Source organism: Vidua chalybeata, chromosome 8 (assembly GCF_026979565.1).
Source record: "Vidua chalybeata isolate OUT-0048 chromosome 8, bVidCha1 merged haplotype, whole genome shotgun sequence".
NCBI lineage: Eukaryota > Metazoa > Chordata > Aves > Passeriformes > Viduidae > Vidua > Vidua chalybeata.
Window position 1 is genome coordinate 16512741 of NC_071537.1, and position 110089 is coordinate 16622829.

The 110089-nt window shown below is 40.3% G+C and overlaps 3 protein-coding genes and 1 long non-coding RNA gene across 4 annotated transcripts; 2 read left to right on the forward strand and 2 right to left on the reverse strand.

Annotated features, from left to right (window-relative positions):
* Positions 1–7143: 7143 nt before the first annotated feature.
* On the forward strand, positions 7144–8238 carry FGFBP3 (fibroblast growth factor binding protein 3). Its single transcript, XM_053949432.1, has 2 exons — positions 7144–7241; positions 7542–8238. The coding sequence occupies exon 2, from the start codon at positions 7609–7611 to the stop codon at positions 8092–8094; it is 486 nt and encodes a 161-aa protein (XP_053805407.1). The 5' UTR covers positions 7144–7241; positions 7542–7608; the 3' UTR covers positions 8095–8238.
* A 13356-nt stretch (positions 8239–21594) lies between these two features.
* Positions 21595–51032, reverse strand: TNKS2 (tankyrase 2). The gene is made up of 27 exons (XM_053949040.1): positions 50825–51032; positions 45472–45696; positions 44410–44505; positions 43727–43763; positions 43347–43422; positions 42004–42098; positions 41397–41463; positions 39539–39725; positions 38505–38626; positions 37906–37997; positions 37740–37818; positions 36621–36792; positions 35875–35954; positions 34774–34919; positions 34185–34350; positions 33679–33898; positions 33175–33284; positions 32304–32492; positions 31287–31539; positions 30589–30671; positions 30052–30172; positions 28023–28120; positions 27272–27346; positions 26162–26267; positions 25344–25530; positions 24197–24353; positions 21595–23910 (listed from the first exon to the last, which is right to left on the reverse strand). Exons 1-27 carry the CDS (start codon positions 51030–51032, stop codon positions 23848–23850), a joined length of 3510 nt encoding a protein of 1169 aa, XP_053805015.1. The 3' UTR covers positions 21595–23847.
* Positions 51033–58160: 7128 nt separating this feature from the next.
* On the reverse strand, positions 58161–72534 carry LOC128791593 (uncharacterized). The gene is made up of 3 exons (XR_008432083.1): positions 72283–72534; positions 67293–67339; positions 58161–58346 (listed from the first exon to the last, which is right to left on the reverse strand). It is a non-coding gene; the product is annotated as an uncharacterized LOC128791593 (long non-coding RNA).
* Positions 72535–72696: 162 nt separating this feature from the next.
* On the forward strand, positions 72697–76808 carry PPP1R3C (protein phosphatase 1 regulatory subunit 3C). The gene is made up of 2 exons (XM_053949054.1): positions 72697–72755; positions 74282–76808. The coding sequence occupies exon 2, from the start codon at positions 74283–74285 to the stop codon at positions 75225–75227; it is 945 nt and encodes a 314-aa protein (XP_053805029.1). The 5' UTR covers positions 72697–72755; position 74282; the 3' UTR covers positions 75228–76808.
* The last annotated feature ends 33281 nt before the right edge of the window (positions 76809–110089 follow it).

Consider the following 110089-nt stretch of genomic DNA (forward strand, 5'->3'; position numbering starts at 1 on the left):
TGTGCTAAGAAAGGAGAGAAGCCCTGCATGGCATATTGCTCCAGGAACAAAGGCTCTATAACATCATTCTAGTGATACAGGTTACCATGGAAAATACAGGAACTTCAGCACCCCCAAGGGGTTAACTGGGGAGAACTGAATGTGCTGGGCAGAAGGAGTCATTGTGATTTTGGCAGCCCTTAGGCTGAGCATCTAACATCATGCATGCAATTTTGTACCACAAAATGGATTTTCCCTAAATTTCAGTCTGCAATCCCACTGCTCTATTGTGCCTGCTACCTCCATCTTCCAAGCACTACAAGCAGCTCCTTCCCTGCAGGACACTGTGGTATTTGCTATGATTCTGTTACTGCCTGATGTAATTCTAAAGGTCTCATCATTATGCTCTTTTATTCAGTCAAGGTATAGAAAATTATTTTCCATTTCTAATTGAGCCTTTTAGGCCCAGAGAGATCAGGATGCAGAAATGAGAAAGCAACTTTAACTGCCTGACAGGAGAAAAGACACAAACCTGACCATGTTGGATGTGGAAACTCAGCAGGCTGTGTAGGGACAAGGCAAATGCAAAGGAGCAGGAATATGATAGCCAACTGCCCTAAGTAATTTTTACTTTCTTACATTCTTAGTTCTTCTTTTTTTGGGTTTTTTTGGGTTTTTTTCTTTGATGTTTCTTTGTTATTGTGTATGGTTTCTTTATTTATTTGGTATTTATGCAGAGTATAGTTGTACTTAAGAAACACAATATCAAACTCACTTGAATTTTGTAATACAAGAGCCACCAATCGTATGCTGGCAGAGTATATAAAGGCTTGCATAACCTGTGTATTTCTGCCCCATAAAAATCACAATAATTTGTAGGACAGGGCCAACTTCGTTATTTGCTTGTATCTAATACACCAGCATTCTCCCCACTATTTTGGAATTGCAGATAAAACCACAATGTAAAAATAAACATAATCCATAAAAAATGGGGTTCTCGTAGGAAAAATATCCACCTTTTAGGTACATGATATCTTTCACAATTATCTCTTTTGACATTTACTTTTTGCTGTAATAGTCTACATATTACACCTCACACCATGGAAAAACCAATCTCCAACCTTCAGCAGCTGGCAAAAGATTATTAAGTGCAAATAATCTGACTTTCTGGGCAAGTTAAATGTCTGAACTCCTCCAGTTTCAGAAGAGGTATTTTACCATGGAGATACACAGAAAGCACTATGCATGTTGCATTTCTATCAATTACAAAAAAGTGACTATTTCTATTATCTTTTACAAAATTAAATTAAACATACCACGATGGTTTATTGTTATAAGTTTAATAAATTTGCCATTTAGTTTTTCTGGACTTTTAACTGGAATCTGGTAGTTCAGACCTTTTCTTTTAGAAGCTTTTTTAAAACTTGTGTCCCAACATACAGTCTTTTTACTCAATTCATAAGACATTTAAAAGAACTCAATCTTCTGTTTACAGAAGATTGTCAAAAATTATGATCTGTTTCCTCATTAAAAAGCTCTACAATTACATTTTCTTAATGACACCCTCACAATTTACATTTTCAGAATGTGAAGTTTCCTTGCATTTCATGAAAAGAAGACAAGAAAGAAGCAATCCCAGCCCTGTGAGTTATCTCGGTGGTCTGTACAACATTTCCTGCCCTATGTGGTGGATGGGGGGCTCAGCTCATGCCTAGTCCAGGTTTTCCATCCCCAGCCGTCTGCTCTCCTTGTGCTGTGCCTGCTGCTGCTGCAATAACAACATGCTCTCACACCATCTGATACAAGTGTTCCCTGGTAACATTTTAATAGATAATCTGCATCACTTTAGCTCCCCACACCCTCCTGCTCTTTAGCTACTCTTAACACTTAAATTATTAAATAAGCCTTTCCCGGCATGTTGGTCACCTCCACCACACTGCAGCCAAGAAATCATGTCAAGATGCATTTGTTGAGCTAATTTTAACACTACATTTCTAGAAATGTTCAGATTAAATGGGTTCCTCCAGTCCTTCTGTCTGTGCCTAAAATAAGGGGACAAGGGCAATTCAAAAGGGAGCTCATTTTCCTTCTGCAATACTTGCATGGGTTTTCAATTAAATGTAGGTCTGTATGCATGTTGCTACAACAAAGAGTAATGTATCTCCCACTTCTTCAACCTCACCATAGGATGACCAGTCATAAGTTCTATGAAAGGAAATTATCTTTTTGATATTCTAATGGAGTCCTCTGTGTAGTACTAGCTGAAATAAATTCCTTCTGTGATTTTCTTCACTGTTATTTTGAACGAGCTTAAAGAATGGAAAAGGCAAAGCTCAAGTTCAGCCTTTCACAAGACTTGGAGTTTTGATCAGCTGATAGAAAAGCCTGGAGTTGTAGGGGTGCTCTTGCAGCTCCCATACCCAGCTCAACAAGGGGCATTGTCAACACTGAGGTCAGTCCATTCATTGCACAGTGAAGAATGAAGGTAGGAAATAGTGGTCATGTGGGTTCTCTGCTAATGGACACAACAATGGCTCTTTGATGAACATCTGAGAATCAGAAATGGAAAAGCTTTCCAAGTTTGTTTATGAAGGTGAAGAATAAGCATGGCAACCTTTATATGGCTGATAAAGAAGCATCCTCACAGTGGAAAGCAGATTACAGAAGAGAACACTTAAGAGGTGGCCTCTTAAATATAGAAAATAACATACTTAAAAAAAAAATAACATGTAGTTATGCATCTCTAATCAGAAACACAACAGTCTGAGTTGAGAATATACAAGTCAGCTAAAGAAAGGAATATATACATGGTGCAAGGAACATAGCAGCTCCTGTGGAGCAAAGGAACCACTACCAAAAACTCAGTTCTCTAAGATTTCCTGACCTGGGTGCAAAACAAGGCAATGACTCAGACAAGCTCATGGAAAAGCCTGCAGGGAATGCAAGATGAAAAAGATGGTGGAAATATATGTGGAACATTTTCTGTTAAAGCAGATGAATTGAGAAGAAAATGTATTCTGGGATGATTCTGAAGAAGTGTAATGTCCTTGCTTTCAAAAGAACAACCAGCAGCAGCATGATCTGTTGACTGAAGGATGGGCATAGGGATAATTTCAAACCAATTCTGCATCATTAGAAATTTATTTATAAATCTCATGATCAATACTATGCAGTTCCTTTAACTTTTCTATCATTTTGCAAAAAACTACCTCTTGAATGAAAGGTTGGGGTACTTGATTGTCAAGGAATGAAAGAAGCAACACACAAACATGTCAAAAACCTGGACAAAGGCATCAGTCTGACTGTAGAGATGTGCTTAAATAGGATCTAAAGGTAATTGAGAAGGTCAGTCTATCTCCCGGTAGTCACATTAAAAATTATATTCTCTTGAGCCAGTACCAAGAAATTGGAAGATTGATAACTCAAACAAGAAGGTTAAACACAGCTATGGTCTTGTGTATTTAAAACATTTCAGTTTATGAATCATAAACATTGTTTACACTACCCACTCCTCTGAAAAGGAATTTATAATGGCAAGGCTGGAAACTGTGACTTCATTCCACTCATAAAAGAAAACTATTTTGCAATCATTTGCAGTTCTTGCTGCAATCCTAGAGGCTAGAATAAGAGAGATGGATATTATTCTTCATAGTGACTAGTGTTTTTATAAAATACAAATGATTAATTCAACTGAATTTTTAAAGATCAAAACCCTGAAGTCAAAGCCCTAACAGTTTCCTGTGCATTGTCTTCAAAGTCTGCAAAGTGGCCTCTAAACAGAATATAGGATCTTCAGTTCAGAGTTAAAACCTAACACGATAATTTATTCATTCACCAATGAAAAGTGTGATTAAGGCTATGATCTGAACTTCTGAAAGAAAAAGGTGCCTAAGGAGATAGCTTTAATCAGTGATTCAATTTTTACCATTTGCCTTCTCAGTTCCTTTCTTTGTTATGTTAACAAGCCCCTTGTTTAAATCACCTCATCATAAATCAAGTTTTCTAGGTCTGTGATACTCTCATCACTCTTTTACAGACTCAGTTCAGTTGATCTTTATCTTTTTTTGAAGAGTTATGGTTAAATTGGATACAATGCCCCATTCAAAGCCTGGCTTTAGCCCATGTCTTACTTCCTGTGTCATATGGCTGATATCTTTATATGTTTGCCTTTTTTGCTATTGTATGACACTGTTGTCTCACATTCACCTTGTGGTTCCTGTAGCCTTTCATGCTTTCCTGCAGACACTACTCCATCAGCATCCATCATCTTGGCTTTGTGCAGGTGTTTCAGACCAGTATCTTGCACTGTCTCCACTGAACTGAGTCTCATGCTTAAGGCTGGTCCTGTGAGTGTTCACATTGGCTTTGAATTTGGTTTAGAATCTGGACTGAAGTCCAGGTTACATCCAACATGGTACATCTGCAAGTCCTCATTGTAGAACTCACATGGTAAAGCACACTCTTTATTTCATTTGTTCAGATGGACAGACCCATTAACTCCCCAGGGATTTGTTTCAGGCTCTCTGCAGAGGCAAGGAAAGTATCTCTGCCACAGTGCACGCTAATCAGGTTTTCAAAGATAACTCCATAACCAGCTACTTCTAGGGCTATAAAGGTTATTCTAACATAGGGGGACAGTAGGGAAAGTGTGGTCAAAACCCAGCTACAACAGTAACACAGACTACCTAGATTTAAACTGAGAACAAAAGGATACAGTGATCTTAGTAATGTAAGAAAGATCTTCCCCCCACTGTATCCCCATCAAATCCAAGAGAGAAAATTGCAGCTTGTGCAGGAAAATTCATATAAAAGCAATGAGCATCAAAGACTAACAACTGCTTTACTGCAAAAGAGAAGTCACAACCATGGAGGGAAATGTGTGTGTAAATATAGGAGCAGGAGAACATGACAAAGAATATTAAGGAAGATTAGTTATTGTGTGAGTAGGCTAGAGAAATCTCATTCTGGTTTATTTTCTTTCCTTAGCTCCTGAAGTTTAATGACTTGTATGAGGCATAAAGTAAATTGTCCCAAAAATATAACAGCAATGTGCTCATTAAAACACACAGTAATATTTTCCTTCAGAGCTGATACACTTAGAACAATCTACTATAAAAATTATATCAAACATATTAGACAACTCCATTTCACACTGCATGGAAATGGACAGAGATCTTAGTGTAATAATATATAACCATTACATGACCATAACAATAATACATAACCATTACAGGTGGTCAGAACTTAATTTGAAAGCAACTCCAACGTTTGGTGAACTAATAAGCCAAGGCACGTGATGTGCCTTGTACTCAGTGGAGCCATAGAAGATTTTAAAAGTCACAATGAAGTCCTTTATGATCTCTCATGGTACCCACAGCCCACAGTCAGAGGCCAAGATTCCTCCTACAGACAATGGAGAGTCCTCAGCACCCATGAAAGTGAAATACACAATGTTTTCACATTGCTGGAAAAGGAGCCACACAGCTAACAGTCAGATCAGCCTTGTCCTTCAAGGGCATGTATGTAACTCCAGGCAGCTTCCTCTTGAGATTCTTGGTTGTAAACCCTCTCCTATGGTTTGTTGCCCAAGATAGTTTATTTTCTTCTCATGGTCCTCTCTCCTCTGCTGTTTCTCTCCCACTCCAAACAACAAACCAGGGAGAGCTCTAACTATGCAAGGCAGTTAGGAAGTGGGAGAGCTACCTAAAAATGCTCCCCCACCCCTGAATTAGAGAATCCCACCTCTTCTCCAGCAGTCATTCTCTCAGTCTCTCAGACTCTGCAGAAGTCTTTCATTTTTAGGACTTATAGCACAGAAAGATCAGTGAGTCAATATCAACTGCTCTTTTTATAACATAGTATGAGACATATCATATAATGGTTTGGGTTGTGAGGGAATTTTCAAGGTCTCCTAGTTCAGCACCTTCAACAAGCTGGGACATCTTCAACCAGATCAGATTGCTCAGAGCCCTGTCCAGCTTGGCCTCAAATCTTTCCAGGGATGGGGCATCCACAGCCTCCCAGGGAAACCTGTTCCAGTGTCTCACTACACTCATTGTAAAAAATTGCTTCTTTATATCTATCTAAATCTGCTCTCTTTTAGTTTAAACTAATTATCCCTTGTCCTATCACAACAGGCCCTGCTAAAAGTTTTTCCCCATCTTTCTCCTTTTTGTGACAGGAGAAGTCTTCCAGCCCTCTGACTATTTTAATGGCCCTCCTCTAGACCCACTCCAACAGGTGCATTCCTGTCCTGTGCTGGGACCCCAGAGCTGGATGCAATGTTCCAGCTGGGGTCTCACAGAGCAGAGGGGCAGAATCCCCTCCCTCACCTTGCTGGCCACACTGCTTTGGATGCAGCCCAGGACACATTTGGCTTTCTGGGCTGTCAGTGCACATTGCTGGGTCATATCCAGCCCCTCATCCATCAGCACTCCCAAGTCCTTCTGGGCAGGGCTGTTCTTGATCTGTTCATCCAATACTGCAAGGGTAGCAGGGAGCTGCTGGTAACTTGAGGGCCTGTCATCATTGATAGACAGGGTCAGAACAATAAGGAGTTTGGAACAGATGTGCAAAGTACATCAACACCCATGAAACAGAAGTATATGTGGGTTTTGAGATCCTAATTCTGAATGAAATTTCTGAAACTGATGTCTGATATCCCATCCCCAAACGTGCAGTAACGTAAAGGTTATGTCTACACTCTCTTGAAACTTCTGGCATTTTTAAACACACCCTATGGAGAAGACTCTTACCACATTTAAAAAAAAAAATCATCCTCAATAATCCACACTGATATTCTACTTCCGAAACGAGAATCCCTTTTAACTCCATCAATTGCAAAGGAAAATAAATAAATTGACTCCCATGCACCAGGCGCACGCCCATTGTCCCCACGCCCCCGGAGGATGCCCGCACAGGCGAGCTGCCGCAGCCCAGCTCGGCTCCCAGACTCCCTCGCCACCTCGGAAGGGGACCGCGGTTGCGGGCTGGCTTTGTGGTACCGGCGTGCGGCTTCCTCGAACAAAGCGCGAGTGTGTCCGGCGATTTCCTGCCAGCCGGTGCCGTCGAGGCACAGCGGTCCCGGCGTGTCCCCGCGCTGTCCCCCCGCGGGCGGCGGCCGGGGAGGGGCGTCGGCGGGGGCAGTCCCCGAGCACTGATAACCCCCGTGCCGGGCCCGCCGCGGGCAGCCGGGGAGCGCGGAGCGCCACGCACCGCACAGCGCATCGTGAGTGCCTCGGGACAGGGCGGAAAACACCGAGGTGAGTGGGGAAAACCGGGTGCGGGGGAAAGGACGGGGTTGCCCCTAGCCGGGTCTGATGCCCTTGGCAGCTGTGATGCCGCAGCCGGCGAGTGCGGGCTCAGGCTGATGCTGTTCAGTTACGGCTTCCCGGCCGGGGTGGTCCCGGGACGGAGCTGAAGGATGGACGGACACGAACTAGAAGCCCCGGGGGTTACAAGTCTGGAGGGATAAGCCCGCTCCACGCCCGGCTCGGTCTGGCGCGACCCCGGGGGCTGCGCTCCCGCCGGGACACCGCCAGCCACGGTCCGTGTGTCCGCAGGGCGCGGGAGATGCGGCGGGAAGGCGGGCCCCGCGCCGGGACGCCCCGTCGCTGAGGCACGCCGAGGATGAGGCTGCCCCTGGCGCTGCTGCTCCTCGCCGCCCTGGGGGCGGCCGCCGGCGGCGCGGACCGGGAGGCGGCGGAGGAGGCGCGGGCGGGGCGGTTCTCCACGCCGGAGCAGCACCGGTGCCGCTGGGAGCTGCGCTCGGCGGCGGGGGCCAGCGAGCTGCGGCTGAGCTGCCGGGCGGCGGGCGGCGGGGCGGCGCAGAGCTGCGCCTACCGCGGGGAGCCGCGGCGCTGCCCGGCCTTCGGCGCCCGCAGCCGCCAGTACTGGCGGCAGATCCTGTCCCGGCTGCGGCGGCGGCAGCACCCCTGCGCCCCGGGAGCGCCGCTCAGCGCCCGCCTCTGCGGCCCGGGCCATGCGCCGCCCGAGGCGCAGCTGCGCCTGCTGCCCGAGCCCGGCCCGGAGCCCACCGAGGACCCCGCGCAGACCTACTGCGCCGAGCGGTGGCACTCGCTGTGCAGCTTCTTCGTCGGCTTCTGGGAGGGCTGAGCCGCTCCGGCCAGCGGGAGGGAGCGCGGCCGCCCGGGCTCCGCACCCGAACACTCGCGGCCTCGCCTCCCCTCAGCCACCGCCGCCAATGCCCCCTGACTTTGTCCACTCTCCTTTTACTCCCCAATAAAACGGTATCTATTTTGTGACAAGAACTTCGTGTAATTCTTTGTCTCGTCAAAGCCCTTTAACATCTGCAGCGCTGTTACAGTGTGTAACTGACCCGGGTGAGTTGAAGTTACACTTGGAATCACCCAAGTAGAAAACCAAACATTTATACCAGAACAAGAAGTGACTGAGACCTTACTAAACAGTAAGTCCTAGAAAAACCTTTCTTGCTGACAGAGATTTCACAAGCGACATGAACCAGTCCTGTCCTGTTTCCCACAGAACAGTTGAGCAACTATCTCTAAAGAAGAACTTGAACAGGGCTGGGTGAGAAACCAGCTGGGAAAAGTTGAGAAACTCAGAAGCAGCTAGGTACAGGAACTGGATTTAGGAGATGAATGATATTTCACCCAGCTAATGGCATAGTGTTTAAATAGGCAAGTTGTTTTACCTGGGGAAAGAGGAGTTTGAGAGATACTTTAGCCACAAAAATAGGGTACATTTTGGTAAGAAAAGCTAGTTTCCCTCAGCTGTCTGGGGTCCTACACAACCCTAGACATCTGCCTATGACCGGGAACAGTTGTAGACTCCTTTTGTACGGTTTTAAGGATGGCTCTGAGAAGGCCACTAAGAAGTAATCAGGATCTTCCCAGTGGCTCTCACGAGGATCTGGACTGTTGCATGCAACTCTTAGTGCCAAGACAATTTCCTTTACAGCAAATAATGCTGGATAATGCTCTATTCAAGCACTGTGCAAAAGCTTCATCATCACTGAATGTGATCTGGATGACTATTTTTCTTAATGACTGCTCACTTTTCCTTTATGTGCCTGTCACCCAAGCAGCCACAGAGTGGGCTGCTGGCCAGAGCATTGCACAGTACCTTGTGATAATGCTCAGCTTTGTTTTACTTCCATGGTCCAGGCACAGCAGCTTTGTGCAGTGCTGCTAGAGCTTGTATTTCTCACCATCAGATGCAAAGGTGGAGCACCATGGCAACCAAGCTGATTACCCACATCACTCTGCATTTGAAAACCCAACTAGGAACTCTGAACAAATTCATTGTTTACCCATGAGGGAGAAGAAAGGAGAGGATCCCTTTCTCTATGTTTAACCACAATATTTCCCCGAGTTTCCAAAATAGCTCAAAGGCTTCCTTTTAGCACCACTAACTAATAAAATACAACAACCCACGAGACTGTATTAATTGCATTTACTGTGGTTAATAACACCAAAGCTTAGTGCTGAATAACAAACAAATACTCAGTTTTTCTGCTGACAAACTTATCTGCAGATCCTCAAGGCTGGGAAACTATAGTGAAATCCTCAGATTTGTTTTTAAGGGGGTGCCTTTTTGCTTCCTATCTCAACATTTTCATCCTCTCCCATGATTGGATAACAGCTAGCGCCGCCAGCTAAGGTAACCAAACCAGAAACACTTTGTAGCCAAGATCTTCACTTCCAACAGAAAGGATTCCTTTTAGTCCTGCGGCAGCTCCACAAGATGTACTCATTACACTTCCCACCCCTGGATTTAGTTCAGCTCCCCAGATCTGTCCATGCACCCACTGTGCAGCCACCCTTTACCTCTGCTCACCCATTGCAGCTGTGGCAGTCCTTCACCGCTGCTCTAGGTCCTGGCTTGGCTGGCTCCTGTCATCAAGTGAAGATTTTGGCTGGCTCCTTCTTCAGCACCTCCTGACTGTCCTCAGCAAGAAGAGCCTGCATGGCCGACCTGGCAGGCTCAAACCCTGACTGTTAATCCCGTTGGCCTGATAAACTCTTCCCTCCCAGAGGAAGGTGGTGCTGGGAACAATTAACTTCCCATGTGCAGCTGCTGCTTGGTCTGTCATGACAAGGGTGCTGCCAGCTGACGTATCTGGACATTAGGTGTCTTTTTCAAGGAAAAGCATAAGTTACCTTAAAAAAAAAACCCCAAATGATTGACATTTTAGCTTCTGGAAATTAATTCTGGGAGCTCTAACTCAGGAAGTTTTCAGAGGAAAAAAAAAAAAAAAACCCAAACAAACAAAAAACCACATCTTTGTGCCATATTGCACACAGCATTATTTTCTTTCCTCTGGCTGCTGAGCTCATCTCTATATCTGGAGGTTCCAACAGAACCTCAAAAGCTGGCAATACCATTTCCTGATTTTCCTTTGGAGAAAAATCAGTGATGCTGATTCTGGGTATACAATTAGTGCGTCTGGCTTTAATCGCTCTCTTTATATGTAGAAAGCCCTTGATCCTATTAAATAGCACTAATCTCCCTTTCACCACCTTCTGATTTTGAAGGAACAATTAGAAGATGTTACTGTAATTTGCAAGGTTAAAGAAGGCAGTAAGCCGTCTTGCTGTGTTTAGCAATTCTTTCCTGTAAAGTGACATCAAAAATTAATAAATGGAATGGAATTACTCTTTCATCACTGCCTGAGCAGTGTTTGTCTCACAATAGATCTGGAGTTGCAGACCCCAGACTTTGAGCAGTTCAGTCCTTTGTCCCAGTCCACAACAGGAATTACTCTTTCCTGGGTTCTGCACTAGGCACTTCCTTCTGGAAGATGCTGGTTTTCCCTCTCAGTCTTTATTCTCATTCCTCTGAATTCAGAGGTTCAACAAGTGAAATCTGCTCAGGCAGTCTTAGCTCAACCTTCAGCTCTACCAGCTGTACTTGCCTGTATTTGCATATTAATGTTTCCACATGTAATTTTGACACTGATGTTTCCTACTTGAGTTTATGACCAGCCTGTGCTACTGGAGTCTGCGAAGGGATGCAATGTTTTTGGAGGTTTGTGGTGCAATTTAAAAGTCATCAGACTATTAGCAAATAAGAATAAGGTGGAGACACAGAAAGAATAAAAAGAAATGAAAAAATAAAAAAGCAACTATTTAAGCTGGAGCTCATTGGATAATGGAACCTGAAATCTTTGGGAATCTCTCTTTAATTGTCCCTGACATATTTCAGGCCTCCCTAGTGCTGTGAACCCTATCTAAGATGTACTGTAAAGTCAAGCAGCAAACGAGGTGAGTGAATGGCAGGCTTTGTCAATTTGCCAAACAACAAATCCCCTCCTCTGTAATAATCTGGATTTTTTAAGAATTCCAAGCTCAGTTCATGAACACAGCTACATGAAAGAGGCTTTTAACCATACAGTATTACAGAGTTTCGATTAATTCTATCAGCCCTCACACTCCTTCCTTATGTGGAAGGAATCTGTTAAGTATGAGTAAAATATCTACAGCTTTAAAAGAAATACTTTTAGGGCTTAGCCTCATCCGGTCTGTTCTGTTCCCAGTGAAGTGTGGACAGGCTGCACTGCCTCTCAGATACTTTTCTCAATTTATTTCAAGCCCTCAGCAGGTAAATGATGCACATTTCTTGGAGGCGCAGGCCGCGCTGAGCCCGCAGTGCCGATGGCCGAGAGCGGCACGGCCCGGGCAGCGGCTCTGACGGACTCCGCCGCAGCCTCCGCACGGCACAGAGCCCTGGGCAGCTCCCGCACGGCACAGAGCCCTGGGCAGCACCCCTATGGCACAGAGCCCTGGGCAGCACCCCTATGGCACAGAGCTCTGGGCAGCCCCGCACGGCACAGAGCCCTGGGCAGCACCCCTATGGCACAGAGCCCTGGGCAGCCCCGCACGGCACAGAGCTCTGGGCAGCATCCCTATGGCACAGAGCCCTGGGCAGCACCCGCACGGCACAGAGCTCTGGGCAGCATCCCTATGGCACAGAGCCCTGGGCAGCACCCCTATGGCACAGAGCTCTGGGCAGCATCCCTATGGCACAGAGCCCTGGGCAGCTCCCGCACGGCACAGAGCTCTGGGCAGCACCTGCACGGCACAGAGCTCTGGGCAGCATCCCTATGGCACAGAGCCCTGGGCAGCTCCCGCACGGCACAGAGCCCTGGGCAGCATCCCTATGGCACAGAGCTCTGGGCAGCATCCCTATGGCACAGAGCCCTGGGCAGCACCCCTATGGCACACAGCCCTGGGCAGCCCCGCACGGCACAGAGCCCTGGGCAGCACCCGCACGGCACAGAGCCCTGGGCAGCCCCGCACGGCACAGAGCCCTGGGCAGCCCCGCACGGCACAGAGCCCTGGGCAGCACCCGCACGGCACAGAGCCCTGGGCAGCACCCGCACGGCACAGAGCCCTGGGCAGCTCCCGCACGGCACACAGCCCTGAACAGCCCCCCGGCTCTCACAGCCCTGGGCAGCCCCCGGCTCTCACAGCCCCGGCCAGCAGGGACAAACAAGGAGCCTTGGCCCCCGGGGTCTCAGCACCCCAGGTAAACACGCAGCCAGAGCTCTGTCCTCGCTGCCGGCCCTTGCAGCCTGGACAGGCACAGGCACTCCTTTAACAAGGGCTCTGCTGCCTGCTGGGGCACGCACTGCACTGTCCCACCCCAGCACCTCGGCAGCTCACTCACCCATTTTACACCCACACCAGAGCTGTTGGACCAGCTGGAGAAGCTTTCGTGTTCATCTGTTAGAGGAAACCTAGGAATACTTGCTCCATGTAAAATAAGACTTCTTAGGACTTAGTTGTAGTTAATTTTAGGCTCTAACATGACATTATTTTCTGGCATAAAATGACAAAATGTTTGATGGAAGCATCATGGTAAAACACAGAATTTCTTATTACACATTCAGAAAGTACTAAAATATCTATTTAACAAAGGAAATCCAAAGGACAAGATATGGTTCAATTATAGATATCCAAATCCTAAAATACAAAATTGTATGCAATATCTACTTAAGCAAACATTCTTAAGTAATAAAAAATGTCTTAAAGCATTTCATTCTCCAGATTATTTACAGAGCCTGTATTTAATCTGACTACTGGACCCAGCAGATATTCTCTCATGAGTAAATTAAAGTCTTAGGTCTCAAAATGTCTATAGAGCTTGAATTTTTGGTTGAAAAGGAACAGAAAACCCCCAATTAATTTCTTTTTTTCACACTGCAGTTGTAACTAGCAAATACGTTCAATGTATCATCCTCAACGTTAGTTTAGTGAAATGCAGGAGAAGAAAGTGTAATGGCTAACCTTTTAAAGCTGTGTTTCTTTTCAATTTAAAAATGTACTGTGCACTTCCCAAAGTCACGATCCTTAGCAGCAGCATGATTTGCACTAACAGGAGTAAATATAGCCTCAATTCCATGTGTTTGCTGCTTTTTTTTTTTAAATTTTAAGAGCAAAACCTTCCAAAATTATGAATAAATTTATCACCGGTATTCTTTTGATGGGAAAAGAGTAACAAGACAGCCACACAAGACAGTATTATTTCATGTTTAGTCGAGACAAGATGCTGAGGATTTCGAGCTGATCTTTTGTTTCTGCCCAAAGACAAACGGTATAAAATTTATATGCATGCTTCTGTCCTGACAGCAAAGGGCTTCAGCACGACTCTCGCTGAGAGCTAATGGCTCTTGGGGATGCTGTTCTCTGAAGTCCCTGGGCATGAAATGGTCTCTTGCAATTCATCTCCCGTTAATAGCAGCTCCAAGACTACAGTCTCCTTTTTTAAAGTTCTTTTATCCCCGGCTGAAGCTGCCTGTGCTCTCATTGGAGCCGAGAGGGTGTAGTGTGATGGTTTTCTCCCCTCAGCTCTATTCTCTCGCAGCCCTCAGCAGACGTCGGGGCAAGCTGGAGGCCCTATGGAAAGCGGGGCCTGATGTCATCCCACCCAGCACGGGGCCAATGAACGCCTGCAGCCCCCGCCCCGCCACACACGGACACACGGACAGCATCTCAATGGCCTCGGGGGCTCTGTAGAGCTTTGTCGGGCCACGGCAAATGGCAGCGGGAACGGGACGGCTTCTTTCAGTGGGCATCTCTGAGCCGGAACATTGTGGGGCCGTGGCCATGTAGGAAAACAGCAGCAGAAAACAAAAAGTAGTTTGGTTTAAGAAAGAAGTTATTATAGACCCAAGGGAGACAAGACTTCTGTTTTAGTTTCTGGGAGATGAGGTAGCCCTGGGGTGGGGGCCAGCCATGTGCAGGGGACACCTATGAGGAAAACACAGGACTAGGACACCAAGAGAAGCCATCTGGCCCTTTCTGCCAGCACCAGGCTGGTGGGGAGAGCCCAAATCTCCTGGCATTGGTTCTTTCTTCCTTTTAATGTGCCAACGTGGTAAACATGGCTTAGTAATGAAATAACATCATAAAATGACATGTGTATGCCTAATGCTACCACAATATAATCAGCCACAGCTTGGTCTGCCTTTTACATAGGTCCTCCTCACCTGCAGTGATTGTGCAGATGTTTCATTGTCTTCTTCATGCTCTCTGCTGCCTCAGGAGATCAGACTCTGATACTCATGTACATTTCCACCTCTGTAGTTCCTCTGCCCAAAACCTGATGGAGTGGTGGGACTCTCAACAGTGCTAGTTCCTTTCAAATTATTCAAACTAAGGTGCCAGTGTGGAGTAGACTTCTTGCAGGAATTTTGGAGCTAACCCCTGAATAAGGTTAATGAAAATATTTCCATCACACATCAGTTGCAGTAGAAGTCACTCGCACTTGAAGTACCAGCTAATTTTAAATCAGTGAAAGTGAGAGTAAAAAACTGGCATAGACAACTCAGAAGATAAGGCTGGAAAAGCCGTAATTTCCTGAAAAATGATAGCTCATTTATTTTTTTATTATTACAGTCTAGGTAAGGAGTAAGTACATGTAAATATTCTTTTGAGATTTAAAACAGTGTTTTGCTGGATACCGTCTCTTTTCTAGGCACCTTAGGTATTCCTGTTCATCACAGGCTTCTGCTGTTAACCCAGTTATCCCACATGGGCACCCCAAGGCCGGGGAATATTGTGAGGAGTGTGTGCCATAGTCACTCAACACACAGAGCAAACTGAAGCCATCTCTTGTCTAGCGACAAACACTAACTGTATTTTACCAACACTGGATGACCACCATTTATAAATAAATATAAAATAAAAGAAAAAGAGAAAAAAAAAAGTGGTCTAAGTCTTGTGTGGGAGGGGTGAAGGGACAGAGATTTAAGGCTAACAGTTTTCAGCTACGTTTCTATTGGTAAACTAACCTTTCCAAGACCTTCAATAATTGTTTGAGGCTGTAGAAAGGTAGCTCCTGTCAGATCTTCTCTCTTTAACTTCTAGGGACAACTTTTGTGGACTCTCATAGAAATGCATTATCACTCAACTTCATGTGTGCCTGCGTGAGCTCACCCCAGTGAAAAGCATCCTTCCCTGAGCAAAATGGCTTTTACAGCTGCTGCTGCTCTTGAGTTGCATTAAGGTTGTAGCTGGAAGAAGTCAGATCAAGAAGTGTGATTTCTGTTAGGTCTGTTAAACCAACACAGCCATGCCACTGCCAAGACTGACTGGAAAAGCAGTAGGATGTGAAGGGAGAAAGCTCCCACTGCCTCCCAGTCTATTAAAATGAGCCACAAACACAATACTGATGTGGTAAGTCAGGGCAATATGCAAATGGCTGCATGTCCCAGAAACCCTAATCCTATCAAGAATGCAGAAGATGTTAATTTGACCATCTTTCACAGCTCATAAATCTATCTGTAGCAAAGCCAGGCTGGCAGATGTCATCCACTAGCACTTCTTTGAGGCTGGCAGTCTCTGCATAGATGCCTGATCATGCCTCAGTAAAGACCAATAAAGAACATTGTTTGTGTGGCCCGAGGGCAGCTTCTCACATTTTGCCACAATAGAGGAAAACAGTGGGAAATGTGAATGACTGATTGGCAGAACTGGTGGTCTTGGTTGTCCTGCTTTCCACATGCATTTTTCATCAGCAGCAAGCAGATTAGTCTATCTTGCTCTCAACAGTTAGTGGTGTGTTTTCCAAATTAAGTTTTTTAATCCTAAATTATAAATACAAGCTGGACATAGGTCCTTTTCTCTTAGGCAGTACTTACTTACTTCAAACTACTTAAAAGAGCAAACACCTTTATTATGATGTGATCTTACTCCTAAGATTTAACATCTAGAATAGAAATATTCTCTTTCAAAGCAAGCAAAGGTCTGTAAATAAAGTATCTCTAGAATATACTCATTTTATCCTTCTCAAATACAAGCTTTAAAATTACCAGTTGCAATACAGCTTCTTTAATACCAGCCCGAATTAATCTAATTTTTACAATGATGGTGGTAAAATGGTAACAGAGGTTGCTCAGAGGGGTGGTAGATCATCCATCCCTGAAAACATTCAAGTTGGACAGAGCTCTGAGCATAGTTGAAGATGTCCCTGCTCATGGCAAGGGTTTGGACTAGATGAGCTTTAAAGGTCCCCTCCTACCTAAACCATTCCAGGACTTTGTAATAATTTGCTTTTAAAAGGTGTATATTGAAAGCACCACAGCAGATATTTTTGTGTGAAGTTACCTGGGAGCAAGGTGGATGAACCTGAAATGAACTGAATGTCTTTATGAACTGAAATGTCTTTCAGCTTCTCAATGGATATTGTGACTATTACAGAACTCCATGTCAAATTGCTTTATTACGGTGTTGGGCTGAAAAAGGAAATGAGACAAAATTATAAAGAAAACTGTAGAGAAACAGGAATTTCCAGCAATAAAAATGACATGTGACTGTCTGCTATTACAGGTACAGACATCCCCGTGGAAACTGCTGTTCATTTAGGATGTGTGCATTCCTGTCACAAGCCACCCACATCACTTCATTTTAGATCATGAAGCTGCAGTCCCACAGAACAGATTTCTCATGCTTGTTCAGAGGGTCTAGAGAGGGGCAGGCTCTGAACAGAGAAGCTGAGGTGCTTAATACTGGCAAATCCCTGCTGTCTGCAACAAAGGAGAAGGTGCAAAAGGCAGCCACAGCTAAATAATTCTGATGGGTCTAAAGAGACAAGGCTGTAAAAAAGAAGTAAACCTGAATAAAGTCAGTTTTAAAACGTAAGGACATAATGAATTTTCTTGGGAAATCCCGGTTGCATTTTACCATTAGAATTAGATATGACAGGGGAGAATGCATTGCGTCTGATGAGAACTATTCCAACTCAATAACCTTAAATCGCTATTGCTAAATTATGGTATAAATATAGTTCTGATTAATTTTTTGAAGACTAACAGAATTAAGAGGCAAATGTATGTTTACAGATATGAAATAATTCATTATGCTAAAACTAGTAGGTCAGTGAGTCCAAACCCACTATTTTAAGTAGGTTAAAAATGCTGAACCACAAACTTCACAAAATAAGTACTATAAATTCCATCCAGTGGAGGAGACATATTAAACACTATTTTGTAGTTTGTTTGTTTCTTTTTTTAAAGGAAAACATGTTATTTTATTGATATTGCAGTAAAACATCTGAAATACATAACAATGCACCCTATCACACAATAATATCTAAGCTATTAATTGTACAAGTCACACCATTATTCTTTCTTCTTTACAAAAAACTAAACACAACTGAAACTTGATATATGAAATATTTAACTCATACATTTTGCTCAACTGCTTTACTGAACAGCTAGTATTTCTGAGAAAGTGGAGGGAAGTCTCAGAAGACATAGAGGAGGCATACCTAAACCCAAGAGTTTATGGACTATTTTATATGAGTCCTTGGCTTTTAAAATTTGCCACAAAGTTCTCGTATCTCTTGCAAAATATTGTCATGATTTCAGTATTTCTGCTGGACTATATCCATACAGCTGACACATGGTACTCACATGAATAAAACTATCCAAAACTTTAAAGCACATCCCGGAATAAATATATTTACACTAGGTGTGAAATTTTCCTTTTAACTGAAATATTCCACTTAACTGCTCCAGGTCTGAAATTACTATTATTTCTTTCTGCATTTTATAATTATCTGTTCATTAGTGTTTCCAAATTTGTAATTGACTAAAAACACTTTTAATAGCAAGTGGTATTTCAGAAGTGCTTTGGAATATGGTTTAATATACAATTACATAAAAAAGCAGGTTTCCACATTTGTTCAGTCCTATCCAAAATGGGGTATTCCCATTAGAATTCCCCCCAGGACTTATCTGTTCTGTGTTACTATTGAGAATTGCTTGAAATGAGATAGCTCGATATTCTGTCTCTCCACCTCACTTTGAGTCTGATTATACAAATGCCAAGAGGCTTTTAAAGCTGCTCAAAATGCTTACAAGACATATATATGTAGGATGTTGGATAGAAGGCTCCTTGTAAGTTTTTTATTTCAGAAATTCAGCAATCTGACACGCTCAAGAGCGGCATGTTTCTCTAATTTTTCCTCCTTATCAAGACACTTGGTGCCTTTCACTCTAATTTAGTGTGGACTATTTCCTTGACCTTGTGGTGCACCACTGACCTGATTTTCTCTGCTAATGCAGTTGCCACCACTCTGAGATGCTCAGTCAATTACACACACACACCTCTGCTCCCTTCCTTTTTTTTAAACCTAATTTTTTTTCTCAAGGTCTGTTCTGCACCTTCAGAAATCCATCTCTCTAGTAATGTGCTAAATGGTTCTCCATTCAAAGACTTACTCCCAATAGGAGAATGTTTTCTTAAAACCTATCATTTTGCAGTTTCTAGTGCATTTTCACATTCCTAATATTTTGAAATAAGCTTTAACATTAGCCCATTTAGTTTGAAGTCAGATTTATTTCACTATCTGATTACTTGGTTTAGAATCTTTGCATTCAATAACACCTTTGCCAAAATGTGCTTCAGGGACCTCATGTTATTACTGGAACTATGCTGCTGTCTGTACAAATTGCACTTATTTATGTATTTTGTGATTATTTATAAATCTTGAAGTTTTAGTACCCAACTGCTAAGTAGGTTTTTTCCTTAAATACTGAATTAGACTTTGTTTGATGAAAACAAATGCTCTAGTGAATAATTATTATTCAAAGTAAACCTCTCTAATTTCAAATCTAATTAGTTAATTTCATGTTTGCAATGCTTCAGTAAAATACTTTCAAATAGGGAACCACGATCAAACATTGGTCATCATGTACAGGTTTATTTATTAAAGATGACTCTTCTGGACTGCTTAGCAGCTCACTCTATCATTAATTAAAACAGTACTTAATGTAACTGCTGTCAGCTTCTACTTTGACTAAAAAGCTATTAGATAAAATATCCCCCTCAGTTGGGTCATAAATATTATATAGACAAATTGATTTACTGTTATTCATTTTTGCAACAAAATTTGTTTTTTCCTTTCACAGAATCACAGAACTAGTACGATTGGAAAAGTCCTCAAAGATTGAGTCCAACCTATTTGGTTAATTTATTTACCTGCTTAATTTACTTACCAGCTTCTTTATCAGTCTAGCAAGAAATTCTATTTCTGTACACATATATTTATTGATCTATGATGCCCACAGCCCCACAAAATTGAATAAATTTCTTGTGAAATAAGCTTCCAAATGCATTGCTGGCAAAAGTTACCTTTCTGAAGAGCAGCTGGACAACATAAAGCCAGACACCTCTGGCCCTGAAAAAGACAACTAGTTCCTAGTCCATTTCTCAGGCTACTTCTATCAGCCACACTATTCAATATGAATCCTTCACCACATGTACCATTCCAGATCTGTACACAGTATTAGCAGGTGACATGAAGCTGCTTTTCCAACTATAAAAGGCCTCAATTCACACGATTTTAGGCACTGGTGCATCTTCTTTTACTCCTTAAACAATTCACATTTGTTTTACACCTTAACATGTGCAAATACTTCTGCTGTGGTCTTTTGAGAACTGCTAATGGTCCTAGCTTAAAAACTCTGCAAGGAAATGTTCCCCTGGCTCTACCACTGCACATGTCACGAGCCACTCCAATCACCTTTGGTGTCACCCAGGAAGACCCCAGCTGAAACACACTCATAAATGAACCAGTTTTATCAAGATTGCAGATGGAGAGAGGGATCTCACCTCCACTTCCTTCGAATTTCCTAGCTGTATTAAAATCCCCACCTTCCCATATACATCCTACCACTATACAGAATCCAGGTGGATAATTTAATGCGACATACTTTGCTCTTATGCTGTCTACAGGGGGTTTTCAGCTTGTCTCTGCTAAATCAATGCTTCAAAACCAAAGTTTTGAAGATCTGTTGTGCAGGGCATTTGCCTTTGGTATTTAAACCCTATTTCTTTTCTTGCACACACTTTTCCCCAGGTCTAACATTAATGTTTTGAATTGGCTGCAACTTTCCCCTTTTAAAACATGTGTGTTCTTCTCAAAGAGAGCCCCATAATGTCCACACATCAATGGTTGTTTGCTTTTTTATGTCAAATGTAAATTGGGAAGCTGAGGTACCATGATTACTTTGGCCATTCCTAACAATTACATTTGCTATTCCTAACATGCCTTTTCAGTGTGTGTAGAATTTGCCTTTCTTTTTTTGCAGGTTATTATTTTGTCTATTCTCTCCCTCCTGTCTTCTCTCAGTTGCCAACCTTGCCCATTTTAGGGCAGAACTTGTGATCCTCAAACCAGTCACCTACATGCTTTTTCTTCTGTGTTCTGCTGTGGCTGCCTGTAGCTTTTTCTGACCTAGTGAGCCACAGGGAGAGGGAAGAAACCCCTTGATACTCTCAGAAGCACCACTGCTTATGCTTGCTGCACAGGGACAAGAAGAGGGACACACCTCCCCTTATGCCCTCCACTGTAGCACTTCCCTTGCTGGCACCACCTCCACCTCCTACTGCAACTTAAGCACAGCTCCAAGAACCACAGAGGGGCAGGCCTCAGTCAGTCTCATTGCCAGGTCACTGAAGGCAAGAAAGCAGCCTTCAGCTCAATACCAATCAAGTCTCTACACTACTTTTTTAAACTGGAAGGCAGAAGGAAAGCCACCCACGGGGCTGTTTCCAGTGAAAATCCATTTTATAAGTTCAGGAGATTGGCTGAAGAAAGGGACATGGCTCCTAGGCTGCAGCACTCTCAGAAGCACTTATCAGAAGTTATGTTTCCAAAACCCTTTAAAGATTTTCATTACCATTGATCTTAGAAAACATTTGCTTTTCTGCCCTCTAGTGCTCATGTCTATTTAAGTCTTCTATACAAACCTGGTTTTGGAAACCTACCACCATATAAATGGTCCTACTGAAATAAAATTACTTACTTATTGCAATACTACCAGTGATCTAAACAGTTCCTTCTGCTGTTGCTCAGGTATGTATCACACCCATGCAGTTATCTGAAAGGTAAGACTCTTCAGGTTACTTTTCATTTTACCAAACCAATGTAAGCAAGTTTTCTTTCTCAGTTCTGGACTATATAATGGAGTTTGAAGTGCACAAATTGCAGCTGACTTCTGGGTTTATTACTAAGACATTTTCACTGCTAGCTAAAGCTGTTAGTTAGCCACATATCAAACTACAACTTTTCACAGTATTTACAGGTTTTTATCCACATTAAAAGCTCTTCTATTTAATGTAATTAATTTTGCCTCCAGTGATGCAGTTTATTACAGCATTGTGCAAGCTCACATTTAAAACAATGGGTTAACATACTACATCTGTAATTACTCCCAAGCTACCAGAAAACCAGTGAATGAAATTTATTTAGTGTTAAATGGATATGGAATGTCATACAATACATGTAAAGACACTTCAAGATGAGTAAAGCAGAACTAATTGCACAAGGGATTAAAGGTTCACCTCAACAGTCAGTATTATCAAATCATTACAGCTTCCATCTTCAGAGTGCAAGGTATGTCATGCAAAAAAACAGCTCAAAAAATCCCCAAACAGACAAAACCAACATTGTGGTACCACTTAAAATGCTATCATACCACAATATTTTACAAGACATTAGGTGATCATTCATATAGAATGAAGCATTTTACCAATAACAAAAAAATTTTAAACATAATTAACAGATTTTGCATGAACACAAATTCCAGCATTACTATACCTAAGGAACAGGCAACATGCTGGGAGAAAGTACCTAAAAATCAAAGCCTTTTTTATCCATAGCCAATATTACTTTCTGCAAGAATTCGGCAATCTTATTCAGTTTCCTCACATAACTGGGTAAGTACATTTTTACATAGAGCATAATCACATAACCACCACATCAGCAAGAGGATTTCATTATCTTGATCAGTTACTACATTTAAAATCATGGTAAGATAACATGCCCTGCAAACAAATTGTCTTCTGGGACAGTGTTCTGTATGTAGAAATATTAAACAACTAAAATATACTCCTACCCACTTTAACCCCAAGTAACTTATAATTTGTATTTACATATTTTTGAAATATGTAGATAAAAACTGCAGATGGCAGAAAAGCAGAATACACACAAGAGCTATGAGAGCGCTGACTGAGCGGGGGGGTGCAGCCAGGAACCCCGAATGACACCTGGGCAGGGGCTGTACCTTTTGCACTCTTCCTCTGTCCAAGGGACCTCACCAGGGCTACCAAAGGCAGCTGCTGCTGTGGCAGAGCTGCTCTTCCTCTCCCAGCTGGCTGAGCTGGGAGCAGAAGGTGTGGCCCAGCAGTTCCACTCAGCTGAAAAGAGACAAACACACTCCTACACACCTGCTTCAACCACAGCTTGAATGTTAACATGGACGAGACACAGGAGATGAGAGGATGGCTTTTAACATTTCCACCTTGCAATGCTCATATTCTGAGGGCACCAACAGGTAGATTAATCTACCAAAAAAAGCATACAAAAAAGGCCAAGTTGCTTGCCCTCATATTAGGAATAAACTATTTAACTTCCTGGCTTAAATGTAAGCAAGAGAAACTCAAGAAAGAACTTCTTGAGGTTAATTTTCCATCTACATTCAAAGAAAATAATTTACTAAAACTGTAACTTGCAAGGTCTACTAGCCTTGAAGTGAGGATACAGATTAACTATACCTATAGTTAAATAAAAAACTTCAAAAGGCATTTTACAGAAATAAAATATGCAACTCTAGGAACTAGGTGGAAAACCACTTTAGTATTTGTCTGGAACATTCTATTTTCATAGCCCATCATTCTCAGGAATGTATATTTCATAAATAAAAATAGAGAACAAAAATTTGTGTATTCAATCTAAAGTTGGATATTTCTAAACCTCTTCAGATAAAATTTGCTTTCTCCCTCAACAATTAAGTGATAAAACCTGAAAAAAATTGACTTTTCAAATCTATCTTGCATGAGGAAACACAGATGAACAAACCAACATCTGGAAAGAACATTTTGTACAAGATTGCAGTTCTAAAACACTTATATTACAAAGCAATGTAAATAAATACCAGGCTAGTACAAAAGCTCTTATTTACAGTTTTACAAATGAAAACGTTTTCAGTGTAAATGCAGTGTTTTAAAGAACACAATATTAGTAAAATGAGTTCCTGTATAGACCATTACAATTTCTGCTAGGTTTGAATGCAGTATTGTATAAAACCATTGTTTCAAGTTAATTTTTGTTTATAATTTAGTACAGCCAAACCCCAGTTTATGCCTGGAATGGTATCTGTTAAAGTGCTGAAAAAGAGGACATTTTTGAAATTTTAGAAAAACATACTGTACATTATTAAAGCTTTATCAAGTCAAAACTGGTATATTTTGTTCACATTTGCTACCACACCACCTGGGATTTGGAAGTTTTTCAACAAAAACTTGTAATTATTGGGATGGCAGCCATCGATATCTTCGCATCCAAAGTCTGATGGTTTCCCACAAGTAACTTGTCTTAAGCTTCAGTGGTGGCTTCAGGTTTCATAATCTGGTAAGTAATCAAGTATTCTGGATAAGCCTGGAAGAGTGACACACACATTGTTTATTATTATTTCATTCTCTGGATAAATTCATAATGTTTGTTAGGAAGGAGAAAAAATTAGTGCCAAAGGAAAAAGGGGCAAAACATCAAAGGTAAAAATCCCTGGATCATTCAGGAAACATGCATTCTTTCAACTGCAACTGCAGCTGGAGCTTGTTCTGAGACAAAAGCACCACAAACCTAGGGGAAAAACCCCCAAAGCATTACATGCCTTTGATAAAGACAAAAAAGTGTCTGTAAAACCAACCAAAAAGCTATTTACCTGCTCTCCTCTGTAAATGACATATTCTGCCAATGCCAATCCATTTACACTGGGGCGCCCAGTCACTGAGTGATGTCCTGGGGGAGAATGAGCCATTTTCATGGCACTGAACTGCAGGAAGGACTTGCCCAATGTTACACGACAGAAGAGCAACTGCCTGTGTTGAAAGGGAAAAAGGACCACGAATACACAATGCTTATGACTTTGAACCTTGAAGCCACTTTAGTCAGCTTTCATAGTTCATAAATTTCGCGGGTTCTGTTTTGCTGAACAAAAGTTGCACTCACTTTGGAAAGATCTAGCCCAAGGAAGGGGTTGGTAGTAATATGGAAAAATGTTTACCTTAGTTACTGGAAACAGCGTGCTTAACCATGTACTCAGAGATCGCCACCACCTTTTCTTTGTCTGTTACTTATTTATTTTAATTTTTTGGGTTTTTTTACGAAAAAGTTTTTTATCCCTTCCCCCCATTACTCATCCTGACAACATAATTCACAAGTGTTCTAATGCTAGATTTGTATCCAACAGCCAGGTCAATATCAAGGCCAAGTGCAAACTCTAGGTCAATGCAAAATACCTCAGACTAGCATTTGTCAGTTTGTTATGCTGTTTTCACTATTAAAAGACTCAACAAGGGCTCTTATTTCTGTATACATGTACCTACTACAATGACAGTGAAAAGTGGATTCAAGAACTCAGTGCAGAATTCACAAATCCACACCTCTATTTCAGTGTGTGAAAAACCAGTGATGTGAGGGCTGACTGTTATAAAGTACATCCTCCTCAAAGAAATACTGCATCTGAGTATCTCTGAATTTCTCCTTTCTCTGTAACAGCCAATGAACTAAACTCTCATATTGCTGCATCTTTCACATTACCATCTAGCAGATCCTCTTCACTCTCGGGCTCCCTAAGTCAGATTTTTATATTAAGGGCAAAGATATAGTTAAATACACTGAAGATGGTCAAGGATTCTTTAGGACTTTGAAATGTCAAAGTTTTCTCAAAGTTTCTATTAGGCCCAGCACACAGAGAGTACTGAGAAGGTCTGGTTACCAAGTAAACCCTTCTTCAGAGAGAGACTACTGCATTGATAGTCTACGACACAATATACAAAAGCAAAATCAGATTCTTTCAAGGGACTTACCTGTGGCAAACATAGCAAGATCTATCTTTGTGAATTGGACATCCAGTGCCACCTCCAATTCCATACACATATTGATTGCTCTTGGAAGAATTTTCAGCAAAATAAATCCCAGCTCCAAACATGCCACCTATATAGGCATGTCTCTCATCAAAACCTTTGTGAATGATTGCATTCACAAATGGGGAGCCTAAGAGAAAGGAAGCAAAATACTGAAAATACAGTACACAGATTTTTGTATGTGTCACAATTCAATCACTTGTTCCCATTGTGTTGGGAACTATGTAGCCTTCCTTATGAACATGCACTGTGAACTTTGCTCACCAGGATAAACTCTGTATTTGTGTACAGGAAAGACTTCAATTGGCTTTACCTTGCTAATGATAAGCTATCTTTTCTGGAATGCTTAACAAAACTAACTTGTCAACTTATAAAACCAAGAAAACCAACAAAAAAATCCCACCCCAAAACAATCCTTAACAGAATAAAGTTTGACCTTTTATCATTTTGGTCATACAGCTGATAAAACAGACTTGAGGAGGCACACTACTTAATCTTCATTCATAACTGCTGAAATGTTTTCACTTAGATGTTTGAGGTCTCCTTCGGGGAGAGACAAGGAGATGCAAGTTTCAGAAGAACAATACAGTATATTTTATCATCCCTTTTGAAATACACGAACACTTGCTCATAAAAAAAATCATGTAAAATCTAGATCCTACTTCCACTGAGGAAATTTACTTTGTTTGAGACACTAGAAACCCTCCAATGAAGAGTGGTGCTGATGAAATAAGTTCATAAAGTGCATTTCAAATTCTCACCATGAAACAGCATCCTTTCATTGGCATGGTTATGATTCTCTTCAGAGACCTCTTTCCTTCTGTGAGTGTATCTTTCCCATAGTTTTTTGTTGCACACTTTCTGAATCTGAAAAAGTCAAAATTACCAAAAAACTCATTTCACTTTACTGGACAGATGTATATCCTATAGCTACTATACTACAGTACAGTTACACTGCCACTGGAATGATAATACTTTCCTTGGGATTCAGTGAAACACAAAGTGACTTACCCTGCACAAACTGATTGTCATTTTATGACAAGTAAGTAATAACTATATACTTAAGAATCAACTCATCTTATAGAGTTCCTTGTTAATTTTGTGGTTAAATTAAATTAATTAAATACGCTTTAATTTAAATTTAGCAGGCTCAGTCACAATTTTTCTTGATGCCGAATCACTAGTAAAAAGTTCAATCAGTAAACTAAGAAATGCCTTCCATGAAGATTTGTGAAACACTTTCAAAAGAAAATAAATTACATACTCCCTGCAGAGGTATGCTGGGCATTGCAAAGCATCGTGTGTGTAGATATAGCATAGTAATTCCACTGTAACTTCAGAATAAAACCTAGTAGTACTTACTTGCAAATCAAAATATTTATACTATTAATGAAAATTACCAATACTTCAGAGGGAAAACCACATAAATACAAAGCAAAATTCCATTAGATTATTTAAACTCATCTACCGCCTATTTTTTGACACTTGTTTGATGTTAAATCAAGCCAAAATAAGAGTTCAAAAGTTTTGTTTTTCCTTCTTTTGTTTTTTTTCCTGCCATTCTCCCTCAAAAGACACCCTCTTCTGTTTCCTATGAAACCTCCTGCCTTTTTCTTCAAATATTCTCCAGTTTTGAGCGACATTCTTCTACATCAATTTCTTCCTGACTATTAACCCATAAATAGCTTTTCCATATAAACTTAAGTCTTTGAATTTCCCTGGAAAGTGATCTTTATCCTGTGCCTGTCTCAGAATGACAAATCTTGTCACCATATGGAACTCAAACAAGTGTAGAACATTTTACAGATATGTTATTTTTAGACAAAACTCTAAAGGTGTAAAACCACTGGGGATGAAAAACCAACAGGCACCTTTAAGATGTTGTATCTATTGAAGACTCCACCAGCATGTCCTCCATCTCTGTGCTCTCGGACAGTACTCTGCATCTGAACATTGAGAATTTAAAGAGGATGACATTCCTTCAGAAGACATTCAACACACGTTTCTTTACACAAGTCAAGTAACAAAAAGAATTAATTACGTATTAACACAAAAATCATACGAGAAATTTTTAGGTGACCGGTTGTTAAGTAATGCCAAATTTTGTGAATGCACATTAATAGGTTTAATGATTTAAAAAAAAACCAATGTATTTTGACTGCTCCATGGTCTAGTCTTCAAACTGGAGAAGATTGTCACTAATCTGTTTAAAATTGTGTTTGTTCAGAATTTTGCCTTGTGTGATTACTTTGAAATGGAAGCGATGTAAAACTATCTAAAACAAACAGGTAGCCAAATTCTGTGCCACTGGTAGCACAGAATTTATGTTATATTGAAGAGATTTTATATGTAGCAGACGTTTTAAAAATACTACAAGCAATAATAATGTAAGAAAGAAAAAAGTTACAGACATCATGACCACAGATTTGGTGCATGACCACCAGATTTGGTGCACCACAGAAGTGGTGCAGTCAAAGCTGGGAATCTAAAATATCCTTACGCAAGTTTAAGTAAAACTTAGTGATGTTTACTTCACTGTTAAACTGTCTAGCAATACTTCTTTATCTGCATCTTTAGCAGCAATAGCAAAAATACTGAGAGACTACAAAGAATGGCATTTACCTCTTCTTCTACTGACTGAAATTCCTTGTCTTCGGTGGAAAGATCTATGAGAATAGTTCCACTAGCAGAAGTATTTAGAGTCAGGTATGGGTTAAGTCCTGTGAATGTAATAAAACACAGCAAAATATATGTGTATGTAATAAAACACAGTCTCAGAAACCACAATTGCTTTCTCTGATCTGTGGACACTGACTGATCCTTCTCTCAGCAAGAATCATCATTTCAGACACACTAACCCATTTATCCATGCTTAGCTCAGTATACTAATACACACAACAGGGGAAATAACTTGTAAACACGTGCTTACTTCAGAGCTCATTTCAACTCTAGGCAGTGACAGAGCAAGCAACCAGTCCTTGTACAGAGTCCATAACTACTGGTGGCAAAGGCATCATGAATGGGAAGAGCAACTTGAAACACTAATTTAGTAGGAGTATTTTTCCCATGGTCATGCAGAAAGAACTGACAAAGAACTAAGTCTGTCAATCCAACATACTTGAGCCTGGTATTGAAAGCTTAAAAGACATTGAATGTTTAAAGGAAACTTCTCTATCTTTCTAAATATGCAAAAACTTTGGAATTTTACACAGAATACAATGTCAGTTTGCATTGGACAGACTACAATCACAACTTGCAAGTAATGGGAGCCTAATAACTGGACATAAGAATATGAAGACAGTGTGTATCAAGGGTCTTTTCTGGCCACGGCCTTTCCAGACAACTAACAGGTGACCAGAATTAAACACTGGGTCTGCCATGAGCTCTTTAAAAGGAATAATCTGGGAAAAGTGGAAATTACAGATTCATGCAGTCTGGAACCTCATGTTAGCAGTGTGCAACTGGAATAGTGCTCAGGAGAAACAAAGTGGAAAGAACCAAAATAAAGCTCATCCACTACTAACCTCAAAACAATGGTTATACTTCAGGAAGAGATGCCATATGTACAAATATACATATGTTCAAAAATACATCAGGCCTACTTAAAAGGCAAAGTATACAGTTAGTGGCTATGTAAACTTCTAACTCAAACAAGGCACGAGGCTGAAATCACATCTTAACACTAACTTTTATCCAAATTACTCAATGAGTCTGTCCAGAAATACCTGACAATTACAAGAAAATTATGCAGATTCACTTAAATCCTTCATTATCATGAAAGGAATTATTTATCTTAGGGGTGGTTCACACTGTTTTAAGGAGCAAAAAGTAATTTAGAGCTTGAGATAGTGACTCATGACTATGGAGTGAAAATTTTAGAATGAGATTTCACAAATAGTGAATCAGGAAGGGAGAAAATCCTACCAATTCCAATTTATTTCATTTCTATGAAACACAGCAAAACAACAATAAGTGATATTTCAATAAGTCAAAGAAGAAAAAAAAAGATTTTGAGGGTTTTATTTGCCTTCTCCGCAGCCATAGTTAAATGAAGCACACTGAATGATGATGAATTCACAACTGCTGGTATCAACAGTCCTGCACAACTAAAGAGACTTTAGCAGTAATTTCAACATCAGCTAAAGCTGTTGAAAAAAGCAATTAGGTTAATTTTGGTTCACTGAAAGCACACCAACTCTATTTTTAAAGAAAAGTGTAAGTAAGAATTTCAGCTGGCTTTCTGAGTGAGCAGACAGCATTCTATGGCAGGACCCAACAGGCCTGAACTCATCAACAGAATGTGCTCTGCTCTTCAGAGTGCTTTGATGAAGATAAATAACCCCAACCTCAAGGAGCTTATGAGCATTTTGCACTAAGTCAACACTTTACCTATGTAAACAAAAAAGAGTGACCACAGAGAAAAAATATAAATCAGATACCTGAAAGGTAAGATTCACAGTAATTCACAGCATGAATAAAAGTGCCCAAGTTTCAAGTCAGCAGACATTCTTACCATTTGAAGTGCCATTTTCTAGGTCAGGTTATATTACCAAATCTTTTTAATGAGATACAATTTGGAATAACATAAGTAATTAATAAAAATTGATTATGTAAAGGCAGTATTATGTGATAATTTAAAATAAGCATATACCTTGCTGTCCAGAAATAAGTCTTTCAACTCCTTTGATGATTTTATGCCTATGGCCATAAGCATTAATGCCAATTTCCTTCAATTCTTTGTGTCCCATTTCAACCAATACATCCAATGTTATCTATAATGAAAGCAAGACCATGTTTTTTGTACTAGAACAAATGCCAATGACAGTGAAAATATACCTCACAATAGCTGTGAGAAAAAGCAAGTGTGAAAAGAACAGAAATATTAGAGCCTTCAGTGTATTATTTTCATATTTTACTTTTACTCAACTGCTTTCTTCTAATTTTTTGTCTTAAGTAAACATGCTACAAACTACAAATTGTAACTTGCATTGTTTGCAAGTGTTATGTATATGTTAATATATACACATATATTTTAAGACACATTTAATATATCAATTAGAAATTCAGTTACAGTCCTTTCCTTCATCCCACTAAGTGAAAATCTGTCTTATTACATTATACTAACCAGTCGCTATTTATTTTATTGCTTTCTAGCACAGACTACCTGAAAATAAATATAACCACTTACCTGCTCTCTCTCAAATATGTCAATTAGATGTTCAAGGCCAAGGTTCCGCACAAACTGATTAATGCTAAAATCTACACCTGAAACTGGGTAAGAAGAAAAACACAATGTACATTCATACCTGTATTGTAAAATAAGGCATACACATTTCCTCCTGTCTGTGGCAATAATGAGAGAGGCAGAAATTCCTGGTCTTTTGCAGACATAGATTAAATATTAAATATCACTAACCAGTAGCAACTAATTTGCTCTTCTACCTCCCAAAGAGCAGTCTTTGCCACAGAAAAAGGCAACCAGCTACCAGAAATGCACACTACTACAGGAAATATATTGACAAGTAAAATGTCATAGAAGTAACCTTTTTAAGATACCTGATCTAAGAACAGCCTCCTAAAAACTAGATAAAGTTTGTAGTAAAATACTGCTTGGTATGCAGCCAAATTTCATTTGACTTCTCTTTTAAAACACAATTCACCATATTGGTTCTGTTCAGAAAAAAAAATGTAAAGGCTCTTTAAGGGGAAAACAGTAAAATCTTATACTGCAAGACTTTCAGACTTCTGTTCCTCATTAATGACATCATAAGGAATCTAAATATTGCGTGTGCTATCATACCTCTATGAATGTATGGGAAACTTCACACCTTTGTGTTCTTTTCACCATTTGTTAAGAAATGTTATTCACTCCTGAGAAAGCCTCACCTTCTTTTTTCTCCAGAACAGTAGCTCCCTCTGCACAGTTTGTACCAACAACAGAGGGAAGTTCAGAAAAACTACCAGACAAGTTGTCAAGACTACTTGCAGCAGACAGACTGGATGGACTGGATGGAACAGAAGAGAGGGAATCAGCTGCAGAACCTGTAGTCTGAGACACACTTATAACCTGAGGTTTGTAGCAAGTTGGTAAGGCAGAAGGAGGCATTGCTGCAGTCAGTAATGCACTGACATCGTCTGCCTAAAGAGCAGAAAACAACTCATTAAAACAGAGGAACACTTTTGCACAATGTTTTTTCCTAGAATGCATTATCATTATATCAGATTTCTTAAGTACACTGCAAAATAATATTGGGAAAACAGGCATTTTGCAGTGCAGCTTACAAATGGCCTTTTCTGCAAGAGCATACATGAAACCCAAAAATGTCTATACGTAAAAGCTGTAAAAAGGTAAAAAGTAAAAGACTCCAGTATTTCTAAAAAAAATTAGGGGCAGTCAAATAGAATTAATTTGCTACAAAACTGAACAGAAGCTTCTACTGGCAACTAGAATTTATGAAACAAAACAGTTACTCTGACTGTAGTTTTGGATTACATTATAATAAAGAAAGAACACCCTTAAGAACTTAAAGGGACAGATAGCTTCTTACATTTATGCTGCTACAAGGTTTGCTTATATTTTACTATCACAATTTTTGTATTAGTCAAACTATAAGCACTGAATTCAAAGCATCAAATGACAACCATTAATTAATTTTGTTAGCATTTTGAGGTTCCCCCCCCACCACTCCATACTGAAATAAGATGCCTACAGCACAAAATTATTTAAAGACGGTTTATAAAGCTCTATTGACTTCCCTTGCCAGGCACATACAAACCCCACAGAAACCACAGTATTTTTAATTTTGCAGAAGTGGTTGCATTACTGGATTTTTTAAGGATAGTTTTAAATGAGGTGTCACACATAGGTAAGTATGGGTTTCCCAAGAAGAGCCCGTCACTTACAGTGACCAGGTCCAATGGTGTTTGTCCTTCTTGGTTTTTCAGAGTAGGATCAGCCCCATGTGCCAGTAACAAGGCACAAAGCTGAGTCCTTCCTTTCTGGGCTGCTTCATGAAGCGGTGTGAAAGCCCATTTGTCCGTAGCATTCACACATGCATTATACTTTATAAGTAAAGCTGCTACATCAACATGCTGGAAAAGTAAAAAAACACCTGTTAAATTCCAAGTGTACTAAAATAATTCAGAACTATTACTGCTATTTCTCTGTAATCAGAGTAATTCTGAATTTTCTTAGAATGCATTTAGTTATGATTTTCAAAGTATTAAAGCAAGGTGTTTTCTTCTTCACCTATGACATACCAGCAGAGAGTTAAGTAAGATTTGCTCTCTTGTGAAAAAAGGACAGAGTAAAACAAAATTCCAAATCCAGAGGAACATGAAGGAAAAAAAGCCTGATACTGAACTTCTAGTTTGGAAAGTTCTCCAACTGTTTTGGTCAAAGACTTGATTCAAGACAAAGATTCAGGAAGTTCACAAAAACAATTGCTGTCTCAACAGCAGTCATATAAGTGAAGGTGAGATCATCCTAATAAAATTTGACTGGCACAGGTAAGGAAAGGCATTTTACAGAACACCTTTCAGCCTGCTGGCTTTTTAGGCATTCATGGTCAGAAAACTCCGTTTGTGACTTTACAAATTCATAAGAGTCTTTACCTACAACATAAGCTGTGATCTAATTATTCATTCAGTGTCTTACAAATAAGATTACACTATAACTCAATACCAAAAGCATTCTACAGAGGCTCAAAGTGCTGTCAATGAAATGTACCATTTTTTATAAATAAATAAAGTCTTGGAAATTTGAGATATTTACCCCATAAGATGCTGCATTATGCAGAGGAATCAAGCCTCCTTTATCCTGTGCATTCACATCTGCTCCATGTTGCAACAGGTATTCTGCAACCTCCAAATTATTGTAACCAGCTGGAATTGCAGGACAGAATGAACAGAATTAAAACACCACCCCAAAAAGGCTGTGGAGAAGTTAATTATTAACTTAAATTACTTGAAAGTAAGTTAAATTGTCAGTCCCAGTGAAGGCAGTGCAATACCTATTATGAAAGACAGCATTACCTTAAGAGCATTTGGTTTTAAAACCTGTCAATAAACAATAAAAGATCCTCTCTATCTAGACAGAACAGGAAAATAATTAAACAGTTTGAAAAGCAACCTAACATTAATATGCTTAAGAATCTAATTTTTTAAAGAAAAGGTACTGAATCCTCCAGCTTGAGGCTAAACAATAAAGTTGTGTAGACATAGAAAGTTCAGCCACAGTAATTAGTAACCAATCAATCTGGTTAATTAGAACACTGACCTGCTAAATGTAGTGGTGTTGAATGCCGTCCTTGTGTGTCCCGGCAGTTGACATTGTCAGGTGAACAGAGCTTTTTTACTCGGGCCAAACAACCTTTCTTTGCAGCATCTAGGAGAGCTGCATCTCCTCTAAGTAGGTCTTGAATATCAGTATCACCATCTTTAACAAGGTCTAGAGGAGTATTTCCGTCCCTGTTTTTCTTTGTAGGGTCAGCTCCATGCTGTGCACACCAAAAACAAGTGGTAAGTATGTCAGTAGAATAAACATGCTGCATCTTAGGCATCTAATGCCTTGTTGAGCAAATATTCTGACATATACTGGAATCCTGCAAAGAGCCTTTCATTTACTGTGTGAAAAAAGACAACACAGGTACTACCAGTATCCCTTTTAATGAAAACATTTAACTACAATAATTTAGAAAGCACAAATCAATTTCTGAAATGTAAATGGACTTCGAAAGTGAACAAGAAAGAAAGAAATTTACTTCCCTCCAGCATATGTAATACCTGTAATAGGAGTTTGCAAATCTCATATTTTCCTTTTGCTGCGGCTTCATGCAAGGGAGTGAATTTCCACAAATCAGCTACATTGACAACAGCACCATGTTTAACCAACAGTTCTGCAACTTCATAGTGACCGTAGGAGCAGGCATTATGTAAAGGGACAAGTCCTCTAGAAACAATTAAAAGAAGAGAAAAATTCTCTTTAAAAACAGGGTATTTTTTCAGCAATGATATAAACTTAAAACACAATGCATCTTTGACCATATCAAACCACAACAAAATATTTCCCTACCCCCTCAATAGTCTAATATAGTAGGAATACTTATTGCAGTAAAAACTTAATCAGTGGGGCACTAAAGAGAACTAAAAGCACAGGGCCAGAGAAATTCTTGATGCTCTAATCTTAAGTACTGCAAAATGCTTTTGGATATTCTTAACATCTTTATTCTTAACATCTTCATTCTAACAGAAGTTCCCATGAAAATAAAAAAAAGTCTTGAGAAAAATGGGATGCTTATCAGCTAGCAATATTCAAAAGCTGATAGATATGACCAATTACAATTGCCAAGAAAACATATATTCAAGCATTTACCCCTTATCTTTTGCATGTACATCAGCTCCATGCTGAAGAAGATACTCCACAACGGATACTCTGTTGTATCCAGCTGCAAAATGAAGTGGTGTAGACTGACGTCCTTCAATATCTCTGCAGTTCACACTCTGGACTGTACACAGCTTCTGTGAATTTCCCCAAACAAAACATATGTCATTATATATAGTGTTGACACCTCTAATTTAGTAATAGAATATTGTTATATGCATCTAATTTTAGATGTTTTCAACTGTTTTCAATTAAAAAAATATTTTTACAGTCTTTACTTTTTACAGATTGTGTACTGAGGAAAAAAAATCCACCTGCTCCCAAATCCACATGATTTATTAATGCTTTTTATATAAGGCAAACATCTGAAGGTGATGAATATTGTCCTCTGCAATCTGTAATAACTGTGCAATACAAAGGTTTCGTATTTCTAAAGCAGTCAGTAGATGATTGTTTGATTGCTTACTTCAAGAAATTATACACTGACATATAATTCTGTGCTGCTTTGGCTGGGGTGGAGTTAATTTTCTTCACATGGCTGGTATGGGGCTGTTTTGGATTTGTGCTGCACACAGGGCTGATAATAGAGATGTTGTCATTGCTGAGCAGGGCTCACACAGAGCCAAGGCCTTTTCGTGCTGCCACGCTGGCCAGGAGGCTGGGGAGAGACACAGCCAAGGTGACCCCAGCTGACCAAAGGGCTATTCCAGAACAGATGGCATCATGCTCAGTACATAAAGTGGGGGAACGAGGAGGAGAGAAGTGGGGGACGTTTGTAGTGATGGAGTTTGACTTCCCAAGTCACTGTTATCCGAGATGGGGCCCTGCTCTCCTGGGGATGGCTGAACACCTGCCTGCCCATGGGAAGCAGTGAAATAGCTCCTTGTTCTACTTTGCCTGTGTGTAGGGCTTTTGCTTTCTCTATTAAGCTGCCTTTATCTCAGCCCACGAGTTTTCCAGCTTTTACCCTTCTGATTCTCTCCTGGTCCTGCTGGGGGGAAATTGACCAAGCATCTGTGTGGGGCTTGGTTGCTGGCTGAGGTTAAACCATGACAAATTCCCTCTTATTTTTAAGGAGAGGTTTAAGCTTACTTTTACAGTATCCACATCTCCAGCCTTTGCAGCCTCCAGCAACTGCCGATCTGCATCAGAATTACCTAATGGGATACCTTCTGCAAAATAAATGAGATTGCATGACAGGTAAGAGTAGGCAGTTGAAGAAATTTGTTAAGACAGGAAGTAACTTGAGTTTTTTTAAAGGGAAATCCTTGAAATAAAGTTAACCAAAGGGAAATCCTTGAAATAAAGTTAACCAATAACAGACAAGTTTCATCTCTGTTCACTATGTACAACTACAGCTGCTAGAGCTAATAGTGTTTGGGAAGCTGACTTCAGCAATGTGCTTCCTGCATGTTTTGGAATATTGTGGAACCAACAAAGCATTCTTATTTCAGTTTCAGAATTAGACCAGATCAAATGTATGTATGTATTATAATGTCCAAACCTTACCCTTGAAAATCCATGAACACTGCTACCTCCACTCAAAAATGCAAAACAAGCATTTTTTGTTTTATAAACTCATTTTCTAATTTCAAGATTCCCCCCACCCTATGTCAGGATTTTAGTAAAATTATTCCAGGTGGCTATAAATCTTCATATCTGATGATCCAGATTGTTAATTATATTGTTAAGCAGGGAGTAAAACAACACAACAACACCTAGTTCAGTCTTTTGTACAACTTTTTTTTTTTTCTTGACTAGTCTTCACTGTTATTTGACAGCACTTGGAACAGTAAGTAAAACTAAGCACCTCAGGGATGTTGAATAACTCAGCATACCTTGTAGTAGCTGTTGCACACTTTCAGTCCCCATTTGTAAGGCTGTAAAGCCCTGCAGAGACACGATGGAAGGATCACATCCAGAGCTCAGCAGCAACCTGCACGTCTGAAGATGACCACAATGTGCTGCTCTATGAAGAGAGGTCTGGCCAAGGTTATCTAATGCATTAACCTAAAAATAACACAGACAAGAAATACCACCATCAAGTTAGTATTAAAATGTTTTCATTGCTGACTGGGAATATTTCACCAGTAGTATCCTTACTTTAATAAAAAGAACATATTTAGTGTATTTCCAAAGGTGATCACATTCCAAACAAAAACAGTTCATAAAGTAGACCCCTTTTAGAAGCATGGGAATAATCCAGTGCATTTTTACCACAAACAGGAGTAATTCAGTATTTTGCTCCTCACAGTACTAACTTCACTGCTAAGATGTAGAACAGCTTCTACTTTGTATTGGCTTATTGTGGTTTCTCAGACTGAGGACTTCCTATCTGTTGGCTCAGTCAAAGTGTATTCAACTGTTTAAAACTCTGCACCCAAACCTTAACCTTACTTTTATTCCCTACTCTTCCTCTAGTTTGGGAGACTTCATAGCAGTCAGGCTACAATCAAATTTCCATGAGAGAGATTCAACTCTCAGTCTTGGAGGGTTCAAGCATTACAGAGTCTCTCCTTTCCACATTTTCTTTTTGTGGAAATTTGAGCTAAACATTGTGTTATGAATTAACATTTTGCCTTCATTTTACTTTTTACTGCATACAATATCATGTGAAGTCTATCTGTCACACAATTCAGTTTAACTTCTTGCTGTTCATATACACCCCCTATTTTTTTCCTTATGTATTCCATTATTCCTGGTAGACAATGAAGCACTGAATAAGACACTGAAACTTTTCCATTCCCAGAGAGAACTACATCTGCATTTCTTAAAAATAAGACCAAACTAATGATGATTTTGTAATGTATAGGGCTGTACTGATGGATTGATGGCCTATAGCTGAAGTCTACAAATCTAGAACCTTCCAAAACAAATTATTTTACAAAAACTGTCCATTCTCATGGTATGAAAACCTGTACAGTACATGAATGTCAATGAAAGTATGAAACTCATACCTTAGCTTCATGTTTCACAACTACTTCAACAACATCATTATGAGCCTTTTCTGAAGCCACATGCAGAGGAGTCAAGAAGCTTAAAAAAAAAAGAAAGAATAATTTAAAATGTATTTTGCAAATTCGTCTAAGCAAACAGTTAGAGCATTCATTTGTAGCCACTCACTCTTTTGTTTTTTCATTGATATTGGCTCCTTTCCTCAGCAGCAATTCACATACTTGTTTCCTCTTAGGATATGGAGATGCAGCAGCACAGTGCTGTAAACAAGAAAAAATTTAGAATTAACAACCAGCTAGCAATATCCAGGTTTTACTACCTGCTGATCAGCTGGCAGTTAAGAGCTGGTGGTGTACAAAGACAACAGAAAAAAACCCTAAAACATGTAGGTGCTTCTTAATTTGGAAGATTCCACATGGACTTTTGGACTTACTCTGGTATTTTCAAGAACTCCCCTTTCTAATAACTGCTGGAAACCATCAAAACAAAGTTAACATACATAGCTTGCTGTTGCTTAAAATGAGACTATTCTACAAAACTCAGTCATTTAGACAATTTAAACAGGCCTAAATAATTTATGTTAGTCTTCTCATGAACTTTAAGAACAAAATATTAATCAGTGTTATTTGCTTACCTAGACACTGGGTATTCCAGGTTGATCTGAATTACAGCACTTGACACTGCAATATTAATTGCTAAACCATTACCTAGTATGCTTAGGTTAGCCACGATATATACAAAACCATTAATAAATCCTGAGATATTACCAATGCTGTCTCATGTGTCTGAGGATGCTTGAAGTTCACTGTTTCCAAAGAAAGATGTTTCTTTATACGAGCTACATCCGATTCTCTTGCAGCCTGCAGCAGTGAGTGACCTTTGAATTCATCTTAAAAAACAAAGAAATACATAGCAGAGGGTTACACTCCTTGGATCAAGAAGGATCAAGAGAATTGCTTCTTTCAGTTAAAAAAAAATTAATTGCATTCAGCAGACCATGGAGCACACATTTCCAAGTCTGACTCAAGCTATTACATCAGTTGACAGAACTTATTAGTTAAGTCAAAACACTACACAAATTTTGCTTTGTTTCTAAACCAAAGCCAGACACATCCAAACTGGCTGCACAAGATCTATTTCACTCACCACTGTGTAGATTCTACTGTTTACACAGGTACTAACTCAAGCATATAAACATCTCCACTTCTGACTTATTTTTGGAAAACCACTTCTAGATGCTATCACGAAGCCTAGTGTAGTATTTATTGACAATTTTTGTAAATATCCCAGAAAGTTGTTGTTTGACCACTCAAGGACAGAATCTGAGGTCACTCTAAGTTTGCTAGACAAAAATCAGTGTCCTGCATAATTTTTTTAAACTTTCAGTGATTGTGGCACACTCAAACATTTTCAGCATTCTAAACAGTTATTCTATTCTTCAAACAAAAAACTGTGGAATAAAAATTAATATTTCAACAGTCTTGATGCAGTGACAGGAACAAGTATAGGAAATGAAAGTGTATTGGCAAGGTCATGAGGGAAAACATTTAATAGGGGAAAATCTACAAAACCCATCCCAACCATTCGACTACAAAACTGTCAGTAAAATGATTTTAAATGCCTACATTCAGAAAATCTAGCAGTTTCAAATTATAAACAGTGAAATATACTGTGTAACATTGCACAAATACTTTTAAAGTGTAAGCATTTTCTAAATCTGGTTTCTGGCAGGTCACTGTCTAGGGAATCTAATTACACATTACAAGCTGTAACTGCAGAACTGATCCCACTTGATACTCACATGCTAATCGTTCTTTTAATTGGGGTGTTGGAGCCAAATCAATGGTGCTTTTGTTGTGACAGTTCAACAGTGTTGGGTCAGCACCATAACTTAACAAAAGAGAACATACTTCCACCCTGTTCTTAGAAGCTGCTTCATGCAGAGGGGTGAATTGCCACAGATCCATTGCATTCACACATGCTCCATGCTTGAAAAGGGAAAGGGGTAAAAAAAGATGCAGTCAAAACCAGGACGTTAGAAAAAGATTATGTTATTAGTTTTAATACAGTAGACTGTTAAAATAAACATCAATGCTTATATGCAAACTGTTTCCAACACACTGATTTTCAATCTAACACATTTCAGCACATTGTGGTTTTTAATCACCTGGTGTCCCACAGGTACATTCAAAGAAGCCAAAAGCCAGCTAGTCTTTTGAGGCTTTTTCAGAAAGGAAAGGAACTCTGCTACAGGTCAAATCAGAGAAAGAGAAATATTCACATTCTCCAAATCACCTGTGAACAAGCTCTGGTACTTTGCAGCTCTTGAAAATGTCTAGAGTGACTAGCTGCACTAAGATAAATACATGTTCTGTGAATAACCCCGAAGATATGAATGCCACAGTATCTAAACTGACATGGGCACTCAATTTTAATTCAAAACATTTAAGTACAAGATTCTACAAGTAACACTCCTGGATGAGTAATGTATGTGTAATTCTTCTCCAGTAACATTTTGACTGTACTTCAAGTTCAGTCTGTAAGCAAGTACATGCTCTTTCCCATTGCTTCTTTTAAAGCTGTAGGGCTTTGCAAAAAGTAATTCAGAATTCTCTAGAGCAGAAATCCAATACAGAATACAACTCTAGCTAAATCGTTAAGACACGCAGTAACGTATAGATAGGCAAAAGCTTATTTGTGGGGTTGTGTCTAGTACCAGCATTGTAAAAATTCACTTTACAACTGGCCCCTGAAGAAAAATCATGACTATTTATATTTACTGCAATGTAAACTTATTTCAATAGTTTTTTTTAACTTTATTTTTTGCTAAACAAGTAGAAAGATATATGGAATTAGTAGGGGGCTGAAACACAGAGAGCAGAACAAGAGCTATCTTCTGAGCAGCCAAATGTCTGCAGTTAGATAGCACAACACTCTCAGTTGTTATAACAATCTTGATTTGCTGTGGCAGCTGAGAATAGGCACAGCTCAAAACTCCTTTGGTGGAGTACACATATTATGCTTCAGCTCACATCTTCAAGCCACTAGTTTAATGTGTATCATACTTATCTTCAAGACTAACATAAGCCAGATACACTGCTTCAGTTCCAAGAGTTCCATTTTCTTAGGAAAACTGACAGGTTTCTCTTTCTTTGGGGTGAAGGATACAATTCAGGGCCAGAACTGATGCTGTCAAGTTAACTTCCTCAAAAGACTGACTGCTCTTTAATTTTAAAACGTTTACTGTTTTTACCAGTATTCTTTTCAAACAGCTCTTATTGCTCTGTCTTCTAAAATATTCTTCTACTGTCAAACTCAAAACATCACTGAGTTTTTAGGGGGTTTTCGGTACTTTCTTTTTTTTTTTGGTGAGTGTAGAAATACTGAGATAAGCAGTACTTACTTGGTGGTATGAAAATACTCAACTTTGGAGAGAGAGAGTTAAAAACAGAAAGCACATTTATAAAGAAAAAGCTTCCTTGCAAGCAGAAGATTCTGTAGCTCCAGCTTAATAATCACTAACACGTAGAGCAAAAGCAATTTATCACTTTAAGTTTTGTAAATCTACGTACAAAATAAAAAAAAGATGCAACTTGTATTAGTCTATTATAAACAGTTCTTTTTTAATAATATGCAATTTGATCTCTTCAAAGACCAACCTTTACTAGAAGCTCTGTTACTTCGTAATGACCATAGGAACAGGCATTGTGAAGTGGCACCAGATCTCTACATAGAAGAAAAAGGAGAGGGATGATTATTTTAGTATACATATATTAATTTCAAATGCATCTAACACATTTCAACTGGTACCACGCTTCATGTTGATCATTTTACAAAAACAGTATGACAAATGTTCAAATGAAAATATGGAGAAATAAAAAGCTGAAGAAGAAACCAGAAAATCCCATCAGCATTTATCAGAACAGTAAACATCTAAAATAATCAGAAGATGATAAGTGAATTGCATTGTCTCACTGCAGATGAAATGGTTCCACTCAGACTTGGAACCCTAAGCATGAAGAACTATCTGCAGGGGATGTTCCAAGGGGATGTTCCTAATTATATCCTTTTTCACAAGAACAATGCTGTAGTATCTTCTCCTGTGAAAATGAATCAACGTGCATTTCTGTCACAAGAAAGGTTAAAGGTGACAGAACAGTCTAAAGTTGGAAATTCTTCTTGGGTAAAACAGTATTGCCACTCTTCACTTCACCTCAATTTTTAATGAATTCTGTTTATTCTGAACAAAGTGAAAAAGGAACTTACCCTTTATCCTTAGCATGTACATCAGCTCCATGCTGCAGTAAGAGCTGGACTATTTTTACACGGTTATACCCAGCTGCTAAATGTAATGGAGTAGACTGAAACAAGAGAATGTAGAATAAATCAGTAACACAAAATCAAGGTTGAGTTTCTATTTCTTTTTTCATGATTTGTTAACAGTACTAAACGCTGAAGTCTTTCAAGACTAACAAGATTAAAAAAAATCCCAGAGTGCTTGAATCAGACATTTGATAACTATGTTCATTGTTCACTGTCTACTCTTGAAGTCAACATAAGCACAAATCCCAAATTTACTCCATTACTAATACAGAGGCTACTTTTGGTTTTTTAGCCTACCATAGCAATACTTTGTTAGCACAAACTATATCCTTGTGAAAGGGGAAGTAAGAAGACCATTAGCAGCAATGACTGTTAAACTATGAAGAAGTCTCTCTGCCAATCAGTGAAGTAAGTTTAAAAAGTATCAAGAGGGATTGTTATCCACATTTGTGAATGCAGTAAGTGAGCAGGGTGTGGGGGAAATTTAATCTCTTCTAAACACTCACCCTCCAGAGAGCAGACAGATAACTAACTGCTCTATGATCTTTTCTAGCAAATGCCTTCAAGCATCAGCAGCATGAAAGGCAGAGCTACAAATTAGTGAGGAGGAATTTTCAAATCCATCCACTGAACCAGATTTCTACAGTTCCTAGAGGATGAGCCTCATAACCAGATGAGAAAACAGAGATGTATCAGTGTTTTGGAGATCCCAGTATCTTACCACAATGCCTCACAAGGGGGAAGTAACTGGATCAAAACTGGGGCAAATGAATACAAATACTTAATGAAAATAATGATGCCAAAATACTCCTGAATGTTCTGTAGGCTAGGGGCTGAACCCAGAAGACTCAGGATTTTTCAGAATGGAGATTCTGAATATTTTTATGTATTTCTTCACCATTACTTACAGCAATGAGCAGCTTGCTCCTGAATCAGTAACTTGCCTAAGGGTGCATGTCAAATAAAGCACCTGTGTGTTTCTCCCTGATAGGGACAAAAATCTGTGAAAAGGGGCCTTGCTTCTTTATCACTGCAGATATGACAGTCAAGCAGAAGTTTCAATTGAAAAGGTGTTTATTGGTCCTATACAGAATTACTTGCATAGTCCTTTCAAGATTAAAAAACAAACAAAAAAACCTCAGCTGGCTGCTAGAGAGGTAGAATCTTATTTTCCCACATACAGTGAAGAAAGTAGATTTTATGTTTAACATTTTAAAATCTGGTCAAACAATAACTGGATCATGTAAGAGACAACTACTTTTAAACTAGGTTTTAAACAAAAATACCTTTCTGCCATCACTTGCATGACAGTTAACATTTAATGGTGTAAGAAGAGACATCATCTTTTCCTCATTTCCACTCCTGAAAAACAAGATGTGAAATGAGCAGAAATATTCTTATCCCAATTTTTAGTAGCTTATTCTGATTTTATGTTTTTCACTGTGATAATGTTCAACAGATTTGAACACATTCCCCTCTGTATTGTCAACATTAAAAAGAAAACAAAAATGCATTTATGCAACTACTTGCATAGCTTCATTCACAGAAAACAGGCAAAGCTTAGCATCTAGATAGAATGCAAGCTCCAAAGACTACTTATCTATATATTAATTACACAAAATTCTGCAAATGTAACTAATTCCAGTTATTTTCCAAACATACATACCTGGCACTTTCTAAGAGTTCATCTTTCTTGTATTCACCTAGAAGACAGAAGGGTTTTCTTTAGCTGTCAAATAAATATCTATATGTGAAGTTCACGATTTATCTTCCTCTTCTAAAATTTTAGAGAATGTAAGCGCTAGAAGTACTTACAAGTACTCTTTTCAGTTGTTAAAGGGAGCTTTTACAAAAGAGGAAGGGTGCGTTTTTACACAGGCAGGTATTGAGAGGACAAAGAGAAATGTGCTCGAACTATAAGAGGAGAGATTTAGGTTAAATGTCAGGAAATTCTTTACTCAGAGGGTAGTGAGGCACTGGAATAGGTTGCCCAGAGAAGCTGTGGATTCCCTGCCCCTGGATGTGTTTCAGGCCATGTTGGATGGGGTCTGGGCAGCCTGGTCTAGTCGATGTTCCTGCCCATGACAGGGGGTTGGAACTATGTGATCTTTAGGGTCCCTTCCAACCTAAGCCATTCTATGACTCTAAAAATTTGACAGTTCATTATTGTATGATGAACTATCCAGAACACATGCCATGACTGAGATGATGAAAGCCGTATGGGAATTCTATTTAGAACTATAGACCGGAGACAAGTTAAAGTAGTATCAAAAAGACAAGCTCCAAACTACTGTGTTGCATCAGTTCAACTGTTACTAGTAATAAAGAAATCTAAAGAGTATCACTTACCAGTCAGCACTGCTTTTGCAGATGGGTCTGCTAAATCCAAAGCTGTTCTTCCATCTGTGTTCCGGATGGTTGGTTCAGCACCGTGCTGCAACAATACTATAAAAATGCCAAAGTTTTCCATGAGAAAACAATTCTACAAGACAAGGTTTATGAGACATATCATTACTGTAATCTGCAAACAACAAAAGAAACATTCTAACTTCCTTTTTCAAATCTTTAATGTCAGCATTCTGCAACGTCATCTGTGACCAGTATATCTGATGAAACATGTCTAGACACATTTTAAGAGAAAAAAAGCAGATCAGAAAGAGAACAACCACAGACTGACAAGAGACAAACAACCACAGACTGACAAGAGACAATCTCAGTTGAAAGACTGTGACTGACCCACCACAAAAACTCAGCAGCTATTTTCCATCAGCTCCAGAGCATGCTGCCCCAAATCCTGTGCTCTCCTAGCCTGCATACAGCAGTGGCAGGCTGTGCATGCTTCACTCAGGCTGAACAGGCAATATTATCTGTACAGCTCTCTAAAGCTTTACAGCTCTCTTAAAATAAATGGCAGCAAACCACACAATCAAGAAATGTTTCTTGACTACAAGTCTAACTTTCTACCTCTTCCTTAAAGAGCTCCTCTTAAGAACTGTGTAGGTAAAACAGGTAGTCAATATAATTTAAGTTTTCCCATCCTTAACTAATTTAACACAGCTGCTACACATAAGACAGAATGAATCCGTTATTAAGATCACTTTTGTTCTTCCCACTGCACTGTGATGAGAAACAGAAGGCAGCATAAGATCTAGGCTGAAATAGAAGAGAATTTAGCTCCATCATGTCATTTTAAAGCAGTTTCTCCATGATGAACCTTTATAAGTAGACAATTATAAAAAAAAGAAATCCAAAAACCTGTATTATAAGAGTGACATATGAATTGAAGTTTATGAAGATATTGAAGTTTATGAAAGCCATTGCTCCATAGAGTTAAAATGGTCTTAAAAGGGTTCTTGATTTTTCACAGTGAAAATAAGTGAGTCAGTCACAGGAAGAGTGGGAGAAAATTACCAATGCAGACATCTGTCTTTCCCTTAATGGCAGCTTCATGAAGGGGAGTGTAATTCCAATTATCTCGAGCATTGGGATCTGCACCGTGCCGCAGGAGCAGATTGACAACTTCAGCATGGCCAAAAGAGCAGGCGTTGTGAAGAGGAATAAGGCCTCCATCATCTCGTGCGTGGACATTGGCACCACTTTGAAGTAAATACTCAACTACATCCTTCCGACCAAAACCTGGAAGAAGAAAAGGGAGAAAAGGCTTCAGGCTTCAGGGTAAGAGAAATTCCTGCCCCAGAAGTGCAGATTAAACCAACAAACTTCAGTAATAGTAACCACTCCTAAAGACAATCACAAATGGCATGGTTTACTAAAGAAGCATTTACATACTAAGGATGTTTCTGAAATGCTTAAAAATTAGATTAAATTCAGTAGAAAAGGAATATTAAAGATTACAGAATCAACTAATATAGGGTTCCCTCAAAATTCAGCTGTATCTTGCATACTTATATAATGGCAAATTAACTAGTACATCAAATTGTATCTATATTTGCTTTACTATCTCCACATGAGGCCAGAATGCTTTAGGATTTCTGCTTGTAGCCATTATACCCATCTGGTTATGTCCCAAAGGCCACCTCAAAGGTTCCATGAATGTCTCTGTGGGTCTCAGCAATTATTAGGGCAGGTAAAGCCATATTTTAGTATGTATCAGTCTTCTGCCAAGTACCTTCTGTGAAATAACTCATGTGTGCAGGACTTCGCCTTCCTTTAAATATCCGAGTTATAAACTCTTTTCCTGAACAGATCAAGATTTGGATGAAGTCTTGAGCTTGCCCCTCAGAGGCAATAACCACAAAGTTGCCAGCACCACTGATATCCAGACTGCAGTGAATTTAAACTTTGCTACAGATCACCCATAGAATGCCCATGGTAGGTTTTAAGTCCTTGCAACCATAACCTAGAAATTATGTATAATCCTGATAACAACACAGCATTTCAGTGACAAAGTCACCAAAGCATACAAGTGTCAGCATTTCAGTTATAACTGAACTTTCAGTCTTAGCTTAGTTGTGACTGAACCTTTTCATAGCATGTTCTTCACTAAACCTGACTTCAGTAAATCCCTCTTCTGAAGCAAAAAGCACTTTCACCACCTGGAGCTCCCAAAAAACCCATTGCCATTATTAAGCAATTTCTGGATCCCACTTGCTAAGAGAAGGTCTTGTAGAAAAGCTGCATATGTCAGAGAGAGAGGCCTGGACAAGTATTCAGAAATACTTTAGTTAAATTCTCACTTTACTCTTCCCTCAGAAGTCAGATAAGGAACCACATTCACCACAGATTCATCGTTATTTTAACAATCATTTTATGTCACAGCATGACAATCATTTTGAATCACAGCATGAACATCAAGGTGTTTTCCAGTAACAGTCGTAAGTCTATACTGGTGATTTGCTTCCTCAAAATACTGGTGATGCATTTCTTCAAAATACAATACTGATGGTACAAATCTTACCTTACTAGCACCTTGCCTACGATAGACCCTACACAAATTCACTTTTGAGTCTCACCATGCCACTTACCCACCCTGCCTGTCCTAACAGAGAACAGAACCTCAGCATACTTCGGATGAGAACTGGATCAGACACATGGTCCATGCAAAACCAGTTTATCTGCACAGGCACAGTAAGTCATATTTACTGCACATGCAAACATATTTCTGCTGCCAAAAAAAAATATTAGTAGCTATACCCATGCAACCTTATTGTCTATATTACATTATATACATCATATTTCTCAATCTTAAGTATGTTCAGCTATTCTAAGTATTATAAATACTGTTATTTTTCTTAAATGTGTCCCGATATTCTTCTTGTTTCTTCAAGCTTTCAAAAAATTCTGTTTATAGTTTGAATACATACTCAAAACGTACTAAATTATTTTGAGAAACTACTCAAAAGAGACCTTCACATATGCTGGAGTCCTGCAAACACATAATCAAAACTGTTATTTCATGACAGACTGCTTGGTATTTTCTTCTGAGTACCAAAAAATATTCTCCAGAAATGCTGCAATTATGTTAGGAAAGACTCTGATCAAATTCTTTGTTATATATCTGGTAGCTAAACCACTCATTCTTGTACTGAAAGCATTCCTACCCCTCAAAGTATTGATGTAAAGCCGTTTTTTTATAAGTAAAATTCCTCATCAGGAATCAACATCACAATTGAAAATCAGCTGTAGTAAACCTTATAATAGGCACAGAGAATTCCCTTGGATCCCTCTATTTAATACAGAGGTTCAATCAGACACAATTTATGAGCAATCCACAGCTTCTCTCTCAGCAAAGCCTGCATCTACTCAGAAAGTACCCTCAGTACAGCAACACCTCTGTATCTAATTTAATGTCATGAAATTAACTCATTTGTATCACACCAACTTTTGTAACTTCTCTCCAGCACTGAGTGCACAGCAGGGATTCCTTACTTCCTTGGGGAAGCATCTGTAGAACAGGGCACCATATATGGAAGGGGAATTATTTTCCCATTACTTTCTAAAGGATGCATGAGTGCAGAGGAAGTGGCCGAACTGCACAATGGTCTCTGCCTCTGTTGTTTTTCCTGAGAGTGGAAAGCTGGGCCAGCCTTTGCTATCACGGGAATGCAGTCACTGCCTACTCTAACAGTTCCTCTTTACCTGCAGTTGGCTGCAGTAAAAACTATTTCAACACTTAAAAAAACCCCAACATTGTAATTTTTAAGAGGTAGGGGTTTTCTTTAGCTGTTGGGCTTTTATCAAGAGACCACCTAAATGGCATCACACCTTTCAACTGTGCAACATAATGGTCTTATCATCACAAACTGTTTGTTTTTCATTGCCAACAAGAAAGGCTGGCTACTCAGGACCTTGAGCTGACACTCTTCTACCACCTGTGACAGTTGAGCAGCTCACTGCACTTGTTGCCTGGAAAGTTACAAATTTTTAGCTGACAATTCGCAATTATTAATCACAGTAGAAATGTACAACTGTGTATAATTTTAAAAAGGTATTTATTTACAGTCACTGTGGGTCATAATTGACATTCAGCTACTTCTGATGGGATAAAAAGCTAATGGAAAGAACTTAGCTCAAATTCTTCTCCCCTACCCTGGGTGTTCATATTTTTAATGAAATTTAGATTACAGGAGGGGCATTTTGGTACCTGCCAAGTCCTTAAAACCTTGTGACACTTTGACACACTCTGTGATGAAAATGACTGACTTGAGGAAGTATATGCAGTTTATGATGGGAGAGGATGGAGCCTCTTATTGTGAAGGGTGGTGGGCTCTTGACTAAACCTTCAGGATAACTTAACTATCACTCACACAGTTGTGTACTACAAAATCCAAACAGCAAGCTCCAGCAAAATTCCAATATGTATTACTTCTGATAATGACACGTTTCTAGGGAGAGCTTGAAGTTTTTTGATCTTTTACTTCAAAATCCACCTTTACAAATGCCCACATGGAAAAATAGGAATTGGGTTTTTAAAAAAAAATTGTTAGGTAAGATCTGGGAAAAGTCTTAAAAAATAGAACCCAGGTTCAGATCCAGAATGTCAATTAAAAAGGAAAAAAGAGCAATACAAAACGTGGTGACACGGTGTATTTCAGCTCCAACTCCTCCATAAAAGAAGTCCTGAAACTGAATTAACTAGTCATAGAAGTTTTGTAATGCATTTTCTAGGAACACCCATAAAGAAAGCAAGAATACAACAGATTTTTGCTTTTACTTCCTGGAATGTGACTCCTTCAGAGGCAAAGACTAAAGAAGTGAGTATTATTCCAACTGTGAATAATAGGGGAAAGACAAAACCAAACAAAATCAGTCAGGCCCAAGTCCAAGAGCTACTTATGTCCACCTTTCACAGAGAGCCTATTGCAGGTGGGCTGACAACAGCAGAGCTCGACCTGAGGCGGTAAAGGGAGTTCCATGGAGAAATCACACAAGTGTTTTCTGTCCCATGTTAACCAGAAACTCTCAGCATCTCCTACAGGCCCCTGAGAAGAACAGTTAATTTCTCTGTACCAAGTCATGGTGGCTCATGCATGACAGCAGTGTCTCCCATTTACACTAACACTAACCTGTTTAACCTCAGAAATCTAACAACTACCTGAACTTATGGCTATGCATTTTTTAAAGAAAAATCTTTCTACAGATCAGGAGTTATTTAAAGTCAAGACAGATCACCCCTGTTCAGAGAGATAAACTAGATCATTATAGTGAATGAGAAACATCTTAGGCAAAAAAAACCCCAAACTAACAAAAGGCAAATAAATAAATAAAAACAACCCCTCACTTCTCCAAAATGCTCTGAAACATACACAGTTGTTTAGAAGTTCAGAATTTATAAGTGGACAGGCAGGATTGATGCATATAAAAAAACAGCTACAAAAATTGTTTTCCTCTGACAGGATATTTTAAGTAGTCTCCTGAGCTCTCTTGCTGATTAAGCTTCTTGAATTTATGAAATACTGCTGTTTTGAGAAGGCTTTCAAGAACTTAGACCTCTTAAGCCTGAGTCAAGCTCTTTTAACATGAGGAAAGGATACTTGAAGCAGAAACCTTACCAAGACAACCTAATAAAGAAACACACATCTTTGTTACTATCCATATCATTTAGCTGAAAAGAAGCTGTTGTTTTCTGCAGCCTGTCAGCCTTCGAGTCCTACATCTAAGGCTGTAATTAAACCAAAACAACCAACATGAAAACAACAGTCACAGTCAGGTCTTTGTCTGAAAAGGTGGGATACAATCTTCGGGCCAATTGCCAGTGAAAGCAGTTGTCCTGTGACGTCAGTTGTTTGCTTACTTACGTCCTGAATTAACAAAGTCCATTTGTCAAAGATAAGAACGCAAAAAGCTTAGAAACGGTGTTATCTGACGAACACCTTCATGCGTTCAATTCTAAAAATGCACAGGCCCGCTGAAATCCATGAGAACTGAACGTGAGACATGTGTCCCTGTCAGAGCTCACGTGTCACAACACGAACAGCATAAACCCCACTCCAGATGTGTCCTTAAAGCCAGATGAGGTTTGTTTTTTTTAAAAAAAAAGAAAAAAAAAAAGGAAATAAGCGAGCAGGCGCAGCTGTACCGCTCGGCGATCCCCTCCGCGTGGGTGACACGGCCTCGGTCCCGGGCCGGCAGGGCCGCGGGGCGGGGGCGATGCTCAGGGGCCGGCGGAGCGCTCGGACCCCGGCTCTGCGCCCGGCCTGAGCGGCGAGGCCCGAGCGGCCCGGCGCTCCCCCACGGCCCGGCCCGGCCCGGCCCGGCGCCCCGGGGAAGCGGCGCTGCTCCCCGGCTCCCCCTGCCACCGTACCTGCGGCGAAGTGCAGCGGACTGGACTTCCTGCCCGCCGTGTCCCGGCTGTTCACGTTCTCGGGCCGCACCAGCCGCTTGACCCGCTCCACGTCCCCGTTCCTGCAGGCCTCGAACAGCTCCCGGGCCGGCTCGGCCGCCGCCGCCGCGCCGCAGCCCGGCGCCTCGGCCAGGGCGGCCGCGCCGCCCGCGCACCTTCGCCCCGCCATGGCCGGGCCGGGCCCCGCGCAGCCCCCGCCGCCCCTCACGGCCCGCGGGGCTCCGCACGCGCTCCCGGGCGGGCGCTGCGCCCGGCGGAGGGATCCGGGCACCGCCGGCCTGGTGCGCAGGCGCGCGCGGCGGGAGCCTCCCAGCGCCGGGCCGCGGTGCTGCGGCCCCGCCCGGGAGCGGGCCCGGCCGGACGCGGGGACACCGCGGCCACAGGCTGCCCGTAACGCGGCCCTGCTCCCGTGGCAGGGATGGCGAGGAGCAGAATGGTACAGCACTAGCGATCCGCCCCAGAACAAATGTGCCTTTGCTGCTTTCAGTAATTAAATGTAGGGATTTTTCTGTAGGGATTCCCCCCCCCGCCCTCTGTAGAGTGTGTAAGCATTTGGGTGCCGATGGCTTCATGATCCTTGCACAGTTGCTTATATAGGAAAATACTGTGACTCCGAGGAAGTTCAGTGCTTGCATAATAACTATGAAATGGAAATTAAGCAACATAAATAGCATAGTTCTCTTTATTAATCTCGAAAAACAGATATTAAAAAACCTGTCAGTTGACTTTGCCGGTTCAAGGTTTTGGAAGAGAACGGAAAGTCACCTGTCCCTCTCCCCCTGCTGACCTGCAATAAACCTCACTGGCTTGGTGGGGAAGCCTGACCCCAGATGGGACTGACTGGAAGAGAATTCAGTTGATAATTCTGAAATGTGTTTTTTTACTCACACCATATTAAAACACTTACTTTGGAAAAGGTAGTTGAATAGGGTCAGTACCTTCCTATTGCAAATGCAGAGATGAGTACCTCCAAACTCATTCACCTTGCAGACTGCTGTCACATTCAGAAATTAAAAGACTTAAGTGTAAGGAAAAAGATCTAGCACATTTGTTCAGTCTTCCATTCTGTCAAACATCCCTGTCACTGAAACAAGGCAGTTACATTCAAATTTTCTCTCCCAGGTCCATGCTAATGTCTAAACTACACCCAGAAATTCTTTTGGGGGAGACTACAAGCTGTACCAGGCTGTCACCATGCTCTAGTGACAGATCAAGGTCTGATGCTTGTGTCTGTGTCCTGTTTCCTGTTCAGTTTGGTAATTTACACATAGCCACAGCAGCAGTGTGACAGAAGAATGCAGCCAGCACAGGGCAGAAACAACATGCGTTGACAAACGTGATGCCTCGGTCATGTGTGTTTTCTGTAATCCCACTGGCTTCTCTCTGTGCCTCCATCGAAATTCCAAGCTGTGCTCAGCAGGCAGGGAATAGCCAGAGTCCCACACATACATAATTCATCCACTGCTTTGCATGGGGCCAGAATGTTCCTGCATAAACTGTCATCAGCTGTGGCTCATAGGCCCTCTCAGACCTTCCCAACTTCTCCAAAGTGTGCATGATGCAAAGCTTCCCTTCCTGCCTGCAGGCACCACAGACTGAAAACAAGACCTGCAATGCTGCCATTTGTATCTTTTATTGTACCATTAACATGCTTGGAAAACTATACAAGCTTTTGAGTTCATAAACCCTTCTCTGGGCCTACAGCAGAAGTAGCAAATACACTAACTTGACTGCTTTCATTTCAAAATTAAAGAAGTGACTTTGTGTCTAGAAATCTGTGGAAGGGCAAGTACCTGTGTAAATACAAACACATCCTGCTCCTCAGGTCTTCTCAGTAATTTTAAATCCAGAACAGTATTTCACTGTTCTGCTGGAACACAATTATAAAGAGCATGGCCTAAAATAAATACATTTCTTTCCACATCACTATACCCAGAAGGTACTATTATTCTAAATTATCTGCAGCCTGATTTCCTTTTCCAGCATGTCTTCGTGATAACTTGAGTATGAAACTACAGCAGGTCTTTATGAATGGAAACAACTTTAAAAAATTACACTGTAAGAGCAGGATTCAATTAGCTTTGAATTCAAGCAAGCAAAGACTCTCAGCATATTTTAGGACTACTGTATTAATAGCCTTCACAGTGACTTTTGAGATTCACCATACATACACTTCCCCTTTTTTATGTTATTTTAAAATTTATTTTATGAGAAAATAATCAGTAAAATCCAATATTTTTCTTCTTTCTTCTGTACAATGGCGTGGTTAGGAAAGCATAGCTGAAATATATGCCAAATCCCACCCAATACATGTGGTAGGGACTTCTCTAGAGACAACAGGGGGTTTGTAACCCACCTGTTACTAACCCAGCCTGAGAGGCTCAGCCATGAAGAGCTCAGAAACATTTCACTGTTATTCATTTTAGACATGAAGTATTTTGGAAGTGTGCTCAGTTTGTTTAGGAACATGCTTGGTTGATCACTAGAGGGCAGGAAAGGAAAGGAGATAATAAGGAAGGAAAAAATAGAAAAAAATGACGAGGGGAAAAAAGAAAAAAGAAGAAAAATAAAAATAAATTGAGAAAGATATAGAAAAAAGAAAGAAAAAGAGGGATTGTTGGGCATGGAAAGACTAAAGCAGCCTTAAAAAGAAATGATTTCTATTTCTGCTTAGGAGATTAAGGTTTACTTAGGGGGAGAGACATTGTTCATGCCAATCTACAAGGCAGTCCATCAGATTTAGGATTTTTTGCTATCAGCCCTTCATGTTATGAGGATTTTCCAGTTCTTTCTAATTGGTCCCTGAAGTTCTTTGCCTTGCTCTTGGAAGCAAAGTACAATGCTGGAATAAATAGAACATTTCAAGAGTTCAGAAATATAGCTTATTCCAAAAGAGGAATGATTTAAAATTTATTCCATTTGAAGTATTTCCAGATGAGACTTGAAAAAAAGGCCCAAACCAGGGATAATGAATGTTTACATCAGGAAATGATAAAACATTCCTATAAAAAAAAAGGTTTATTTTGGTTTATTATTTATATTTAATTTGATCTGTTGTTTTATTACTATATTTTTATAACTATAAATAGAAACTTTCTCAGTGCAAGCTTCTTTTTCAAAATGAAAAGATCAATTTACAAAATACAGGCTCACTGCAAAATCAAAGCAGTACAGGCTGTACATCAGTGAATATGTGTAATACTGGATCTTTAAAGAAACTTTCTCCCTTCCTCTTCTTATTTCGTCCATCAAGTACTTTGGCTATGTCTCTTGGACAAGCAAGAACTGGTTCTTTTTCTCTGCCAGTTACCCCTGTGTAGTTAGTGGTGTTTTATATGTACCACCTTTATTTTACCAGCAGTTGGGGCTAAAGTGTAATAATTATAAAATGTTGTTCTGGAATAGCAAAGGGATTAAAAAGAAAGAAAGGAGACATGGAGATGGTGAAATGTTGAGAGATTGAGCTTTTCAGAGAGGAGTAAGCACAAAGCCAAGTGGTCCCTATAGGAGACTGGGATACCCTGTCAGTTGTTCCCAAGCTGTAATGGTAGGCCATTTAGTTATCAAAATACTGTATTTGTTTATGCAGCAACCAAGAGAATTGTTCAGCAGCTTTGTGACCAGCTGTGGGGGCAGCAGTTAGAGAAGATTCATTTTAGTGCTAGGGAGAAGCTTGTGTTCTGGATACCAGCAGCACAGATAAGTGTATAAGAGTTCATGGAAACTAGATTACACAGAAAAGAAAAGCCTTTGGTCCAAGATGCCTGTGACTTGTTTAAAATTGTTCCAGTTTTCTGTCAAAAACTGCTAGACAGAAACATGTCTAGAGGGCTTAAATGGAGCTCTTGTTTGTTTTCTGTTGTGCCTGGAACATTCTGGGATGACAGAGAGCTTTTCTAAAAGCGTAGGCTCCTTGCATGCAAAGCAGAATTACACAGGGTGCCAGCATGAGAACACGGCAGAGGCCTGGGAAGTTGTTACGTTTTATTGGGAAGAAACCACAAGCAGCAGAGGAGCAGTAGGGCCAAAGATCATCATTGACTGGGGATGCCAGCAAAACAGATTCATCTGTACCTCAAATAGGTATAATAATATGAAAATGCTAAAAGCAATTGAAGGCAAACCAGAATATCTGTCCAGCCGTGAAATTCATTTCTCTGAAGCCAATCAAAAGAAAAAAAAAATTGTGGGCAATTAGGTTAAAATCTGTGTAGAACTGACTGAGCTGGGAATAAGGAAAGAGCAATTCTCTTGAAAAATCATCCTAAGGGAGAATATTTAGAACAAGCAAGCAACAAGTAGTGAGAGACTCTCCATGCATTTAAATTGCAATTCAAGTGACATTTTATTAACAAATTTCAATATTTGTTTTCTGTCCCAATTAAAAGCAAAAAAATAAAAAAGGCTCTGTGGAGGTTCAGACATCTTCACAATCTGTCCTGGGCCTTTAACAGAAGTGTCCAGGTCCTCCAAGAAATTGCCAAAGCAGGCAGGTTTCTCAGTGTTTTACTCTTAATTGCCCTCTGAAGCACTGTTCCTCTTTCCACTGATGGCATAAGAAGCCTATACTTTTAATTTGGATACCTAAATTGGTTGCCTATAGTATCCAGAGCAGGCAGTGTGAAGGAAAGCAAAAATGTAGTGTTTTTTGAGGAAATAGTAGTGTACCACTCCAAATAATTGCACATAGATTGTCAAGTTGTTATTTCAGGCCAGATCTTTGAGAGATAATTTCCCAACAATTCAAGTGATAGCTTCTTGGAACAGCTAGTTCCACAGTCCAGGGGAAAAAAAATAGGAAAATGAACAGGCTATTCTTGACTTCAGCCTAAGAAAAAGTTACTTAGTTTAAGAAGTTTTTATAGTTTCACCATGAAGTAATAGTTGTCAAATCCAGTGAATTTCAGTATTTCTGATGGAAGGCTCCTGCTGAAAAGTAGTCCATGGCAGTGACTCAGAAGAGGAATTGTGATGAGAAGAAGGAATGTCATTACAGTGATATTGAAATCAGACATTAAACCATTAAAATCCTAAGATTTACTGTGAAGAATATATTTATGCAGATTTTTAACTGAGTGACAGATAGTAGGAAACGTTCAAATGGTTGTAGGAGTCACACTCTAATGGTCAGAAATCTTCAGTAAAAGCCTATAAAATCAATACAAAATTTTTTATTTTTAAAAGGAGGATTATGAGAAATGAACACAGTTATGTATATGTCCTACTAAGCATAAGTTATCATGGAGCTAAACCAGCTTCACAACTAGAAACTTCTCCTTTGGGAGGATTTTTCCCACACCTTAAAATTCATCATAACCAGTAATGTCTCAAAAAGGGCAGAGTGCATTTTGTTAGGGATATTCTTTGAGGAAAAAAGTGCTCCATTAAGACAATTCTTATGTACCCGCAAGCAAGTTTTAAAATCTTCATCCAAAGACATTTTTGTCTTTAACAGAAAAATCTCATAATCCCAGATATTTACCAGATAAAGATATTTGCCTTTCTACCTGAATGCAGAGTAGACAGCCAATCTGCAAATAAGTGGCTAATCCTCACTTAAGGGATATCTATTTCACGTATTTGTTCTGTGAGTCAACTGAAGACAGAATCCTTTTATTAGACCTCTGAGATCAAAAAGAGCAACAGAACTGCTGATTGCACTTTAAATTTATTGAAGGCTTGAGTCTAACAAAAGTTAGAAAACACTGAGTAGTCAGAAAGTTCTAAAATAACTGTATACTTGAACAGCGTTGAAAGCAAATTAAATTGTAAAAATAAGTTAAAAGCCCTTAATCTGGCAACATTTTAAGACTCTATTACACAGGTCTTTATTTTTGTATATATTACTGACTAAATATGTTCAAGAAAATGAATCTTGCCCTGGTTTCACTGATACTTTACAAAAAGGCTTACTGAATTTTACACTGGAGTTTATGAAAACATTTTAAAAGTAAAATGTCTTCGGCATCATTCTCTCTCTTCTCCCACACACACACACACACACACAACCCACGAGTAAAGTGATTTTTAGGTAGAACAGTAAATTTGTTGGCTTTGTTTATTGTCAATATTATACATTTAAAGGATGGGGAAATATTAGCAAATTAAGTATTGCTGTTTTCCATCATGGTTCAGGGACATAAATACATGGCAACATACCATTCATTTATGTGTATACACAGCCTTTCTCTGGATTTTTTTTTCTTTTTTAGCAAGACAGAGAAAATTTTAAACACTTTATTTAGGCAGTTTATTCTAGGATTATTTCTGTGATCTACTTTTTAAATTCTCTAATTATTATAAGCAACTGAGATTTCTTCTATATAGTTTATATGAAGCCTTATAGCAGTAATTTATGTCTTTATCCATGGAAGATAATTTTGCCATTAAGTCTAGAAAATTACTAATTTTCTTCTTTTATCAAACAGGCTTTGATTGTTGAAATGTTGCCTTATGGTGACTCTCAAAGCATGGGTACACAGGGATGTAATCTGACTGCCTAAAAATAGTAAATGGTGCTAAATTTCACCTGGGAATGTGATTATTTAGCTCGACACATGGTACTTGGCCAGTACAGCCAATGCCTAATACCTGATAAATTCCTCTTTAAATGGCAATACTTTTTAGTGTATAGGGGAATGCTGTGTAATGAAGATTTCAGCTATCTGGGAAATAAAAAGTTTTCCTTTTTATATTTTAGAGGTTACTGAATACATTTCTTTAAAATTAAAAAGTAGGTCATTTTTACTTTACATGATTACATAAATGCTAACTATTGCTGCTAAGGTGAAGTTACACGAGATTTTTTTTCAACAGCAAGGTTACTAAATATATCTTAGGTTCTGTTTCTCTGGAATGGTTCCAGAAGCATGAATGATCATCCTTCTCTCTTTCCTTTTCAATTCATTGCCTCATCTGGCCAGGCCCTTTGGTCTTCAAGATGAGAAATACTGAACTGAGTCTCCTACCTCACTTCCCAGAAAATGCCCAGTGGGAGCCTATTTTACTTCCAGATCTGCTTCATGACTTGAACAACTTCAAGACTGGAAACAGAGCAGCTGAATGGAAGGTTAGACTGGTGTGGATAAGTGGGCATGATGAAGATCTTAAAACTTTAAAGACATTTGAAATGTTATCTCTGCACACAATATGTGTGCACACAAATCAAGGTCCCATAGGCATCTAACAGCGAAATAGCATTTTCCACATTAGGTTACTAACTGGTTTTCTTCAGAAATAATTTCGCTGATGATTCTTTCTCTGCTGTCTGGACAGCTCATGGAGCAGAGCTACTGCTGTCTTCCTCAATACTGTCCTTGCATTGAAACTATTCAGTGTGGACCAGAATAGCCCTTGCAATCCAGATGATAGGACCCAGATGTTCTTGTGGCCCTCTTAGCTTGTAAACAGAAGTCCTCTGTGACAGATAAACACTGGATACAAGTTGGCCTAATTTGTTTTTGATCCAAGAGAAATAGTATTCCTGGAAAAAAATATATGGAATGCATGCTAGTTACTAGGGATCTTAAATGGTAGGCAAACAAATGATCATTTGAGTCAGTTTGACACAACCAGCGAAGTCAGCTGTGCATTCAGAAGGGTGCAGAGCACCATAGAACTGATAAGAGTGCATGCACAAATGGCTCTTCTTCTCCATTCAGGCACTTTACACTAACAGTATTTGATAACACTATTAGGAATATCAGTTTCCCTTTTTACAGCTACATTGAGAGACCCAAAAGCAGTCTGTGCTGTAGTGAAGATCTGAGAGGCCTCATTACCACAATGACTGATACATGCCTGTGTTCATTTTCTCCAAGGCAGAGAAATCACAGTAAGGAAAAATCAGGAGGTATTGGGAATCCTCCAATTTAGCCAAAAGAGCTTTTAGCAAAACAAACTTGGAATAAAATAAAATTGTACTTTTCTGAGCAATTCTCACTTGGCATCTACAGGTAACACAGAGAGGGAAGTTCTGGGAAGTTGGATTTACCTATAGAGAATGTGAAGTAGAAACTGTCTTTTGCATCTAACAGCACAGTAACACCATCTTCTGGGGGAGAACTGGTCTGCTTTTAGCAGAGATCTCAAAGAGTCCTGTAAGTGTAGCCCACCTTGGTTAAAAGCTGAATTAGTTATTTTTTTCCCCACATGGCCTAGTTCTGTCTAGCAAAGTATTGGAATATTTGGAGTAGTCATGTTGACTTACATAGAGAGCTTGCTAATTAAGCTGGTCAACTGCCAGTCCCTTTGGGATAGGAGAAGAATCTGAAGGCTTTGCCTCTGCACTGGCAGAAGAGTGGGAGAGAAAGAAATAAATCTACTATAGATTCCCTTAACTAACATTCCTCAGCACTGTGTTATTTATTTCTGGGCAGATTTATAATGTACTTTGATGCTGAGCTCATAACATTCTTAAAAGGAATATTTAATAAATCCCTGAAGAGAAGAACCAGAAATCAGAACATTATGCATCAGTATAGTAAGAAATGAAACAAATATTTGTGCTACTTACATTGTTAAAAAAAACTATGGGAAACCATAGTGGTTAGATCTAAATTATGCATTAATGGCCACCCTGAGACCACTCTCTAAAGCAACATCCTTGTCCAGCAGATGCAGCTTGGGTTAAGATATGGTGTGAGCTGGTGCCTTACACTGCACAGGGCCACTAAGGCTGCAGGCTGCAAGGAACCTGTGAGGCAGCAGGATTGATGGAGGATGGGCAGGGAGTGCAATGCTGCTGTGTGAAGTGTGCACTGCTTTGCACTTCTTGCAAAGCAGCATTTGTACAGCTATCTTGTCTTTTTTATTGAGGTAATTACCCAGTTGGGATGGTAGAAGAGTTCACTGTAGGTGTGGTAAGAGTTAATTCCAGAATGAAAAAGGAGTGAAGTAAAAGCAGATGTTCTGCAAAGTGATATTAAAACCACCTAAATAGTTCTGTTGGCAGAATGGAGTAGTGATAGCCTTGCTATTATTATTAGTCTGATCAGAAAGGATGAAATTCAAGCTATGCTCCCACACAGGCCAAGCTCACAGAGTTACTCAAGACTGAGATCTTTATGTATGGACAGAAGTCAGCTTGGGACAGCACTGAAGCTCCTCCTTTAGGAAAGCAGCCAGAGGAATCAGATTTAACCTTTAGTTAACAGACTTAGTTTGGAAATATACTTTTTCTTGACAAAGAAACAAGGAATCCAAGATTGTGTGTTTGTATTTTGAAATTGCCTGGTTACTGATTCTTTTTAATTTCTAAGTAACACTTTGGCCAAATACTTTAGACAGAAGATTTATTGGCAGTTTGGTTTTTCTTCAGGCAAACTGCCAGTGTCCTAGTTTAAACCCCTGCTTCTGCTCTAGCTGTTCCCAGCACAAATGTGAAAGCTTAGGTGACATTATACTCTTTGGACAGAGGTTCCAAATTCAAACTGTGACAAGGCTTAATATAGCCCCTCTGTGTCTATATCTGGAGGAATTGTGCAAAGCAGCTGGGTATGTGGTTACTGGAGGTAATGGCAAAGTCTGATGGTCTTTTTAATTCTGATGCCAAGCACCCTGATAAATTTTAGAACATAGTGCCATTTGGAAACCCTGCCTTCTGTCCATTGTTTAAGGCAAAAAAAGTTGAATGAAGAGAAACCACCATAAACATAATGTGAATTATGTGTCAAGAAGTTTCAAACCAGAAATTTAAAAGCAGTAAAAGACCTGGATTTTTTAGGCCAAAACGGTACTTTTGTTATGCTAAAAAACTGCATTAGAAATATGACTAACAAATTAAATTGTAATTCAGCACACAGGATATTTTGTACCCTGTTCTTTTGCAAAACACCGTTGCACTTAAAATTACTAAATGGAACTATTTACATAAATGTTAACCAAGAATCCCAAACAATAAAAAAAGTCTGTATTAAAAAAGTCTAAGAATTTTTTGAATTTTGGGAGGTGAGGGTGAAATATTTTCACCAGTGACTGACAATTATTTGCACTTTGTGGCTACTTTATAGGAAAAATGATATTCCTTCTCTTGTAGGAAAAAGTTATGTTTACAAAACAAGCCCCAAACAGTAACAACCTTTCCAGGGACTAGTCATTGAGAAGATCTTCCACAGTTCCTTGGTACCTTGATTGGTGTTCATTTCACATTATGTCTTTCAATTCAGGGATCTCTAAACAGCTTAACTAGAAAATTTTCTGTCAGGTATTGGGAGGTTTTAAGTTATCAAGTGATTAAGAAGGAAAAACATGAAAGAGATAGTGGAATTTGGTTTTCTGTTTGAAGCTTAGCTTGGACCAGTTCTGTGGTGCTGTGTACAAAAACAACTCGACATAGGTATGGACACTCCAGGCTAAATTTGGAAGGAATTCAAAGCAGGGCTACAGTGACCTGCAGGGATTTATTTGAATGTTCTTTTCCTTTGCTATGTACCTTTTATTATCTTATGTCAGTCCTCCAAGTTTATCTATGTGAAACTAACACTGTCCTATTTTTAAATTGCTTCTGAATAGGGAGTAGAGCCTTTCCTTTAAAATATATGTGAATAATTGTGATTTTGTGCTACCAAATTGGCACATGTTTGCAACAGACCCACCGACACACTAACCTTGTTTTTGCACCTGGTGTGTTAGCATATGGTAAGACTAATTCACTGATTCTGTGAGGCACCACTGTGGAGCTCACAGGCTGTGCACCTTGGAAGCTGCCTCAGCTGCAACTGAAAACAGGGCTGCTCTTAGTCATTTTTAGGACAAAGGAGTTAATCTCAAGTCCTGCTCTGTCTTCAGCAAACACCTGACCCTAAATTTCTTAGAAAGACTCACTGAAAAAATTCTTGACTGTTTTCTGTTAGCTACAAGTGGGAGGAGGCAAGGATGAATCTGATCCCTTCCCCTCATGTCCTCTGGGCAAGAATGATACACTGAGTCCTTATTATATTCCCTCCAGTAACCTGCTTTGCCCCAGTGCAGGGATGAGTTTTCCACTGTGGAAAGTTTGTTTTGCAGATATGTGAGCTCAGTCCCAGGACTGGCTGTTAGACACTCGTGACTAGCACAGCTCCTCTAACTGCAGGGACAAAAAAAAAAAAAAAAAAAAAAAAAAAAAGGTAGGAGGAGAAATGGGATGTCAAGAAAACGTGCTTCTTAAAATGTCACGTGTCATTTTAGCTGTCATCTTTCCCTAAATTTTCTGCTGCATCACTTGAGGCAAAAGGTGAAGGAAACAGAGCAAAGGGAGGGCAGTGGCCAGCATCTCCTCTGAATTAGAGACCTTGTGCTTAGCACTGCTCGAAGACACAAAAAGATTTTTTTTTAAATAACACCCAAGACTGAGTTTCTATTGGAGTAACAATGTTCAGATAAACTCAAATGTGCCTACAAAACACTTACCTGCAGTGAAAGTACAGAATTTATGAAGGCTTAAAATTTCCCTTCATATTTTGACAATGTATCTAAATTATTTTTGCTTGGATTTTTTTTTGGCACATTTTACATTTAAATTATGACATTTGTGATGGGAAAAAAGGACCAACATGAACTGGCAGTGCTCCCTTCTGGGTACCCTTTGAAGAAAATGCATGACCCCATAAAAATAGGCCTCTGTCATAGCATCTGCTCAGAGACAGAATAAAGCCTCTAGATACACAGCCTCTAGCCCAATTTTTTCCTAGGCTGACATCCATTTTTTTTCCGTCATGATTTCCTCCTGCTCTCTGCCACCTACTCCAAGTTAAACCAAATTTAGTAGGCAATTCCAGACATTCCTATTCAAAAGTGTCCCCTGGCAGGAAATCAGTGCCCTGTTTTTCAGATTAAAAAAGAGCAAGCAAACTAAGCATTTTCTCAGGATGTATGCTTATATCTCTCTCACCCACTCTAAATCCATGCATATGCTTTTTGCTTTAGCTATCCTATCATCAGCCCTCTGAGCCTGGCTACCAAAGGCAAATTTAAGGTGGTTGAGTAGTCAATTATCTGCAGGAGTGAAGTCTCAGTGGGTAATTTAACTCATCTACTCAAAAGACCTAGAAAGGAAGAACACCAGATTTAGATTTGATAATATATATCAACAATAGGGTCACAATGCATTTTGGTAGTAGTTAAAATACTGTGTGACATAGCAGCACCTCAAAGAGTTCTACAGTATTTTGGCTACAGGTTGTTGGAGTGTCTGGTTTATCTGTAAGTCATGTTTCCTTCCTGCTATAAAGTCTTGCTCTAATTCAGATCTTCAACTATCTAACTCTTTTGATAAGGCATGGAAACATCGTCATTCCACTGTTAAACTTACACTATGAATCTGCAGGGAAAGAAGGTTTGCTCAGCTGGTCTGTTTAACCATTCCTTCTTCCATAAACAGACAATATAGACAGATGAAATAAATGTTAGGCAACACTTCATCAAATTGTAAGTTTTTTATGGCATTTCTTTTCAGCATTATAACAGATTTGAGTTGGTATTTGCCATTTGATCTTTTTATAGTATACTGGTACTGAAGTACAGAAACCCATGGATTCAAAGGAACCCCATGATCTATTAAATTTCTGCAAACTACTGTGGCTGTGGGGATGATGCACAGTGAAAACATAATTGTCCCTAAACTCGGAACACATCCCACTGAATGCATTTCTAAGCATCATCTTGCCACATCAAGAAAAGCCTGGTAGGAGTTTCAAGCGGGGGTTCCCACCCTTGTTAATCATTGCATTGTAAGGGTTACACACTGTGTGTGGTAACATTGTTCAGGGAAAGATCTTCAGGAGTATAATTATTCTTTCAAATTCATATGAATAAAGAAAGGAAATGATCCTGAGAACAGAGGACCTCAAAGACCCATGAGAGCAAAAGACTATATCTCTGTTGACTTTGCTGAGAAGGTATCATTAAAAACGTCAGCCAGAGAATCAGGACAGGGACTTCTTATATATATATATATATGTGTGTGTGTGTGTGTGTGTGTGGGATGTTATTCATACTTCACACCAGTCTGATGTGCTTACACTGGAGTAGGTCTCATGCAGTTTCATTAGGAACAGCTGGTTTTTATCAACTTTGCATCCAACTCTTAATAGTTTATACAGTTTAAACAAAATGGAGACTAATGTCTTCTCTTGATAAAAATGGTAGAAAGAACATTTTGCTAGCTTCAGCAAACTGATGTAGAAGTAAGAACCATAAATGTCAGAGTCCAGGAAGCTCCCTGTCTTGGACAGAATTACTTTTTCCTGCAAGAAGGATTAATTTGCCTTTATTTTTTTATATGGCTATCATAAAAAACAGGGCACAAGCATAAGCCTGGAATAAAAAGCTGTAGTAGGCTATCAACTCTATTATGTATTTTTAGAGTTTCGTATGCCGTTTGAAAACATAGAGGACAAAACAAGTACTATATCACTTGCAAAACTTATAACAAGGGATGGTAGAAACAGGATATACTAGAAGAGACATTAAATGCTACTGACTCTAAGGCTGATCTAAACATTTTGGATTTAGAACAAGATCAGTGATGGAAAGCATAGCCCGTCTCCTTTGCACAGCATCTAGAAAGATGATTTGACAATAGTCAAGAATATGTTTAGACTTGTGAAGCTTTAGGATGTAGTATGTGAATCAGCATTCTTGGTTTTTGGATGAACAGATAATGAATCATCACTTCTCTTCCTCTATCTGTACTTACATTGTGTTACATAAAAGGGCCAGGTATACTATTTTATTTTCTGGTATTATACCTGCAGGGCACGCATAACCTGATTTTGAAACTAGCAGCCCTGATAATAGGGTGTAATTTCTAAAACAGAGACATTCCATTGACCAACACCCCATCCTGCTTTCAACATTGTTTTGCTATGACTAGCAGAGAAGTTTCTCCTTAAATACCTTCTTCATGGGATATTCAAACACAGACTGTATAAATTATGAATATGGCTATTATCTTGAGAAGCCAAATGTGTAATATATGACAGCAGTAATAAAATCAATGCATAATTTCTGTGCTACCTGTTTTATACAGAACTAGAGTTTATTTTCTTTCATGCTCACTGTCTTTATTACTGCCCTGAGAAAAAAAGCTACCAAGGGAGCAACTTCTCTTTCTCTTGGGGTACAGAGAAATTAAAAAAGTTAGTAATTTAAATGGGATGGAAAAAGATTTATTGTGTAAATATTTTACTTCCCTCCATTCCCCCACTTGCTCCCAAAGGACAGAACCACAACTTCCTCTCCCATAATAGCCAGTTGATATGGCCAGGCCTTGGCTTGGTGACAGCCAGCTCCTGTCCTATGAATAGGCTGAAAACTGCTTTGGCTGGACTCCATCTCTCTGAGCCTCTCCTGTTAGAGCTATGCATCTTTGCATGCATAAATATACTGCAGAGAAATGCTGGGGTGTATAAAAAAGGATCAAGTACTTCAGGATGGGTTTTCTCTAACCTAGGAGAAGGACATGAATGCCATGTGTTATTTTGTGTCCCATCTCATTCTCTGTGAAGGGATCCTTGACAGAAATCTTTGCTGAAGGCAAAGAGAAAGGTTGGCTTTGTTGAGTTTTGTTTTTTAAATGTTATGTTTCCAAGAAGCACTCTGTTGGATATTTATTCCTTTAAACATCAGAACTTCATTAAAAAGAAAAAAAATTCTAACTGCCTTTGGGTTAAGAGAAGCTTATTGTTTTCACCTAGTCTGGGAATAAAAACAGAATTCCTTTCCCCCCCCAACACACTCAGTGATTTCTCTTCAGATGAAAGTCCTCAACTCGTCATACCCTTAAAGTGTACATTAGGACTAGGAAATGCATGCCAGTGTCACCAAGGGGAGAGCCATGCCTTTGCAGCAGAGTGAAAGGTAGATGAAGTTAGGGCATGAGCTGTGTTTTGCTCAATGAACTAGAGTCCATCCCAGTGCCAAAGTGGATAAAAAGAGCTAGCCAGGAGGGATGTGGGGGGGTTAAGTTTGCATTTGAGCATTAGGTTTGCATTAAGAGCAGTGGAAGGTCACCAGCATGGTTAGTGGCCTGGAATGTGCTGCAGAAGGTGAGGCTGAGGGAGCTGACTTTGCTTAACTTGCAAAAGAAAAGCTAAGTTAGAATGGGTCAGACTGCAGCCTCCCAGTACTAAGAGGAAATCAAGAGAAGATGGAGCCAGATTTTCCCTTGAGAAGTACAGCAAAAGGAAAAGAGGCAGCGGTCACATGTTGCAGAAAAGGAATTCCAGACAGATAAATAGAAAAAATTAATAGAGTTGTTAGCAGTGGCACAGGTTGTCTAGAGAGGCTGCGTCCTTGAAGTTGTTAAAAGCTCAGCTGGATGAGCAACCTGAGCAGCCAGATCTAACTTTGAAGCTATTCCTGCTTTGAGGAGGAGACTGGATTATGTGACCTCAAAAGGCCTCTTGCAACCTCCACTATTCTGTGACTGCAATTCTCCAGAGAAGCATGCAAGATAATTCTCACTGATTAAAACCATTTTAAATCTTGCAAAACTTACTGTAAGTATTATTGCATATATGGAGCAGCACATTTTGACAGTAAACCATCTGTGTTCTGAGAAGCAGCATCTAAGAATAACCCAAAGAAACCAATTTATTGCAAATATATTATTTAGGCCACAAATCTTTCTACACTCAGGACCATAACTAGTTCTCCTTCCACTGCAGGATGAAAGAGGACTGGTGTTGTTACAGCACTTGGATTGAAGAGCTTCATTCTTTCCAGCAAATCTAAAAATGAAGTGAATGTCTGCATGAAAGTTGACCCCCGTGAAACTGGGGAAATATACATTCATATACATATGTATGCTGCACCCTAGGCATAACTAGGTCAGATCCTGGTAAACTCAAATTTTTTGTCTGAAGTGGTTAGAAATTAAACTAGATCTGAAAGAAAAAAGATTCATTCATTCATCTCTTAGACATATGTCATAGGGGAGTTTTTTCCCTGCACAGAAAATCCAATAAAAACTCGGCACAGAATTTCACTGTACTGATTTCCAAGCCCCATTCTTCCCTTGTGATACACAAGACAAAAAGAACCTTGTAAGAGAACCTAAAATAGAGAAACGGATCTTGTCTTTTGGTTTGCAGAACAAGAAAAGGAGTGTTACTCAGACCCTTCAAGGGTTTCTCAACACTCTGTGTGAACATCTTGCAGCTGTTAGTTGGGCCGCTGTCAGATATAGCAATGCTTATTCAGGATGAAGGTTTTATTCAACATAAATTTTATGGGAATGGTAATCATATTGAATAACCACGTGGCTCCTGCAAGTCTGTAGGGAATTGTGCCCATGTGCATAAAAAATATCACATTTTTCCTTGAGAGATTGCAAAGAACAAGAATACTGCCCACATAGCTGATGGAAGTGTCTGCTGAACCAACATTTGCTTCTTCACACAACATTAAGCATAAACCAAATTGCACAAAGCAGCATTTCACTTACTGTTTTCTTTGGAAAAGACTATTCATCAGCAGAGGTAATTCCTTCACCTGGGCCGAGGGGAAAAAAAGAGAGAATAAACACTGATTATCTATACACAGCAACATAATTTATATTTATTAAATGTTTGGCCACAGATTGTCAAGGTTCGACCATCTCAGGTGTGTGGTTAAAAATAAAACCCACAAAAAATTGAGAAAAAGAATGTTGGAATATTGAAATACTGCATTTGTTTCAGACATCAAGGAAAGCCTTTGCCTTCTCAAAAGTTAATCTGGTCTGTATTTATGAGCCAGATTTATACTTATGTATAAAATATATGTATGTGGTTTTTTTCTGCACTCTTGTAAAACACTTCATGAAAAGTTCAGGTTATTCCAAGAATGAATACCTACATTTATGCTCTTCCTTCTTTTGGTTTTCTTTCTTTTTTCACTCTACATCGCAGTAATCTATAAATAATGTGGCATTGTCTTTATTTCATCTTACTACATACTAGCAAAGACTTCTAAAAGACTGCATTTTGCATAAATCAGTTTAAGGAATTTTGCTCAAAATATCCTGAATTTAATATAATTTTGAGCAGCCTGCGATATGCTTTCTTGCTTTTTCTATGTCACTTTTTTCAGAAAGCAACACACTTCTCTGCCACTATACATTTTCAAAGTGATGGCTCATCTGCAATTGACTAATTTATCATTAATCAGCCTTAACTAGATTAGACATTTAAAATCAATTTATAGCTTCTAATTCAGTCCAAAGCTTTCAGTTTAAGAATTTAAATGTCTTTGAATTTAATCGTGGAAAGTTCCAAGAGTGGCAAGAACTTGCACTAGTGACTGAAATAGAATGAGACCTAGAACCCCTATGAATGCCCAAAGAATTAGACCCATGTCCTGTTGCTGTAAGAAAATATAAACCCCATCCATCTTTGCATGTGCATTTGGCTGCATGTTGCTTGCCCTGCTCTCTAGGGGATGGTTATGGCAGTACTGCAGTAAGGGCTGCAATATTTTTTCCGAGACTTTCTCTGATTTGCCTATTAACAAGTGATTAGAATTTACAGGTATTTCAGTGAGGGCTTCCCAACAGCTGTAGCATGTTGGATCTGGTTGAAACCACTCACCCACCAACCATGAGAAATGGGCTAATAAAAATTCTAAAAATATAAAAAAAATTATTTCTTCCTTCTATGGACTGTACCAGCGCTGAAGAAATTCCTAAAACAATAACAGAGTTTCCCAGGACTAGTTTCCTTGGTATAAATTTGCAGCCATTAGTAATTTTCAAAGTTCACCAAAGGGTTCTGAGAAGCAAGTAAAGAATACAGCCTTCTATTAGGACTTAATAAAACTCTGCTTACTATATTTCATCAGATAAACCACTAAAAGTAATTTTAAATTTTCACATGCTTACAGGCCCAACTGACTTGCTATGTATCTGAAATATCACTATTTGCCTCACAGTCACATTCATAGAAAACTGCAACCCAACTTCACAGATAATCACATTCACAAAGATTAGTCTTAGCAGCAGAGAACAAATATTGAACAGAAGAGCTCAAGACAAGAAAAAAAAAATGGCTGCTGTTAACCCTGTGTGACAGAATTGTCCCTGTCTATTACGACAGATGTTCTTTAAGTCATTAAAGCTCTGTCTCTTTCACAGGTGTTGTGTGATGCTGCAGGAACGTGCCAGCCAAAATAAGGTGGACACATTCTGTTTTCTAATGACACCAGTATAGTGCAGCTGGCCTAGCAATTGATTTTAGTTTCACGCCCAAAAACAAATCAAAGGCTTTCCTGCTCAATTGCATACTGTAACTGCATTAAGCTAGCATTGCTCTCCCACCCAGCAAACAGCAAGGATTTCTCAAGAGATGCATTACTATGCAAGTGAAATGGACATATGTTTTTCTCTCTGGACTTTTTTACCTATAACTGTGGTCATGACTTTACTTTGCTCTGAGGAAATATTTGCCTAACTTCAAAAGCTTCAAAAGGCTTTAATGGAATGCTAGTAGATCCTCTACTCTTTCTATATCCTCCACTGCAATGTATTTCCTTTCTTCCTTCCTGAAGTTGTGGGGGAGGATAGCAAAGAAGCAGAGCAACCTGAAAGTAATAAAGTCAGAGTAAACACAAAATCCTTGCTTAATTACTCAGCCTCAGAAAAGAGGCTGAAAAAAACCAGTCCTTTCACTCTCATAAAATGGCAAGAGCCAGCAAAGAGATGACCAGAGCAGCCCATTGAGGTGTGATAGCTGACAGGAAAGCACAATCACTCATTATCTGTTCCCAGAACTGCTGATTGAAAGGTCGTGGTTAGTTCAGGTGAGGTGAAGAATGGCAAGACCTGGAGGACCATCTGCATATAAAAACATTTACTTTGGAGCTAATACCGTTTGAACAGAGCAGTGTGGGCCCAATTGCCAGTTTGTCACTGAGCAACCTCAATGAACTCCTTGAAAGTGAGCCTGTGCCTTCCACTGCATCTGGACCATCTAGTCTGCAAACTGCTTTAAAAACGTACATTTAAGGTTTAGTGAAACTATGGTTGCTATAATAAAACTGTGGTTTGTATAGCTAACATGTTGCAATTAACTTACTAGGTCTAATGTGCCACTTTTTCAGGAAAAGACAGAGAACTAGTCTGGGTGATCGACTTGGGTTTCCTTCTTCAGAAGCAGTTGGAGGTATAACCCCCTATGATGGGGCTTGATTTTATAATCAGCCGTGCTTTTCCCACTTACATATTTCTGCCATTGTGCACCTACCAATGTCAGAAAAGCTGATATGCCACAAAGTGCTGTCAAATGCACAGTAAGACAGTAGGTTTTTTTTCCCTCTGCTGCTCCCATTTTAGCAGCACTATTTGAAAGGTAAGACAGACAGACAGATCTACATTTTAACATGCCAAACCAAAGTATCTGGAAACCTGAGTCCTCTATAAAAAGCACAGCTAGGGAACTGTCACTGACAGGACAAACTGGTGTGCTAACTCACGTAACCCTGTCAGTTTGCCTTGATGCAGGAATGCCTCTCTGGATGAGGAAAGAGTTACCCTTGCTCTGCACAGCACTCTCTGCTTGTATTGGCAACTAGGAACTGGGACACCAGTCCATGGCCATGAATGTGCTCCAGATTACCAATTAGGCACAAAGTTACTGCATCCAGTCTGTATTTACTGACTTGGGCAAAGGCTCTGGATCTCACTACCCTTTTTTTGCTAAACATATCACTTTAAACAATCTTTCAAGATGTTTTCCAAGTTGGGCAAAACAGGTATTTTACACAGCAGGAGCAAAATATTTTATAGCACCAACAGTGCAATGAGCTACTACAAAGCAACAGAAATATGTGTAGGAAAGCCTTGAGGCAACTCCTTTTTTACAGGCTTCAAGCAGCTCTTATTTAGTGTCTGCAGATAATGCGATAGAGCAGCCCCAACTCTGCTGCACGTGATCCCTGCTAACACAGCAACCCAGCTAAGCAGTGTGTGTGGGAAGATCCATGGACAAAGATCCAAGTAGCACAGGCAAACAAACTCCAGAGTTATTTACTAATTTTTTATAATGGGTAAATAGAAGATATTTGGTAAGTGCCAGCCATGTGTCCAGTCCTCCCTTATACCCATGGGTATGTTTGACCTGGCTTACTGCAAGGGGGGGGCTGGGGCTGAAAGTCTTTGTAGCTCCTCCGAAAGAAAAATAAACTTGCGACTAGGAAGGCTACTAGCAAGGCTTCCAAAACTCAGATGCTGCTTTCTATCACTTTCTGTAGACAAACAATGAGAAAATATCATCTGCCTTCGATAGGGAGCCAGCAGTCACCAAAAGATAAAAGAAGGGAAGGCAGAGGAAGAGCAATGTTAGCAGCAGGGATGCAACTTGAGAAGTGGAGGACCAGGGAAGGCTGTCCTGAGTAATTGGCTCCAGGGAACAGAGCAGGACCTTCCAAAGCCTTGTGTGCATTGCCAGTTACTGCTCCAGGCTTTGTCTGGGTGACACTTAACATCATGTACTATCACAAAAGGCAGGAACTTCAGTCACCAAGGGGCAGAACTAAGAAACTGAAGTGTTCCTGGCTTATGAATACTCTCATTATATGTACAGAGGCAGATACCAATCCACATGTCATGCATCTGCCATAGAAGCCTCTAACCTTTCCTGTTTGTTCCCTCTGCTAGTATATAGCTTGAATCCAAGATGGAAATGTCCTTGTCATCATCTGGTATGCTCACACCCTATCTTCTAATAAATTCTCACACGTAAGCAGTAGTGCTTTTAATTTCTTTTGCTCACAAATCAAGAACAGAAAAATCCTTTACTGTTTGCTCATCACTGTAAGACCCCTTTGTTTCATGTAGAACATAGGACTTCCTGCTGTTCATTTGTATGTGGTCTCATCTACTGGTAAAAGCTGTGAATTCAGAAAATCACAGTTCATAGACTCCCTATCACATCTTGTGGGTTGACTGCAAGTCATCTCCCACCATTGGGAAAGAGCAGCTGAGCAGCAAGAAGGTGGTAGTGGAACTGTTGATCCACAGAAGACCCAGAGAGAAAGTTAGCAGCCAGGACATGGTCTTTGAAGAGCAGTAACTCAGCGATGAACCTTCTCTAGTAGGATTACTCAGCCTGCAGGAGACAGCATGCTGTCTGTCACCTGCCAGCTGTCCACAGCCCCTGCAAGGGCTTGTCGGTCACGGTGTCTCTGGGAGGCAGAACACCGGCAGTGCCACAGTATTGCTGTGGCTAATGCTGCGGGGCTGCCTTCCACCACTTTTTGTCCCTTTCCTCTGGAAAAAGGCAGTAGATAAAATGCGGGACCTATAGCAGGGCCTGTCATCCTCAGGCAGTGCACAGATCACCAGGTGTGCGAGGTGAAAAGCTATCTGCACCACTTACATTAAAAGTTCAAAAGTACTTTTTCACTGAGGAAAAAGGCAGTTTGATTCCAGGATGATGGATTTCTGGCCCTGGGAACATTACCTTACAACTCAGTGTCCCAACTCCTTTCCAGCGAAGCACAGAAGTCTATAATTTAACACGGGTTTTGTTGAACTGGGCAAGGTCCTTCAGCAGCGCCCCGAAGCAGCCCCACATGGGCACGCGAAAAGCGCTCGCAGAGAATCCCCGTTCGCTCGCTGGCCGCCTGCACAGCCGCGTGCTTGGGCGAGCCCTCCTCGGAGCCCGGTGCCCGCAGCTGCTGCCGCCCTTCCCGGAGCACGAGGGAGCAGGGGCAGCTCCGGGCGCGGACAAGGCAGGGGCACCGCGGGTGTGTCCGGCCGGCAGCCCCCGGGCACGCGGCAGCCCCCGGCCGGGAGCGGCGGCCGCAGCCCCCCCTCACGGCCCCGCCGGGGCCGCCCCTTGGCCGCGGGCCGCGGCCCGGCCCCATAAAGGCGGCGGCGCGGCGGGCGCGGCCCGGGAGCGGCGGTGGCGGCCCCAGCACTGCAGCGCACCAGGTAAGCGCCGGCCGGGCCCCGCTGCCCGCCCGGCTGTGCCAGCGGCGCCCGGGGCTCGCTGCGGCCCGCGGGTCCCGCCGGGCGCCGTCCCCGCTGCTGCCCGAGCGCCCGCCCTGCGCCGGCAGCGCCCGCTGCCCCCTCCAGCAAGCTGCTCCGGCCGTGGCGTGGGGTTTGCATGCTTGGCGCTTGTTTGCTATTTCGGTGTTGCGTGGGCTTTTTTCCTTTTTCTTTCTTTTTTTTTTCCTTTTTTTTTTTTTTTTTTTTTTTCCCCGACACTGCAAAAGCTCGGGTCACCAAAGTTGCAGAGAGAGTATTTCTGAAGCCTTAGTTCAATTCCTAATAAAGCAAAGCAAAAGTTGATTAATTTGATTCCGGTACTCTTCTCCTACTGCTTATTATGGTAAATACTCCACAATAAAAAAAAGTAAGAAGGGGCCACTGCAGCTTCTGCTTTATTTTTGGCAGGGCTCTGGAATACCAGTGAGAACTCTGGGAAGCAGAAAGCCATTTATTTAAGTGACAAGGCAAATGCCTTTCCGTGACTCAACAAAACTCTGTTTCCTGCAAGGACGGCATCCATCTCAGCAGGGATGTGCTGTGGTTGAAGCCCCTTTTAGAAATATTCAAGCTATCTGGCATTGCATGGGCCATGGCCTTGTGCAGTAATTTTGATATCCATCATCTGAGAGGGAGGGTTATGAGTAACTCTTTACAAAAAAAACTGTAGCATTCTTATTTAATCCTTGGAGTAGACTTTCAGCATAATCTTTAGGGATTATCAAAAGTCAATTTTTGAAGCCTAATGAGGTGAAAAAAATAGTATGTCCTTCTCTTCTCCCACTTTTTTCCCCTGTTTCACTCAGCAGTTGACATTACCAGTGCAAAGAGCCCTATGACTTAGACCTGGGTTCACAGCTCATAAAAATATTTCTAAAGGTGCTTTAGTATTTTTATTCAACCAAACAAGTGCCTAAAAAGATAAACTGACAGTTGTTCAGAGCCACAGAGTGATGGTTCTACATAAAGATATATAGAATCCCATCTGATGATCTGATGGGATAGGCAACTTGCTTAATATAGTGCTGTCTGTGCTCAGAGGTGAAGCAGCTGATCCAGCTTGTTGGAATTTTAAGACCACACTCAGGGCCTCTGAGAGGGAAGTTCAAGTGGATGAGCACTTCTACTTTAATTGGATCTGTTTTACTTGTTACTAGAATGTTCTTTCCTGTATTTTCAGGAAAATATGTTCAATTAGCTTTCACTGAAATCTGTTTTTCAGAGTTTTGGATAAAGAAAGGAGAGTAGATTTGAATTGAAGAAGTTTAGGATTGGCAAGAAATGACAGTCTAGTTTCAGCATGGTTCCTTAGGTAGAACTGTCAATTTTGATTTAGGCTGCATTGTTTAAAACTGTGCAGAGATGAAGCCATGAATAATTAAGAGAATGGATGAAGTAAATACACATTCTTGAGAAGCTTCTTATCTGATGTAATAAACGATGACATCCTGTGTTTCTTCTCCATTCAGAATGATACAGGTCTTGGACCCGAGACCCTTGCCCAGCTCCAGCATGCCTGTGGATATGGCCATGCGAATTTGCATAGCCCATTCTCCACCGCTGAAAAGCTTTCTCAGCCCCCTCGAGGACTGCCAAACAAACAGCTTTGTGAACAGACTCAAACCTCTCAGGCCGTGCCTTCATGTGAAATGCGACTCTGAAGATCAGAAGAGCGACTGGAACCACTCGCCAGCCCGAGCCAAGAAGCGCGTTGTGTTTGCAGACTCCAAGGGGCTGTCCCTGACAGTGATCCACACCTTCTCCGAGTTCCAGGAGCCCCCTGTGTGGGATCTGCCATTTGACCTCTTAGGCATTGAGGACATAACATCTGACTTAAAACTCCATGAGGAGAAATCCTTGATTCTGGGTTTCCCACAGCCCTCAACTGACTACCTGGACTTTAGGAACCATCTGCAGACGAACCTGGTCTGCCTGGAGACCTGCACCCTGCAAGAGAAGGTCCTGTCAGGCACTGTGAAAGTAAAAAATGTGAGCTTTGAAAAAAAGGTTCAGGTTCGTATTACTTTTGATACGTGGAAGACCTACAAAGATGTTGAGTGTGTGTACATGAACAATGTTTACAGTGATTTTGAAAATGATACCTTCTCATTTACCATTGATTTTCCTCCTGCCATTTCCTCTGAGGAGAAGATAGAGTTTTGCATTTCTTACCAAAGTGGAGAACATACCTTCTGGGACAATAACGAGGGTCAGAATTACAAAATTGTACATGCAGAGTGGAAGCCTAATGGTGTTCAGATACCATCTGCCAAGGAAGGCTATGTAGATCTTCAGACTTCAAGGAGAGGACAAGAGAGAGAACCTGATCAGCTGGGCAGTCCAAGGTTGTCCAGTGGCCTCTTTCCCCAGTGGCAGAGCTTGGGTCAGATTGAAAGTTCATTACCATATTGGTGATCCACACTACTGAGGAAGAATCCTTCCATTTGGCAACAGAACAGTGCTAGATTTCTGGTTCACATACTGCATGGTGAAACCACCTGGCAGGTTTTGTTTGCTGTCTGAAAAAAATCCAAGTTAATTAGACTGTGGGACTTCTTATACCATATTATGCTCCTGAAGTTCTTAGCCAAACTTTATCCTTGAAAGGGAAGAAAACCAAGGTGCAACTCATGTGTATGCTACATACTGTAGGAGTAGCTTGCCTGTATCTCACGTATATGCTGCTTTCTTCCTGCTGTCAGCTCTCCTGGGTCACTAGGAGAGAGACTTGCAAAGTAGTATGGAAGGCAACGGTGTCTCAGCAATCTGTGGTAACTGTGTGTGAGAGCATGTGTGTGTGCACATGGATGGAAACAGAATGTCTCAACTCATTTTGCACCTACCAGGAGTGCAGTAAATGCTGTCAGGAGGCTTGCTGTGACCCTCTATGTGCTTGTAGCAAAGGCAGGGAGGGGTGCATGGCGAAGAGTTGTGGCCTCAATACATGTTAAGAAATTTGGAGAGGATAATGGACAAGTGGGAAAAGGGGAAGAGGTAGAATGTGCTACATAACTTGGAGATGTGCAATGTTCTGATTACTTCTTTCCAAAGCTGTTTTTCTAAATCTCAGAGAAAGATATATGGGGTAAAAAGAAGACTAAAGAAAATGATGCAAAGTGAATAGCAGAAGTGACCACTGCTTTAAGAAGTCATGTCTGTCCTTACTGTTTGTGTGAAGCCTTGCATTTGATAACAAATGTAACCTTGACTTCATCATCCTACTTATTTAGCAGGCAGATGGTTGCCTTTCAATGTTAAAAGAAAAATGTGCCTTTGAAAAAATTTTAAAGCCACCCTAATATGAGAAAAATAGGGTTAGGCAACAAAACAAAGTGTTTTGTGAATTTCCTACTCTGTAGTATCATTAGGTGATTCCACTCGCCACCTGATCTAATCTTACAGCATCTGGTGGTTGGGCATCTTGCTCCTAATTGCAACGTTAGCCATGACTTTTCACAAGTAACATAGGCAAGGTCCTTCATATTGAAGACTGTGAATTAGCTGCACTTTGTGAGAGCTAATTTCTTTAGAAGAGATGGGTTGTTACTAGTTTTCTCTAGACTGAATAGAGGCTTGCACATAGAAAACTGTTCTGGTTTACCTCATTTTTATAAGTTTTTGGTTTTAGACTTTAGTAAACTAATATATCTTTGGTATCTGTATGCTTATAATTTAGCTTTGTGAGCTGTCAAACTTTAAATGTTATCTGGGTTTCATGCAAGACTTGTGTGAGAAATTGTCCAGTACATGCTCAGCAGGTATGAATGCTGGCACACCTTTTAGCTATACAGAAAAGGTGTTAACATCAAAACATAAATCACATTTTTGTCCACAGCTAAGAAGTATAATAGCCTGAGTGTGAAGCTACTTGCAGTGCAACGAGATGTTAAATACTAAGGTGAAATAAGCCTCCTCCACTAATTGCACTTTTCCTTATGTAACCTTTGCTGTTATGTGTAAACTAGCCATTTTAAGAATAAATTTTATTTTGATACATCTGGTTCTCACTGTGCCAGCTCAATCTATATATTTTCTCAGCTTCTATAAAACAACTTAGATGTGATACAAGGTACAACCTGTTTGTTCTGTGCAATGGGATCTGCTAAAGCTGGTTGTGGTATGGCATCTCAGATCAGAAGCTGGCATTACCCTGAAAACGAATTCCAAGCTCTTCACTAAATGAGAGATCCTTGAAAGTATTCACCTTGCAAGTTGTATAATTTTAAGAAACACTGTATCCCACTAAATTTACCTAGAATATTTTGGTTTGACAGATTTTGTCAAGCAATTTGCTGTGCTGTGGGCAAGTCTGGCAGGAGCGCGTCTTAATCTGAGGGCCAGACTTACGTGCTGAGCTAGAGCATATGTGATGTGTGGATGGGTGAATCTAGACAGCAGCACTTAATGTTTTCTGGCTTGCTTTCACCTGAACTTGGCCAGTTGTGCTGCCTCCTGCAGCTATGCTGCTCTCTAGGGCAGTGGGAGGTTATACCCAGGAATCCATGGAAGTGCCATCAGTCCCAGAGGACTCCCTGGGAAATGAAGTGTCTGCTGTGAGCCAGCCACACACCACTGATGCTGCGGCGTGGCCTCACAGGCACTGAGAATGGAGAGAAGGGTGGGGGAGGTTTCCAAGGGCCCTCGTCCCCTGGGGCGTGGGCAGAGGACACCCCTACTTCTCCTCCATGGCATGCACAGCTGAACAGAGGATTTCTTAGCACATTAGCTCACTGACAAGATGCAGTTTAGTGCTGTCTGCAGCACACAAAGTCAAGGGTTTCCAGCAAGAAATCTAGCTTTAACTATGAAAAAGCAATTCCTGAAAGGCAGAAGACATGAAGCTAACAGCAATTTGCTGACCTGAGGAATTAATTTAGTGCTTCCACATGGCTGGCTGGACACAGAGCCCACCTACCAATCTCAGACTCAGTTACTAAGTACTCTGGATCTTAGTGGGTAGGAGCTCTTATATACTGGACCACCAGGTCCCTGCTCTAGAAAAAAAAAGTGAACTAAAGAGAGATTTGTAACTTAAATGGCTTAAAGGCTGCTCTGTGTCAAGAAATTTGTTAAATTTGGCTTCAACAAACCAGATGTAAGGCTACTGGGTAAAGCAGAAGCCCTCTAGCATGAGGAAAAGCAGCATCTCTTATCCTCCAGCCAGGCTTTGAGACCAGCCAGCCCAACTGCCCTGCTCCTGACTGAGACATAAATCACTTAAAAATACCAGAAGACAGATTCCTTTGACCAAGCCTCAGCTTTAAGCCAGCTGCTTTGCAAAGATGCCTTGCAAGGTCCTACTTGCCCAGCAGAGAGTCGATGTGGTGCTGCAGTGTTGCTCAGCAGCTTCAAAGCCCTCCCTCAGCTGAAAGGGCAAAGGATTTCTCCTTTCTCCACTCCCTACCAAAGCAACACAGTTTCACTCTTTCCTCTTTTAAAACAGCTCATGTTTAACACTAAAGCTCCCATCCATGAAAAAGGTAACAGGCTCCTGGAGAAAAGCATTAGCAACAATGAGGTATATTAACTGAGAAAAATACTGGTCTTACAAATCTTTCATCAAACACTGAGAAAAACATCACTACTGGAAAATTGTCTCAGCATCTTAGATGCTGCCCTTTCAGATATATCTGTTCCAAAACCTGAAGGTATAAAGCAGATGTGGTGCTTGAAAGAAAAAGCTTGCAACCTGTGGCATCATCTCATTCTCTTGGGAAGTCCCTTTTTCAGCTGCACTGTAGGTCTGTATTTCCAGCACTAATGTGACAGCAGTGAGTAACTGGATTCACTCCTATACCTTTGCAGTGTCTGACTTTCAGTTATAGCCTATGGGTGGCACAGTGCTTACAGACTTTGTTCTTCAAATATGAGTGTTTTAAGTTGGGTTCCTTATTGCTGTGCTCACTTTTGAGAAGCTAGATTTAATTTTGCCATGCAAAATTAAATTAGAATTTGCTGGCGTTTTATATTAACAAAGATCTATCACCCTGGAAGATCAGTGTCTGAACATTTCCTGAGAACATAATTAGAATTTTCACGGGCAATTAGTGAATGTCTTTTTCTGTAGTTAAATATAGCTAAGCAAATCACCACAATTTATATGGTAAATCTGGTACATTAATGGTAATGTGGTAGATTTTACAGTGTTAAATATGCATAAAGCAACAACTCCCATCTCTCTCAGATACTTCTGAGATTTAAAATGAAATGTAATCAAGAATAAAATATTTCCATGAGGCTAAAATAAAGTAAGAATTTGCTAAATCCTCTTGAGTGGTCTCTGCTCCTGTTTCAAGAACCACCTGTACTTCAGCCTGTCTTGGCTGGCATTCACTTCACGTACTCTTACAGCCCTTCAGTGACAGTGGCTTCCAATTATTCTTTCCTCATTTTAAGAGTCTCCTCAGGTCCTAGCCTGATTAAAACTAAGCTCTTAGCTTCTTGTTTTATTCTGCATAGGCAAGAAGAAACACGTATTTTTTTCTTTTTACAATAGCCTGTAATAGATTGAGAGTAAAGAACAACTCTCTCCCCTCTCACCACATCCCTTCTCTAGGCTACATAAAACTTAATTTCATTAAAATGAACATTTTGACTTTCCACCCTTGTTTGAAAAGAATCTGTTACAGCTTTGAATTTTCCTTAAAGCAGAAATATCACTCTTGACTAGTCTGGCAAAAGCCTCATGGTGTGGTCCTCAACTTTAGCAGTGAAAACTTAGCACAGCTCAGTACCCATTTTTCATTGCTCAACTGGCTTCATCTGTCTGATTCAGAAAGGCCTGGGGAATGTACAAGTCATTTCAGTGCTCCAGAGCCTGTCTGTGAAGATATGACAGTTGGGCAGATCGAATCACTGATGCACTTCACTCACCATTTATCCTAACGATGGCATTTCCTCCATTAAAAACATTAGTCTTTTTCCTGTTCCTCCTCCCTATATTGCAAACTGCTCCTAACACTGCAGACTTTGTTTACCTCTTTTCTGGCATAGTCATTAACATAGTGAGCTTTCCTTTCTTCTCTGTGAAGTGCAGCATTCCCTGATTCCAGTAACAAAATTCATATGAGCTTGACAGGATAGGTGCGGAGAGCCCCAGCTTTTGCACTGCTCACTGCAGGTGGGCCAGTGTCAAGTTTGGTAAGTGCACCTTTCAAACAGTGAGGTAGAAAATACCAGGGTAAATTCTGGTAAGGCAAAGTCTGAACCTGCACAGTGGGGCTGCTCAGGCACTGCAGCCTGAACACACAGCAGTCATGTACCTGTGTCACAGCCCCAGTGCTCTTTGAGCACAGGGGGGAAACAAGGCTGCTCAACAGCTAAGGCTTGGCTCTCTGGCAGCAGGGACTGTCTGTAGGATTATGGTTACAATAAGCTAACAAGCAGATTCAGGGGAAAGGAGTGAGTATAGAACAAGCAATCAAACATAGCATAGCAGAAACTGTAAGGGAGCCAGACAAAGAAATTGGTCTACAGTTTACTATATTGTAAAAAGAAATAAATGGGGAAGAATTAAATGAAATTATTTGCCTCAAAGGTGTTATTGGGGGAAAAACATCTGCTATCTCTTCATATTTCAGGTCATTGTAATATTTTATATGCTTCAATCCTTACTTTCAGGAACAACATGAAAGTGGCTGTTGCTACAGACTTGGTGGCAATGAGAGTGTAAGGACAATTCCCCTCACTTGCAAAAACGGGAAAACAAAACAAAAACCTTCACACAGCAGAACTCCTGCCCTAAACAGTCCCCTCATCCCTGAATCACACACACAATAGTAGTTAACCATGAATTCAAATCTGTGAAATTGTTATACCAAAAACAACTATCTCAATATTTTTTTTCAAAAAGCGTTCCTTACTGAAATCCCTTTGAGAAAACAACATTTTAACAGATAAATTCAGAGTATGCAGCAAGCATCATTAACTGAAATCAGTGGAAGGTCAGGGTGAGGTGTTTTTTTGTGTGTGTTCTTTTGGTTTTGATTGTTTGTGTTTTTTAAAGTGCTTTTCTTCACAGAGCTTTGTCTTTTTCTCCTGCCTTCCCACTCACAATCCCCCTCCAATTTTCCTTGCCTGGAGCTAAATCACTATTGAACCAGGAGACAGATAAATTCTCAAAGCGTCCAGCCTTACTTTGGCCCACAAGTGAATAGAATTTATTGAGATATACAACAGAATTTATAGAGATATACCAACCCTTAAACACAAACCCATACCAACAAAACAAAAAAACGAACCCCCAGTTCTTGTTCTCAGTTTAAAGCTAATTACACACCACGGGTCTATCAGGTGAGGTGCCAAGAATGTTTTGGTACAGCACAGATATCTTTGACTTGGCTCAGAGCACCACAGCAAATCTACTGACCCCAGGAAAATAGATCTGTCCATAAACTCAGAGCTCAGCAGCCATCCCTCTTCTACTCATCAGAAACTCAGGTCACACACTGATACAGCACAGAAACCCACAGGGGCTGCAGAGTTGGATGGGGAGAGTTAAAGAAGATTTTTGTGTTTGGGTGACACAGTCATATGTCAAATATTGATACCCTTCAAACTCTCCATCTAGCAAAGGCAAGTAATGGAAGACCTCCTAATATTTTCTGCTCCACTTTTTTGTTTTCTTGGAACAGTCATATTTCTTCCATAGCCCAAACTAGCCCATGGTCTCTGTGTCTGTAACTATCAACTCAGCAGCTGCACCACCAAAAGCATTTCCCTTTGCTCTGCACTGGGAAGTCAGGAAAAGTTAACTTCCAAACCACACTCACCAGCCCTAGAGTTTCTTTTTTTTTTTTTTTTTTTACCTGCTGTAATCTGAAAGACCATGGTTGTCTGAATTTCTGGAAAACATCACTTTCAGAGGTCTGTCATCATCTTTGTTCAGGAAGGACACCAGGCAGGATATAACTCGAGTACAAAGGAACTGTCTGCTTGTGCAAAGGCAACCCCAGCAATTGAGATAGGTTAAGACCAGTCATAGCTCCAAAGGACAGGAACTAAGAGCCACTTCCAGTGGCAGGAGATGGAAATGATGCTTTAGGGATAGCTGCTATTGCTGAAGCAAATTCCCTGCAAGCTTGATGTCATCCTGGGGGGGGGGAGGTAGGTGAGTGCTGCATTGGCATAGCAGGTACTGCTTGTATGGCATACATGGTGGTTATTTACTAAATAACAGAATTACATTCCTCCTCCTCTAAATCAAACCTTTATCATGCTGAGGAAAAACAAGAGGGGTGTTTCACAGGCCCCTATCTCTACATCCGAGGTGTACTGGGAGCAGTTGCCCAACTTTGTGCATTGAATCATGGTGAAAGCAGAAAGTCAAGTCACTAACAGAGAAGCAGCAGGGGCTGAGCTGAATGCAGTGCAGACCCTGCTGGAGTAACAGTTGTGGTACAGAGCATCTCTACTTAGCTGGAAGAGAGCAATCAGGCACTACACTATATGATAAGAGTCTGCTCCTCTATTGCAAAATCCATGAGCAGCTGAATTCTGAAGAACTCAACTCCAATATTCATTTTAGCTAGTAATTAGGGAAAAAAAAGTAATTTTTATTTTCGGTGAACTGCAAATGTCAATTATTGTATTATTATTCTCAACATTGCACTTTATTGTATACAATGAAAAATATGCTACCTCAAATATAAAATGTCTTACAAATGCTACAGGTGTCCATCCTGAGCATGTGCAAGTTAAGGAGTCATGTAGCTACAGCCTCAAGCAGCTGACTGACAGAGAAGGTTGTGCGGGATTTCTCCCATCATGCTTCAGTCATCATTCAGAAGAGGGGGAAAAAAGGAGGGATGAAAAGTGTTTCTAAGATCACATCCTTCTAGCTGGTTAATAGAACTCCTATCTTTACTCCTGCCAGCTCCAGGGGAATGCCCAGGGCAGGGTCATGGTGGCTGTGAAGTCATTCACCCTGTAGTCTTTCTTGTCTCTTGTGGTAGTGTGGGAAAGAGTTACTTTCTGTCAGCATGGCAGTGATGAAGAATCACAGAATCAAGGAGAGGTGATTCTGTCTCAGAGTCAAAAAGAGAACACTGTGTAATGATTTTTACATAATCAGTCACCTTTCCTGGACTAAAAGCTCCTTAGAGAAGGAAAATCTTACTCCTAAGGACCTATGGTGCAGAGGTGTGTACTATATTCTTCAGTCACTGCTGAACATATTGCAATGCCTTTACAAGGAATAATTAGGCAGAGACGTATATTTATGGTTAATTATTTTGTTAGGGCAGCAAGAGAAGAGTGAATTCCAAATGCAAAATATTGCTTCCTGTTCCTTTCCATATGGATTCTATTAGCCCCTTTGGTGTTTGCTTATTCCCCTTGGGAGCCTTTTCAAAGACTTCTCAGCTCTGAGATTTAATGCCTGGCATTGCTGACATGCAGAATTAAAAATGTAAAGCGTATTTGCTACCTTCTGTTTTTAGATTAGCAATAGAGAAAATGGTCCTTGACCTGCACATAAAGCCAGAAGGGCCCAAGGGACACAGCTGCAGTGTGAGCACAGTGGGGAGAAGAAAGCCCATTGCAGGCAGCCCAGAGGGGTAGGGGCAGAAATCCCTCTGGAACTACAGGAGCAACTGGAGGAGAGGGAGTCTGTGGAGAAAAGCCCTATCAAATATTCATTGCTGGCATGGAGATCTGTTGAAGTATTATTTCAGGAGACAAGAGAAGAGTGGTTTTGTCTGTTGGCCAGGGAAAGGATTGCATCACAGCTTTACTGATACCTGCAGTTAGTGATTAAGTGATTTGAGGAAAGAGTAAACCCCTATGATTTTCACTGGATGTATAAAACTAAAAATCTTAATTAAAAACAATAAAGGGAATGAGTGTTTTTTCCACTTTCAGTGGAACATTATTAACAGCTCTAGTGTTTGCTTTCTGAAGTGGCCTACAGATAATTTCCAGACACCATTCTATTATTTTCCAATTTGTCTTGTTTACTGAATATTTTTTAAACCAGAAGGCATAACTATTAAAGCAGTACTTACAAAAATGTTTCTCATGACATTTTTGAAGGATTTTCTCAGAAAACAGGGTTACCACACCACCCTTGCATGACTAGAAACTAGAATAAATTCCTAGTATTTTAACTCTATTTTTATACTGTTCTTTTGGTAAATAGAGCAGTGTCATTCACAGGTACATAACCTGAGGCTTAGGTGCCAGAGGCTTATTTGCCACAGGTTTAAAATAATCTTGGGACAGTGGTGGGTATTTTCATCTATGGTTTCAATTTTTGTGAGAGCAATTTCCTGCCTTTCCTGGTCTGAGTCACAAGTTTGTGAGAGCAGAAAGCAGCTCCTGAAGTAATTTACATAAGGGTTTATTTGTGTGCCTTTCTAGACACAAATCTGCACAGTGGTTGGGGATGTATTCTTTCTCAGCTGAAGTTCTGGCCTCCCGCAAATAACCTTTCATGTTACTATGAATTTGCTGGGTTTGTGACTACTCTGGTGAGGGAGAAGCGTCAGTAGGGCAGCTCCTCTGAAACTCATGCCAGTCCTGCTGGAAGTGACTTTGGCTCCTTATGTTCAAGCATCTTTTGTTCTCCAAAGGGCATTCCTTTTCAAGACCATGAGCCCACATGATTTCTTGGACAGTTTAGATTTTCCTTCACATAATGGTGCAAATTAAGTGCCTCTGGCCTTCAGCAAAATTGGGATATGTGTGACTGCCTCTCAAACTGGCAAGAAGCACAAAAGTGAAAAAGGACAGCTCGTGGACTGAAGTCTCTGGATATTTTCCACCATCCGGCCGCAGCTCCTCACTTCCCACGCCGGCTGCCAAGCAGAGCCCAGTCAGCTCCTGACACAGGGGGACAGGGAAGGCTCAGCAACTGAGGGCTGGGTTGCAGCTCAGCACTTCTAGAGGAAATATTCCTCTGCTCTAAGGAGATGCTGAAATAGTTGTACTGCCAGCATCTGCTTCCTCTTAGACACCTATTTTACTCCTACATTTGACAGATGGACCAGTGAAGGGGAGATGAGTGCTGAGAGCCTCCTGCTAATTTCACTGATTTGGAAACAAAACTGAGGATGTATTTTTATCTCTCACTTCTTTCACAGGCATTTTACTCCTTCATTCAGCAAGGCCAGAGCTACAAATCAAACTTGGATTTTGTTTAGCAAGGAGTGGAGTAGAAGATGGAGGTGTGGCTGATCTAAACCATTTCACCTGTTTTCATGTTTCTGCAGGCCTGAATATTTCAAACACATTTTAAAAATATATTCTTGGTGCAAAGACTCCTTCTGAAGTAGAAGGAGCTATTTTTCAATATCCAGCTGAATTTCCAACTCTATTCTGAACATGCAGTAAACAGTTAAGATTTTTCTTGGACAGCTCTCAGTTCTGTAGGTCAGGTGACACAACAATTCTGCTACTGTGCTTGCCCCTGTTCTTGGGCTTCCTGCAATTTTTCCTGTCATACACCCTCAATTCCCAAACTTGCTGTGGATCTATTCTCACCTCCTGCCCTGCCTGAAATTCACAGGCTGTTATGTGCTAGTGTGAGTCAGCAGTAATTACACTTCATCTGTAGGAAAGACAGTGGTGAAGGAGTTGGAGGTGATTCAGCAGAACACTTTATTGGCAATATCACTCTGGAAATCACCACACCTGAGTCCTCAGGTTGAGGGCTTCACAGTCATAGATCATTGTGTAATAGACAGCCATCCTAAAGAATTTCTGCAGCAGTCTGAAATTGGCTATCCCATTATACTTAGACTGCCAATCAGAGCACCATGGCAAGGCAGGGATAGTGGCTAAGTGCTGTGAGCAATTTCCCATTTGTTCTTCATGTCAAATGTTCTCTCAATTCTCACAAAACACAGCACTGGAGCTGGAAGTCATTTGAGTCTGATGAGTCAGAGCACATAGTATTATTCTGGCACAACTGAGGCACTAGCAATTAAACCTTATTCTCCAGTTGTTCTGCCCTTTTAATCACTGCCACTTCTCATGTGTTTCTGGCTTATTGGTTGCTTTGAAGGAGATGGAGACAGACAGCTGATCAGGTATCACAGAGATGTGCCATACTGATGTCAGACTAACTGCAGAGTTAAAATCTATTGTCTGATCAAAAATTATTGGATTTATATAATGAATCCACCATGGGATTTAAAACAAGAGCAAACCAGCACTGCATACCAATATCATAAAAGGAACCAGCAGTTAATTGTTTGATTGGCTTAGTTAATTTTTGTTATAAATTACAGTAATTAGCCGTGTAAACCAAAGTCAAAGTACTTTCTTCCAAAATGTAACTTTTGCTAATTTTTTTTTCCCACTGTATGGCTGGGAATAGCTCTTTATGAGGCTGAGGCTGAGCCCTCACTGGACTGGGCTGTTCTGTGGGACGTGTAAGTCTGCATGCTCCTCTCCAGCCCTGCCAGCACTCCAGCCCTGGGTGTGGTGTCTTCCTTTCTGGTCTCCCCTTCCAAACACAGCCTAGGAATTATGTGATAATTTATACAAGACAAATCAATAAAGAACAAGAAACTCCTAGTTTATGGCTTAAGAAATGCAATGCTTAGCATATTTTTCCTATAAGTATTTTGCAGCAATGACATGCTGTCCTTGCAGTGCTTTATAAGGCCAAGGCAAGATTATCTTTCCTTATCTCCTAAATATGTGTAATACCCTGAACAGCATTTGCAGATGCTAATAAAGACAGCGTATTTTATGGATGTTCTAATTTTACAAAACCCCATTTCATTATTTGTTTATTTAGTATATTCTCCAAATATTCTCTTTAAGACTGACTGTATTTTGAACAGATGTCAGAACTGAAGTACTGGGTGTTTAATGTCAACAGAACAGACTGTGTGAAGGCCAAATAGGGAAAGATGTGAGTGGAATGAGAGTGCTGTGGCCATGCAGGGGGGGTCACATTCAAGAGCAGATGTGAAAGCTGCTAAGCCTATTACTGGATCTTAAACATGCAACAATTTTTCCTTAAATTCAGAACTGAGACTTCTCTTCCTAAGGGGAGTAAAGGCATTTCAGGAATAATTCTGTAAAAGCTATAAGGTTATGGAAACCATTGAAATTAGCCAATATGAAAGTGTGTGTTAAGTCTTGCTCGTCTCAATAACTTACTTTGCATTTTACTAATTTGTACTACAAAATTTTCTCATAATTCACTGCTGCTAAATGCTTTGATGCTTTTAGTTTTCCCTCTTTTTCCTAAAAGCTTGAATTGAAACCTACCCATCTCCTTTCAAGATTCCCATTTCTGTCAAATAAAAGAAACAGAAAGAGGGATATAAAGATAGCAGAGAGAGACTAAGATTAAATGGAAATGGGATTTTGGTAGCTTGGCTCTGATAACTCCATCATTTCCTCCCTCTTTGCCCTTCAGGCACTGAACCACAAACGAGTCCTTCTGCAAGCACAGAGCCACTGAGTTTCTGCTCAGCACTTTTCCTTCCTGCAGGACTCTGGCAGCACTGCAGGCATCCAGTGCTCCAAGGAGTATCCACAGGCATGGAGCCAGTCAATGCCCTCATCACCAGCTCAGTGTTGGCCCTTCACTGAGACCACATGGAATTCAGATGGCAATAACAATTCAGATGGCAAACTTGCCTCGTGGAGCACAGGCCCAGGGAGCTCCTGCAGCCACTGGTGTCTAACACCCTCACTTTTAGATCCTCACTAGCCTCCTCAACACCAGTACAGGACATCCAGTTTGACTCCTTTTCAAATATGAGAAAGCAAATAAATATTTTCTAGAAGCATCTCCTGCCCACAAGCTAATGTTCCCTTTGATTCTAAGTGAAAATTCTTGGAAACAGCATTTTCAGGGTACAGCACTATGTGTTATAGTAAAAAAGCTTCCTTGCATACAATAAAAAAAGAATCTATCTTAACTAACTTATCTTAGTCTACTGTTTAAAGCATTAGCCTGGCTTGCCCTGCCCTATGAACAATTAAGTATTTTTAAATTGCCATTGGATAAAATGCACAAGCAATTCCTGAAGCTGTCCAGGGGAAATGTAGTCCTCCACTTATCTGCAACAGGAGAAAAATGGCAGAATCCCTCTCTCAAATGCATACAGTATTTGCCTTTTCCAGAGAAAAAAAACAGACCAAATTTCTTTATATAGTTTTGCAGAGTTCCTATACAGTTCTTAGCTGTGACAAATTAAATTTTTTCCAAGTACGTATAGATTAATTGTGCATTTAACAATGGCTAGAAACAGTCAACACTGAAGCATGTGTCTGAGCACTTGATAAATACCTTGTTTAACGGTAGTAAAGATGCCACAATAGGAAATAAAACATAGTCATCTGTTCTAATTTCAGTGATGCTGATGTAGCAAAACATGTATTCATCAATTCACTTTATCAGAGAGTACCATAAGGCCATGACTACCACATTTCCAAGGAGATCCCACAACAGATCACATTTAAACAATGTTTCAGCTTCTTTTTCAATGAACAGGATTTTCTTTTTAATTCAAAAATGAGACATGATCTGAAATGTACATACCCTTACTCAAGCTATAGATTAATGAGGCCGTGTCTCCAGCTGATGCCTCTATTATGGAGTGTTTTATGCTCACCTTGATGCCTCAGCCTCAAGCACAGCTTTGCCTACTTTTGGTTAAAGTTCTTTTTAGACAGCTGACAGCAAAGGTGAACACACTCAGTATGTTCTTATAGCCTCATTTGCATATTTTTTATATCACGATTCTTTATCTAGGTTATCCCACCTCACCCTTTTTCTGAATAATTGATCAGTGAGTATACAGCAGAATTGGGTAAAGAAGAAGAAATATCTCAGGAAGAGACTGTACCCCCAGTAGCTTCCCAGGGACCTCCAGGGAGACTGAAGGGAGCTAAAAGTGCACTAAGCAGGTTTGCACCTTCTGGTTCTGGCCAGAAGAAGAGCTCTTCTTCTGGTAGGAAGAGCTCAACTCAGCAAGGACCTGCTCTCATTCATTGTGGCTTTGAGGAGCAGGGTGGAATGCCTTAAGTTAGAAGTTGTTGGTCCAAAGAACACTTTGGCCTGATTATATTCCTGACTCTTCAGCTTGTCCTCCACACCTTTCCTGAGGTCAGTCTGACTCAGTGACTTACACGTGGGACTACAGGGGCAATGCAGACCTGCAGGCTCTTGGGCATCACAGCCACATAAGTCTTCACAAACAGAGGAGGAAAAGGGGTGTTCATCTTCTGCCAGACTACTTTATTGCACAAAGACTACTAAATCCCCAAAATATGCAGTCAGGTTGTGGGTTTAAAAGCATAGATATGAAGACTAAGAGAAGGATCCACAATTTTAACTTACTGCAGAGTCAGAAGATAGATGTATTTATAGCCTTAAATCTCTGAAAAATGAAGGGTGTGAGGCCTCCTTGTCTGCCCTCTGGACTCCGTGTGCTTTTGGGATCTAGCAGTCATATAATATCTCTCAGAACCCAGACCTAAATGAACCTTAAAAAAAATACAAGAGCAATTTAAGAAGTGAGGAGAAATGCCAGAAGTGTCAGTGGTAGGCATCCTTTCCTACCCCCAGCCCACCAGCCATGCTCAGTGGGAGGTTTTCCTTGCTGGAGCTGCATTAAAAACACTTTGTCCTGGACTTGATTTCCATGAGAAATATTCCACATGCCCATGCCAGAGTTTGGCCCCAAGCTTACATTCCTACTGTCAGGAGATACTCTTACGCTCAACACAACTTGACTTTAACCTGCAAACCACAGACAGTTTTAAACTAAAACAGGGTGGATTTAGACTAAATACAAGGAAGAAATTTTTATGATGAGAATGGTGAAACACTGGATCAGGTTCCACAGTGGGGGTGGTTGTCACTGTCCCCAGAGGTATTAAAAAGTTTTGTAGACATGTTGTTAAGGGACATGGTTTAGTGGTGGACTAGACAATGTCATGGTTATGGTTGGACTCAATGACCTTAATGGTAATTTCCAACCTAAATAATTCTATGATTACTCCCGAAATCCATTGTAGACAGTGAGTCCTGATTGCTCCTTATGCTCCCCTCCCCTTCTAAAAAATTCCCCTGCATATACCTCAGCTCAGTGCACACAGTCCAAACTCTTTCTCCACTCCTTTGGATGCTACAAAACAAACAAACAAAATATATTAAAAAAAAGTGTTAATTTTAATAAGGGAGAGAGTTCATGTGAAGACAATATGCTATGCAATAAGAAACACTCAGTCTCTCTACAGAAAATCAAAAAAGGATCAGTGAGACAGTAGCAGTCAAGAAATGCTTTATTACAACCCTATGCTAGCCTCATTGCTTCCTGAGAAGCATCTTTCTGGCTAGTTCTCTGAAGAATTCATTATTCCACCCAGTAACTACAACATATTCCATATAAAGCAGTTATATTTGGAAAAGTTGCAGTCAAAACCATATGATGCCATCACTGATTTATGTGCACAGCAGCAACAATGAGTAATGAAGTTAAAAAGCAAAAAGAGAGGTCTAGCAGATGGGCAAAACACAAGAATAAATGTTCTGTTAAAAATGCAGATTCAACAAACCACCAAACCCAGCAGATTCTTGGGAATTTGGTTTTATTTGGGTTAACTAAGTAAATTAGCTCAGAATGTTGTTAAACTATCATAATATTAAGGCACAGAGCATGGCCAAGAACAGTGGAACATAATCTGGATCTCAGAGGATGAGGATATCAGAGAGAAAAGGCAGAATATACTGTAGCTCTGTTGCACTTTGCTCCCACCACATAAACTTATAAATCCTTCTAGAAGAGCTGCCCTTTCCCACAATCCATGCTACTAAAACTAGATGCAGCAGTGGTATTTGTGTACACAAAGCCTCAGCTACTGTTCCCCACATCATGCCTTCCCATTTTGTATGAAATTGCTTTTATTTCAAGAAACTGGGCTCAAATTCAGGGAAAAAAAAGTACAGTAATGCAAGAGTAAAAAATACTGAATCATCTTAATGCAACAGGTAAATTTGGCAAATAACTTCTCATTAACAAGGTTTTGGGTCAACTGGGTTCCTGTTTTCTTCACTGGGATAGGAAATATTAGTTTCATAATACTTTTGTATTGGGGAATGTGGCTTCATTATCCCTGGGGAATCCAGTGGCCTTGCCAGGAGTGGCTTGGGTGAAGATTCTGAAACTCAGCAACTCCCTTACTTCCCATATCCAAGAGCTTTGAACCTGATCACAGATGGGTAACCCCTCCTTTTGATCAGAAAATGACAATCACAGGCTTTACTCTGTGATAATAAAAGATGATTTTTAAGTGGATAGCCCTGCTGCACAATCCATTGCAATCTGAAAATGAAATGGAAAGATTATGAGGAACATGGTTTTCTTGTATACACAGCTTCTGTACAGAACTAACATTTAATTATATCTTTTTGAGGTAAAAAGATCTGAAAGTAGCTTCCAACTGTAATTATAACCTGTGGATAGCAGAACATATTTCCAGAGATAATCATCTGTTCTGGGCAGATAATGAGATTTATATGGCCTGAGACCAAGATAGAAGTTTAGAAATACTTAGAGAAATAATTACTAGCATGATGATTTCTCAACAACTCTAAATCAATCCAGCTGTAAGGCGTGTTTGCCCTGCCATCCTCCACTACCTTTATGTTTCCTGCCTTCTGCTGGACCTGTGGAATCAGACAGTGACAGGAGCAGGGCACTGTAAAACACAGCTGTAAACCAGGCTCTTTCTCATCTGCATTAAGCAGACCAATGGTTTTGGTTACAGCAGTGCTTTTGAGCCATGTACAATCCCAGTAGTTCATTGAATGCTGTAAATGAAAAACCTGGTTTGTGCTGCAGCAGCTCAGGAGGGTGGGAGCTGCAGTGTGCCCACCCTCCAGCCCTGTGTGGTCCCTGGTGCCCAGAGCTTGCAGCCCAGAGCCCTGAGCCCACCGAGGGACTCCCAGCCTGGGCCAGAAACCCTCTGCACGACTGGCAGCAGGGCTGGAGGACCTGCCTGTTTGCTGCCAGCTATAATCTCTGGGCCTGAGCAAACTTTTTAACGTGAAAACTCACAATGAATAGAGTGTTATAAAAAATATGGCACGCAACTCATATAAGTAGGTTTAACCAGAAACAAAAGCTGAATACTATATGAATGAGGAAATTTTGGTCACAGGAGACTGTAGAGCACTTTTCTCAAATATGCATTTGTTGGCTATGGCTGTCTCAGTCTATCAATTCAACATTTTCCAAATTAGGAGGGATTTATATAAACAGAGCATGGTCTCTAAGGTGCTGTTTATGGTCTGTCTGGTATAAATATTTATGATCATTCTAAAATTAGTGGTTTTTCTAAAGTGTGCTTTTGTTTAATACAGCTCCTGACAGTCTCTGTGGTAAATATGCAGTTTTGGTTTTTATGAGAGAAACAGAAGCAACAGAGAAACCCACTGAAAATACTGCTACAAAGGTGGCTAATCAATAGAGGGTCGTTCTCAGCTGTGAACTGCAGACTCTGCTGTCTGAGAAGAATTCCCTCCTACACACTTTTCCCCAGGGCACGCAATCCTTTCCCTACGTGCCATGCAAACTTATCCATGCCATGCAGGAATATATATATAGGAACAGAGGGCTGGGAGGAAGTGCTGGAGCTGCTGCCTCCTGCAATAGAACACGTGTGATCACACGGGGTGCATCTGCTTACTCAGATCTGGTGTCAGAATGAGAATTCATGTCCTCTCTGCAGAAATAAAAATAAACTGGGTTCAGACTGAGTTCAACAACCTAAGGTTGCATATCAGCAGTTACCAATCTTCCTGGGAGGTGAGGCATTTTTCAAGTTCCCACTAAGAGGAAAGAAACCAGATAAAAGCCTGGTGCATGATGAGGGGCATGGTGCTCACAGTGACGTGACTCATACTCATTGGTCGTGACTTCAGTGGGCTTTTGTGAGCCATGACTACAGCATCTTTTAGCAGGATTTCCTTGAGTCACTGGCCTGTCTATTACAGATCTATAGATCCGTGGAACCTGAGCAACTTTATAGAATAGACTGTTCCTGTTCATGTACTGCATTATGAATTGTAAAGTGCAACTGTGGGTAGACTGTCAATTCATTTCTATCTTAATCTCTCTTTTGAATAACAAAGCTGTATTAAAAAGTTGTAACTATCTCATTGCCAGATCTTGCAAGTAAAATCTGCTTTTAGTCTAGAATCACCAAATAAGAATAATAAATGACTGAAAATTATTATGAAGTTCCAAGCCCCTCACCAAATTCAGTCATCCAAACAGTGTCCCTTCTTCCTCTGCCTCTTTCTATTCTCACTATTCTCCCTTGTTACACAGCTAGGAACATGGATTTCAGAACAAGAGTTCAGCAAGTTTCCTATGGTCCTCCACTTGAACCACTTCAGCAAATCTCAAACACAGAAAAAATTTGAATTAATTTATGACAATTTACCAGGAAGATGGGAAAACTGACAAACTGTAAAGAGGAAAATCCACTGCTATAATTCAACCTGCACAAGCTGACAAGATGAATGATTAATGTACTTTTGCACATGGGATTGAATTTGTCCAAACGTGGAGAAGCCAGGCAGCAGTCATTGAAAGGGAAAGAAATGAGTTCTAAAAAGAATTTGAGGTCGCAGGGAATAATTAACTGAACATTGTATTATTGTTGACAAATACCTGATAGTTGTGGCGAGAAGGAAAGACTCTTCTCTGCAGTGACAGGACCAGAGGCAATGGACAAAACCTGAATCATAGGAAATTCCCCTTAAACATAAGAGAACACTTTTTCATTGGGGTGTAGTGAAATACTGAAACAGATTACCCAGAGAGATTCTGGAGTATTCACCCTTGAAGATATTCAAAGCTAGACCAGGCAGAGCCCTGGACACCAGCCCTGGCTGCAGCTGCTCTGAGTGGAGGAATTGGACTTGACCACTTCCAGAGGTCCCTGCCAACATCCACCTCTTGTGGTTCTTCAGTACCTACATAGAGATCAGAAATATCAGAATAGAAAGACCAGAAATTTATCCGTGGGACAAGATTCAAGAAATAGGAGCTGATAATAAGTGCTTGAAGTTAATTGCAAAGTTTTGACCATTTGACTTGCTGGAGCAATTCGCTAAGGACTATTGTGGACATTCCAATAATACCAACTTTAAAATCAAATTAGATTTTATTCTAAATATAGTGACGGGACAAGGGGGAATGGCTTTAAATAGAAGGAGGGTTTTTAGTTAATGGTTTATTCTATATGAAGTATATTCTTATACTTCATAAAACACATTCCTGAATGGGACCTATTGTGGTAAACAACAACCTATGTTCCAGTGAATTTAAGTATCTTGGTGCATCTTTCAGGCCATGATTTTCATTACATTCTTTTGGCCTCAGAAAATGGAAAAAATGCAGAATATATTATTTTGCATAGCATTGTCACCAGAAAAATCCTCCAGTGAGAAGACCAGTGGATATGCTTTTTGAACACCATAAATATATTTTTAAAGAAATAAAAACATATTTGAAAAAGAAAATATAGCAAAAGAAAGCCCTATATGAGCAATATTTCTCCATGGCTTGCCCTGCAGGATTGGTCTTTGCAGGGAGAAAGTATTGGTGTATCTCTTAAGCTGAGGTTTTAAAAAGTTCTAAAGAAAAAATCTCCCAAAGTACAGGTGTAACCATGATGCCCAACTTCGGTAATACTTGTAAATTTGTGGAAGATGTGACTACTTCAGTCTGACTACAGAGGATGGGCACAGAACTGGAGCTCACGAAGACCTTTTGTAGTCCAAGCTAGCTCAGAGCACGGGAGCACATGCACCTGAGCAGCACAATTTCTAGCTCGCTGTGTCACTGGGACAGCTGTCAGTGCAGGCAGTGTGGCACATGAACAGAGTGCCTGAAGAGCCTGTCTCAGTTCAAACATTTATCTTGCAGATAGCTTGCTGATTGGGTCTGTGCAGCCTCTTTGTCCAGCTACAGTGTGCTGCAAACGTTCAGGTTACAGCACCCATTTTTGCTGCATGTCCAGCTTCTGTGAAAAGCAGAAAATCCTTCCCATCCTTCCCTTTGACTGTGGCAATTTTCAGAAGTGAAGGTGGTACAGCTTGTCATCATTATCTGCAGGATGGCTGGGTAGTGACAGCCTGGGCTCCACACTGGCGTGAGACAGACCAAGAGAGAGCTGGGGGCTGTTTCTTGCAGCTTTCTGTCAGGCAGCCAGACCAAATCCCTTCCGACACAAAGAGGGCATTTTTAGAATAACTAATGTTCAGTCAGTGACAAGCTAGACAAAGTGATGTGTTTCAGGAAATCGATGCTCAGGAAGATTTGAGATATCATGGAAAGAGGATCCTCAGCTTTACAGAGCCATTTAAATATGTGCTAAATCTTTTCAAAATGAAAAGAAGTAAAAGTAAGTTGGCTAAAACCACCAAGTATGTTTGACCTTTCTTTCCTATAAGCAAAATCTTAGAGTTGAGCTAACTCATATGAAAAGATCTTGCTCCCTCTGGTATGTTACTCCTTTCTAGATATGGGGAAGATGCCATTTGTAATTTATGTGATTCCAGCCTTTCATCCTAATCAAGAGACCTGCCCACAAGATAGGACTGCATGGTAGATCCCCCTCCCCACAGAAAGCAAATCTGTGCATTGCCAGTGCCTTGGAGCACTCTGGAACAGATCTCTGAATCTGCAATAACCAGGGCTCAGAAATGGCCAAGGCATCTCCCCAGCCTTCCCCTCTACCCTTCAACTCAACTTTGTTTAACAGAGGTCACCTGCTCAGCACAGAATTAAAAGAGTACCTCACAACTTGCACAAAATGATTGTTGTTGGTGTTCTTTCAAAATTTTTCATTCCTTCAAGGAGAGGAGAGGAGTGGAGAGGAGATGAAAAAGAAAAATAATTGCTAACTTATAAGCTTTGCTGTTTTTTTTCAAAATGCACCAGCATCCATTCAAGATGAAATAATTCAAATTTTGTACTAAAAAAGTTGCATTTTAGGCCTAGGGGAGATGAATTTTTTGATCAGCCTCCATGTGTTTACTAATGTGTAGATGTCTAAAAATATGTATTTACCAATCAGAAGTTACCCAAGTTTAATAGATCAGACATAAACTGTAATATCTGTTAAAATTTAACAGTCTTCTAGCTTGTGTGGCTGCAGACTCTGAAGCCATGGCCAGAATCAAGTAGGAGTTCTTTGGGACTCACCTGATTTGAGCAGGGTTAGAGGGTAACCTTTGAAGGACTGCCAATACAAATGATCCTTCCTGATAACATCTGCCTTGAGCATGATGAAATGGCTCTTGGATCCAATTCACCAAAAAATTCTGTACTCTGAGCACCTTTCAAGTTAAAAAAACCCACAAAAACAATCAACAAAAATGCCATGGAATTTCAATGAAAGTTTACTCTAGATTAGACCTAAAATGGGGTTGCCAAAGAACTTCTCATGTTTTACTAAATAAAGATATTTACTCTATAATGATGCTAATTAATAAATGTGGTCTGATTTGGAGACTTCATGATGGGACAGAACGATCAACAGCAGAGTCTTTTCTCATTTAGTTTGCAGGTGCTGCTGAAATCAGACCTTTGCCTCAGCTCTTCCAGGATGAATTTAGAGCAATGAAGGTTGCTTGCAAAACCAGTTAGTTTTGTTTGCTGGAGCTGGGATGTAAAGGCACTGGTATTCTCATTCCCTCTTCTCCCTCCTTTCCCCAGTACAGTAGTACCATTTCTTAATATGCAGCTTATGCTGGAAGTGCTACAGAGCCCAGATGTGGACAACTACAGCTATGCAATAGAGAATTTTAGTCCACACTGAGCTTCCAAAGTCTCTTCTAGGTAGTACTTTGACAAATGGGAACCTGAAAGTGCCCTGTACATACCTTGCTTTGAATCTGGGAAGGTGAAAGGAAACACTAGGTACACCTTTTGGTCCATTATTCTTATTGTTTCTTTCAATATGCAGATTTAAGAAGGTTTTGTCTGGAAGCTCAGTAAAACCATTTATCTTCAATTGTGGCAGGATTTCCTAGACTTCTGAAGGCTGATCCTCCTGCTTCAGGAAAAGGAGCAAGGTCAGGCACTTGGCAGATCTCCTGTGTGCCCTGCGTCCTTCCTCTCTATCCCCATCCTGACCCACTTTAGATAACCCTGAGGCATGTCACCATTGCCTTGGGCTTTGTTTTTTCAAAAACACCACCTCAGATTGTCCTTCAGAAATGACTCCCCTGACAGTTTCTCTTTAATGCCAATATTTTAAGAGGTTACTTGTTGCCACTGTGAATGTCAGTATTCACCTCGATACACTTTGTTTGACACAGATCTCTCCTGCTATCCTATTAGCACAGTATTATCACATTTAAATCCAATTATCATTAATTCAAAAGACAGTCAGCAGTGAAAGCTCTTCTATGGTTTTAGAGGTTGGAAATAAATGTCACTGGTTCAACTTTATGTTTATTTTTTTATAATTAGGTGCTGACTTTATTCCCAGGACGGAGAGCATGAGCTCCTCTAGCTCAGGCACAGGGTCCCTAGGCATCACCAAAATGTTACAGAGATCTCTGAAGCCCTGCAGCAAATTTCAGACTCTGTTGGAGATGCCATTTTGCCATCCCAGCAGAATGAAGAACCTCTGCTTTCAGTAAAATTAACAGCTACCACCAAATTGTGTTAACACATACATAGTGCTTCAATTCCATCTGGTTCAAAAGCATGTGTAAACTTGGATTTTAGGATATGACACTCAAAAAGCTGATGTAGGCATGTAAGTAGGTGGTAATAAAGATGTAAACATTTGTTGTGGCCTCTGCAGCAGAAAGCAGAGATGACTTGTCTGGTTATGGGAGAAATACAACTCCTGACAAAATCCTGTGCCATATATGAACAGCATGAAATAGTTCTGAAATGTGAGAACCTTCTTTTTCTTAATATATTAGAGCAGCACTCTAGCACCCTGGCACCTTTATTTGACCCACAGGAATCACAGAAGTTGAGGCTGGCTGCAAGTTTGTGGTATTATTATGCTGTCTCACAGACTCAGGACATCATCCTATTTGCTCTTTGCATGAAGAAACAAAACAGTCCTGAGATTATGTTGGTTGTAGCAAAAACAACCATCATATATAGAGACATTGGCTGCACTTAATCTGCCAATGCAATGCTAATAGTCCTGGAGACTATTGTCCTGGGGAAAACTTTCTTTGGAAATATGAACACCCTTCTGCTTAAATATGGTGAAGATTTTGGTAAATAATGATTCCATGCATAAATGAAGTCTGATGTTTTAATAATACTTTTAAAGAAGATGAATATGGATCAAGCTTGGGGGGAGGTGATCAAGAACAACATATTTATTGTGAAGGAAAGTGGGCTGCTCTAATACTTAACAGCATAGTTCTTTATTGATGCTATCAGCTTTCAACAACTGACTAGAAGTCGTGAGGGTTTAGCACCCCTCAAGCATAAAAGCATCAGTGCCACACTCTTTCAAGAAATTGCAAAGGATGCCCAGAAACACAAAGTTTGCTTCTCAGGCTGTGATGACATTATTGGGAGTAGGCTCAGCTAGATGCAGAGAAACATGAAACAACCATATAGAGGCAAAGAAAGTCTGTTGTAATCACTGGCTGAGTTAAATCTGTAAGAAGTGTGTCAACTCAGCCAACAGAAGCTGGCAGCTATGTGTGTACAGCTAGTTTTTCCAAAGGAAGGCCAAAGCAAAACTAGAGTGTTTATTCTGGCATCAAGACAGTCTCACCCCAGCTGAAATCTCAGCTATGTTTGCTCTAAGTTCAGCATTATCTTAGTTCTGCTCAGTGTATTATTATTCCTTTCAGATACACAGACATTCTTGAAACAAAGAATAATCTCCATCCAGAAGTAATGTTTTTGGGAAAGGGTAGCTCTGGTGAGGTCACCTGACCAGTCAGCAAGCAAAAAGGCAGCCACAGTCTGCTGTCCTTCAGTGTCAGGAGCTTTTATAATAGCCTGCACTGCTCTCACTTTTTTATATGGAAAAACTGAAGCATAGAGAGATTATCTGGTGTACTGCAGGGTCAATAATTACCAATATTGTTGTACCCTCATTTGAGAAAATTGACAACATACCATAATTCCCAGGTAAAGGCTATTGGTTTTCAAACCAGAGCAGTAACAAAGCACACCAGTGTTTGCAAAATCATCTCACACACAAACTGTGCAGCTCAGGGAATGAGTTGGCTGTACTAAACCCAAAAAGCAAAATAATCACATTAACCTTATCAGAGAGAGGTCTGTGGCTGCCTTCAGTTACACAGGCATCATTTGGAGGAGTTGTCTGGGACCTGCAATGAGATGGGAAGAGCACCACTGGAGCCTTGGAAAGAGCTGTGGAGACTGAGTGGAACATTGCTGTGGCTGGGCTGAGTTCCTGGGAAAGGGACAGAGCTAAAGGGATCCCCACGCTCTACTGAAGGTGGGGGGTGCTGCTGTGTGCAGGCTGCAGGTGGTGGAGTTGTGGGTCTGCTCACCAGACAAACAGGGGCTGGGCAGGCCTGTGGGATGCTGGTGACTCTGCCTAAACCTGGGTGAGCATCAGCTGTGGTCACACCAGGAACAGCTTGGTGCCACCAGGCTTGACCAGGACTGCTCCTGCACCTCCTGGCTGGCAGGGAGGCATAGTGTGGAGCCAGCAAGTTCTGCCCAGAGCCAGGCTCCATGGCCAATGTGCCTTGTAAAGCCCTTTCCAGATCTCTGGAGCTTCAGGCCAGTTCCTTCACGACAAAATCTGCTTCATCTTCCATCAAATCACTTGCAGTTACTCTCCAAGGTGTATGACTCTTTGTGAGAAGAAAAAAAAGAACAGAAAAAATATCAAAAGAAACCTAAACATTGTAATAAATTTATGAAAAAATCTCACAGAATACAAAAATTAAGCCTGAATCTTATAGAAAGAGTCCCACAGAAATTATAAGTGAGGTCTAAAGGATTTTATCTAGAATTATTACTTGTTCTTTTCCTCTAAACCTGTATTCAGGCTATGGATTTCTGCAGCGAGCCTTAAAAGTCCACTTATAAAGCAATACATTATCATTTGGACCTTACATAATGATTTCCAGAGGAATCATTCCTTGTGCAAATCAGCAATTTCATATTTGAATGAGAGTTCACCTTGAACATTCATTATTGTTGTTCTAAGTGAACAGTTTTAAAAAACATTCTTTTGGTACCTTGCAAATGCACTTCAGTGAAGTACTGCAAGATAGGAAAGAGAATTAGCTTTGTAACTTCATATGGCTACCCATTAAAGACACCTGCAATGGGAATGAACATTGTCATCTAAGTTCCCACAAACATATTTATGCCTCATAGCAGGAAATGAGTTACGTTTAGAGCTAGATTTGTAGCTTTATTCATAAAATGCCAGCTGTGATGAAAGTATTAGGGACATTAGTAACCAACTGCCAGTCCCAATATACCAGTGGACGTAACAGCCTACTATTCCTAGGTGGGAATTTAATGGCCTGCTAGCTTGACATAACCACATAGAGTGTCTAGCTGCTGGAAAGAAGGACTTTGGTACCTCAGTGGTTCACAAGAGACTCATCTCCCAGAGAAGGCAGACACACAAAATGTATCAGAGCCTGAGTTTAAAATATGATATAATTTTGTAAATTGTATTATCCAGGCTTATCATGCATGTATCACCTTTGAATTTAATCTCAGCATTAGCTGACTATTCCCCAGAGACATACCTTGCCAAGAAGATGTACTTTCATTACTTTCCTATTTGATTTTTATAATACTAATCCTGAGGCAAGCTTGAAAAAGCAGAACAGTGATTAAATCCCCATCTGGTTTGGCAGAAAGTTTGTGGAGGTTGGAAAAGGGCTTAGGAAAGGATAATTTACAACACATACATAGGTTTCAGATCAGATTTAGCAACATGACCAGCCTTAGGGAAACAGGACAGGCCTTGCTGCTGAAATCCTTGCAGATTTATTGCTGTATTCATGACCTTACAATTTGCATGAGATGCTGCCTCTTGCCATCAGCTGTTCAAGATGCTGATGCTCTGCCCTCAGCAGTAAACTGGCACCAGAGGGGTGAGCAGACTCGTACGACATGCTGTAGCTCAGGTGGCAGATGAACCATTTCCATTTGGTAGTTTTGGTGGGTTGTTTTTTTTTTTTTTTTTTTTTTTTTTTTTTTTTTTTTTTCCTGGCACCTGATAGATGAGTTGGCTTTTGTAGTCTTCTGAATCCTGTGGTCACTCGCTGTCTTACTGAACTGGTAACAGCACAGGACTTGGGAATGCATGGGGGAAGAAAGGGGTACTTTACCTTGCCTGCCATTTCCTTTTCATCTGTATGTTCATGTTCAGAAGTCTGACTACAGCAGGAAGAAGTGTGTGAGCCTTGAGGAGTGGGCTCAGCCAGATACACTTTGCTCATGGAGGCTCAGAGGCAGTTGCTGTCACAGACAAGGCCTAGTGCAAAGCTAAATTCACAAAATCAGAAATTTTAGGTAAAAAGAACATAAACTCTGGCTTCTTTTGCTTCACTCCCCATCTCTTTGCAAGCTGCTGTGCTCACCTTTAAGAGAAGTCTGCAATGAGACATGACAGTGAGAGTATTGGAAAGGTGCTCAAGAGTAGTTTGAAACAGCGTTTTTGCTCGCCTGAAGCATGCCTGTGACTGCCAAGTCATGCTAACACACACCCCAGAGCCTTGTTACTGAGAGGGCAGGCTGATAGCCTTGGCACAAGAAGTTCCTTCAGCTGCAAATCCAGTCCAGCTCACAAACAGGCTTTGGCTCCATCCTGGAGAAGCAATGTTGGGTCCCTCCCCTGCGGACTGTTACCAGAAGATTTGAAAGAGCATAAACAAGGGAAATTATCTCCTTCTTAAAATCAGCAATTTCACCCTTGAAGAAGAGAGAGCTCACCTTTAACAAAGCTAAATTAAATAAAGGTAAATTAAACTATAGTTCCAGTGAAACTGAAGGCACAGCCCTCTGCCAGGAGAAAGCTCCTGCTGATGAACCAGACCACTGGTGGGGCCAGAGCCCACAAACCCAGCTTTAGAGAGAGAGTGCCAGACACCAGGTTACACTCTAAGTAGTCTGATGTCCACAATGCACAAATCCCAGCATTAAGTGAAAGCTCTACTGTGCTTCAAGAATGCATTATTGTATTTAAAAGGTAGAGGTAATTAGGTGGTGAATTGGAATTAAATAAAACATTTAACAATGGTTAAAAATTTTATAATGCAAGACTGTGTATGTTCCTGCAGAGGAAATACTTTCAGAATTTTTAAGAACAGATTTTTATTTTTTTTAACATCCTAAAGTGTCAGCACTCTTTTGGGCAAACACTCCATCACACTGAAGCGAAGATTTATGTGGAGATAAAGCCTTAAAGGCAGATTCCTGCCTAGTGTGAACTTGCACCTTTAGCATGGAGGATGGCCCTGCTTGTTTGAATAGATGTCTTTCTGCTAATACTCTGAATCACAGCTCTTGGTGCTGACAATATACGACTCCAGCAAGCTCTCCACATGAACTCTGTGCCAACCTATCAACAACATTTCTTGCCTCGGACTGGCACAAAGTTCTTCAACAACTTTAGAGGACAAGTGGCAAACACCTCATCTCCTATTGAAACAGAGGGAAAAACAGCAACAGATCAAGTGATTGGGGGCCAAACACCCAACTTTTTCAGAATAAATAAAAAAAAAAGTTAAGAGTGGTAGAGGAGTCTATTTTTGTTGTTGTCTTAGAAGTATTTCCAAAATGTGATTTTGATGAAGTTAAAGGTGATGAGTTATACAAACCCATGTTGAGACACCAACAAAAACACCTACCTGCAGAAACTGCAAAGGTTAAACATTCTGGACAATGATTTACTTTATTCATTCACCCTCATCATTCCAAACTAAACATTCAAAGGTGGTCAATAGTTTTGCAAGAGAGTGTTTGTAAGGAAGGCACTGCCTGCAGATCAGTGCCAGGTCTCTACCCCCTGCAGCAGCCACATCCTCAAGGCAACTGCACCCAGTGATGCAGAGTCCTGGAAGGGAATGGAATGGTCAAACTCACCTCAGGCACAATTTCATCTACACCAGGGGAGTTACACTGGAATGTGAGTAGGCACAGTTAAGCCAAACACAGAATTTGAACAGCTAATTTACGATACTACTAATTCTGAAATTAATAAGATGCATGTAGAAATGTTAGAGACACAAAAGTGCTCATGATGTTTTTCTTTTTTCTCCACAGTATATTCAGAACTACAGTGTTCCTGCAGCTGATTATGGTTTCTCCCACAGATTGGAGAGTTATAAGCCCATTTCAATCTACTTTCTTTGTCTTGACAAAAATCAGTTCACTAAAAAATGAGAGGTTCCTTGAGAAATATGCACAATATTTGGTGCAATAGTACTTCAAGGCAGAGGGGAAAACCTACAGGAATGCTATTTACCTGAAAACAACCTCCTCAATTAAAACTGTATGTGTGTTTCAAGGATTTATAAGAAGTAACCTAATAATAAGGCAATTTAGGAATATACAGAGCGGATAACAGCTTTCTGTGGTTTTGGTGTGCTCTATGCTTTATATAAATATTTGCAAAACATCCAAGTTTGATAAAAGGGAGAAATATTAGAAAATAAAGATTGAAATATGCATTTTCATTGTGCAGATTGCAATTCTATGCACAAAGTTCTGATTTCCATAAATAAGGAAAGAATGATGAAGTTGTGAAGTTTGGGGAACATATTTTGTAAACCACTGAGTATATAAATAGTTGTATTAAAGTCTTTGCCAATCAAGTTGCGAAAATGAAATTTCTACAGTCAAAACTTGAGTTCTGTAATGACAGCATTTTTACAAGTTGGCAAGTATGGGATTCATCCAAAGCCTTCTGAAATCAGTGAACATTTTCATGGGCTTGAATAAGCCCATTTTCATGGGCTTAACAGGATATGCTCCATAATGCAAATGATACAGCATTCTCAACACCTATCTCTGCAAAACTGCTCGAAGCTTTATAATAAAAATGGATTATTTTAAGCTTAGAATTTTTCAGCATATTAAAAATTCAAAGTCTCATTGAGGCTCCAAATGCATATTTTTCAAGATAGTATTTTTCAAAGCTTTCTGTATTTCATTTACCCATGTGAAAAAAAACCCAGCTAATGAGTAGAACAGAGAACCAAAAGTCATGAAATCCAGGTTGGGTTTAAATCTAAACATGATTTTGTGCAAAACAGTCGAAACAGTTCAGTGATGGAGTTTCAAAGTGCCATAGGCATGCCCTCCTCCAGCACTTGAAATGGAAAGATTTTTCTACTAACAAAATCTGCAAAAAAAACCAATTAAACTTCTTTTTTTTTTTCAATTATCTGCAACCCAGTAGAGAGTTTGCAGAAGAAATGACCTAGAAAGCATTCATAAATTTTCACTGGCTGGTATGGCTCTTGCAAATACCCACTAAAAAATCATATATACAAATCCCCCCATATGTTATAGAAGTGGAAATTTTAGGATGCCGTAGATCTTGCTTGTTCACACAGAATTACTATGCAGTGTAGGATGTGGACTTGAATATTAAAAAGTAACAATAAGAATTGGTGATAAGGCCTGTTTATCTCACACAAGAAAACAAACTGACATAAGGAAATAAATCCCACACCTGATGTGAAGGGAGAATGAGTGTGTGATGCAGAGGTTCCCTGCCTGCTCCCCTTAGTGGCTACTGAGCTCGAAGCCTGACCTGACACCAGAGCTCCCTAGAGAGAAGGCAGTTACTCCAGAGAAAAGAATCCTTTCAGTGCTTCAGAGTCCAGGCTTGTTCAGAGGTTTATGAAGGCTTGAAGGCTAAATGCAGCCTGGAGATTGTAGTGCTAAGGATAAAACATGTCATTTTCAGAGTTTGATAATAAAAAAAGAAGTTTGTTCTATGTGGTAACTGGACAATTTTCCAGGATGGCTTTCAAGTATTCTCTGTATTTTCTGCCAATAAAGTATTCCTGGCTTGTTATTTTTGCACACTGCTCAGGAAAATTGCACAATGAGACATGCAGAAGAATGGTGGTTTAGTTTTTAGACTTCTCAGACTTCCCAGAATACATTCCCATTCTCAGCCCCTTTTTTCCATGGTTCACACCTGGCTTGTGAGAAGGAGAGAGGGTTTCAGGCATGACTCCTGAGCATGATTAGTATTTGGTTCAGCTAACAAATTGTAAGATTTACAGGAAACAAAGGTTGTTATCAAATCACACAGTCATAGAATGGCTTAGGTTGAAAAGGACCTTAAAAATCATCTAGTTCCAAACTCCTTGACATGGGCAGGGACACCTTCCACTAGAGCAGGTTACTTATAGCCCCATTTAGTCCAGTCTTGGACATCTCCAGGGAAGGGGAGGCCTCAACTTCTCTGGGCATCCCATTCCAGTGTCTCACCACCTTCACAGTGAAGAATTTCTCCCCAGTATCTAATCTAACCTTCTGTCCCTCAGCTTACAGCCATTTCCTCTTGTCCTATCACTGCATACCTTTGTCAAAGGTCCCTCTCCACCTGCCTTGTAGCCCCTCAGGTACTGTAAGGTCTTCCTGGCACATTCTCTTCTCCAGGCTGAACAGTCACAACTCTCTCAGCCTGTCTTCATAGGAAAGGTACTCCAGACTTGAGCTCAACTTGGTGGCCCTTCTCTGGCCCTTCTCTGGACTCGCTCCAACAGGCCAATGTCCTTCTTGTGCTGGGACCCTCACACCTGGACAAAGTACTCCAGCTGGGGTCCCAAGATAAAATAAAAGTGCAGTGGGGGCTATTTTACTTTTCTGAGGTGAGGAAGTAGAAGGCCATGGTTCCCACTGAAGCAGAAATGAAGCTTTTATTCCACTTGGAGATGTTTAACAAGAGCAACTGCAGAAGCTAAAAGCACATGCAGCACTCATGATGGTGGGAGAACCCTGTTCTCTGTGAGTGACTCAGTGTGCTCACCTGGAGAAGGAGAGGACTAGCCTCCTTCTGCCTGATTCAAACTACAGATTTAGGAACTCAGGGGTTACTGACAACAAAAATTCAAGTCCTGCCTTCAGAATGCCAATTCACACCCCTCATTGGTAAAGGCTCTGACCACCTGAGTGTTGAATGGGTCAGATGGAAAAGCATGACACCTTCCTCACTTTGTAAATCATGTATTTCTCCCCACAAAGCTCATCAGTTGAAATTAGCCACTAACTTTTATCAGCAACTGTGGATCAAATGAAAACCTCCAGTAGGGTCTGAATGCACAAGAGATAATTACTATAGGTTTGAATAGCTGCAAGTATGAAAAAGCCTGTAGCTGTACTTTATGGATGTTCTATTTATAAAATGTAATTTCCGATGTATATTGTATATATATCTTTATTTATCTTACTGCAAAAATCAGACACCTTTGCTACAAAAGTAAGGCATTGGTGAAATAAACACTTACACTTCTGGCTAGATATAATACTGAAGGTCAGGAGCAGTTACAAAGTAGAACACTGCCCCAGAGTTACCTCGGTGTTTTATTTCCTTCAGCCATAGCCAGCCTGTGACCTGCTTATGGGCCGTCTGGGAACCCCACCAATAAATCCACTGAAACAAAATCCAAATCCAAAAAACCTGCCCTTACATACATAAAAATGAACAAATCTTCTCTCTTTATATGCAAGTTGCCAACATGTGGTTTGGTATTTTCTGTGGTTCTATCTTCACATTCTGCCTATGCCAAGATAGTGGGGGAGATGGGAAAGGCTGTTACCCAGTTTTACAAGTTATAATGGACAAATAATGCCCAGCATGTTAAGATAATAGGAGACTACTTTATTTAACTGCTTTGGACTGGTAATATGCAATAATTGTGATGAAACTCTGATCTTAACAATAGATATCTACAATATTTTTATATCACTGCTTTTAGGTTTGATAAGCTATCTGAAAAATTCTTTGCTATTACCAATAAAAAGCTCTACGATGGTGTTTGGTGCAGATGTTTTGTCTTTTAATCTGCAATAATTGAGACAAATGAAGCAATGATATTAATGTTGCACATTTCCAAAACTGTCTTGATTTAAAAAACTCAAGAAAAGTCACCAACCAGCTGGTTGACAACTTGGTAGTAGTACCTGATCCATGCAAAACATAAGCATCTCCTGCTTCCTGGTTTTCTCCTTAGGCCCTTGACCTGAAAAGAAACTGGGATTCAAATTGAGTAGAAGTAATAACAGTGATACCTATATGGACCTAATTAGAGAAGAATGCTAATGGCAGAAATTTAGCACTTCAGGGTTTTGCATTTAGGGTATTTTACAGGACAGCTCTGTGGTCACATACTATCAAGCATGAGCAAATGAAACCTAAAAAAGGCAGATAGATGGTGGGTTTTTTTAAATAATTATTTTCTTCAAAATAAATGGCTAGTATTTGACCTAGTAATCCAATCAATTTGGTAACAAGCCTACATTTCAAATTTATTTGCTCATCTCCATGTATCAATTCCTAGCAAAACCTGTTTGAAAAAGATTGAGAAATCATGAATGGAATACAGAGCCAAGATACCCAGTGAGCTTCAGCTGTGATTTAGCCTTCACTGACTAAGTGACACAAACAAGTGGCAATGACTTCAAAGTGAAAAACTGGGAAGCATTCAGAGCTGAAGGGAAGGGCTGAAGCTGGCTTGCTGCACTGCCAAATCCTGCTGCAGCCTCTCTGCTGGCTCAGCAGACAAGTTCTCCCACCAGCATTGATCAGGGTAGCTTAAAAATGGGTCCCTCTAGACAGACTTGAGACAGATACTGGTAAACTCTTTAGCTTTCTACACATCGTTGAAAAGGCTGGGATTTCATATGGTCCAAGACAAGCTCTGGCTTCTTTCTCACCTCCTAAGTGGGACTCATTTGCTCAATTCTGACATTCAAAGCAGGAGAACCCACAACTAATAGAAATTAGTTAAGCAAAGGCTATGACAAGGTCAGTAGAGAAAAAAAGCAAACATCCCCAAGGTAATTCAAATAATAAGCTAGTGGCAACAAAAAGGAAGAGCAGATTGAGTTACAATGACTGATCTGAAGCTTGTAGTGTTATCCCTCAGGGATTTTTGTCCCAGGATATCTTCAATATGTAGCGTCTATGTAGCTCCTCAAAAACGAGAGAACAGCAAAGCAATTCTCTCCACTTCCCTCTGCCACCACCTTGAACTCATTGTTTTTAATCTGCCTTTCTTTTTCTTCTTAAGAGGCAGAGACACATTTACAAATTGCACCCTAGAGACAAAAGTCATTATCCTTTTGCAGCAGCTTTATGTATTCTTCCTTAATATTAGAATCACCTTGATTTATGAAGCTGTGCTGCAAATAGAGGATTGACATCGCATGTAGCTAGGATAAGGACAGACAAGCCAAAAATTTCATGAGTGTAAGTGACAACTCAGTTCTAAAATGCCTGTTAAATTCCCCTGTGTTTTGAGAAAATACAAAATAAAATCCAATACCTAGTGAAGAAAAAAATCAAAAACCTAGAAAAAATGGCCAATGGGATGATTTTCTAATCTAGGAAAATTCAAAGTGAAAGCCTCTATTTCTTTATCATTCTACAATTACATATCTACTGTATTATGAATGACAGCAGATCTTTAACATGGTGAAAGGCAGCAGAACTATACAAAGAATGCAGATTGTTGCTATAAGTAATGACAGGAGAAATTAATCAAGGATTGGTTGTGCTGCATGAAAGTAGCAATTTCATCTTCCCAGTACACCTACAAGTATGAAAATGCTAACTGAATGTATGATTAAGCATAGCAGCTGTGCTTATGTCACATAGAATTAATAAGCCCTACTAATAAAGCCAGAAACAAATAAATTGAGAAGAAATTCAAGGGCAAAAGATAAAGTGAGACTACCTTTGTACATAAAATAGAAAAGCCTTGATGTGTCAAGGTGCCCTGAAGAGGGAAGAGAAACACAGAAAGGTCATTTTTTCTTTTGAACAATGATGTGAAAAATGGTGCAAGCAATTACACCTTCAGATCCCCAGCTGCAGTGCACCCACTGCCAACAGTTACAAATGAAAACCATACACAACTACAGCTACCACATGAGGATGTAAGCAAAGAGATAAAAAAATTCCAGTACTATCACTTTCATGTAAAAACTTATTCCTAACAAAACTCCCATGTTTTTATTACATGCCTACAGCAGTTTACACAAAAAACAGGGAATGAGGAATAGAAGACACAGCTGTTGATGTTGCCTCAACACCTTTGATTATAAGATGGTGTTTTATGTTTAAAATCTGGTATAGGAAAATAAAACAGTTTCTAAACAAATTTCATTGACATTTTAGTTCTGTACCTGAGAACTCTTGGCCAAGGTCATAGACTGCTGAAGAAACTGACTTCCCTTTTTGAAAGGAAGAATTAATTGGTATTTAATTGTCAGTATCAGAAATACATCAAAACACGCCTGTAAGGGTTTGAAACCCATCACCAATAGCAATTGGGCCAGCATGCGCTGGGAGACGATCAATAGGAAGAAAGCAAACATCCCCTGGTAATTCAAACACAGCTTGGTTGGAATACCCCAGGAGATTTCAGCCTCTATCTAGCAACTAACAAAGCAATTATTAACTAAACTAAACAATTAACTAACTAAACAATTATTAACTTGGAATCCTTTTCATATATTTGCAGTAACTTCCAGTAGTACAAGCTACTGGAAGGAGAGTTTTCACCTTCCAGAATGTGCCATTTGATGTAAAAGCTTAATGCATTTCAATTAATGTGCAGAAATATGATTGAATATATTCTGGATCCTAAAGCAAAACCACCCAAAACAAAATGCAATGAGCTTGTTTATATGCAACAGGAAAAAAATGTCTGTTATTACTTTAAAACCTTCAGTTTGAACGAATACTGACTGCTTTCAATGTTTGAGAAACTTTTCTTTCATGATAAAAATTGCCAGAAATGTTGGAATTTCAAAAGAAAAATTATGAAGAACATTTTATTGGTATCAGTACAATCAGATAATGCAATAAGCAGTACACAGAGGTGCATGCAGGAAAGTAATATACTTTACTCAGATTTTAGCTTTATCTAACACGGTTATTGAATTAAAAAAATATTTTCAGTTTTTAAACTCTGTAAGATATTCTACCCTAGAAAAACTTAACCTCATCAGCTAAGAAAATAAAATTACATTTCTCCAAATAAAAAGCAATTCCATCAAAATGCTGAGGAAGTAAATTTCTTCTATTCTGCTACTGTGCTCATCTCTATT

Bases quoted from the DNA above. Each gene is read 5' to 3' on its own strand.
- FGFBP3 (XM_053949432.1), top strand. From the start codon at position 7,609: ATGAGGCTGCCCCTGGCGCTGCTGCTCCTCGCCGCCCTGGGGGCGGCC.
- TNKS2 (XM_053949040.1), bottom strand. From the start codon at position 51,032: ATGGCGGGGCGAAGGTGCGCGGGCGGCGCGGCCGCCCTGGCCGAGGCG. The intron at 44,506-45,471 runs GTAATTTTCTCC...GCATTTTTATAG, and splicing joins AAAGACAGATGTCTGCATTG to TATTGTTGCAGCACGGTGCT. The intron at 33,899-34,184 runs GTATTACATATG...TGGTGTGCACAG, and splicing joins TTTGCAAACTCCTATTACAG to CATGGAGCTGACCCTACAAA.
- PPP1R3C (XM_053949054.1), top strand. From the start codon at position 74,283: ATGATACAGGTCTTGGACCCGAGACCCTTGCCCAGCTCCAGCATGCCT.